This window comes from Pygocentrus nattereri, chromosome 8, assembly GCF_015220715.1.
Source record: "Pygocentrus nattereri isolate fPygNat1 chromosome 8, fPygNat1.pri, whole genome shotgun sequence".
NCBI lineage: Eukaryota > Metazoa > Chordata > Actinopteri > Characiformes > Serrasalmidae > Pygocentrus > Pygocentrus nattereri.
In genome coordinates this window covers 40,136,561-40,280,739 of record NC_051218.1, presented here as the reverse complement: position 1 = coordinate 40,280,739, position 144,179 = coordinate 40,136,561, and the positions used below count along the sequence as shown (strand labels likewise).

At 40.2% G+C, this 144,179-nt stretch overlaps 3 protein-coding genes across 10 annotated transcripts; all 3 read right to left on the bottom strand.

Moving 5' to 3' along the window:
• Window positions 1-63,311: 63,311 nt before the first annotated feature.
• Window positions 63,312-82,405, bottom strand: reep2 (receptor accessory protein 2). Its single transcript, XM_017692110.1, has 8 exons — window positions 82,181-82,405; window positions 76,295-76,367; window positions 74,569-74,645; window positions 72,404-72,524; window positions 72,193-72,306; window positions 71,020-71,167; window positions 68,003-68,172; window positions 63,312-66,341 (listed from the first exon to the last, which is right to left on the bottom strand). The coding sequence occupies exons 1-8, from the start codon at window positions 82,210-82,212 to the stop codon at window positions 66,264-66,266; spliced, it is 813 nt and encodes a 270-aa protein (XP_017547599.1). The 5' UTR covers window positions 82,213-82,405; the 3' UTR covers window positions 63,312-66,263.
• A 2,382-nt stretch (window positions 82,406-84,787) lies between these two features.
• On the bottom strand, window positions 84,788-109,278 carry kdm3b (lysine (K)-specific demethylase 3B). Of its 4 annotated transcripts, none has more exons than XM_017692108.2 (26): window positions 108,823-109,277; window positions 106,886-107,053; window positions 106,429-106,542; window positions 106,083-106,188; window positions 105,825-105,949; window positions 105,573-105,641; window positions 105,273-105,446; window positions 104,715-105,125; window positions 103,289-104,612; window positions 102,903-103,110; window positions 101,437-101,651; window positions 101,129-101,281; window positions 99,898-100,005; window positions 99,671-99,798; window positions 96,690-96,963; window positions 95,836-96,089; window positions 95,102-95,374; window positions 94,351-94,522; window positions 93,871-93,961; window positions 93,655-93,785; window positions 93,381-93,500; window positions 92,677-92,700; window positions 89,034-89,173; window positions 87,237-87,413; window positions 86,687-86,821; window positions 84,909-85,740 (listed from the first exon to the last, which is right to left on the bottom strand). In XM_017692108.2, exons 1-26 carry the CDS (start codon window positions 108,973-108,975, stop codon window positions 85,660-85,662), a joined length of 5,328 nt encoding a protein of 1,775 aa, XP_017547597.1. In that variant the 5' UTR covers window positions 108,976-109,277; the 3' UTR covers window positions 84,909-85,659. The 4 variants fall into 4 exon arrangements, with proteins under 4 accessions (XP_017547595.1, XP_017547596.1, XP_017547597.1 ...); XM_017692109.2 differs by having other exon boundaries at window positions 104,715-105,122; XM_017692106.2 differs by having other exon boundaries at window positions 84,788-85,740; window positions 104,715-105,446.
• Window positions 109,279-113,981: 4,703 nt separating this feature from the next.
• On the bottom strand, window positions 113,982-138,152 carry spon2a (spondin 2a, extracellular matrix protein). 5 transcript variants are annotated; one of them, XM_017691976.2, is made up of 7 exons: window positions 138,080-138,114; window positions 137,277-137,379; window positions 132,026-132,254; window positions 128,179-128,399; window positions 118,333-118,524; window positions 116,691-116,865; window positions 113,982-114,793 (listed from the first exon to the last, which is right to left on the bottom strand). In XM_017691976.2, exons 3-7 carry the CDS (start codon window positions 132,252-132,254, stop codon window positions 114,606-114,608), a joined length of 1,005 nt encoding a protein of 334 aa, XP_017547465.1. In that variant the 5' UTR covers window positions 137,277-137,379; window positions 138,080-138,114; the 3' UTR covers window positions 113,982-114,605. The 5 variants fall into 5 exon arrangements, with proteins under 5 accessions (XP_017547465.1, XP_017547464.1, XP_017547463.1 ...); XM_017691975.2 differs by lacking the exon at window positions 137,277-137,379 and having other exon boundaries at window positions 138,080-138,152; XM_017691974.2 differs by lacking the exons at window positions 137,277-137,379; window positions 138,080-138,114 and adding an exon at window positions 137,628-137,676.
• Window positions 138,153-144,179: the final 6,027 nt, after the last annotated feature.

Here is a 144,179-nt window from a genome sequence, read left to right as displayed (position 1 = left end):
ACAGAAACAGTGGAAGCCTTTCATCTACAAAGGGATGCACGGAGACTCCTCGCGAATCTCTCAGAATTAACGCACTCGTCGCGCGAGCTGTCCCATTTATTACGCCGAGCGCGCGCTCTCACTGACACGGGAAAGATCTGAGGAGGTTCGCGGAGAGACACATCCGCTGCGGGAAAAGAGCTCGAGCCCTCTAACACGGGGCTGTAAGCGCTTTGAACCGCAGGAGCGCTTATGAACATTACGAGGCTCTGTAGTGGACGCGGCCGCTGTCCCTCACTGACCTCAGGGCACAAACTGCGTTCCTCTCTTCTTCCAGACTTGTGGAAAGTTGGTCCACTCAGCCTTCCTCCTGGAAGTGCCGCTCCTGTAGGGTTTAGGTGGTTAACCTACTCTAAGGCCCAGTCCAATTTCTTATTTTCACCCCTACCCCTTGTACCCTACAAGGGGTGCTGGTTGAAATCTTCCCCCCTATGAAATGGGACGACCCTTCAAGAACCGGACACGTCATCAGTTGTCGTCAGCGACTTTTACGTAAAAAGATAAGATGAGGTTTTCCAGATGTTTCCAATACGCTGCCTCCAGCTGTGGTGATCTCACTTGTGTGTCACATGACAGGACAGGTGAAACATATTTAATACAGCCTGAAAAAATACTGCAGTAATGGTCTATCGCACTGACATTTGCCGTTTATCTGAATGAGACTGAAAAGCATCAACGCTTGCGATTCATTCACAACTTCAGTTTCACGCATCAATCAATCAAACGACTCACCAAATAAAAAAGAGCACAAACAAAAAACTACATCACTTCATTAACAGCTACTAGCGCTGCTCTGTAGGCGACCCTGCCGGTCTGCAGTGACAGCAGAGGAGGGGAAAGTTCAGCTCCTCACTGCTTAAATACATTTAGGGCATCACACGCCTTCAAAGAGGGGGACAATTATTTATTATCACCACCAAGAATTCTTTGGTGATATGAAGCTGAGCTTAGCTTTCTAATCGCCAGCTTCATGATTGAATTTTCCCATTCCACCTTAAATGGTGCAGCAACCTCAGGTACCAGAATGTAACTGCTAAGGTGGAACGGGAAATTTCACCAGGTAGTGACCGAGACATCAGCGCATTACTAGTGATTTTTATGTGTGTTATGAAAGAAATTACCATAAAAAACTATTACAATGGTTCTTACAACACAGCAGCTTTTAAACAGAGAAAAACTTACATCTATGTGTCTCTGGTCTAAGTTTATTATTATTTTTCACTAGCAGCTACTGAAAAATTTGTAGTTAGATACTTCATTTGCTACTTTTCCAAAATTTGTAGTGAGCTACAATTTAGCTACTTTTCCAGAAAAAGTGATGGCTTTTTTAGCTACTTTTTGAAAATAATATATAAACTATTGGCAGCTGTTTATATTTTTGTTTATATTTTTAGTAATGCTCAAGGAGGTGGAGTGCAAGTGTGAGTAACTTTTATTTAAGTTGTTATATGGATAATCCAAATGATTGGCAGGTAAACAAAAAGTACAGGAAGCCATAGAGAATACACCAACAAAGAAACTACTAAGAACATGAACTATTAACTTAGTGAAACACAAAGTTTAAATGTACATAAAGAAAGCACAAGCAGATAAACAAGAACACAAAGATCACAAACCTAAACCAGGAACATGCAACAGTGCTGGATCAGGAACAAAGGAAACACTGGGGTATATATACATATATATATGAGACTGGGGGTGTGTGGGAGGGGGGCTGCTAGGAAACAATGGAAGCTGAAGTTAGGGCAGGACAGGGGAGGGATGACAAACGTAATGACAAAACCACCTGGCAATATAAAACAAAGGCACATAGTAGACATAAACAAAAGCAAATGGCACAGGGAAGCAAGAAAACAGGCAGAAACAGAGAAAGACAGGGACACGGGGAGAGAGAGAGAGAGAGAGAGAGAGAGAGGATGTTACAAAGTTAATGTCAATTAGTGACACAATTTTTTATATCCCTCAATTCCTCAGTCTGTAGATGGATATGAAGAAGCAGCAGCTGAGTTGAAGGTCAATCAGATGAGTTTTTACCAGATAAAGCAAAATAAATTAACTGATTGCTGTCTCATTATTTCCTTGAGTTCTTGTAAATCTGAATTTAATAAAAATCTATTACTAAACACAGGAAATGAGGGAGAGAAAGAAGATGGAGACTGTGACAAGATTGAAAATCTGCCGATCTGGTCGGTGATCAAAAAGAAAGCAAAGGAGATTTATTAAAGATTTCAATTAAAATTAATACTGAATTTAATTGAACTTGGACAAATATTTGTCAGTGTGACCATGAAATTAAAGTTACTGAACATGCCTACAGAGCAAAATGACGCTTTTTATGATTGCACTGAGACTGAAATGATATATAATCTCCATACTTGAATAGTTTATTTAGGACCTTGTAGCTTATCTAAGAGAGAGAAGACGGCATTGCTTGACCTCAGTGCCTTTGCTCGATCTGTGGCTGTTGTAGATGGATGTATATAAAGTAGTTTTTAAGTCATACTGGTTCTGTGCTTAATACAGACTACAAGGAGACAGATCTACTTAAGCCAGTTCGACCAAATAGCCTGGCTGTTGCTGTTCTGGCTGCTGCCCCCAGGCCTAGTACAGACTTAGCAACATATCCACAAACCACTAGTGATGTTCCTGTGGTGCTCATTATTTTATTTTCTAAAGAGTTTCTACTGTTCATTACAGGGCAAATTTAATTATCACCTAGTTAATAAAAGCCAACACTGATGTTCACTGACCAAAATCTGTGCAGGCATGATCATCATCGCTGATATGGGAAGGAATGCATGTCTGGCAAACGTTTGGTATTAAAGGGGATTTGAAGATTCTACTGGGGAGTTTTCCTTTTTTTGCCCCAGTAATTTGTTGTAATGCATATGAGACTCACATCACACTTATAAAACTTTTGTGTTTCATGTTCAGTTAATCAGTCTGATGAGGAACATGAGAGAGTTTTATTTCATTAATATGTCTTCGGTGTTGTTACTTGAGTGAAAAGAAAACGTCCAATTTTGTGTCCCTATAGGGTTTACACATATATTACACTTGAAAAACATCTTAGGCTTACAATTTATTTATGTTCTAAAATAAAACTATGTTATTTTAACAATTACACCTTCTTGAGCCACCAATTTAGCAATATTGGTTTTCAGTATTTCAATAAATGAATTATATAGAATTCCAAGCACCACAGAAGAGCTCGTCCTCACAGTAATGTGAAAGAATCAGCGTCATATTTTGAAGTAAAAAGCATTTTTTCTGCCATTTTAACTGCAATAATCTATACATGACTGTGAAATATATGATTTATGTGACATAAAGAAAACAAATGGCAAATAAATATTATAAAATATATAATAAAAATTGTGGTCTCCAGGAATCGTGTCAGTGGTGTTACTGCATAACAAAAGGTCTTATTTTGAAATAAAGATCACACTGAAGACATCACTTGACTTCATTTGACCTATTTTCTGAGGATCTATGAAGAGAAGCACATGGTATGTCCACTGTATCTTTTGAGTTACGCAAGTATTATGAAAATTGTCCAAAAATTTAATTTTTTTTTTCCTGAGGTGGACAAAGCCAAGTGAGCTGTCTCATTGGTTAGGACTTCAGGAACTGAACAAAAAGCCTAACTCATCAAGTTAACCTCTAACATAATTAGAATTAAAACAGAAAGTGGACTCAACTCATGATGTTTTGATTTCCATTGGGTGAGACATCAACTAAAGCATAACTGTAGGCCTTCTGAGGGTGCTAGATATCTTACTCCACATTGGAGTGGTAGTCTTGCCAGGTTTCAGTCCGTTGTTGGAAAAGGGGAGTAGCTATAGCTGTGTGCCAGGGTTCTTTACTGGAAAGGTTACTGTAAAACTGCTGCAATGTGTGCTACAAGCACCCAATGTGTGCTGGGATTGGCTCCAGCACTCCTATAACCCAGGATGATAAGCGGCTTAGTGACTAGCAACTGAGTGAATGAGTATTACAAGTTTCAAATAACACAAGAAAAGCTTACATACAACCAGCTTATTTCTGTTTCGGTAATATTACAAATCCCTAGGGGACCTATGTTAAAATATCATTTTTTATTTTTTTTCATTTTTTGAACAAGTTTTGACATCTATGGCCTAAAATGAAGGCCTAGCTCTAATAGCCAAATTTGTGCTCATTTGGTATTGAATCTCTACATTATGCTTGCATACATAAAAACTTTACATAGGATTTCCACAGTAATTTGCGTAAATGGTGGTTTAAAGAACCGTCCATTGGAAGAAGATCTTCTGCGTTTAATGATGAAAGTCCAAAAATGGTTTATGTGCACCAGCTGAGTGCTAATATACTTTTTGAAATCCCATAGATGGTCTAACAGAAATTTGATTTTTTTTCCTTTTTTAACAGAGTTTTGACATTTATGGCTGAACTGAAGACCCAGCTCTAAAATTCGTGGTTCACCACTGGTATTTGCAAATCCTCAGGGTTTCCTTGTGAGTATACAGCATATACCTGTGCATATAAAGCCTACACCTCTGGAGCCATCACACTATATTTCTATACGTGAGGGGAGATCTGCAGTATCCGAAGATACATGAATGTTTCCAGAATGCAACACATTAAGGTGCCACAATAAAACCATCCACAAAATTGATGGCATGCTACAGCATGGCGTCCTCTTAAACTAAAACACTGACACCCTTGCACACGTCCCAACCCCAAAAAACAGACCCACCGCCGGCGCCAATTCAAACATGCACATCTTATTACACTGACTGCCTACCACCACCTGACCTGACACAGACATCCTCATATTCATAAGCATCAGAGGCATAATTGAATAATTTTCTGCCAGGCTGAGTTATATCTCCAGGACTCATACATCTCTGTCTGTGTGCGACAGGCCCAGGCGACAGCAGCGAATGCCACAAACCCCTGCCTCACATTAATGCTAGCTGAAGGGTACACACTAGCAAACAGGACCAATCTGAATTCATTACCTCAGATGGGCCACCTTCAAAGCCCTGGCTATCGTTGTGAGTCTGCATGCTGTGCTCCAAACACTGTGAACTAGTAATTTTAATTCAGGGTCCTCTTTTGAAATTAGTTGTTTATGTAATCCCTTAAAAAACAACCCTCTTAGAAAAGAAAAAAAAAACCCAAGAAAAGCACCGCTTGCTTTCGCAAAAGCACAAATAATTAGCATTTTGTTAGCGGAGGAACAGCTTGTTAAACAAAGCGAGGGGGCTTAGTGCAAGGAGGGGTGTTTGAAGTGCTTGTGAGTAATCCAGATGAATACAAGCTCGCCCCGAAGCGCTGAAGCTAGGCCGAGAACCACCAAGACACTGAGCAACACGTGACACTCACAGCTGCAGCTCATTCAGGCTCCTTTTCCAACTAAGGCACATCCAGCCTGGCATACACTAAAGAAATCACCAGAGCTTGAAACTCTCTCAGTGAAATTAGCTCTTAAGTAGGAAACACAAATCCTTGTGAAGTAGTGCAGAGGTTTACTCTACAGTGGGAATTCAAGATCAGATCCCGTCTGTGCTCTGTGTCCAAAAAGATAGCAGGATCAGTCCCTTCTTTTACATTGGCCAGTCAGGCATTTGCATGATTGTTAGGTAGAGTCATACGTTTGGTGCTGTCCTGCATGCATCATCACTGTCAGTAATCTAACAGGAGAAAGAAGAAATCTTAACGTTGAGAGTTATGGAACCAGAGTTTTTAATTTTGGTGCATTTCTATTGGTCACTTCATCATGAAATGTTAATACAATTCACATACAGTGCTGGTGTTTTCAAATTATGTCAAAAAATGAAAGATGATGAAATTGGAGAAAAAAGCTTTTGCCCCAACAGTGACAAATATCAAATTCCAAAGATTTTGCAGAAATTTAAATATAATTCAATACTTGAGATATAAGTTCATATTCAGAATGTTTTGATGGTGTAATTTTACATAATAAGTGCTACAAATTGTTCAACTATGACAAAAACAGGTGAAAAGCTTTTTCCATTACTAGTATTAAGTATAACATACTGTTCAATCAAACCTTTCCACCACAGGTGTTGATTGGAAATGCTCTGGAAGTTCTCTCCCAAGATCCTCTAGTAGCTGTTGACTCATGGTCTCATTTTCCAAAGCTAGTCTATTGATTTGACAGGTGATTTTCAGTAATCTGACTGCATGTAACCCAGCTAAACAAGTCTCTGTGTGATAGTTATGGAAGGTGACTGAAGGGTTGATGTGAGATCCAGTAATAATCTCACACACTCAGCTGAGCTGAGGGCACGTGATGGAGGAGGAGATGCTGTTCACTGATTATGATAGACATGGGCGAAATGTCAGACATCTGACCTTTGGACACGACCCCTCTGGCAGTGACTCTGCCCTCTGCTGAACTCTGTTTTCCGGCACACACTTCTGACAAGTAAATATCATCAGAGACATGTCAAAAATATCATGTCTTTAAATGTCCACTTCTGCGTAAACAACATTCTCACATGTCAGGTTTGATAGTGATTTAGAGGAAAGCTTTCATTCTGAGCTTTGCTTAGACATTCAGTACTGTTCAAAAGTTTGGAATATTAATAATCATTATTCAGTAATAGCTTACTCAGTGTAGATTGAAATGTTGTGAAATAGACATTAAGATATAAACTGATGTTTTATTCACAATTTGACTATTTTAGGTGCAGTGATAAGTGATGAAATGGAAAATATTATTAAATTACAAACTATAATTTATTTTATAGTTATTTCTTATCATAAAATGACTGTAAACAGCTTTTTGACCAGCAAGACTTGGGCCCATTTCACCCCTTGCCCCTCCCACTTGGCCCTTAGCCGTTTGTTTTGTGAGTTCCCATCTAGTGGTAGGGTGTCCCAATTTTTGCTGAGATAGAGGGGCAGGGTGTAGTGTTCGGGCTATTTGGCCCTCCCAACAAAGGTTTTTCAGAGGCTCCAAACAGAGTGTCATCAGAAAAAAATAAAAACTGGCAAAATAGCTGCATGAGCAACCAAAGAAACCCACAAATGTGAGTATTTTCTCCATTAAAAATGACAATAACCATTGCATTGTCTTTAGTTTAATGCGGTTTCAATGTTTTATGGTCTTCATAACAAGCATAAAAATCACTAATAGCATGCTAATGTTTTGGTAGCTATCTAGCTAACTTTCCCGTTCCACCTTAAACAGCCCAGCAGTTTTGACACCTGAAGCACCAAAATGTAAATGCTGCACCATTTAAGGTGGAATGGGAAAATTTGAGCAAGAAGCTGGTGAATAGCTGACTTCAGCTTCATATCACCAAATAATTAGTGGTGGGCTATTTGTCTTCTACCCCCTCTTTGAAGGCATATGAGCCCAGCACTGAGGAGCTGAACATTACCCTCCTCTGCTATCACTGAAGACAGACCAGGCGCCCTCAGAGTAGTAGCTAGCAGCATGTTAATAAAATAGTGTTTTGTTTTGTTTTTTTTTATTTGAGGGTTGTGCCATTTCGTAGAGCAAGATTTCAACCACTACCCCTTGTAACTCAGTTCCAATGGGTTAGGGTGACACTCAAAAACAAGGGGTAGCGGTAAAAAGAAGAAATGGGATTGGGCCTTGGTCACCACTCTTCAAATATGAGGCATTATTAATGTATTGTAAGTTAACTGGCAGTATTATATAGCTTTCTCAATGTTATGAAATTGTTTGAGACCTGTAGAGTATTAGCAGAATATATTGATTTATTATTATTATTATTATTATTATTAAGTTATATTATTGAAAACTATTATTAAACCTAATTATTGTGTTTCCAAACTTTTGAACGGTATGTTAGCGTACAGTACTATGCAAACATTATAGATCACCCTTTATTTGTACAACCCCCATTCCAATGAAGTTGGGACATTGTGTAAAACAAATAAAAACAGAATATGATGATTTGTCAATCTTTTTCAACCTATATTCAACTGAATACACTACAAAGACAAGATATTTAATGTTCAAACAGATAAACTTTTGTTTTTTGCAAATATTCACTCATTTTGAATTTGATGCCTGCAACACGTTCCAAAGAAGTTGGGACAGGGGCAACAAAAGCCTGGGAAAGTTGAGGAATGCTCAAAAAATACCTGTTTGGAACATTCCACAGGTGAACCGGTTAATAAGGAAACAGGTGAGTGTCATGACTGGGTATAAAGGGAGCATCCCTGAAAGGCTGTCATTCACAAGCAAGGATGGGGCGAGCTTCACCACTTTGTGAACAACTGCGTGAGCAAATAGTCCAACAGTTTAAGAACAACGTTCCTCAACGTGCAATTGCAAGGAATTTAGGGATTTCATCATCTACAGTCCATAATATCAAGTCCATAATATCATCTAAAGATTCAGAGAATCTGGAGAAATCTCTGCAAGTAAGCAGCAAGGCAGAAAACCAACATTGAATGCCCGTGACCTTCGATCCCTCAGGCGGCACTGCATTAAAAACCGACATCATTCTGTAATGGATGTTACCACAGGGGCTCAGGAACACTTCAGAAAACCACTGTCAGTGAACACAGTTCGTCGCTCCATCTACAAGTGCAAGTTAAAACTGTCACTCCTGTTTCCAAATAACCTGTTCACCTGTGGAATGTTCCAAACAGGTGTTTTTTGAGCATTCCTCAACTTTCCCAGTCCTTTGTTGCCCCTGTCCCAAATTCTTTGGAACGTGTTGCAGGCATCAAATTCAAAATGAGTGAATATTTGTAAAAAACAATAAAGTTTATCCATTTGAACATTAAATATCTTGTCTTTGTAGTGTATTCAGTTGAATATAGGTTGAAAAGGATTTACAAATCATCGTATTCTGTTTTTATTTGTTTTACACAACATCCCAACTTCACTGGAATTGGGGTTGTATAATTGCAGAAAACATACCGTAGCATTCACTGCTGTTAAAAGAGACACTGCTTTAGCACAAATTATGGTGCTTTATTTTCAACCTGTTGTCAGCCACAGCTGCGCCATACATATGTGCAGTTTTTCTCTAACTATCCAGCTCATGTCTCTCACTCCCAGCTCACACACACTCATGTACTCACACTCCCAGGGTTGTTTATAGCTCTGCCCTCAACCATAAGGGTCCATAGCAAAACAAACCAAATGCTATCACTGAAGACAATCAGGGTCACCTACATAACAGCGCTAGTAGCCTTTTAATGGAGTGATGTTTTTTTTTTGTTTGGTTTTTTAATTTGAGGCTTTTCCCATTTCGTAGGGCAAAATTTCAATCATTACCCCTTGTAACTCAATTCCAAGGGGTTAGGGTGACTCTCGAAAACAAGGGGTAGGGGTGAAAAGAAGAAATGGGATTGGGCCTTGTTCTTAGTTTTTCTAAGAAATCTGTGAACGCACCCAACCCAACTGTTTCTCTGTAAGTAGATGTTCTTATTGCTAATCTCTTCAAAAATATCTCCTGGAAAATGAAAATGTCTAATTGATTGGTTTTAACTGGAAATTAAATAACTGATGGGTGGTCTCTGATTTTGAACAGTACTGTCTGCAAACACATTAATGCTAAAAGAGAAAAATGTTGCATTGGGATATTTTTTCTTTTAGTCACTGCTTAAAACAGATGATGCTTTGCAGCCTTTTTTTGTATTTGAGTTTTAAATCATGTTTTCAGGTATGAGACATCAGTGAGGTGTCTCTCAAAATCAATGGCAAATCATCATGCCAGAAGAAAATCGGCTTAGTGTATCCAGGCCTTAAATTGTTTTTACTGTATGCCCTAATTTGTAGAAGTTACAAAACCAGCTTTAAACCCAGCTTCCTCTCCTGATAGGTTGTTTTGAGCGATTTTCTCATGACAGTACCAAAATACAGTGTTATGGAAAGCATTAAATGCTCACCTATAGATTATTTCTGTTCGGTTTTACCCTCAAAGGCTGATGCAAAAACATGCCTATTTATGCCATTTAATCTACTCTTCTCAGTTAATAACATGATTTCTGTGTGCTGTTGCATTTGTTTGAAATTTATATTCATATATGGCCACCAGAACCACAGTGACAAGTGGGCATTTGACCCATCGCTTTTCATAGTATTGGGGCGATGCCCACCACTTTTTGATTGAGCTTAGAATGCTCGTTTAACTTAAATACCTGAACTATATGTGAAGTTCACTCACTTAAAAAGTGTTGCTTTAAATTTACTCAGTCCAAATGTGTACACTGGTTTCAGATAAATGAAATGGGTTACATCAACACAATTACTGTCCTTCAGTTTTCTCACTTTTGGCAAGAATTATGTTGGTGTAATGTACTTTATGTGGAACTGATGTACACATTGGAATCACATACAAACCCAACTCCAGAAAAGCTAGGACAGTATGTGAAATTACTGTACTGAAATCAGTACAAAAAGATTATATTTTACATTTGATCTTTTATGCCTTCTAGTTATTTGTAAATGTGTGAATTCCAACATTTATGCCTACAACACATTCCAAAAAAGTTGGGAGAGGAGCATGTTTACCTCCGTGTTACATCCAGTTTTTAAAGCTGAATTTGCCATATTTCTGTTAAAGTCTTCAGGTTCTCAATGATATGGGTCCTTTATAGTCATATTCTGAGCCTAATAATGTTTAATGTAAGATGTTCTGGTCTGCAGCAAGGCAAGTCTAACACCCATACTCCCTGATTACACAGCCACTCTGGGTAGAATGTGGCTTGGTGTTGTGATTTTGAAATAGGCATGGATGCCCCTGAAAAAGACGTCGTCTAGAAGGCAACACACATTGTTCCAAAATGTGTTCAAAAAGGTTGACTTTTCTGACCACAATACACATTTCCACTCCATTTCAGGGACACACGAGCCGAAAGAAGATGGCAGTGTTGTTGATTTTTGCCTTCCACTGAGCATAGTACAGTCTTAGCTTGCTTTTGTGGATGCAGCTAGGGATGGTGTTTATTGACACAGAAGCATTCTAAAGATTTTCTGAAGCTTTTGATGTTATCATGCACTGTAGAGGTTGAAATACCTAAAATCCTTGCAATCGTTTGCAGAGGACATTTTTAACAGTTGTTTTTTTTTTTCTTGATAAATATTGGAAAAGTTGTGAACCTTGATCCATCTATGCTCATAAAAGACTAGGCAGTGGTGCAAAAGTCATGTTGTTTAAGCCTGAGGCAAGTGTAAACCTTAGCAGTGGCAATCTCATGTATCTAGTGTGCAGACATTACTTTGATAGCTGCCCAGAGGTGACCATGTCACTGCCTGGAGATTAGAGTGGAGGTGTGTTTGTTGACCAGAGCAGATGTGTCCTTGAACAGCCAGTGGCATTCCATCACAGCAATACCCAGGGCCTTAGATAGGCTTTTTAAGCCTCACTTAGCTTAGATGTTACACAGATGTCTGTTGTTACTTAAATGTTACACTGCCATCTTCTCCACACTTGTTGAACCACCTGGTTCTCACCCACCTGGACAATAAAGACACCTATGTCAGAATGCTGTTCATAGACTTCAGTTCAGCATTCAACACCATCGTCCTTCAGCAGCTGATTGGTAAACAACCTGCTGGGCCTGAAAGCCTCCCTCTGTAACTGGGTCCTGGATTTTCCTGACTGAGAGACCTCAGTTAGTCAGGATAGGTAATAACATCTCCAGTACCACCATACTGAGACCCAGCACCCCTCAGGGCTGTGTGCTTAGTCCGCTACTGTTTACTCTGCTGACTCATGACTGTACGGCAAAGTACAGCTCAAACCACATCATCAAGTTTGCTGATGACACAACTGTGGTGGGTCTGATCAGCAAGAATGCTGAGTCAGCGTACAGAGAGGAGGTGCAGCAGCTAACGGACTGGTGCAGAAGCAACAACCTGTCTCTGAATGTGGACAAAACTAAGGAGATATTTGTTGACTTCCGAAGAATGTGAGGTGTCCATCCCCCACTTAACATCACTGGCTCTGCTGTGGAAATTGTCAGGAGTACCAAGTTCCTCAGTGTCCACATCACAGAAACCTCACCTGGTCCCTCAACACCAACTCCATAGCCAAGAGAGCCCAGCAGCACCTGTACTTCCTGCGGAGCCTGAAAAAGGCTCATCCCCCCCCTCCCATCCTCACCATGTTCTACGGGGGGACTGTGGAGAGCATCCTGAGCAGCTGCATCATCTGGCTGCAAGACCCTACAGCGTATAGTGAGGACAGCTGAGGAGATCAATGGGGTCTCTCTCCCCTCCATCATGGACATCTACACCACACACTGCATCCGCAAAGCCACCAGCATTGTGGACGACCCCATCCATCCCTCACTCAGACTTTTTTCACTGCTGCCGTCTGGCAGATGGTACTGGAGCATCCGTGACATCACTGCCAGACTTTACAACAGCTTTATTCCTCAAGCAATCAGGTTTTAAAACTCACAAGGACTGATCTGAAAGCCTCTCACACTCACACGCATACTCTACACACACACACACACACACACACACAAACTCTTCTTTTGATGCTCTACTTGCACTATCTGGAACATTGCTGCTACACTGTGTTTACACTGTTTTACTCAAGTTTTTCTACCTCAGCAACTGCTGTGTTTATGTTTGTTATCTGACTGACAGATCACAGCATGTTAAATATCTCTGCTCCTTATTCTCACAGCCTCATGTCCAGAAATGAGTGCTGTGTCAGTGCTACACTGTCCTGTCTGTTTACTGTGTCTAATGTCTGTTTAATTTATCTTATTTATTCATTCTAGCTAGCATTTTTTGTTTGCACATGATGTCTGCACGTTCATCATTTGTACTTTGTGTTCCTTGTTGCTCCGTGTTGTTCCTTGTACATAGATGGAATGACAATAAAAGCCTCTTACCTTAACTTGACTTGAAGAAATGATGAAAAGGTTTTTCAAGAACATGAGCACAAACAGAAGAAGGAGGGTGAGGTATATAAATATTTAGATGTTGACAAAATCACCAGTTATTTTAGTGCGGCATATTGAAGTTGAAATTAAATAATTTCAGCTTTCAAGATTTAAATCCAAATCAGGTGGACAGAGCAAGAATTACAACCTTTTACCCCCTCTCTGCTGATTTTTAGGGGCTTAAAAGTAATTGGATAGTTGGCTGCTCAACTGTTTCGTGACCAGGTATGTATTATTCCCTCATGATTTCATTTACAAGTAAACAGATAAAAGGTCTAGTGTTGATTTTAATTGTGGCATTTGTTGCTGTTATTTCTATGAAAAATAAAAACAAACCCAATAGAGGGAGTGAAAAAACATTACCTGTGGGCAGTTTTAACAATTTGGTTCATTCTTAAAAAGAAAGAATTCAATGGTGAACGCAGAAACACCAGAATGCCCAGAAGAACGCCAGAATGCCTCAATTGTTTTTCTGGTGAAGAAAAACTCTTTTACAGAAGTTGAGTCGGCCAGGTCAAGAATACCCTCCAGGATGTAGATGTATCTGTGTGAAGGTCAACAATCAAGAGAGAACTTGACCAGAGTAAATGCAGAAAGTTTACTCTGTAAACTCTTAGTAAGCCTTAAAACCAGGAAAACAAGATTAGAGTTGTCCAAAAAACATCTAAAAAGGCCTGAATAGAACTTGCACCTGAATGATGGGAAGAAAAGAGTATGGAGAAGCGAAGGAACTGCTAATGATTGAAAGCATATCACCTCATCTGTAAAGCATTGTGGAAGTAGTGTTGTGGCATGGACTTGTGGCATGGCTGCCAATAGAACTGGTTGCCTTGTATTTATTATGATGTGATTGCTGACAAAAGCAGGATGAATTGCCTTGAACTGTGTAGAGCTATATTATCTGCTCAGATTCAACCAAATGCTTCACAGCTCATTGCACAGTGCTTCACAGTGCAGATGGACAATGATGCAAAGCATACTGTGAAAGCAACCCAAGACTTTTTAAGGCAAAGTAGTGGAATGCTCCAAAATGGCAAAGTCAGTCACCTGAGCTCAGTCCATTCAAGTATGCATTTCACTTAATAAAGGTAAATACTCCAAGAACCTGAAACCAACTTCAGTAAAGGCTTGGCAGAGCATCCCAGGGACGGAACCTAGCATGTGGTGATGTCTCTGGGTTCCAGACTCCAGTCACTGATCGCAAAGAATTTGCAACCTAGTAGTAAAATTACAACTAAGTTTATGATTAAGCTACTTTGTCCAATTACGTTTAAGTCCTTAAAAATGGGGTGAATGGGGCACTATGTATGAAAATGGTTGAAATTTCTACAGTATCTTGGACATAATTATCTTGAAGTAAAAGCTGAAAGTCTGCACTTTGAACTCATATTCATAATTAATTTCAACTCCACTATGCTGCAGCAGACAGCTAAAATAGCTTTGCCTATGTCCAAATGTTTAAGTCTTGTCACCAATACACCCTTGCTTTGAGTTTATAGGAACATGAGTTTCATAAAAACGTCTTCATTATATTGTAATTAAACTGTCTCCTACTCTGTAATTACACCACAACCACTGACAATGACATCATTAAATTGCAATTGAATTGTGTTTTATATTACATAATAAAACTCATAATCACCGACAATCCTTTTAGTCTTTCATTCCCTCAAGCCTTCATAGCTTTATCTACACTCTTCTGTCTTATGGACCCACCATCTCCTCCATGGTGGAAGGCAGAGAGCACCCTTCCGATAGCAAGGGCTCAGTGGACCACATAATCTGGGAGACAGAGTGAGCGACCAGCCCTAAGGACTCATTAGCCCAACACCGCTCTGAAACAGAGTGACATTCTCAACCAGAGGTCACACTCTGTGCTAAGCAGGACTGACGTTCCCCCACTGTAGCTCACATGCTGAGCCACGCACTGCACTCTGACAAACGAGATGTGGATTGCCAGAGGAGACTGACATATGGCTTTGGACAAGGGTGATGAAGCTCACCTTTACTAGCCAGGATCACTAAATATTTTACTGGGGCAAGAGGGCAGGAGAGGGAGAAGCCACCCTGTGCCATTGGCTAGTAATGATGAGATGCTCTTGTTCTTAGAGTGGCATGATGCTAGACATAATGCTATATCTTCAATGGACAGTTTTGCATGAATCCACATTTATATGCAATACACGCCACACAAAATATACAATATCATTTCACAGTGGCAAAAATAATCCAGCAGTAACACAATTTTCAGTCTCAGTCTAATGTCAAGCCAAGCAATGTGCTATAGACTTTTCAGAGGATTGCCCTGGAGATCAACCACCATTAGTTTAGCTTTATGTAGTAGTTGTTTAAATTTTAAAAAGGTTCTTCATACACACACATCTCATGTATAGTTATGGTTCTCTGCAGGACCATCCATTAAAAAGGTCTTTAGGGCAGTAGTTCTCAAACCCATCCTCAAGACCCCCCAGACAGTCCACATTTTTGCTCCAAATCAACTTGCAACACATGGGGATGGAGTAAAATTTTGGGGGGACCCTGAGGACTGGGTGAGGACAACTGCTTTAGGAAACCAAAAGTGGTTCTACTGTGACATTCCATGAGGAACTCTTTATTTAGAGAGTGTATATGAAAATATGAACTTCCATGGAAGCCCCACCTGCATATACTTTGTAATGCTATAGTGTTCCTGCTTAATCTGGCCAACATAGGTTCTTTCATAATGACTAAGCACATATGTCTAAAAGGCCTTGAACTGGCCAGGTGCCAGAGCATGTTAGAGTAGATTGACAGGAACCAGAAACCTTTCCATAAACTCTGGAACTTTTAGGGAGTTTGTCACCAGAGGAACCAAGATGGACTAAATTCATTGCCTGTAGTTCTAGGAGCATTTTAGATTTGTTTAACCTATGGATAAGAACATGTTAGGAGAGAGCTTTTCAGACACATCATTAATTGGTCAAAAACAAGCTTCACAACATTTGCCATTTCACACAAATGCTGTTGTTGATACCACCAATACAAGCAGGAAAACAGATCCTTGAACCTTGTTGGAAACATGCCTATATTCCAATGACCCTCAAAAACCCAGGATTAGTGTGTTAGATCAGAGTTGGAACTAATCTCAGCCAGAAGATCTGCACGTGCATGGTTGGGCACCCCTGTTGGCCACAAATCCCACTCCTCCATGCTCCACCCTGCTAGCTTTCCAAGTTGTTCATCACTCTCCATAGTTACTTGCACTGGAAAAAACAGCAACAGTGTACTCTGATCAAATCTACGCTGTGTTGAGTGTTGTCACTTCAAATTTCCCAAGGGCAGGATTAAGTCAGACTGGGAAAACTTCTCTCTTTTACCTCCACCTTTTCTTCAAAGTGCCTTGTTTACCTTCTCTGACCTGTTTTTCATCGAAACCTGTCCCTAAGACTGCAGGAGCCACACTAATCCTGCCTCAGGAACACTCCCAAATCTCACAGAGAGGGAACAACCCTGGCCATCTGTGTGTCTCTCTACTGATCTGGCATTCCTTAGAACATTCTGGAAGCCTAAAGAATCACCCCTGCAGTCACCAGACCGCACAGCCCAGCAGCCTCCATTCATCAGGACAGCTCATGCTCTGTTCTGCAGCCTAATTGAACATAAAGGAATGTCTGAACGCTCGTGACCCAGGTTCAACCGTTAGGAAAATTGCCTGAGACAGAGGTTATGTCCCAAAATGGAAGCTGGTTCTTGTCCATAAATCCATTCTTCAAATGAGTTTTGGGCAATCCTTGCATCTTAAACTGAGATCTCTCCAGCTCTCGTGGTGAATGCTTAGGAGTTTTCAGGGTCTTCCTTCAAATGTGAGAGAGGTGACTTTTGGAATGAAGAGTTTTAACATGTACAATTTGCTGTGGGTGTCTGAATTTGGGAACAGTGTGACATTGCCCAGCCCTTGCTCAGTGGCTGGTTTACCTAAGTGCCCGGGCAGTTCGACCTTCTGCAGTGGAGGGGGGGGGCAGAGGGGGGAGTCCCCGTTCCCTATCTCACCCTGCAGGGAAGGCCATCTGTGCTGGGGAACCTCACGCCGAGGACCTGGCCCAGTTTGTGAAGCCCTGTGACTCATCCTTTCACTCTATCAAACACAAACACACTCACAGAGACACGTTTCCATCAGTCTGTTGCATATCAGAGACACGTGCATGTCGTTGAGTGACCCATGAGGCAGCCTGTACCAGCACAGACCCAATACGGTTCTGCTTCTGTTTGCATGAACGTGTTTGACAGAAATGCGTTTTCCAGCGTTTTCAAGTGTAAACAATTGTCCCTTTTCCCTAAACATAGGTAATTATCCAAGCCATGTATGGTGTCCCAATTTTGCTTCGTTAGTTTTGCGCTGGAGCTACGAAGCTAATGTAGCTAACAAGTACTGGAAGCATATAAGCATCATATAAACTACAAACCTAAGTAATCACACAAAGTTCCTCAAACCATGTAAAGTTTCTAATTTAAAAAAAAAAAGTTAAACATTTTGCATAATTAAGTTTGAATTAAGTAATTCATGTGTTGTTTTAGAGAAACCAGAGCAAGTCATGATTCTTGACAGTGGTGATGATGGTAACCAATAGTCCAAGGAGTGCAATGCCTCTAAAAGTCACCAATTAGTAAATGAATGGTTATGGAAACATTGCCTGATTCCTGAGACAGTTTTATGATAACATATATTCACATATATTTATTGCAGACAGATGACATGACACCATAAAAAATACTGTAAAATTACAGGAAATTACTATGGCTAATTTTTTTATTTCTTTCACTGTAATTTACTGAACTATATCAAGTATACATCTGTAAAAGTAATGCAACTCAGTTGCCAGTAATTTACTGTAAATTTAAATGTTAAAGAACTACACTTAAAATAAAAAAATGTTAAGAAAAAAATATGAATGAACTATTTACTTATTCACCATGTTTTACACTGTACACCCACAAGATATCTCAAATATGCATCTTTAAAATGCAAATACAATTTTTACAGTGTAATCATGCTTATAATTTGTTCAAACAGGTCTTGCAATTTCCATAAACATTAACACCTTGGAGTTCCAGCAATTAAACAACAAAAAAAACACCTGAACTGCCAGAAAAAGACTCTCAGAGATGTGACGCTTATATGTTCTCATATCCCACAATGCTGTGCAGTAGAGATCAGTGTCAACCTCATAATAGTTTGCTATGCTATTGCAGAAAATATCTTAGGTTGTGTTGGTTTCACACTAAAATAGACACGTGCAGGTTTACTGCTCATTTTGGGCAGCACATAAAATGTCTATGTTTGCATATATTTGTAGACATCCTCTGGCTCGTATCATTACCACTGTAAGCCTTTAACTTTAATTTTGTGTAACTCTGTTTACATCTCAGTGGTTTTGGAGAAGTTTTCCTTTATTTTTCCTCAAACAGACTTGATTATGTGTTTCCTGACAACGTGTGTTAGACTGTTATCTTTAAAAATAGGTAAAAGTGTATTGCACAGCTGACAGCAGCAATATATATATATATATATATATATATATATATATATATAGAGAGAGAGAGAGAGAGAGAGAGAGAGTAAGTAAGGCTGTGTGGCTGTGTTAGTACATTTTTAAAGGGTATCTACATAGGAATGACTGCCACATGCATAAGCATTTATTAAGCATTTATTAAGCCCCAATACCATTTATTTCAGAAAACATTTCGTGATTAATAAAATAAGATTTTATAAATGCTCAAGTATTGCTTTATAAATAGTTCTTCAGTGCTTGTGCATGTGCTATGAAGTCATGTAGCTAACCTTCAAAATAAGGGTAACAATAGTGTTTAGAACCTGAATGCATGGTGGTCCTTCAGATATGGTCAAAATGGCTTGGAGCTCTTGGGAATCAGCCACAGCTGGCCCCCTCCGAACTCACCCACCTCTAGCGAAGTGCCACTGATTTTCCGTCTCTGGAAGTGTGATGAATTCTGGGAAAAGACATTTTTCAGGTCAGTAATAGTGAAAAGAGAGAGAGAGAGAGAGAGAGAGAGAGAGAGAGAGAGAGAGAGAGAGAGAGAGAGAGAGAATGAATGCTGAAAGTAAAGCCATGCACATCGAATTCACCCTAATATGATTTTGTGTTCTGTGTCTATTCAAGTCAGCCTTGATTTGGTTTCCAACACTAATCGCATCAACCAAGAGATTTGCATGGGTTCTTTTTTTTTCCTTTTCCCTGTCTCTCTTTTTTTCCCTCCTTTCCCTGTTCCTTATTGGTACTCATATCAGGCATCGTGACACAAATCCCCCTTGATAAATTAAAAATGATTGATTCTGAGTCAAAGATGGAAACAGCATCGAGGGAAAAGAGGAATTCTATTGCATGTTGCTGCAAAAGAGGTGGGGGAACAGAGTCCGCATTCATTTCAGTGAAAGTGAAGGCTTATAATCACCTCAGAGGCATGATTCAACCAGCCCGAGGCTGCTCTACTGGTCTGTCAATTAGTATTAACTTGTTGCGATAAACATTCGACTCTCTAGAACCTGATAAACCGCAAAGTAGGGTCTTTAAATAGTCCCCAGATGAAGGAATTGGTATGAATCAATGTTGGGTTTGTGAATCTGAGCTATTTTTTGCTTTTCAGTGGAGATAAACATTATTTCCCTGTCCACCGACGGAACACCAAAGTGCCTGTGGCACATCCTGGATGAATATAAAGTAGGATATTTATGCCTGTTTGATCAAGTGACAAGTGCATGCGGCTGGTGTATGAGCTCAATGGCAATTTCCAAGCAACCTAAATCAACAACCCTGCTGCAACCAAAGTTTCTTCAAACATGCTCCCATATGAGAGAGAGACACAGAGACAGACTAGAAGAGGGAGAGAGAGAGAGAGGAGAGAGGAAGGGGGAGGGGGGTTGTGATGTCAACCTCAGTCAAATCATTGTGCCTCTACAAACAAGTCCTGGTCCCAGCCACACTCCCCTCCCTGCAGCACACTGTATTATCATTGTTATTAGCACGTTTCGTACAAAGCAAAGCTTATTTCAGCCCAGGTTTCCCTTTGCTCCTAATGCACAAGCACACACACACACACACACACACACACACACACACACTGCTCCAATTAGGCGGTGGTGTTGTGTAGCGTCAGTGTCGGGGGATTCAGCTTTCTTCTGCGCTGTCAGGTCCCATCAGAAAGGCGGCTCATTAGTGTCAGGTTCAGCACTGCCACTGCCTCTCCACACACACACACACATACACACACACATATACACACACACACACACACTCACACTCTCTCATCTATCTATCTATCTATCGCTCCCCATTTCTCAATGCATCCCTTTTCAAACAAACATTTCAAATGACTCCTGCCAGTGGATATATCCCGTGCTCTCTCTCTCTCTCTCTCTCTCTCTCTCTCTCTTATATCATGCCTCATCATTAGATCATTGTCACTTTCTGCTGCATTCCTCAACACTATCTACCCTATATAATCCAGCCACAGAGGAAGAGTAAAGGTGAACATGTGCTACTGTGGTAAGCTGTGAATTTAATACAAAGTAGTATTTTAACTCTAAACTTTTCATTTAGGCTTCAAAATTCAAACACATAATAAATGAGATGGATTAAAGCCTCTTTTCAATCATTTTCATCATTTTACATTTTGCTGCTGTCAAAAGTCTCGTATCTCCAAAATGGTAACTTTACAGGAGAAAGAAAAAAAACTACTTTAATTTTAATTTAAGGCAATGGAACCAGACTTCTTTTCAGGTAATTTGGGGTCATTTCTTTTGGTCCATTCATCATGAAATTTACACACAATGTAAAGCACAAGAGGCCATTTGAAATTACACCAAAATCTGAAAAAATCTATGAACAGCCTGAGAAAGAATGATGTTGGTCTGTTGTGCTGAGATTCTTCAGAAATTGCTTTTTTCTTTCCATTCTTCTGTTCAATTTGAGCTGGATGGAACTAAATTAATCATAGGTGATGTCAAATCTCTTAAGGTACCAATTAGAGTTAGCAATATGTACATGTACTGTATGCTACTTGCGTTCCGTACCCTCACATAAAGTAACAGCTCTCCTGCTGCTCCCCGACCAAAACTCTGAGCAGGTAGGTTATTTAAGCTTTTCTAAATTTGTTAGTGCTTGTTGTTAAGGTTTATTAAACTGTTGTTTGTAGCATAGCTAGATGCTGCATCTTACTTCCATTAATCAGTTGTTGCTGGATCTACTATAAGCGATTAACTTCATTTACAAGAGCGCAATAGATAGTGCTCCACCTTAACAGTAGGAATAAAAAGCTAAACGTAAGTTACTGCCCTTAGAATAAAGGCTCATAGGCCTTTACAGGCCTGGCATACAGCATGGCATTTCTTCACCATGTCCACAAATATGACTATGCCAACTCATAACATGAGCTTGTATGACCTCTGTTTAGGAGCCCATAAGTTAGCTAGCCATAGGTTATGGATTTAATGTTAGCGCTGAGCGCTCATGAATTCATAAGCCTGAGTTCTTGAACATTAGCAGAAAAATTATCTCTAAAGTGCCCATTAGGCAGCTTGTTCTCCATCTTGCACTTTTTTCTCACCATCCAGAGAGCAGTCCAACTTCAGAGCACCTTAACTATCACATTTGACAAAGCTTCCTGGTTAGTTTGAGGTTTTCTGGTATTTTGGTGGGGTTATAAGTCACCTAATGTCAATTCAGTGTGCTGCAGTGCTAGTTTGTATGTGGCGACATTAATATTTCAACTCAAAATTGTTCCAAACATGATTCATTTTGCCAATTTATGAGCCTATTCAGGAATCAGAGTAGGAATATTGGTGCATACAAGCTAACACTGTGGTACACTGAATTGACACCAGAAGAGTGGCAACCTCACCAAAATACCAAACTAAGCTTCCAGATCACATCAAACTATGGTTACATCACACACCCAGGGGGTGGTGGGATTGGGGTTGGGGTCTGGCTCAATGTTTAGGTCTCAAATGCAAAACCAACACTACACTGATGAAGATATGATGACAAAGGTACAAAACTCACTCACATCTTCAGAAAACACGTCCATCAGCGAGTTGTGACTGCGTTCTCTCCCACCAGAGAGGTCCCCAAACCTTACATAATGTAGCTTTAAGATAACTGCTACTACAGTTTTTAGTATTTGTTTTCCATTTTTTATAGATACCAGTATCAACAGCAGGTCAGTTTAAATTAGAGTTGCTTGTCAGCTACATTAGCCTGTGGAAGGCTGTGTACATTTTTCTGCACACATCATTATAGTACAGTCATGAGTGTGAACTTTATCAGTTACAATAAAGTTATAAAACTCTTTCAGTCCTGAATATGCACTGAAACTCCACTCACTCCACAGATGGGCTAATCAAGGCTGTGAATACGGCAGGATGGGCCTCTATGAGGCAGTGGTGTATTTTTGCCCCTCATCAGCTCAAGCAGTGGCAGAGGGAGACTGGCAGCACGCGTGCAGGGAAACCGCGCTAATGGTTTCAAAGTGTCAACAGGTTCTCAGTGAGGACTCCATCACAGCCGCACACACACACATACACTCAGCACACACACACACACACACACTCAGCACACACACGCAGTTCAGCACGTAATAATCTCTGGTCCATAGAACCCGAAATCAACAAGGTTATTACAGACATATCACTGACATCGTTACCATGTCAGGTACATGTCAGTCTTTTCACGGAGCTGTTCCTTTTTATTTTTACGTTGTGTTATGTATTCAGTCTGGGAGAGTTTCGTTCAACCCACCCAGTGAGATTAACAAAAATCTTATGCAACCTTATTGAATTTTTAAGCCAGTTATACTCCAGACGTGGAATAGGACACAACAAGCCCACACTTTTCCGTGATACTTCTGTTTCACACTGGGCACAATGACAGTGATAACGCAGTCACAGTTCTTTTGAAGGTTACATACATAAGGACTTTATTACACATGAATAAGAATTGAATTTTATATATATGTATATAGGCGGCATGGTGGCTTGGTGGGTAGCACTGTCGCCTCACAGCGAGGAGGGCCTGGGTTCGATTCCCCGGCCGGGCGGCCAGGGTCCTCTCTGTGTGGAGTTTGCATGTTCTCCCCGTGTCTGCGTGGGTTTTCTCCGGGTTCTCCGGTTTCCTCCCACAGTCCAAAGACATGCAGTCAGGCCAATTGGACACGCTAAATTGCCCCTAGGTGTGAGTGTGTGAGTGACTGTCTGTGTCTGTCTGTCTGCCCTGCGATGGACTGGCGACCTGTCCAGGGTGTATCCTGCCTTCCGCCCGAAGACTGCTGGGATAGGCTCCAGCACCCCCCCGCGACCCTGACGGAGAAGCGGCTTAGATAATGGATGGATGGATGGATATATGTATATATATATATATATATATATACAGAGGTGCTTGAAAGTTTGTGAACCCTTTAGAGTTTTCTATATTTCTGCATAAATATGACCTAAAAGTAGATAAAGTGCACCCAGTTAAACAAATGACACAAAACTATTATACTTGGTCATTTGTCTATTGAGGAAAATGATCCAATATTACATATTTGTGAGTGGAAAAAGTATGTGAACCTGTAGGATTAGCAATTAATTTGAAGGTGAAATTAGAGTCAGGTGTTTTAAATCAATGGGATGACAATCAGGTGTGAGTGGGCACCGTGTTTCATTTAAAGAACAGGGATCTATCAAAGTCTGCTCTTCACAACACATGTTTATGGAAGTGTATCATGGCCTGAACAAAGGAGATTTCTGAGGACCTCAGAAAAAGAGTTGTTTGTGCTCATCAGGCTGGAAAAGGTTCCAAAACCATCTCTAAAGAGTTTGGTCTCTACCAATCCACATGCAGACAGACTGTGTACAAACGGAGGAAAATCAAGACCATTGTTTCCCTCCCCAGGAGTGGTCGACCAACAAAGATCCCTCCAAGAGTAAGGTGTGTAACAGTCGGCGAGATCACAAAGGACCCCAGGGTAACTTCTAAGCAACTAAGAGTCCACCATCAGGAGAACACGGAACAGCAATGGTGTGCATGGCAGGGTTGCAAGGACCACCATTCTCCAAAGAGAACATTGCTGCTCGTTTGCAGTTTGCTAAATATCATGTGGACAAGCCAGAAGGCTACTGGAAGAATATTTTGTGGACGGAAGAGACCAAAATAGAACTTCTTGGTTTAAATGAAAATTGTTATGTTTATAGAAAGGAAATCACTGCATTCCTGCATAAGAACCTTATCCTGTCTGTGAAACATGGTGGTGGTAGTATCATGATTTGGGTCTGTTTTGCTGCATCTGGGCCAGGACGGCTTGCCATCATCGATGAAACAATGAATTCTGAATTATATCAGAGAATTAAAGTAAAATGTCAGGACATCTGTCCATGAACTGAATCTCAAGAGAAGGTGGGTCATGCAGCAAGGCAACGACCCTAAGCACACAAGTTGTTCTACCAAAGAAGGTTAAAGAAGAAAAAAGTTAATGTTTTGGAATGGCCAAGTCAAGGTCCTGACCTTAATCCCATCAAAATGTTGTGGAAGGACCTGAAGTGAGCAGTTAATGTGAGGAAGTTGAAGCTGTTCTGTGAGGAGGAATGGGCTAAATTTCCTCCAAGCCGGTGTGCAGGACTGATCAACAGTTACTGGAAACATTTAGTTGCAGTTATTGCTGCACAGGGGGGGTCACACAAGATACTGAAAGCAAAGGTTCACTTACTTTTGCCACTCACAAATACTGATCATTTTCCTCAATAAACAAATGACCAAGTATAATATGTTTGTGTCATTTGTGTAACTGGGTTCTCTTTATCTATTGTTAGGACTTGTGTGAAAATCTGATGTTTTAGGTCATATTTATGCAGAAATATAGAAAATTCTAAAGGTTTCACAAACTTTCAAGCACCACTGTATAAAGCAATATATATAGCAGTATAAAGATGTTTTATGAAGTAAATAACATTGTAATGACATAAAGGACCTCAAACTAACATGATGGACAGTTTATTTAATTTAAATGATGGAGCTTGTACAGGGCTATACAGAGGCCTGAAACAAAACACTATATCTTTATAAATACTTATAAGTATAAAGTTCAGTTTTCATGATATTACAAACGGAAGAGTTGTCAATCGCTTAAAATGCCAGGCTTACTACATTCAGTTCATAAAATCCTGTGGTTAATGGCATAAGCTGTTCATAGATACCCAACTATTGCTTGTAAGTACACAATTCAATACTTATTGAATCAATACTCATTAATGTGTTATTAAGTCCTTATGCAGGTAGTCTTTAAATAAAGCATTACCAATAAAGCAAAGAACATTTTTTTTCTATCCTGTAATGAATGTTAACAGTAATCTGCAGATGTATGTTTAATGTTCTCCAATAAATAATAAATATTATGTAGATGATATTTGAGTATAGCTATTAGCTAATAACAGAAAGTGGTTTTGATTCACTGATTCTTCAGTTATTTCCCTAATCAGTCCATGTTTTTGCATGTTTCTTGCAAGTGAGACAGTGGAATTGAGTTCCAGTTTAAAAGTACAGTAACAGAAAGTGAACTCCATATTTTTCTGTATATTACACATGATATTAGCAGAATACCACTATGATTAATGTAATTAATTACATTAACTAACAAAGTAGTGTATTGTGCACAGTGCACATCAAGTGTCTTGTGTTTGGTGTAAAATGTGTTTTACACTTTTGCCAAAAGAGAACAGCCCCCACTGACATGAATAATTGACCTTCCTCATCCATTTAATTTCCTTTTTTATTTTTATTTGTTTCACCAGTTTTGTTGGACCGATTCCAGTCTTTCCCATCACCATGGGAGGGTGAAGCATGAAGCACCACCATATCTTTCCAAACTGCTCAGCATCACTGGACAGCTCAACATGCTTGGAGGAGAACACTAACTGGTGATTCTGTTATGTCGGCAAACTGATCCTCATGTTGGCTAGCATTGTGAGCAAAGGCCGTCCACCCAGAGAGAGCGAAGTCAGCGTGGCTGTGGCATCGCCAGAGACCAAGCTCACAATCGGATAACAATGAGAATCCCAAGCCAATGCAAGACTGCATTGTTTCACCACTCAGGATCTCCCTTTTGCTCACTTTACCAATGTTGGCTTATGAGTTGTCATAAGGCAAATACGTCTTGCTGACTTGTCACGAGGCAAAGTTAAAGTCTGAGAAAAAGTGCAGCGAGCAAAAAAAAACAGCAGTCAAAACTTATCAGAGACGGGCGAAGTCGAACTGTTGTTTATCTGTCCCATCTTCCCAATCAAACGACCGCCGATAAGTCTCCCTTCGTGGTCTCTTCAGGCGACCCAACCCCTTTCTAATTAAAGCCTTTAATTAAGAAAACAGCCTTTGAATTCAACTGTGGAAGCGGATGCCATGTTGAGGGAACAGTCAAAACTCCTCGTTTTTTCCCTTCACAGCCATCCCTCCTCTAATTCCCCTGCATACTGTTTTTTTCTCTATCCCTCTCTCTTTTCTGTTCTTTCCTGCTCTCCTGCCCTGAGCCTCCCTCTCCTTCACTTCTCCCTCTTTCATTCTCTCACCCTCTCTGCGCACTTTTGCTATCAAAGACATGATAATTAGCCACAGAGGTTGCCTGGATTTTCATTATATTCTAGCGTTTTAATTAACTGAGGTGGGTCTCCGTCGTGCTGGGGGGTCACGTGACTGACGCGCATGCGTGCTGCCGGCTTTGAACTGGCGCTGAGGAGAAGAAAACAACACACAAAAAGACGACAACGACGAAGTGTCAAAAAAGCAAGCAAACTTTTTTCCCATCTTTTCTTCCCCTTTCCCTCCTCTACACTCGGATGTGCCTTCCCCTCGCTCTTCCCTCCCCTGCGCCGCACTCGTTTCATGCCATTTGTAGCGACCTAATGAGGACTTTTCTGTCAAAAAAATCAATCAAAGGCGCGGCTGGGAGCGTTATAAGTCACAGGTGTCTGAGGTGTGCCTTCCTCGCGCCCTTTTCTTCCCATCTTCCGGCAGATGAATGGTAATAAAAATAAAATCAAATACATAGATAAATAAATAAATAAGTTGGGGTGCGTTTAATTCCATGGCATGCAGGCAGTTTCGCTGGCGGTTGGGGGGCTGTTGAAAGAGGACATGGGGGGGTGCAGGCTGGCTGAATTCCCTTATCTCTCAGGTAGCAAAGTGAACATGCCAAACACCTTCAGACTGAAGAGAGAAGCCTTGTTTTTTGTGTATTTTCTTTCTCCCCGCACATATAAAGTAGGACTTAAGGCACGGCGAACGTCTCCAAAACAAACAGTCGCAGGCCTTCAGCCTACCCACAATGCCTCGTTCCCTGAGCCGCGAGCCCTCCAGCCTACCCACAATGCCGCACTCCGTGTGCATTCCGACTTATCTCCCCCGAACAAAGATGGAAGCATCTCGGCGCTTATTAAAACATGCGTTTTAGCCTCTGCCTGTGTTTGTTTTTAAGAAGCAAATCTCTTTATGCTTCAGACTGACAGGATGCGCGCAGGAGAGAGGCTGAAAAGGAAAAGCCGCACGCATACGGAGAAGAAAGATCCTCATTTAGCCCCAACATCTTGGACATGATTACGTGTTTTAATGTGGGTTGAAATCCTGGGGTGCCTCTCATGTAGAGCTTAGCTCATGGGCGGGGGGGACTGCTGCTGGGGGTTGATCTCTTAATTATTTACCCTTCGTCGGAAAACAATGGCGCCATTAAACGTATCCACACAAGCTGAAAGCGACTCATAATCTCTCGGTTTCCAATCCCGGAGTGGGAAGAAAAAGGAAAAGGACAACATCCACCGCCGACAGGCTGCTGATTGTTTGCCTGGGCTGCGTTTGAACTTCTCAGGATTCCTCCGAGCAGCTCTGAATGCTAAGACGCGGTTCACGCTGCCTTATATCTGCATAATGAATAACATGGCCCAGATGAAATGGAACAGGAACTAACATATTCAGAGATGATATTTAGATCATAAAATTAAGGCGAGGCAATAAGAGGATTTCCCATTAAGTCAGTTACTGTGATCGCAGTTTTGTAATCTCAATTATTTATTCATCTTCTGCGTCGTGCTGTTAGGTTATTATGAAGTAAAACTCCGCTGGAAAGTGGCGAACAGTGTGGAGTTGCTCAAATATTTAATGTATAATTGCAGTTAATTGCCCTCTATTATAAAAGAGACTGTTAGAAACTGCAACTTAGTGATTTCAAGATGCACATCTTATCATTAGCACATAACTTAAGGGTGTTACAAGAAATAGCACAGAATTTGTCTTTGCCTGCTGCGTCTTGTGCTTGTCCTGCAGATGCTGAGCTGTGGGTGCATGACATCTACTGCAGGAGAGCTGATAAGGATCTAGCTTGCTTTATAAAGGCCCTTTACATACAAACACTAGGGAACACCTCTAAACTCAGAAAAGCCCTATGCGAGCCAGATTAGTTTAACTTGGGGACGTGATGTATTTTGAGTGGTCACTAAAGAGATTTGTGATTTTAATCCAGTATGAATCTGCCATGTCCGTTGTTTTTTCCTCTGCTAAGGAATAATTCCAAAGTGAAATACCTCCTATAATTAGCTGACTTCAGAGCTGCCTCAGTAACAGGAGTCCTGTTTGAGTCAACATCACAGTAATGGAATAACAAAACTGGGTAATAGAAAAGGCTAACAGCTAAAATGGAGCTTGTTTTGACCCAAATCAGTGTCAGTTATTATTGTACACCATCAGTTGCAATTGCTGTAGATAATATGCGTCACCCTACACCGAAATGGCCCCATATTTGGCATTTATCCATACATGTTGGTATTGTTCAGCAGTGTGGCAATTGTTGTACATTGTTGAGGTAAACATATGCACAATGATGTTTCGATCCAGGCTGTTTGGGAAAATTACACAGAATCAAATGATGCACAAATTGCATTACCGGACCTTCTCGGGTAAAAGTAATCCAGCTAGAGTAGAGCTAATCTCTCCTTCTCTCTCTCTCTCTCTCTCTCTCTCTCTCTCTATATATATATATATATATATATATATATGCATGCATGTGTATGTTATAAATATAATGGTTAAGTCATCACAAAACATGCAAATTTGTGTATTCCTTACTCTAAAACACCTGATCCAACATAAAAGCTTGATTATTTTTTATTAACTGTGTCATTTTTGATGAGCCTGCTCGGGCGTTTTTGGGGTAAAAAGATCTAAACATTTGCATGACAAGGGTCCTAATTCGCCCCATCGATTATAAGGGAACGAAAGGCTCTGTTGTGTGACTAATGCTAAAAAGTGTGAAAACATTTTTTTAAAACATTCACAACAATCGCCTCAGACTTGTGTCTAATATTTACAAGGAAGACTGTCAAATTTGCTCCATAATACAAATCAAGGTTGCTTGTAGAAGGCAGACATTTTTTGACATGCTGTGATTTTGACATGCTGTGAAACCTAACATAGTACTTTTTTGTTTGCCACAAATGATGAAGTGATGTAGTTTAGAGTGTGGACACAACAACAGTGGTTTTAATGTTCGGTTTTGTACCTTTAATACATTTTTCAAGATGAAAAGTACATATTTGTATCTTTTTATAACCGAATGTTTTAAAACAGAAGAATAAAATAAAAAGCCTGAAGACGAGACAGGGGGGGTGTGGAGTCAGTACAACTTAGAACGTATCATTTCAATAGATTATGGTACAGTTATGTTACCTGACTAAAGGTACTGAGATGTACCCCTGAGGGTCCCACCCCATGCACATTCCATCTACAACACAGGACCTAGAGACTCCTGATTAGTTGAATTGGGTGTGCTAAAGCAGGAAAACCACTATATCGTGGATCAAGTCTGAAAAACACTGTTCTAAGGGCCTCAAAAAGGTCCCTCAAAGGTTGACCCATGGATATTTCGCTAGTGTGGCAATGCAAGTTAGTGTCTAGCACTTGTCAGCAGCCAATTTATAATAATAATCTTGATGCACTACAAAGACAAAGAATATTCTGTACAGCCATGATCTAAACCTCATTATCTTTAGCATTTATTCTAGATCAGTGCACCCTTCTGATTGGGGTAACAATAGAAATGCTGGATTGTTTAAAATGCTTCGTTAAAATATGATCTCCTGCATGAACTTCTTACCACTTTTAAAAACATACCGATGAGGTTTCTTTGCAAATCAACGCCGATCACATGAGAGCAAAATCTGCTTAGTCCTTCCAGGCCATTAAGAGGTTATCGCATCTTCACAGCTCCAAAATAGCTTTATGTTTGCTTGGCTTTTTCGTGGTGGAGTGGAGATACTCAGTAGCACTCAAGAGCCCACTGGGTCAATTACCTAATCTTAATAACTGTAATTGCTGGGCTTGGAAAGCAGCTGAGCTATTAATTCTAGTGCGGACCACTGGAGAATCAAGGCTTGCTGCCAAAGACAAAACATACTTAAGCACACACACACTATCATCAAGGCCAACGGTTAACACACATCTACCCCCTCTGTTATGAGTGTGGTAGCTCTTCAGCAATACCCCCTTCTCACAACTGGGCTTTCTTGGCTAATTAATAGGATATTTCCCCTCCCACACAAGTCCCCGCCGTTCTCTTCACTCTGTGAGCAGGTTGAGCACTGAGGATTTCACTTGTGCGCCACGGAAGATCAATCGATCCCAGAGCAGCACGATCGATCCACGCGCAGTTGCCCCTAGCATCTAATGAAGCCATCTGCAAGGGGAATCCTGCCCTCACAACATTACCCGGCAACCCTTTCTCCATGGGCAGCTTTTATCCCACTGCAGACACCACAAGAGGCAGTGTGTACACAGAGGAGGGGGGTGTGCCCTGCACATTAAACACTTACACACTACCACAACCTGCTCTTCAACGGGGAGCTGGTTTGGATCTGGTCGCCAGCAGCAGGGGTCACCTGAGATCAATACCACGGAACTGAAAATAGGCAAGAGGGAAATGTCAAGCTGTCGTTTGGTTGCTGAGATCATTTCTTTGTGCCATGATAAATAGGAACACTGTTCCTGAAAACACTGATGGTTTGTCTTGGTTCTGTGGATGTCATACATATCCCTCTTGTCAGAACAAAACCTTGTATCTCCAAAATGGTAACTTTACAGGAGAAGGAAAAAACATACCATACTTTTAATGTAAGTCAATGGAACCAGACTTTTTTCCAAGTCATTTTGGGTCATTTACTTTGGTCCATTCATCATGAAATTGACACACAATATAAAGGGGCTTTCACATCATGTCAAAAACTGAAAAATGACAAAAATGGAGAAACAAGGTTTTGTTCCAACAACAGCGATATAACAGCTGGGGTCTCAAGCTACGGCCTGCAAGACAGCATCTTATGGTCTGTCAAATATTTACTAACCCTAACTTATCCTTAAATCCACCCTGTGAGTCATTCATTTCAATTTTCTGCAGCAAAATATTTTCGGTGGACGGGTCGATTTGCTTCACCAACCAGAGTTTAAAACATTTTTTCTTTCCGGTTCAGGCTCCAGCACCCTGAGGGAGAAGCGGCTTAGAAGATAGATAAGGTAGGCCAGTTGGCTAGTTGGTGGCTTGGTGATTGTCAGCCTCACCACAGCAATATGTCTGGGGCATACTGTTTCCTAGCTGGCCCTCTCAACTTTTAACCAATTTCCCCAATAAAAACATGTCACTGCTTCAAATTGACAAATTCATTCTCTTTATCAGTTCATATCAAAGAATCTTATGTACTTGATCTCCATTTCCAAGCTAGCAAAGTATGTGTCTTAGCTGAAGCTTATACCGCCCTCTACAGGTTTGAAGGATGAACTGCTAACAGATATGGAATGGATGCCATAAGGCTCCCAGTCAGATTCCACTCAATTCAGCCTTAATGTCAATATTTCCTGTCACCCGATGTCCTTGCAGAATTCACTTGCTACCAAGACAAGGTACCGCATCCATTTGCAATCATTCCCACTAGAAGTAAGGACATACTACTTGACTACTTAATTAACTCTTGTGATTTCTCAGCAGTCATTCCCACAGAACCTTTTTGCATTTGATTACTTAGAGATAGTTGTCCTGTAACAGCTAACTTGACACATGCGAAAACACAAATGGTGTTGCTGTCACTGCATGTTAACACATATTTGAGATTGTCAGTGTCTGTTCAGGTTCCTAAATGACATGTCCTGTCAGTGATATCCTTGGGTAGCCTATTGAGTCATGACAATTTGGGCAACCCCTGCGGAGTAGCCTGGTATTGCCATACAACCCCCTCAATCTCCACATGAGGCCCTTTATTGAAGTTGTCACTATGTAATGTTGCTCTTTAGCCCTTAAGTATACGTATAGAGCCTGTTCAGGGACCCAGGCATTTGTCATCTTAATGACAGTAATTTGCTCCTCTGTTCTCCAGTGCGCTGTAGGCTGAAGCTGCTCCCTGTGCACCCTGCACTGCGTTTTCCCTGACGCCGTTCGTGGACATCTGCCACTCTGACCCCATGTCACGCCACATCCCATCGGCCCGTCAAATCCCATGTGACACGGGACGGCGACAACATTTCGTCTGCAGCGATGTTTACGAACGTACAGACACATTGACCTATTCCTTTAGCTTTAGCATCAATGTCAGCTGTGTGCCTGCACAGCTCTGCTGCCGCATGCAGCCATCAGCGATCGCATCTGAGGCTTTATTCACAATATAGAGTAAATACAAATGTGACACTGATCTGTTTTTTTTTTTAATCCTTTCATATGTGGTCCTACATAAAATATACTGTGTGGCCAAAAGTATGTGGACATAACCTTCACACCAATATGAGATTGTTGGACATCCTATCCAAAAACCATTGACAATAATATAGAATTGGGCCCCCTTTGAGACTATAACAGCCTCCAATCTTTCGCTGTGTGTCTGGGGGAATTGTGCCCATTCAGTCAAAAGAGTATTCGTGAGGTCAGCCACTGATGTTAGATAAAAAGTTCTGGCTGTCCCAGTTTATCCCAAAGGTGTTCACTGGGGTTAAAGCCAAAGCTCTGTGCAGGCCATTGGAGTTCCGTTATACCAAACATATGGCATGGTCATGCTGAAACAGGAGAAGGCCTTCCCTAAACTGTTACCACAAATTTGGAAGCATATAATTGTCCAAAATGTCTTTGTATGAACTAGCATTAACATCATCCTTCACTGGAACTAAGGGGCCCAAACCCTGAGTAACAGCCCAAAAACATTAGCCCTCCACCATCATACTTTCCTGTTGCCATTATTCATCACACTGCCAGATAGTGAAGCATGATTTGTCACACCAGAGAACACATTTCCACCGCTCCAGAGTCTGATCTTATGGTGTATAGCTGCTCGTCCATGGAAAACCCATTTTATAACTCTTCCAAAACTTCTTGTGCTGATGTTGCTTCCAGAGGCAGTTTGGAACTCTGTAATGAGTGATTCAACAGAAGATGGCAATCTATGACAGCACCGCAATCAAGGTCACTGAGCTCTTCAGTACGACCTTTTCTACCAGAGTTTGCCTGTGTAGAGCGTACATGGCTATTGATTTTGTATACCTGTTAACAATGCATGTGGCTATAACACCCAAACTCAATAATTAAGAGGAATGGCTACATACATTTGGCCATTTACTGTATATCCAAAAACAACACTAAAAGCACCTGTAGCTACAGAAAAATACATCCAGTTACAAAAGAATGCATGGATAGCATGGAGCATGCATAGCAAATGTTTGAATGATGCACCTTGTAATAAGTAAAGGCCCAAGTGAAACTGAAATTGTGGCATCAAGGCCACCTCTGACCCCAGCGGCAAAATGGGCTGGCGGTGACCCTCTTGGCACTCTTTTGGGGGAAGACGGCGAAGGCGGCCAGAAGGGAAGCCTCAGACGGGCGCTCTGGCTTGAGTGCCGGCCGGCTGCAGCGGTTGCCATAGTGACGGACAAGGAAAGGAGGGAGGGAAGTGATGGTGCTAAAATAAGAAATGGCCGCAGGTAATCAGCCGTCCGTCGCAACATCTCTGTGACATCTCACTCCTGACAGTCAGCCGACGGAAGGGCCGCGGAATCCTCTCCTCATGACAGGGCCATGTGTAAACAGCCGAAGATTATATTTGGCAAGATTATATTGGAGTTCTGCAGAGATTTGTGTCACTCCCTCCCTGAAGTAGGCTACAGTAACCTTATAGTCTAATGCTCCTTGGAGGAAAAGGAAGAATAGATATTAAAGAATATTGTAACAGGCTGTCGCCGCATCGGAACTGATCCCTTATAAAGTCTCATCAAAACTATTTCCGCGCAAGAGAGAGAGCAAGCGAGCGAGAGGGAGTGTGGCAGAGTGACTGAGAGGAGAAAGTGGTTGCTATGGCAAACAAAACTTTCGTAATGAGAGGTAGAGCTGGACTGAAAGAGCGATAAATGAGAGAGAGAGAGAGAGAGAGAGAGAGAGAGAGACTACGTATAATTATGATTGGTAAAAGAAAAGGCAGGGCCAGTAAAGGATAGATGTTTTGAGAAGATCTGGTCAATACTGAGGTTACAGCTGAAAATGGTCATAATCAGAGATTGAATGAAGAATGTTCACATCTAGGCTTACGGAGTAGATTTGGCGTCAATCTGTGACCTAAATTGCGTTGAATAGCACACGGTTTCAGCCGAAGTCCTCAGTTGAGGGTGCACTATTCTGCTGTATTCAGCCAAAAGCAGATCCGTCTCTGTCTCTCTGATTAAGCCCGCAGCTGCTGAAGCCCCATTCATGTGGACTTAACTACAGAACCACAAAAGAGAGCGTGATTTTGGTTCACTTATTTATAGATCCCAAATTTGAGCCGGGCGTCCTTCTGTGCTTGCAAGCATGTGCGTAGAAAGGGATATTTGATCATGTCTGAATGGTATGGTGTAGGTGGATGCCTGAGGCACTCTGTTGCTCTGTTTGCGTATGTGTGACTCAGGAGCTCCTTTCTAAATTCCTTCATTGCTCCTTGCATCCTAGAGCGCTTCTTAAGCCTGTATTACCCAGTCTTGTGTTATCGTTACCAGCCCTGTGCTTTCTGGCACCGCTGTCACCACAGGGCAACCCTCCAGAGTCAATGGCGAAACCAAAAGAGTCAACAGAAGATTACCACCATTCAGCAGGCCCAAATCGACGAGTGCTTCCATGCTCTATTTTCAGGAAAGAGCTCGGAACAAGTCTTTTAAGCAGTTAGAGCCCCTTGTGTTTGTTATATATATAGATACTGGAGCCTACGCTGCAGCGTCCATTAGGGACCGGGATATGAAACACGGCCTGTGAACTCTAACCCGATTTATTAAGAAAGTTTAGCCGCAGACTTTTTGCTTCCTCTGCCGAATTGACATTAATGTATCTACCTGCTGCTTTTTTTTTTTTTCTGCGGGTGAGGCGGGTTCATAAGCGACGGCAGGTTTGCTTTGGGTCTCTCCGAGGAGGCTCCGCACTCTCATATTAATAAAGTCAGTGGGCAGGCGCAGAGGAAAGAGAGACGCTCTCCTGCCATTTACAACTAATATGATTTCCCCCGCAGAGCAGCCGGCGCAGGCACTGAGGTTAAAGAGTGCGTCTCTCCAGCGCACACATACATAAACACACACACACGTACACACTCAACATTCCCATTCAGCTACGTTCACCCCGCCGAAGAAAACAATCTTTATTTCAGAAAGTCTCTCTCTGCGATGCTTTTCAGCGTCGGGTCACCCAGAGCAACCGAGAACATGTCGAGGTGGGTGATGTGAAAAGAAGATTAAAAATAAAGATATAAGAGAGAAAGAAAGAGAGAGAGAGAGAGGGAGAATGTATATGCGGTACATCTGTGCACACAGTCAAACATGAGTGGAAAAGTTTCAGCAATGAATAAATTGGTGTCATGATGGAGCTAAAACAGGGAATATAGAGTCAGCATGGTTCGTAACCCTCTTCTTACATTTTGTGTAATTATTTCATGCTCTGGCCACGAGTACAAGAGACCATAATTGGCCTCGCTCTCTCTGGGATCACCCTCCCTCTCCCAGCCATAATATTAGCCTCAGACACTCTGTTTCTGTGTGGGAATCTTTTACACACAAAGCAAATCATCAAAATTTTGTCAGTTGTATTTTGATTAGATTTGCATATTTCTATGCACACACATCCATGCAACCATGTATCATTCAGATGGGAAACAAAGTTTTGATTTTACAGTTAAATTATAGCCAGCTATAGGGAACAGCCACCTGGAATGGACACTGATGAAAAATGAACCAGGTATATTCAGGTTTTTTTACCATTGCACTACATGGGCTGTGAATGGTCATTTGGCATGTCTGACCCGGAGAGTCAATCATAGTCGTCTTATGCTGTGAAAAGTACAAAACTATCTGCTGATACACTGTTAAAAATAAAGGTCTGTACATTTACATTTAAAAGTACATTTTTCGTTTATAAGGTACAAAAACATAAATATTCCCTCAAAGGTACAACAGTGGTTTTAAGGTCCAATTGTGAACCTTAAATTGTTACATTGGAACAGAGTTCAGACGAGTGCAGATCTAGATAAATGGTAGCTTTAATACTAACCAGAGGAAAGCCCAAAAGCGTAGTCACAAAACAGTCCAAAGAGTCAAAACACAGAGCAATCCAGACAGGCAACAGTACAAAAAGGGCAAGGCAAAAACTCAGAAAACGTGAAGGCAAGGCAATGGTCAAAATACACAAAAAGGCAAACATGACAAAACGCTCAGTAAGTCACCAGGATACAATACTTCGCAATCCCACAATACTAAGCCTGGGCTTAAATGCTATCTACCACTGGTGTTGTAAGTTAGTACTAAGGTGATCGTGAATGCTGATAGGTGGATTGAACGAGCTGAAGGATTGAACGACCACACACTTGGTCACGTGTGTTCCCTGGGACTCCTGGGAAATGGAGTCCGTGTCGGATTCTGGTTGTGACTGAGCAGTCACGTGATCTCCCAAGGGCTGCTGGGAAGTGAAGTCTGTGGATTGCGTGTCATAAATACATTTTTCCAGGTAAAAAGTACATATTTGTATCTCTTCATAACCTAATCTTTTAAAACATAACAATAAAATAGAGACTGGGTGTGCGGAGTTAACTTACAAAATATAATTTCAATGGTTAGGTTCCCTGAATAAAGTTACTGAGACGAACACTTGAAGGTCCCACCCCAGTGACGAAAGACGTACTGCCCCAGTGACAGTTTTGTACCTTTTTTTCTATAGACAGAAGTCTGGCTCAGTGTGATTCTAGCCAACACATGCATCTCTTTGCTGACCTAACCTGAATTTGCTTAGTGTTCTCCTCCAAGCATGTTGAGCTGTTCAGTGATGTTGTAGCAGTTCTCAGAAGATGCGGTGAAAAGACCAAGCTGGTAGAATTGGTCATGACTAACCTGAGGGAACATTGCATAAACCCATCCCCTTCCCCACAACCCACCCACAAACAAAATACACAAAACAATACACAAAAAAGAAAACCACACAGGCAGGTCTATTCAGAATTACTAGACAGATAGCGTTTTCTAAAAAATGAAAAAGTAAATGAAAAGTAAAAAAAAATGAAAATAATTCATGCAGAAGGCAGGATACACCCTGGACAGGTCGCCAGTCCATTGCAGGGCAGACAGACAGACACACACAGTCACTCACACCTAGGGGCAATGTAACATGTCCGATTGGCCTAACTGCATGTCCTTGGACTGTGGGGGGGGGACCGGAGAACCCTTGGAAACCCACACAGACACAGGGAGAACATGCAAACTCCACACAGAGAGGACCCCATTCACCCGGCCGGGGAAACAAACCCAGAACCTCCTCGCTGTGAGGCGACAGCACTACCCACCGCACCACCGCACCTCCGGAATTGAACCAAACAAACAAAATTAAAAGATGTAAAGACCCACTCAGACCTGTCAATGTAATGTAATGCATGTAATTCAACATATCATTACTATTTAATGAAATATGTAATTACAGTGCCATTCAAAAGTTTGCAATCCCTAAAGCTCTAAAGGATAGGAATCAACATTTTTAACAATATGAAGCCAATTTAGTTTAATAAATGCAGTAAATGGTTCTAACTAGGGTAGAAAAGTACAGAGAAGTTACGTACACACATGAAAATATGGGTACTGTGTCAAAAATTTTAATTGAATGTGGAAGTATAAGGTGATAAATTTACTTGTGTCAAAAATAGAAAGTCTTAAATGGAAACATACTCAAGTATACAAAAGTAAAATACAAATTATCACATATTTTTAAACACTAAAGTAATGTTGGGCATGAATTGATCATGCTCTGTAACCCAGACTAGTGAATCCTCTCTCTTTTAATCAAACTCTGTATTTGGTGTGTCTACTGAGAGGCAGTACCATTTAAAAAATATAAGTCATAAATGTATATAAACAGTTTCATTTTACACATTTTAAACTGAACTGGCAAGAGAAAAATGTCTGTTTTTTTTTTTTGTTTGTTTTTTTAGTACTTTGAAGGCCTGATATATATTTATTTATATATTCATTGTAAATATAACTGAATAAAAGTGGAAGCATTCACTCAAATAAAATCTGCAGAGTAATGCTTAAGTAGTGTAACAAAGTACAATTACTCAAGTATTTTCCACTCCTGCTTTATGATTCTTAAATGCTTCTTCTGGGCAACTTCAAAGGCTTCATGTAATTTAACGGAAGCCGTAAAATGAAGTAATGTTAAATACATCCAGAATGATGAAGAGAGCTGTAGATGATTCTAAAATGCCCGAGAAAGACACTGAACCTCGAGAGCGAAGTTATAGCATTAATATCGAGTCGGTGATCAAATTGTGAGGCAGAACTTAACATTTAGCCTCTTTCTGCAGACCCCCTAGTGGCCATTTGACTGCTGGAACAGAAATGACTTGAATATTTTTAATTGATACAATCAAATAGCATACTGTACCCTGTAACTCTGTTATCAGATGAACACAACTCAATGTTGTTACTCTATGTTGAGCGGCTAGTGAGCAATGATGACTGAAATGGCCGGGTGAGAACTGCCTGCTTTGAAAACAAATCTCCACACAGACAGCCAAGCAGAGCACAGCTTCAGCTTTCAGCCACAATAAAATATACAGCCATAATAAAATACACAATAAAAACCTCACATATGAAGACAAAAATCAAGTTTGTTTCTAGTTTTGTAAAATATACACATTGCCAATGAGATATATTCCATAAACATTATTGAGGCAAAAATGCAAACTTCAAAAACAGGTGGAAATTTCATTTTATGGTTACCGTGAAAGGGGTTAATAACTTACTGTTGTTCTCTAACTTATTGTAGTCATTGCTAAGGTATTCCAGGTGGTTGCTAAGGTATTGCTAGGCCATTACTGCAGTATCACAGGTTATTGCTAAGGTGTTGTTAGACCATTACTATGGTGTCCCAAGTGGTTGCTAAAGAAGTCCTTGATGGCTTCATTTGTGGCAGTTAAATTGGAACTTTCTCAGCATTTCCTGCAGGAAAAAAATCATGTTTTAATGAACACTCCCATATAGGTTCTATGATCTTGCCTAGTTTCATGTTCTACATCAAAAATGGTGACCCTTAAAAAATGATGCAAAAAAGGCATAAAAGACTAATAAAAAGAAGATAATCAGTGAGCTGGCCTTGTCGAGTGATTCCAAACTTTTGATCAATAGTGTATGTTAGTTATTTCCAAGTACAGACTACAGGACAACCCCAGTAAAAGACTTGTAAGGGTTAAGTAGGCGGCACGCGTGTCCCCTGCTGATGACAGGCTGGGAGTTGGGAAACCTCCGTCATGCAGCAGAACCCTGCCACCCCCTCAGCCCAGCTCCACAGCCACTGTAATGGGAGACCCTGCAGCCTCCCACACGCACACATAAACACACTCACACACACACACACACTAAACCTGGCATCGGTCCCCGCAAAGTGAATGATACTTGGCTGACGCTTTGAAGATCAATCCTTTCTATTTCTCTTTTTATTCACTCCACACGTTCCTTCAGCTCTTCTATTCTTTTTCATAATGCTAATGCAGATATATTGCGTTATGTATACCTCTAGCAGCCATCGGCACCTTACGGCACATATTGCTGGGATTCAAAAGATGCATGGTGAAAGGTTAATAATGTTGCATTAAAATTGCACAGCATAGCTTTTCAATGAATCCTTCCAGCCTTCTCACTCACTCAATGAGGTATTTCTGGGCTGTATGTAAACTTTTTGAACAGGTAGCACCGGTGTTAGGAAAGTGTTGTTGCAGAAATGAAATATTGTACCAGTAAAATTAAAACATAGTATTCAATTTGTGGTACAACTTATCATTTAACAGAAGCAGCATACAAAAGACTTCATTTTAATGTTAGTTTTGTGAAATTAATGAACAGAATTTGTCCATTTATACAACAATATGTCAGACAGTGTTAGAAATGGCATATGATGGTCTACTTGACAACTTACTGCAGTTAAGGCAAGTCTGTGATGATTTAGGCATGTAGTTTGCGCTATGCTAATGCTCTAAAGTATACGTTTCTATGACTTGTGCACTGTGGTGAACTGTTGCTTTAAGCCAGACACAAAATTATACATCAGGGAAAAGCTTTCTCAGTGCATGCTGCTGCTGCTGTTCCATCTCAGGCCCAAGTTTACGATCTGCGAGTCTCCCACCCGAATTAATTCCACGCTCTACAAACAGACCCACAATCGCCGTCCAGATCTGACACGCCATGCTTGGACAACAGCAAGCGCTGAAACTGCCACAGTGAAAATAACACGTATCGTGGAGACGGCATCTCCGTAGCTTCTGAAGCCTCCAGAGCTCCATGAGGCAGCGGTGAGGTGATTCATGTGGTAATGTCTCCCTGCGTATCAGGGTTATTGACTGTGAGAGCAAAGCTTTCAGACGTAATGGAGATTCATTTTTCCGATGGCATCAAGAGGAGCCGTCTGCTCATATTCATGCCGACCTCTCCGCCCAGAGCGATGGGATTTCAGAGAGAGAGGGAACAATTGGGATAGAAGGAGATGGAAAAGTAAAACAGGCATTGATCTAAGAGGGACAGAGAGAGAGAGAGAGAGACAACAGCCTTAACCTTGGTATTGCTCACTAAGTATAGACTGAATATGTTTATACCTTAACATGCATAACACTGTATAAATAACGCTGTACAAGCAAATGCTGTTACATCATGGCATGTTTAATGTGAATCCTTTTACATAGCAAACATGGCACTTAAAATGAACCAGAATAACCCTCAGAGCCTTCTACACCGACATAGATTTTCAGAAATAAAAAACTATATGAATTTAATAGGATCATCATACTTGTTGCATTAAACTCTACACATGTTGCAGTAATACTTAAATATCACTGGCAAGTTTTAATTAGACACAAAAGGACTAAAACCAGCGGTAAACTGTCCAGGCAGGATTTTCAGTAAGCTCTCCCATTGGTTAGGACTTTAGGAGCTGGAGAGAAGGCCTAACATATTAGATTAACTACCAATATTCCAATTTTGTATGACAAAAAAGCAATGTTAATGTTAATTTTGTGAAATTAATTAACAGAATTAATTTTCTCCATCATTATTTTGATACAGCTCAGCACCCACACCAGTAGGATTTTGCATATGGTGGCTGACATAGATTTCAAAACAGACAGTAAAAGGAAAGGCTCAGTGTTTGATTCGTGAGTTTAAACATAATTAGATCTAAAAAGGAATCTGATAAAGACAGAAAAGGCTGTAAAAAGATCTGTGAAAAATTCTGCCTGACTGCAAATGTAGCTGATCAGCCTTTTACAAATTTCAAGTTTACAAACTTCTATAAATTTCCATATTCAATCTAGAACAGGCAAAAAATGTTCACCAGCTTTAGCTCAGCTAACAAACTATTAGAACTCCCGTAGGTGGGCTAGCAAGAAATAAATCCTATCATAAAAGTGTTGTTTTTGGCTGTTATGGCCTTAACTGAAGGCTTAACTCTAATAGTCATGGGTGACCACTGATAAATTGCATACGCCAGCAGATTTAGAAGGTAATCTAACTTGCTGGCAAGTGAAGTCATTCAAACTAACATAGTACCATCAATCTATTATTCTACTACTATAAAAAAAGCCCCAAAAGCCCTTAAGGTTAAAACTGTTTTTTAGACAAAATATATTCAACAACAAAAGCAAAGCAAGCAGGATGCTATCCATTGCCTCTTCACAAACAAACCCTTCATTATACATGAGTGCTGTGCGTAGTGTGATTGCACTCGAACTTTACCCCAAGATGAATTCGGTAATAATTGTTTGTGTAAGCCGCAATCACGTCTGACGGGTCAGTTCTATCTATATCTGGCTTTTAATCAAGCTGGAATGTGACCACAATCACCACATTTATTAGAGCTGTTCTGCAGGTCTGACCATTTAAAATTTCACAATTGAATAATCCATGTGTCTCCAGCAAAAACAAGGTATCCAGCCAGCATGGAACCGGAGCTGGAATGGGCCGATGGAGAACAGGGTGTCCATGTGCTGTGCCCACCTGCTGCAGAGGGAAGACCCATTAACTGGACATTTTTAACTACAGCCAATATGCAGGGAATTCAACACTAAATTATTCCAGCTATTTGTGCTTGATTTAGCCAATTGACATTGGATGTATTCAGAATAGGCAGGAATAAATGACCGTCTTCTGAAAGCCCAACTGTTAAAGCCATATTTTAAACTTTCAATCTGTACCACATTCATGTTTGTAATACAAGAGGAGATATTTTATTATGATCTGAATTTGATGAATTTTTTTTGTACATCGTTTTCTTTGTGGGAAATAACAAGACTGTTTACATTTTCACCATATTTGTTCCTCACATTGAACCAAACAGAAAAGAGCATGATATACAGACTCTCTGTTAGTACAGAATATAAGTTGATATAATTATAAGTTGACATAATTATGGAAGTAGTTATCATGTCTTTTAAACAGTATGAAAATCCAAGCTTTCATTGTATTGTCCCAAATAATTCTGTTGGGCTACTGCTCACTTTTAAATGATCCCTATTAAACAATCTTAAAAGACTAATACATTTGGACTGTTTAGACTACCAGTACAGATAAAGATGTATTTAATATCAGATGTACAAATTTTTTATGTTTACACTTTAAACCATTTGCCAAACATTTGACAACTTTAGTGTACTTAGATTGTAATGAAGCTATGATTAAATGTCTGCATTTAGTTGTGCTTTTGAGTATTTTTTGAGTTTTACGTCTGTAAGATTCAGATATAACTGTTATTACACTTAGAATATATTATAAATACATTACTGAAGGTAACTGATTGAGTTACACTGCTACTAAAATTCACATAAATACAAATTTCACTTAAATACATTAAACAAATGAAGCAAGTACTTTTGCAAAGTATACATTCATATATTTTATTAGAACTAACTAAGCACAATTTATATATACTGTTAAGACACAAATACAACTACAAATGAAATATATGTTAAATGTATACACATAATTGATTGCTGGTTAGTTTGAGTTACATTGCAAATAAAATGTGCTAATATTCCTCTAAATAATAGCTTAATAATAATAACTTAAGTTGATGACGTATATTTCATTGTGTTAAAAATGCATTTATTCAAGTGTATTTTATATTTACAGCATGCTATTGTATAATTATTATTCTCTATATACTTCCAGTATAATATTGATGTGCTGAAGTACGCTTCACTTTTGCAAGGGTGGTCTTGCTCTCATTTGGACTTGGCCCCCTTTAAACCCAGGCTTGATTAGTCATAGACATGGCCTTGTCTCAACAAAGGTGTCTCGCCTACAGCACTTGTCCCTGACCAAGCAAACTTACTGTAACTTATTTACTGTCATCTGTCACTTTCTTTCTGCTTTGGCTTGGATGGAAAACACACCAGACTGAGTGGTCTGAGTTCATATACAGACCCTATGCTACAGACTCATTAAAAGGCCTTTCATGCTATTGGTAAGACAAAAAACGAAGAGAAAAAAGGAAGAATTGTTCAGTGTATAATAGTTCCCAAGGAGCTGTTGCTCCGTTGTCCATGACAACAGTGAGTGGGACGAGGTAGCAGCTTCAGGCTCTCCCCAGCAACCAGCACCACAATTAAAAACAAGACAAACAAACACAAACGAAACCCCCAAACACACACATGCACATACACGCACACACACATACATCACCCCTGCTCGTCAGCCAGGCGAGCCATTCTTTCACAAACACAATCAAAACACCAGAGGGGGGACATCTATTATTTATGCAGACCAACAAAAACACCAAAATAGCCTCTATTTTCACTATGGATATGTGCGGAACGAACGCCTTTATGCACACAATATGCTGCCCAGGGTGATATTTCCAGTCAAGGACACTGCAGCTCTATTGAACTGTTCCAGTCACAAGCGAGGTGTTTAAGCCCTGTCAACTCTGAGGAGAAGTCCGATATACTCACGATAAGCAGCAAATGACACTAAATCCAGAAAGCTGGCATTAAAAGGTACTGCGTGCACCTGTGTGCTTCATCACTGAAAAAGTCAGCCTCATGTCTGTTTGTCTTATTAAAGTAAAAAGTGAACTGCGATGTGTTTAGGTGCTGTGGAGAGAGCAGCCAGAGGAGTTTAGGAGAGTGGAACGGGGGGAAAAACATTAACGTCAGATTATTGATGTAATATTTATGAAGTAATATCAGGAGACTCTTGTTCCATTATTTAGAGCGAAAGAGCAGGAGAGGGAGGGAGGGAGAAATACTGGTGGTGTTAACAGACTACAACAGCTGCAGGTGGGTGGAAAAAGGGCTTCCCCCAAACATTCCCAATGACTCTCTATGGCAGAGCTTACATAAACAAACACGCATTGTGTTTTTATATACAGTGTCAGGACATGAGATCAGGTGATAATGTGAGCTTGTAATACTGAAATGTCATGTATGCAATTATACATGTATGCAAAAATCTATAAATAATGTAATGAATGAATATATGCGTTGGACTGGCGACCTGTCCAGGGTGTATCCTGCCTTCCGCCCAAAGACTGCTGGGATAGGCTCCAGCACCCCCCCGCGACCCTGACGGAGAAGCGGCTGGATGGAATATATGCGTGTATATATATATATATATATATATATATATATATATATATATATATATATATATATATACACAGTACTGTGTGAACGTGAGGCATCTAAGCAAATGTTTTAATAATTTACCTCAGCAGTGAGTTTATCACAATATACAGTAGAATAAATTCATATTCATAATTCAAATAAACATAAAAACAATAAAAAGTCACAAGAATTTCTTGGATGCATATTTTTCATAATCATTGTTTAATCATTATTAATTAATATTCTATAAATTTTGTTTATTCAAATATTAACACTTTTCTCAGCAAATAAACACAAACTACACAAATAAATAGACTTTTTAAATGTGTCTTGGGTGCCTAAGACTTTCGCAAAGTAGGTTTTTTGCTTCTTCTGTAAACTGTAAACTTACCATTTTGGAGATATGAGGTTTTGTTTGAACAGCAGCCATATATATATATATATATATATATATATATATATATGTGTGTGTGTGTGTGTGTGTGTGTGTGTGTGTGTGTGTGTGTGTGTGTATTTTGCTGATCCTGATATTGTAAGTTTTGTCCTAAAAGTGTACAAAAACAGATATACACACAGACATAACCTCACTTTCTACAATCTGCCATCACAAGCAAGCGCAGTTGCCCACCCTCCCTGTTTGTGGACAGTTCATATAGAACCTAAAGCACTTCCCACAAAATCTAACAACATCCTTTTAACCAACACAACACACAGTTGCCCCTGTTCAGGAAGAACAAGGAGACGGTGCAGTTTGCTTCCCTTCCTCCTGACTTTGCTGTTGTCCATAATTCATGAACTCCACTTTCAAACTCCCTCAATCCAGGAAGTCTCAAGGAGTGAGTGAGTGAGTGTGTGTGTGTGTGTGTGTGTGTGTGTGTGTGTGTGTATGTGTGTGTGTGTGTGTATACATACCAAATTAATCATCATTCTCCTTCACCTTTTACACTCTTCACTCTTCACTAAAAGGCCACTAAGGGAATAAACCCTTCACACTGTTCCTTGGTTTATGAATGAACCCTTAGAATTCTAAAGTTATTAATGACATTTTGCTATTTAATTTGCATTACATAACAATTATATAGTACACAGTTATGCAATGAACTGCATTTACGATAATTGCCAGTCTGGCTTCACTTTTTTCTGTTTGTTGTCTAAACATAAAAAAACAAAACATAGCAAAACTATAGAGAATAGTTTTCTTTCTGCTAAAGGGGAATTACACTGATATATTATTTGGATATTTGTGAGACATCATGACCCCTGGTTCCTATCACTACCACTGTAAAGAAGTTTGTAACCTCAGACCAATCTAAATGACCATGTTTACATCTAAATGACTGAACTATTCAGCAATTTATAAAATATATGATTTAACATGCTTACACATACAATGCCTTTTCATAAAACTCAAAGTGTAATAAATATATGGCTGCTGTTGGAAGAAAACCTCATATGTCCATTTTTGTCATTTTTCAGTTTTTATCATATTTTGAAGATGCCTGTTGTTCTTTTCACTGTGTGTAAATTTCATGATGAATGGCCAAAAAGAAATGACCCAAAATGACTTGGAGATATGTCTGGTTCCATTGACTTACATTAAAAGTGAAGTCGTTTTTTTTCCTTCTCCTGTAAAGTTATGATTTTGGAGATATGAGGTTATCTTCTGACAGCAGTGAGATCCTCTTCTACTTTTGAACACAAATGTAATATGAATTGACAGCTTAGAATCTGCATATTCAAACAATGTTCTCAGACTGTTTCAGTGAGCTCTGAGTGAGGAATACTTAGCCCCTTAAACTTCATGGACACTTTCAGCATTCAGGGAAGTGCTATAGTTCCCATAACTTAATAATAACTCAATCACTTTGTAATTTTCCTTGTAATTACTAAACAATAAGCTATAAGACATGAACGTCCATTAAGTTTAAGATGTTATGGAAGATATAGGAACAGGGTATCATGGTTCATAAGCTGAGGGGGGGAGGGTTAATAAAGGTTTGATTGTAAGCGGCTCTGCTGGATGGTGCTGTAGCCACAGGGGTTCACAGTGTTATTACTAAACACTGGTTACGCTGTTTCAGACACATCCTCCTGACACCACTACACGCCTTACAACAGCCACTCTCTCAATCTCCAATTCATTCTCTCACTCTCTCTCACCACTTTTTTCCCTCCTCCATCTGTACCTCACTTGTTTTTCTTCCCCATTATTTTCTTCCGATCTCAATTCTTCTTCACCCCTCTGCTGTCTCTTTCTCTTTCTCCCCATTCCCTCTCACTTTATTTCTCTCTCTCTCTCTCACGGTGTGTGATAGTATGCAGAAAAGCTTTCATCCCAAAACTACCCAGTCAGCAGGGACTGGTTCTCAGATGACCTCAGTACAGCTGTGGTTACAGACTGAACTACTCACCTCCGTTTTTCTCTGTGACTCTGACTTCTTGAGATGTTCAGGTATGAAACACACAATACAGACCAACAAGCAATGTAGTAGTAGTAGTAATGTAGTAGTGGTAAAACGTGATCTGTACAGCAACTAAATAGGCTTCTACATGCATTGTTGGGTGAAAATAAATGGGTAAATAAATAATTAAATTACTGGACTGAAGTCATTGATGGAACAGTAATAGCAGCTATGAAAGAATGGAGGGATGAGAAATGAACAAATGGAAAGGAAAGTTAATTAAACATGATGGATGGGTAAAAAAGGCAGAAATAAATTGTTGTCAACATAAAGGAGATTAGAAAACCAGCTTTGATTTCACTTTTAGAACCGGAATATTGTACTAGGTAATGTGGCACAATTGTGTACTAGATAAAGTGAATTGGTGCTGGTGCTTTTTTAGATTATGCATTGTGACAATTGAGGTGATCTTTAAAGGTCTCTCTCTATCTCTCTCTTTCTCTCGCTCTCTCTCTCTTATTCTTTCTCCCTCCCCCTTCTCTGTCTATCTCATTTTTTTCTCTCTCTCTCTCTTTTTTCACTGTCCTTCCCTCTCTCACCCTCATCCAATGTTCTCCCTCTCTCTTAGTCTCTCTCTCCCCTTCTCTCTCTTCTTTCTGTCCCACTCTCTCTTGCCCTCACTTACTCTCTCTCCCACTCTCACCCTCTCTCTCTCTCTGCCCAGAGACCTGCTCCTGTCAGTTTGGTAAAACTTGGTCTGCCTCACTGAACTGTGGTGACTCGCTCCACTGTGTGTGTGTGTGTGTGTGTGTGTGTGTGTGTGTGTGTGTGTGTGTGTGTGTGTGTGTGTGTGTGCATTCATCAATCTGGAATGGAGAAACAAATTGGTGTGTTTTCACTGCTCTGCTTCCTGCTCTGTAAGATCTTCCAGGCAACTGTCAGAACACTCCTGTATCACTCACGCACCCATACACACTCAACCTCACACACACACACACACACACACACACACACACACACACACAGAAGCACCCAGACATACATGTACACAATAATGCCACAGTTCACACACATACAGCACTGCACAAAATTCAGACACCACCCACCATTTATTACCTTCCAGTCAAGACAGCCATTAAGTACAAGTTGTTCATTTTTCAGTGTCACAAAAAAGTAGGATACACACACACACACACACACACATTTCCTTTTCTCAGTAAGGGCTTTCATGGCAGCTACACATCCTTTCAGACCCATATCTTCTCACAGCGGAAGGATGAACAGAAACACCTGTGGATGTTTTCACATCTGAAGCAGCTTCATTTTCTCCTCTCTCTCAAAGATGAAAGCTATAGATATTGTTCATCTGATGGGGGCAGTTTAGGGGTCTACGAGGTCTTCCAGGTGGTTGCTAGGAATTTCTCTGTATCATTTAAATACACTGCTCAAAAAAATAAAGGGAACACTCAAATAACACATCCTAGATCTGAATGAATGAAATATTCTCATTGAATACTTCTGTACAAAGTTGAATGTGCTGACAACAAAATCACACAAAAATCATCAATGGAAATCAAATTTATTAACCAGTGGAGGCCTGGATTTGGAGTCACACACAAAATTAAAGTGGAAAGAAACACTACAGGCTGATCCAACATTGATGTGATGTCCTTAAAACAAGTCAAAATGAGGCTCAGTATTGTGTGTGGCCTCCACGTGGCTGTATGACCTCCCTACAATGCCTGGGCATACTCCTGATGAGGTGGCAGATGGTCTCCTGAGGGATCTCCTCCCAGACCTGGACTAAAGCATCCGCCAACTCCTGGACAGTCTGTGGTGCAATGTGGCGTTGGTGGATGGAGTGAGACATGATGTCCCAGATGTGCTCAATCGAATTCAGATCTGGGGAACGGGCGGGTCGGTCCATAGCTTCAATGCCTTCATCTTGCAGGAACTGCTGACACACTCCAGCCACATGAGGTCTAGCATTGTCCTGCATTAGGAAGCCAGGGCCAACCGCACCAGCATATGGTCTCACAAGGGGTCTGAGTATCTCATCTCAGTACCTAATGGCTGTCAGGCTACCTCTGGTGAGCACATAGAGGGCTGTGCGGCCCTCCAAAGAAATGCCACCCCACACCATTACTGACCCACTGCCAAACCGGTCATGCTGAAGGATGTTGCAGGCAGCAGATCGCTCTCCACGGCAACTCCAGACTCTGTCACGTCTGTCACATGTGCTCAGTGTGAACCCCGCTTTCATCTGTGAAGAGCACAGGGCGCCAGTGGCGAATTTGCCGATCCTGGTGTTCTCTGGCAAATGCCAAGCGTCCTGCACGGTGTTGGGCTGTGAGCTCCTCCTGTTCCTCCTTGCACAAAGGCGGAGGTAGCAGTCCTGCTGCTGGGTTGTTGCCCTTCTACGGCCTCCTCCACGTCTCCTGATGTACTGGCCCGTCTCCTGGTAGCGCCTCCAGCCTCTGGACACTACGCTGACAGACACAGCAAACCTTCTTGCCACAGCTCGCATTGATGTGCCATCCTGGATGAGCTGCACTACCTGAGCCACTTGTGTGGGTTGTAGAGTCCGTCTCGTGCTACCACGAGTGTGAAAGCACCACCCACATTCAAGAGTGACCAAAACATCAGCCAAAAAGCAGAAAGGTACTGAGAAGTGGTCTGTGGTCCCCACCTGCAGGACCACTCCTTTATTGAGTGTGTCTTGCTAATTGCCAATAATTTCCATCTGTTGTCTGTTCCATTTGCACAATAGCTGTGAAATTGATTGTCAGTCAGTGTTGCTTCCTAAGTGGACAGTTTGATTTCACAGAAGTTTGATTTACTTGGAGTTATATTGTGTTGTTGAAGTGTTCCCTTGATTTTTTGAGCAGTGTATTTTTTAAACCCCAGTTTTTGAAAATTAATATATCCTCATAAACAAAATGAATAACGTACTTTTTGTCTAATAATGAAAACGAAAATGAAATAAATGAAGGGTGGTATATACACACTTGTATACTGCTGTTGTCAAAAGCGAACCTTATATTTCCAAAATGAGAACTTTGCAGGAGAAGGAAAAAAACTACTTTACCTTTAATGTAAATCAATGGAACCAGAGTTTTTCCAAGTCTTTTTGGCCCACTTCTTCTGGTCCATTCATCATGCAATTTACACACATCATAAAAGACAACAGGCATTTTCAAATTACATCAAAAACTGAAAAAAGGACAAAATGGATATACAAGGTTTTGTTCTGACAGCAGTGATATGGAAAATTCCTTTATTCTAGTGTTGGAATATAAAGAGGCATGTACATATGTGTGTATAGCTGTGTGTGTGTGTGTGTGTGTGTGTGTGGTATCTGAGGCACTTTGAATTAGAGCAGTAATGAGCTGCAATATGAGGTGGATGTGGCTGGAACACAGCGGGTCGCGGCCAATTTGCTCCAAGCTGCAGCACGGCGGCGTGCACATCACACGTCCTCGCGCGTCTTTAAACCTGGCCGGCGCGGCAGGAGAGAGCAAACTCCAACCACACGCTCCGTTTTATCATTTACTTCACAGCCAAAGATCAAGCACTCTGCCTCACTCTACAGGAGGCAGCACTGTCAAAGCTACAGCATCATTTTAACACAATTCCACCATGCAGTACACTTCTAAAGCATCTGCCTAATGCTCATTCACTGATCTTTAGCTGTTTTTTCATTTCTAAACACATAGATAAACACAGCTGCTTAAAGATACACCAGTCTGCTGTTCTGCTGGCTCCATTCTTCGAAAGACCAGCGCATCCGAATGTTTCTCCATGGTGTTCACAGTTATTGTGTAACCGTGCAGGTACACTCAGTTTGGTTTTTTTGGCATGAAAATGAGTGGGAAACAGTGGGAAACTCCCTTTTATCTTCATACCACCTACGCTTGGACAGTATAATAAGTGCAACGTGTGTAGTTGTCAGTTATGTAAAAGACTGAAATGAAGTGAGGAAGGAATGGAGGGAGGTGTCCCGCGAGACTGACATCATTGTCATCATACATTAAATAGCACTCCGGGTCTGTCTAAACAAGCCACTCATTAATAAGGAATGAAGCCTGTTTTAATTTTAGCTCTCCCTTCCGCTTCTCTCCTCTCTGCCTTTCTCTCTGCTTTCAGTGACATCGCATATGAAAATGCAAGAAGAGAGTTTTCAGCACCATGGAGAGCGCCTGAGTCTGAACACAATCGAGCGAAAAAAGGTGAAAAGAGATAAGTGCACTCAAAGATGTCGAACAACAGGCTTCTTTAGGCTCTGTGCCATTGCTGTTTGGTGTGTGTGTGTGTAAGTGTGTGTGTGTTTGTTTGCTTGCTTGTTTTCCTACATTTTCAGGTAAAAATGTCCTCAAAATGTTCTGACGTCATATGAAAACCTGGAAAATCTACATGCCCCACAAAAAACTGTTTATTACATATTAAATAAAGAAACTGCAAAGTTACAAAGAAACTTCAACAACTAAATATATATTTTTAGTACTTTTTTCAAAGAAACTTCCAGAGATTTTTTCACTCTTCCAAAATTCAGTCTTAGAAGTTCGTGCATTTTCTGCTTCTCACCATCCAAACAATCCCAAACACATGAGGTCTGGACTCTGGGGTGGTCAGTTATTGTTCTGAAAACACCAGCAGCTCTGATAGATTTGCAAAGGTTCTTTTGTCTTCACTCTTTTCTAAGTGAGGCTTCTTAACAGCTACACATCCTTTCAGGCCCATAATGCTGAGTTGTTTTTTGTCTAACAGAGGAAGGATGGACAGAAACACCTGAGGCGAGAGTGAAGCTTGATTTTCTCCCAGAAACATTTAAGTGCTGTTTTTCTAAAGGACTTTGTTGGGCTACCATGTCTTACACAGTATATATACAAAGAAAACCTCATATCTTCCAACCATGAGGTGCCTAGGAACTAATCATACACCAGTTGAAAGAGAGGGTCAGAGTTTCTGACTGTCAGCATGGCAGTGAATCTCCAACAGCTCAGAGCTTTCATCATTGGTGCCAACAGTTCCAAGAAAAAGGTCACCAGCATCACCAGATCTCACAATGTGTGACTTTTTTTGTGGGGCTACGTTAAGGATTCTGTTTATGTGCCACTCCCAACAACACTAGATGATCTCCAAAATCGCATTGATAGAGCCGTGAGTGCAGTGACACCCAATATGCTCAAATATGGGATGAGTTTGACTATGGGGTTGATGTCTGTACAGCTGGAGGAGGTTCATATTGAGCACTTACATAATAAACTTTAGTCGCACTTAAACCATTTAAAATTTACTGCATTGTTCTGTGACATAAAAGAGAAATTATTCATTTTGAGATCGGATGAATCTTTTGACTCAGTCTGTAATGACAGTATTGTATATTATATATAACATACATATAACATACATACCATATACAAACCACTGTGTCTATATATGTGCTTTAGAGATGACTCTGCTGTGTAAAAGTGTTGGCAGACCTCATTTTTGTTGCACACATTGTGTGTAACTACACACTGTGAGTGTGTGTGTGTTTGTGTGTGTGTGTGTGTGTGTGTCAGATGATGACAGCACACCAGGTGTCCCCTCTACAGGAGCTCCACAGTAAACACCAGTAAACGCAGTGAGGCTGCTGACAAGCACTGACCTTATCCACTTATAAACTCCATCCCTCCATCCCCTCATCCCTCCATCCCCTCATCTATTCGCACGTACGCTCTCCATCCATCTCCTCTCTGCAGGGCAGTCCCTACTACTCATCCGCTCTCATTTATCAAAGCTAAGATAAATCCTTTATGAGAGAGAGAGAGAGAGAGAGAGAGAGAGAGAGAGAGAGAGAAAGAAAGAGAGAGAGAGAGAGAGAAAGAGAGAGAGAGAGAGAGAGAGAGAGAGAGAGAGAGAGAGAGAGAGAGAGAAAGGGAGAGGGAGAGGTGGGGGGAATAGGGGAAGGAGGGAGGAAAAGTCAGCATAAGCGACATTATTTTAAAGACAAGCTCAAGCTGTACTGAGAAAAAGCACAGAAATGTGGTCATACAGTAATAAGACTGCAAAAAAGAAAAACAGACAGAAGGCAAGAAGTGGGCAAAAGAAAGGAGGTAAAAAGAAAGAAAGAAACAAGGGAAAGATTGAGAGAGAGAGGGAAAAAGAATAAAACTGACAGAAAGACAGTGTGTGAGTAAGACAGTGATAGAGAGAGGAAGAAGACATGAAAGAAAGACAGAAAGAGGAAGTAATAGAGAGAGAGAGAGAGAGAGAGAGAGAGAGAGAGAGATTAAAAGAGGGAGCACTCCTGAGCTCCTGGCAGGAGAGAGGCCAGCCAACCTTGACCAAATTAGATGAAGCGGCCCTCGGCTCGGTGGAAATTCATTTCCGCATCTGATCAGACGCTGAGAAAACCTGGAGAGCCTGAAGGTCAAACTCTCAACCCCCGGCAAGCAGGCCAGCTGCCTGAGAGCAAGAGAGAGAGAGAGAGAGAGAGAGAAAGAGAGAGAGAAGGAGGGAGAGAGAGAGAGGGAGAGAGAGAGAGAGAGAAAGAGAGAGAGAAGGAGGGAGAGAGAGAGAGGGAGAGAGAGAGAGAGAGAGAGACACAACAGGAGGAAAAAAGAGACACAGTAGTTTAAGAGCCAAGAGTCAGGGTGAGAGAAAGAGAGACAGAGAGGGAGAGAGAGATGAAGAGAGAGATGAGGGGAAGTGTAGAGGAAGAAGAGGGGCACTGAAGGTAAAGGAGGGCTGGAGGGATCAGCGGGTCCACTTGACCCCCCCCATTAGCCCGGTTCACTCTAATTAGCGCTAAGCTAAGTGCCAGTAATTAGCCCGCATTGTGTCACCTGCAAGAGGCCCCACACAATCTCGGCACACGTTGCTATGGCTACCAAGGGAGAAGAATGGAGAGGTGGAGGAGAGACGGGGAGAGGGATGAGAAGAGACACAAACAAAGCGTCAAGCAGTATTGGACAAGACGCAAACAAACCAGCGTGTGTCTTGGACACAGCACACACTGAGCAGGGAGAGAACGCTGTAGCTCAGGAAGAACTTCAGTCTCAGAAATATTCAGGAAAATGAGAGACGCACTAATATTCAGACAGAGAAGTTTCACAAATCAACTTTTAACAGACACAGATTTAAACCCCTTAAACTATGAGAGCCTGCATATGAGGCGATACTTCAACTCCTCGCAACTATATAACTATATCGCTGTTGTTGGAACAAAACCTTGTATCTCCAATGGTAACTTTACTGGAGAAGGAAAAAACCTACTTCACCTTTAATGTAAGTCAATCGAACCAGACATTTTTTCAGATGATTTTGGGTAATTTCTTTTAGTGCACTCATCATGAAATTTACACACAATGCAAAGAGCAACAGGCATTTTCAAATTATGTCAAAAATGACAAAAAATGGAGATACAAGGTTTTCCTGCGACAACAGCGATATGCTAGTTATATAATTATATAGATATATGATTTCTTATATACAGCTATATAAGTTACATTATTTTTGACATAATTTTAAAATGTCTGTTGCTCTTTACACCGTGTGTAAATTTCATGATGAATTGACCAAAAGAAATGACCCAAAATCATCTGGAAACACGTCTGGTTCCATTGACTTACATTAAAAGTAAAGTATGTTTTTTTCCTTCTCCTGTAAAGTTACCATTTTGGTGATGTGAGGTTTTCTTCCTTGGTGAATGTAGGAACAGCAAAGTAAGAATTTTATAGTACAGTGTAACTGCCTGTTCTGCTGTGGATACAACAATAAAATCTTGAATCTTGGAAAAACTAATGGAATTCCCCTTTACATTTGTTCAACACTACAACACATGTGACGGCCTTCCTACCTTGTTGTGCTATACTACTGCATCCCAAGTTTAATAACTACAATTCCACAGCCACAGGAAAGGATTTTTGACCTAAATGCTCCGTGACACTTTATCCAACATAGCCAAAGGCCCCTCTGCACACATCCATACACAGAGAACTACAGGTGGGACCAGCAGTGGGTGAATATTCCTCAGAGGAGTGTGTTCCTGGCTGTCTGTGGGGCTGTTTTACCTGGCCTTTCTTGTAGCCCCACAGGGAAACTGTGCTGGGGGTGTCATTGTAGACTGTGCGTGCACTGGAAAGCTCCATTGCACACTGACTCACTTGCTCACATTTGCACTGCCGAGGTATCCTGCAACCTGCGTATTTGCCTGCATGTGTTTGTGTCTGACAGAGAGAGAGAGAAAAAGTGAATAACTCCAAGGAAAAGTGAAAGTTACACACTAATAATAGAAGTCAATGGGCAGACGCTATACTTAAAGGAATGTTCCAGCTTTTCATTAAACTTATCTGTACCTGCTGCATCTGTATAGTACAGTCAGACAATAAGGTCAGCCCTTTACCTAGAAAAGAAGAGAAGATCTGTTGAATTAATACATGCTTGTGAGACTTTAAAAGAAAAAAAAACATCATTTGCCAATCTAGTCTCTGTCTGTCACATTCGGTCAACTACTATAGGCAAAAAATTTTAACATTTTCCTGAATTTCGAAACATCACAGAAACCCAGTTAAATCCATACACTGCTAAAAAAAGAAGTCAATGGGCAGCTGCTACATCTTAATACTCCAGCATTTCTTTACCCCAACCTCTACCTGCTGTACATATATAGTACAATCAGTCTCCAAAGACAATAAGTTCAGCACAATTCCCTTTATCTAGAAAAGAAGAAAAATCTGTTGAATGAGTATGTGCTAGTAATGGAAGTCAATGGGCAGTTGCTATATTTTAATGAAATACATTTTAACCTAATGTCTGTCTGGTGCATCTGTATCACATGGTCCATTACTACAGACAATCAGTTCCTAAAACCTGTTGAATCAATACACATGTATAATAGAAGTCAATGGGCAGTTGCTGTATATTATATTAAAGGAATTTTTCAACGTTTTCTGCTGCGTCTGTATTGTACTGTCAGGAATCACAGTGAAATATTTTCCTGAACTTCAAAAGGAACAGAAAACCTGTCAAACCAATACATGCTAATGACAGAAGGTGTTATTTGGCTGGAGTATTGCTTTAGGTAAGGGTCACCATCTTCCCTGCTTCCCCAACTTCGCCCTAACTTGATAGACTGAGTAAAAATGAGTAATAACTCCTCATTCTCTATAAATTCGTCCACTTCCAGTATTCTCTGTACTTTTCCACTGATCAGCTCTCACTGTATGCTGATTCAAATTTGGTACATTTCCAAGATGCTGTTCCAAAATTAGCCAAATGGTTCACTGTACTGCAGTACAAGTACAAAAGAAAAGGAGAATGGATGAGAAAGCATTAGAGAACACTAACATAACAGTCTTCAGAGCCAGCAGAGTTGCAGTTTACGAAAATAATGATATTTGTGGGTTAGTTGGCAAATTGAGCTTCTTCACGACAGCATGTTTTGTGCTTTTAATCAGCAAAAGCAACTGAGAAAATAGAAATAAACAGACGCCTTCAGGATTGGTAATGGAAAAGTGGTAATGATCGTAAGGAACTTTCCATGTGCCTGACTGTAATGACATAACAGACAAGTATAATCCACGCATGAAGTCAGGTGTTTGCATGTACTGAGTGCTGTGGTGCTGGCAGGTCTGTCTTTTCTGATCTAATGACGCCCTCTGCTGGTCACCTGCAGCATGACACAAATAAAGAGCACTCTGCATGCGGGTTTGGAACGACAGATGAGATTACAGATGAAATTCAAGGTATCTGCTCCTACTGTAGCTATAAAACACTTGTTTGTTCTATATTTATTGATGAACATATATCATAAAATATCAGAAACCATAGAAGCAGTGTACAGTTGTCCTGATGCTAGGCGAGTTGTTCGATCAGAGGAGGATAGTAATTAATCAGTTACATGTACACGAAAAAAGTTGATAGATTTGTAACTTTTCTAGTATTTTCAAATGATAATTTACTCACATTCAGGTATACTAGTGAGGAAAGGAGTCTACTTTGTAGTCTTTTACATATAGTTCAGTTATTTTTGGGGTTTCATGTTCATTTCCTTATGTTACATTGTTACGTTGTGTTACACTTCATTATGATGCATCTGCACTGCTTTATGAATGATCATGCTTCTCACTTTTGAGGTTTGTCATTTAGATTCCTTTTCTTGCTGATCAAGAGAGCATAAAAAAGAAAATAGAGCCTAAAAACTTAATGATAATACTGATAGAGAAAAACGGGAAAAGTTCCACTGCATTTCAACCTTGTTCAGTACTTAGTTTTTTGACCTCTTACATTTATACCTGTACTACTGTAACATTTTTGGAAAGTGCTTTTACTTGAGTCATTATTTCACCAAAGTGACATAGTTTTTGGTAACACTTTACTGTAGGTGAAGATCATAAGACTACATGGCAATTACATAAGCCTTTCATGACAGCAGACATATACCTACATAAACATTAAGCAGCAGTTCACTCAGGACCACTTTGTCAAAGATATTTACTTACATTTGCTTTTTATTTATATTTGGGGACCTCGCTGCCCTTCCTTGTGCATACTTGGAAAGCCTAAGGCAGGGAGAGCAGCAGAATAGTAATAGGTTTGGAATAGCATAGGTTTGGAATACTCCACCCACCTCTGGTGAAGATTTAGGTATGCAGTTTGGATTATGCAAATTAGTTGTCTTAGCCCATTAATGTACATAATGTGTATAATGTGTAATGCAGTGGTCATCAGCCCTGGTCCCGGAGACCTACCAACTTGCAGAGTCTAGTTCCCACCACAATTTGCCACAGCAGCTAATTTACTTCTTCAGAAGTCCTCTTTAGAAAACTAAGGAGGCAAACTTCACACGCCAAATCTGCCTTGGCCAACTGACTACATTTGCAGATGCATGCAGGGAGAGAACAAGAGAATGAGAATGAGAATGAGAATAAGAGAGTATAGAAAATACAAGATAATGAAAACCTTTGCTATATATGAACTGCCTGGTTTGCACTGATAGATTGTGATATCTTACTGCTATAAGAGAGACAGAGGAGAGCAGTGAGGACGCCCCACCACATGCGTGCGCGCACACACATACACACACATACACACACACACACCAGGTTGTGTAACAGGGTCTGTCCCCCCTGACGTCAGCCGTAGGTTCGCATAACAAACCGGCCAGATCCGCAGTCTCTGGAGAGAGAGAAACAGAGAGAGAGAGAGAGAAAGAGAGAAGGAAGATGATGGTGATGATGATGCAAGTACTGGGCAAACCCAGGGATTCCCTCATACCTGTGAAGTTTGTGGAGTTAAGCCCCCTCACTGCAGATCAGGACTGCAGCAATAATGAGATTCAGCCACTGCAGAGCCTTATGCAACCAGCCTGGACCACACACACTCTGATATGCTCTGATATGTAGATACACTCACACACATAAAAAGTAGGCAGTAATAAGTGATTAAGAAAATCAGTTTGAAGAAAATCAGCACAGCTTTACAAATCTTCAAAAGGGGAATCGCACAGATTCCTCAACATTTTCACAAAACAAACCATCAAGATGTAAACAGAGCCATTCAGAGCGGTTTGGTGTGTAATGCTCTGTTCTAGAGAAACTTACTGAGCCAGAGCTGTTCTCAGTGGTGGTGATAGGAACCAGACATGTGAAGAGTTCCAGTAACTCTGAAAGATCCCCAAAGAAAGTTTTTAGAGAGTCTTTGGGCTTGAAACATGTTTTAAAAGATTAATTTATAGTGGAGACTATAAATAAGAGAGAGAGAGAGAGAGAGAGAGAGAGAGAGAGAGAGAGAGAGAGAGAGAGAGATATTATGTTCTACATTTGTGTTGTAGTCATGGCGAACCCTGTTTCCTATCACCACCACTGTAAAGAAATCTGAGACAGTAAGTTTTTCTATAATGAACCATTTCACACCAAAAACCAGCCATTAGGGGTGTACTTTGTGTACTTCTGGTGCCGGTCCCAAGCCCGGATAAATGGTGAGGGTTGCGTCAGGAAGGGCATCCGGCTTAAAACTTGTACCAAAACTATCATGCGGATCACAAATATGATTGCCATACCGGATCAGTCGAGGCCCGGGTTAACAACGACCGCCTCCGGTGCTGTTGACCAGCAGGGTGCCAGTGGAAATTGGACTACTGTAGGTAGAAGACCATCAAAGAGGAGAGGAGGAAGGTGGATTAGAAGGCAGCACGAGAGAAGGAAAGGCAGGAGTGTGGAGGTTAGAGTAGGGACTCTGAACATAGGGACAATGCCTGGTAAAGGCAGAGAGCTTGCAGACATGATGGAGAGAAGAAAGGTAGATATTCTGTGTGTCCAGGAGACCAGATGGAAAGGAAGCAAGGCCAGGAACATTGGAGGTGGATTCAAACTGTTCTATCATGGTGTAGAAAGGAAGAGAAATGGAGTAGGGACAATCCTAAAGGAACAGCTTGTGAAAAGTGTTCTGGATGTAAAGAGAGTGTCAGACAGGATCATGAGCCTGAAGTTGGAGGTTGATGGTGTAATTTTGAATGTGGTCAGTTCATATGCACCACAGGTTGGTTGTCAGTTAGAGGAGAAAGAGGAATTTTGGAGTAAGATGGATGAAGTGGTAGATGGTGTCCCTAGAGAGGAGAGATTAGTGATTGGTGCAGACTTCAATGGACATGTTGGTGAAGGGAACAGAGGGGATGAAGAGGTGCTGGGTATGTATGGTGTGAAGGACAGAAATGCGGAAGGTCAGATGGTTGTAGATTTTGCAAAGAGAATGGAAATGGCTGTGGTGAACACGTATTTTCAGAAGAGGGAAGAACACAGGCTGACATACAAGAGTGGAGGGAGATAAAGCCAGAGAGGCCAGGTTGAGGTGGTTTGGACATGTGTTGAGGAGGAATAGTGGATATATTGGTCAAAGAATGTTGGAGATGGAGCTGCCGGGTAGAAGGAGAAGAGGTAGACCTCAGAGAAGGTTTATGGATGTAGTGAAGATGGACATGGAGAGGGTTGGTGTAAAAGTAGAGGAGGCATTGGATAGGGCAAGATGGAGGCAGATGATCCGCTGTGGCGACCCCTAAAGGGAGCAGCCGAAAGAAGAAGAACCATTGTACCAAACCACTCTGAATGACTGCCTATATCACAATTATGGAATTATACAGAAGTTTTGAAACATCTGTGGAACTCCCCTTTTAACATCACTGACAAATGTGATTAACTTCAGCACTATTGCGTTTATTTAACTTTAACGTCCTAAAAAATAGGACAGTATAACGTCCTGCTTTTCTGACTTTTTAAATTACACGTGCTATATTTCCCAATTTTTGCATAAAGCGCAGTTAAAATATTACAAATATCAGCAGACATGCGGCCACATGTTGCTCTAGCTGTAATGAACGTTCCACATTTTAACATGTAGAAAGGACCATTTAAAAGAAAAGGTCTTGTGATACAAAGGTCAGCAATGTAACACAGACCAAAACAGTGGATAGTAGCTAACAAAACTGTACAATGATGTACCAAGTGATGTCTTTGGGAAATTCCACCAATATTTCTGCATAATTCTGTGTAATTCATCATTAAGATTAGACAAAATAAAGTCAGTCAGAGTGGTTTGATGTGAAATTGTTTATTGTAGACAAGCTCGCAGACTCCAGTGCAGTGGTGGTGATGGGAACCAGGCGTCACAATATCTACAACACAAATATATTGTAAACATATATGTACTTTATTTACTGTCCAAAGTGATCCAGTGAATCTACACATGCCTTCATGTTTTACATGTAACGTTGGTGATGGTAAAATAATGGCAAATCTGAAGAAAAAAAAGTTTCACTGCTATAACAGTTTCCACTCTTCTGGGAAACTTTCCACAAGATTTTGGAGAGTGTATGTGGGAATTTTAGCCCATTCATTCAGAAGTGCAATTGTAAGGTCAGACACTGATGTTGGACGAGAGGGCCTGGCTTGTAGTGTTCATTCTAGTTCATCCCAAAGGTGTTCGATGGGGTTGAGGTCAGGACTCTGCGAGGGCCTATCAAGTTCTTTTACATCAAACTCACCTAGCCATACCTTTAAGGACCTTGCTCTGTGCCTTGGGGCTCAGTCAAGCTGGAACAGAAAAGGGCCTTCACCAAACTGTTCCAACACTGTTGGAGGCTACGATTGTCATAAATGTCTTGTTCTGCTGAAGCCTTAAGATTTCCCTTCACTGGAACTAAGGGGTCTAGGCCAACCACTGAAAAACAACCCCATAGCATTATCCCTCCTCCACCAAACTTTACAGTCGGCACAAGGCAGTCAGGCAGGTAACGTTGTCCTGGCATTCGCCAAACCCAGACTTATCCATCAAACTGACAGATAACGAATACGTTACAGAATACGTTTCCACTGCTCCAGAGTCCAGTAGAGAACCAGCGGTTCCTAAACACTTCCACTTTTCAATAATACCACTCAGTTGAACTCAGAAGTAAGAAAAAAAATTCACAAACTTGTTACAATGGTAGCATCCTATTGAAGAACCACAGTTGAATTCAGTCAGCACTTTAGAACAACCCATTCTTTCACAAATTTTTGTGAAGTCAGACTGCATGGCTATGAGCTTGATTTTATACACATGGCAATGAGACTGAATAAAACACTTGAATTTAATAATTAAGAGGTGTGTCCCAGTACTTTTGTCCATATAGTGTAGCACTGAAAGCCATATGGTTTCTATGCTTCAGACGTCTGGTTGCTGTAAACCACCACTGTGAACAATTCTGATTCTGTAAGCTTCTCTTGAAGAGGGGATTTTTACATCTTAACCACATAATTAAACAGAAATTTAGGAAAAGAGTAGAACTTGACTTTCATTAAAAATGTAAGAAGTATCAGTAATTCAAATCAAGCTGAATAACTTGCTTCCTCAGAGACACGGTCCTCTAATATTCACTGTATTACTGCTTCATTATACATTTTATTGTTTTAATTGCTCAATATGATCAGGGAATTCATTACAAGAGTGTAACATACACTATACTGCTTGCAACACTGTGGTCTCGCAAATCCCAACTGAGTAGGTTGGTGAACAGCAACACTCAGTGGCACATCAGAGTACTGCACTCTAGCTGTGACCACCTAGTATGTTAATTATACAGAATTACAGAAAAATGAACAGAAAACAGAAAAAAAAAAAAACAGAAAAATGGTTATAAGGTTTTAATAAGCCAGTGTACTGCAACATTGATTATAAGCTTTGCACCATAATGCATTAATTATATACAATTTATATAGTAATTGCTAATTGTTACACCACATTCCAGTACACTATGTCCAAAAGTATCTTCCTAATTAGAGAATTCTTCTACTTTATACTGCACTTACTGCTGACACAGACATTCAATTGCACACAGCTTGTAAAATCTCTATAGAAAAGCACTACCAGTAGAAGTGGGCACATTGGAGTGGTCACACATGAACCTAACATCACCATACACAACGCCAAGTATCAAATAGAGAGGTATAAAACCCCCAGCATTGATTGGAGCTCCATCCAATAAGTTTGGGTTAAGATGGATCCACACTAGTCATCCAACATCAGCACCACGCCTCACTAATGCTTTTTGTAGCTGAATGCAGTCAAAACCTCACAGCAAAATCTTCCAACATCTGGTATAAAGCCTTCCCAGAAGAGTACAGGCTGTTACTATAGCAAAGGAGGACAAACCTCTCTATTAATAGCCTTGATTTCAGGTAACACTGGATGAGCAGGTGTCCACAAACTTCTGTTGTAGCCATTCAATTCATAAATAAAGAAAGAAAAAATAATAAAAGACGGTCACTACAGGAGTGCTTTAATTGTCTTTATTTTGCAGCGTTTGCAGGTCAGTCAGTATGGATTCTTCTGACATTACCATTTCGTCCTCATTCTCTATAACAGTGGAGTATTCACAATTGGCACAAACAATATATTAGTGCTGAATATTCTCTCACAATTTAAAGTCCTATGCACGATATACTGATCTCAAACACGGCAGAAAAGATTTTCAAAAGAAAAAGATCTAAATAAGAAAGGTCTGTACCGAAAGGCATTACGATACTAATGCTGTGATGCTGAATATATGTACCATTTTGACTTCAGTGCAATCCCTTGTCAAACTCAAACTTCAAAAATTCAAATCACACTTTACAAAGAACAAAAAAAAAAAGAAAGGGGGGGGATTTTTGATGACTTTCCTTGAACGCTGCTTCATGACACTGACATAATAAGACCATAAACATCATAGCTGATGTCATATGCGGTCATGTCATGACAGATTTTGTTCACTAACTGCAATGACAGATGCCATAATATTTGAGGTCACAATAGCATATGTTGCATACTAATTTTCACTAAGCCCACTCGTCATGACAGTGAAGTAACATGACGTGTATTATTACTGGACATAACTTCTCATGACAGCATATGGCATTTTTGTGTCAGTGTTACACAGCAGGGTTTAAGTTGTGTTACCATGACTTCCTTCTTTACCATGTAGCCTTTTATAAACTACACAATTGCTAGATTTAAAAAAATCCCTTTGTCCTGTAATATTCCTTAAAAATGTCAAAGTGAGATTCTCAGCTCCAAGTACTGACTCTACTCTTAGTTTCTGGGACTTGATGTTTCTGTACTCTAATAAAGCACAAGAGAAAAGGAAATCATAGAGACTGTATGAAAAATTAAAAACAATGTCCATCAACACACACAAAGAGCACTTTATACACAACTTCCTTTACAACCCTTCCTACTATAAAAGTGACAAATGATAAGATTGAGGAAAAAAAAAAAAAAACTGCAGAACACCATCAAAGAGAGTAAGGCAAGCAAGCTCATCTGTACAGTCAGAAGCAACAGATTATATACATTAATATTTTTCCAGTAGATTCCGAGACCAGCCAAGTTCCTACATGTGATCTCAAGGATCAGCTCATCTGTTCACATTAATATACAGAATACCTTGAAAGAAAAACTGATCCAAGATCAGGATTAGCTAGAGACAAGTGTGATACATTGCAATGGTGTCAGTTCTGGTACTTTTGTAGACCCTGTCGGATCTCAGTAGTAATTACACTTGATGGTGCCGCTTAAATACTCTGATCTATACTAACTGATCTAATATCAGCTGTAGGCTGATATTAGGTCAGTTAGGCCTCACCCTGCATGTACGTTTAGAGAATTTCTCAAGCAGCACTGATAGAATCCCACTAGTTACACAGCATCAATGATCGAATCCTTAGGGCCATAGTGCACAAATGTCAGAAGGACCTTACTGTAGGTCCAAGAATGTTGCAAAAGCAATGCCATTTAAAAGGGTTAGATCATAATTTACCCTCTGGTTGACTGACGATCTGTAGCATGAATAATTTTAAAACAGAGCTATGAAGGAACAGGTTAGAGAGCTTTTGATTGAGCACAAACTCGGTTGGTTTTATTTTTGTACTCCTAGACAGCAAGCAGCAATGCACTTAGCACAAGCAATGCTGTTGTAACTTCTCCAAGTGCAACAAACAAAAGGCAGCACTGTAACTACAAGAGGAGTCTGCATGGAAACCTCACTGTAGCATGACATGCTGCAAACTGATCTGACCTTTAGAGGGCAGCCAATTAAACATCTCCAAAAAGAATGTAAAGGAAATAAAACTAGTCAGAATTCAGTCTTTCCAAGATAATGTCTGGCTGATACTGGCTCAGGTAAAAGAAATAAAAACACATGGCAATGAGGCCATATTTGGAGAGCAAGCATGGTAAACTGAAAACTTAGTTTGGCCAGCAAGCAACAGCAAATAAAAGACCAAATAAACAGCCAGCAGCACACACTAAACCACTTTGCATACTTTGCAGGCCTGTGTAAGCCTTTATAATTCTTAATAATGGAGTAATAAACCCTATGGAAGCAAATGTTACTGTATAAATAGTCACCAAAATGCCTGGCAACAGATTAGCTATCGTGTTTAGAACTTCAGAGCACAGAGCAGACACTGAGTGAAAGTTGAGGGTTTCCAGCAACGGCTCCGGCAAAGTCCTCATCAACGCCAAGAGCTTTTGGAGTGTCTGTGACTTCTAGGAGAGATATGACCTCTCCTGAAGCATAAAACTTTCAGGGCCAATAATGAATGATGTCATGTGGTGTGCAGTGTGGACAGAGCTGTGCTTACACCCACCATGGCTCTTCAGCAGACCCATTATGTCTGAGTACAAGAGGCTCCTGAAGCTAAGCTGCGAGCACACAAGTCTTCTCTTTTAGCCTCGATTCCTGTTCCCTCAGAGGGCGTCCTACATGCTTTAAAAAAAAGAACTGGCCTCTGATTGGAAGACAAGGCGCCCTAAAACAGAGGGGAGGAGTGGACAGAGTATATGAATACTTATGAGTGCAGACAAAGCCTACTGCTGAAATCTCCACTAACAGTAAGGCCTATAGAGAATATAGAGGGCTGTGAGTCCCCCCCAGCACGTACTGTACACACACACACACACACACACACACACACACACACACACACACACACACACACGAAGAGCATGACGAGCTTGCTGAAGAGTAAGAGAGACCTTGAAAATTCATGAATGACTTGGCGCAGAAGGAATGCTTGGACAAAGAGTAGCTGTGTGAGCGAGGGTGTGTGTGGAATTATATGAGTGCATGTTAGAGAGAACCTACCAACGGAGTCGTGTTTATTCAAGTCTATGAGAAGTACTCTGAACGATACGTGTTGTATGTGTATGTGTGCGTCGCCCCAGCTGAATCTCAGCTTGGTGACTCAAGGTGTCTCGGCGGCATTGCTGCTGGTAGCAGTGGTGCTCTTCTTCTTTGGCTGTTTCTTCACCGTCTTGGTCGTCTGATGATGTGCATGAATAGAAGAGAGGAAATGTAACAATGAAGGAAAGACAAAGAGAAAACAGAGAGAGAAGTATGAATGGCAATCCCTGTTCTAGAACCAAACCACCAAGCCTAACGACCCAGCTGCACATAAACCATATCTAGGATAGTCAATCTTCACAACTGCATATTTCATTACAAAGAGCATAATTAGTCCTATTTAACAAAGTCTTGTTTAGTGCATTGCAGCATGTGCAACTTTAAAATCATTAAGCTGTTTTTGATAGCATTTCAGAATGCATTTCTGAATGCAGCACTACTGCTCCGTTTGTGTCAACATATCAAACTTCTTTAAGCAACGGTATGTTCTTGTCATATCACCCATCCCTAGTAAATATACACTTAGAGTCCCAAGCAAAGGTTTGAACACTCCTGGTCAAATTACACATTTTGGCGATTCAAGTGAAAATAAGTAGACATCCTCTACAGGGAACAAAATTAAATATCCAATTTTTCTGCAAGTTTTAGTGCACAATTTCTATTTTCTAGTTTAATATATTGAAAAAACAAAATGTAAACTTACACTTTCCCCAAATATGTTGAATTCAGTAAATGTACAGTAATTATGCACTAAAATGAACAGTAGTGCATTATCTACATTAAATACATACACATACATACTTATATCACACACACACACACACACACACACACACACACACACACACACACACTTCATATTTATATTTGATCCTAAAGAAAGCCTTTTTCCTAGCACCATGGAACAACTATGCACAAATACAAACAACCTCACTAACACACAGACAACTGTATGGCAATATGTCATTGCTCATGACTACATCTATCCAATAACTTAAAAACAGCACAAACATTGCTTTTAGCAGCACAAACGCAACACAAACAGCACAAATGAATGAGAACATTTTAGCGCAATTTGGACATTCATGGAGGGCTATGTTACGCCACTTTTTAAATAAGTGATTCTTTAGTTTTTAACTATATAGAAACCAGCAGAAACATAGCTGTCAACAGCACAATCTGTACGATTTAGACTTTGACGAGGGGGCTCGGTGACATCACAGGTTATATAATATAATATTTATTTTCTTAAAAAAAAAAAAGGTGCCAGCACAAATGTAATTATTGGTAGTATTTTTATTCTATTTTTGATCACATGGGGAGCCAGCTTTAAAGAGGTAACTAAAGTTCAGCTGCTCAATGATTTATATACACACAGGTCTCCAGCCAGCACACAAGCATACAGGCTTCAGCCTGCACTACTAAAGATGGTTCCGAGGTTCAACTTGGGGAAAATGCATTAGCAGCGTTTTAAAATCTGTGCATTACTTTGCAAATGTATTTGTATTCCTTAATGTGCACCATCTAAACTTGGAAAAAAAAATGAGAGTGAGGAAGAGGAGGAGCAGAGTCATATATTATGACCAAGAGCAGGAGTGCTTGTTGGCAGCTCTCCCTGCAGCTTGCAGCAATGGCTCCAAAGACGGACGACCACAAGGGCAAAAACTGGCACCAGTTTTCCATCAAAGTCAGCTCACAGGTCATACAAACGTTTGGATACACGTCCTATGAGTTCTAACACCTTTATGTCTCCTCATATTGAATATTTCACAGCACCGTTTTGAGTGAGTGTGTATATACCTCTGTCTTAGCAGCGACTGGCTTCTTGGCTGCTCTAACACTGGCCGTTCGCTTGGGTACTTTGTCGGCAGCATCCTCGTCTGAGTGCTCAGTCTTGCTGTCTGACTGGTCGGCGTCAGAGCGGGAACTAGGCAGAGATTCGCCCTCTGGGTGGATGGGTGGGGCACGAACTGAAGACAGTAAAAAGACACTTGTTAGAGCTACGCTATCATTCACTCAAACAATGCTTTAGCCAACTGAAAGTCTGATACATCATCAGCCGTGTAAAACTCTAAGCTTATATAATTAATATAATATTAAAAGCTAATATAATAATAATTCAAATTATAGTTTTACAAGAAACAACTGAACACATTATGAAATCTCAAATCTCACTATAATTTTTAAAAATGTACTGAATATGCAAATATGAATTTGCATTTTGATTTTTACATTTAAAAAAAAATCAAATTGTTGCTTGATGAAAAAAATTAGTGCATATTTTAGTGAATATTTTTATAATTTCTTACAATTTCTTCTTATATTCCAGCATCGATACATCTAACAACTCTTTTCTAGGCATTATGAACATATTTCCAACTTTGTGTTGCACCACAAGCCCCACAGGAGAAATCTTTGAAACTGGGCAGAGAGGTCACAGAGCTCTGGGCTCAATTTAAAGGGCCTGTAATAGTGAAAAACCTTTTTCCTCACGTTTACGGAATAAAAGATTAGTCTGATGTTTTATGTAAACACATACATTCCATATAAAGCAACAAGACAGCCCATTTTAAATTCACTGTTTCCATGATGTCATGAAAAAACTTACATTCTTCTAAATGCCTGCATAATTCAACTACGACAGTTTGGTTTGAAATGATGCCTTGTTGAAAACTTCCTTTATATGGTGTTTATGGGACCAACCAACAAAGTCTACAATGCAATTATAGTCATTTTACTATCCAAAACCACCAGTGAACCTACACGTCAGAGATACATCTGAGAAAATACATTCTTTTGGGCCTATTTGGCCTTATAACCTCCTGCACATACCTGTCTGCTATGTCTAAAGGCCAAAATGTTTATCTAAAATCTGTTAAATAATGTTTCAGACGACATCAAGCCGTATATTTGAAACCATTTCATGTAATAACACTATGAGGTAGTTCTTAGAAGCATTAAATGCCTCACACGTCTAGTTCTCTTCACCACTGCTGTGAACAACTCACAACTTTTTCTAAAATGACTTCATAACAAGCAACTGTGAATATTTATAAATTACCAAGTTAATTATACAGAAATGTTGTAAAATCTGTGCAATTCCCCTTTAAGTGAAAATTAAAATGCAAACATTGGGGCAGGGGGTAGATTTGAGGGTATGGGCCCCTTAAGTGAGCAGAGCTTTTTTTGGAGAGGATTGTGAGGGGGCCCAGAAACACAGAGTTCAGCTCAAATTATTCTGAACATAAAGCCCCCTTTTTTTTTTATTTAAAAACACTAAACAGGTCCAATACTAAATTGTAAACAAAGCTACATCTGGAAAAGCCCATATTGGGCATGTTAGGGAGGCATATTGGTTTACAGTTTCCCCTCACGCTCTCCTTCCTTTCATTCAAAGCTCACCACACCAACAAAACACGATTCTAAGCCCAGATGACAAAACTTCCATAGAACTCCTTCACATTACCATTCATAAATACGGCCGTGGTGCTGTGCGCTGCAGTCTGACTGCAAGATAACAGAATCTCCATTGATGCTGTTTACTGTAACTGATCTCAGAGGAATTCTAGACCCAAGTGCACGCTTTCGATGAAAGGCAAATGTCAGTGTTTAAACTGGGCCACAAACATTCAGCTGGACCTCAACAATTTGTCCCTCTTTTCTCTCCCACTCTCATTCTTTTGCGCACCCATAGCACATGACTAGCCCGCCCTCCTGCTCACAGCTTTTTCACTGTCTCTCGCTCTTTGAAATCACATGCTGGTCACATCACCATCAGCATAAAAACGAGCTCAGACAATGGCTGCCTGAGGGCTCCACTGAGTGAATCAGCAAGGCTTACTCATGCTATACAGCAGTTGTGTGCAGCACTGTGAGCTCAGAGCAGTTGTGATCTCAGTATAGAAAAGCTGTTAATGGAAAAAATAAACAGTTATTATCGATATTCATGTATTGATTCCAGGGGATGCAAACCTAGATGTCAATAACCATAATGTATCTGATTAATAAAACATACACTGCATTAATAAGAAAGACTAAAATGCATGTCAGAGGTCATTCCGTTCCAGAGCAGGCCTAAAGTCAACAATGTTCAACTGTCTGATATATATTATCTAATATATATTATACAATATATAAATGTTATTACAGAAAATAGTTTGTCTTTTGCATTAAATTTTCCATACTGTGCTGATGTTTTTCAGGGTTTTTTTTCCTTTATTATTATTATTATTATTATTTCCAGTTAATATATCATCACTGACAGGACAAAACATTGTATTAAAATTTAATTTGAAAAGGTCAGTCAGCTTTTACAATATGGCAAAGTACAGCTATACAAAATGTTGTGTTTCCCATTCATAGGCTATAAATTTAGTTCCCCCCCAGTCCCTCCGTGGAGGTTTGTCTCGGATCTGTTGGACTCAAATGGCACAAACTTACTTGAACATTTCTTCCCTTAACTTTAACTCAAAATGTAGAATGGCTGTGCTTTTGTAAAAGTTACCATTCTGGAGATTTTGTATGTTAAAATTCTGCATGTCATAAACACGTACAAAAAGTAAGACAAAAAGTACAAAAGTAACTTCCTATTTTCATAACAGTGTGGTTTTCCAAAGCTTATCCGATATATGTTAGTGTTAGTACTTTAGCGGCACTTAATAAGTCTAGCTTATTTTACCTTACCTTAAAATATCTTATTAATTCCAACTAAAAGTATCATTCTATTGCCAATATTTAAATATTGATGTGCGTTTGTGTGCATGTAAGCTCTAGGGTGAGGGGCTGTCATGCCCGAGTGCGTGCGTGAGTGTGCATACCGGAGCGGGTGACCGTTTTAGTGCGGGGCAGCGTGGCGGCAGTGTGTGTGTCATCAGTGGGATCCAGCTGCAGCTCCTCCTCGTTCTGAATGAGCGTCAGATCCTGCATGCTGAAACTGCGCAGCTTCTCCGACAACACACCCTGGCCCTGAACAAACACCATGCATATTACACAACATAATTCACAAACACTACAGTACATACATTTCCCTACAGCCATTACTACCAACTGTAGCAGTAACACAGTAATCTAATAATTATTCTGATGACTAATAAAAGAAAAGGGCCAATAAACTGGACTTTAATGAAGAGCAAAAACCCAGATACCAAGTAACCTTTAAAATATTCCAAATATATTAGAAAAAGAAAAACAAGGAAGGCTTAAGAATATGTATTAGTGCTGTCAAAAGAGTAAAAGTAGTTAATTGCAATAAACTGCAATGTGTTGATGGCAATAATCATGTTTATTTATCCTGGAAAGATAATGTTCTCCCACTCTCCAAGTACGCACAAACAGAATCTTCAGTTTACTTTCATTTAAAATCAGGGCTGTAACTGGCATTAACACACTTCTGTTTCATTTTCATTGCTTGAGAATGCACGAATACTAAAATATGACTGTTTGGCGTGAGGAGCAGACGTGATTTAACGCTGCTAAAGCTTGTTACGATGTACAGAAAGAGGCGAGTTCACTGTAGGACAGCACAGTTACGCCACTTATCTCGTCACTCAGACTTGGTCACAGGAGAGCAGATCGCCGATCGCTCCACTCAATCAGGGAATGTCTAACTCCACGTTTCAACCATTGCTACAGTATATTTGGTGACTCATTTCACTGGTTGCTCCCTCCTTCTTTAATCATGTTGAAAAACTCAGAAGTGCACCCTCTTGTGACGACAGAGCATAGTGTCGCTTTCCTTCCAGCAGAATACACCCATTATATCGATCCTTTATCTAACATTGCTTATGTTTCTATTGCGGAAAGCTACATTGCAATAATTATTTTCATCGTTTTATCACCCAGCCCTAAACAAGACATTTGTCCACCATATTTCCTTATTTGTTAGAACATGACTCTTAGTAACATTTCAAAATAGCAGCACACAAGAACAGTCGTCATATTTAGACTGATACTAATTTGTAGATGAATAAACACAGACTATAAGGCCTCACCTTAGTGGCTGCTGTGACTGCTGCTGTAGCTGCGATGTTCAGTCCCCTCTTTCCAAATCTCATCATGGTCTCATAACTGCGGTCCTTCGCCTGAGTAATGTATTCATCAATCTCCTAGAACACAAACAGATGTGCACATATGCCCATGAGCAGCATGGTCATCTTTGGTTTGTGAGCCAAACAAATGCTTCATAAACGTGACGAGCAGTACCTTCTCTTTGTTGGACAGCGTGGGGTGCACAAACTTTCGGTAAAGCACACTGGAGCCCTTTGTGTACGGGGACAGCAGCCAGATCACAAAGGCAATCTTCAGTTCAAAATAAAACGGAAACCTGTGGAAACAGTGGTTTAGAACATGTTCCTGTGAGACAGGCCACTTACACTGTATGTCCAAAAGTTGTAGTCCTCTACTCATAACGCGTCTTCCGAAATCAAATGGAAATCGATGAGGAGTTTGTCTGTAGTAACATTTTCCACTCTTCAGGGAAAGCCTTGATATGTTAGAACATTGCTGTGAGGATTTAATTGCATTCAATCACAAGAGCATTAGTGATAACAGGTCCTGATGTTGGATGATTTGTTTTGTTTTTAAGATCCAACTAAACAACTAAAAACAAAAAAAAAAAAAAAAAAAAAAAAAAAACACTCCAACTCATCCCAAAGCGGATAGAGGTCCATCACTCCAGAGAACACAGTTCCACTGCCAACAACCCAGTGCTAGGGGGCTTTATACCCCTCTAGTCAAGACTTGGCACAGGGAATGATAACATTAGGGTCTTGTGCGGCTGCTCGAGAGCATCCCGTTCTGTCAACAGTACTTCACTATGGCATTGGCAGCAACCAAAAGTAACTAAAATTCACTAAATAGAAGGTGCGACTAGAAAATTTTGGAAATAGTATATGAGAGATCAAGAAGCAAGGGATAAGTTTGGATTAAAAACAATGAACTATTTTTGATAATGAACTGAATTTTGATAACTAAAAACTGATAAAAATCAGACTAAATAATCAAGGTCAAATTTTAAAGCTCTAATCTGAGACAACAGTGTCAGTCTTATTGGCATGTGCAGTCCAAATAAGCTTCCTGCTGCTCTAGCTAGCATGCTCTCTTTCTTTTCAAGAATAAAAGATTGGTAGGTAGTCAGCTATGCAGAGCAGTAGGAAACTTAGTGTTACTTAGGGTCGAGACCGATATCAGAGTTCAGCATGAGCACAGGCAGAACGCTATTTTTGAGCATTTGAGTATTAGAATTTCACAGGCTTTCAGGAAAGATTAGGGATATAAACGAATAACAACAACTAAAGAAATAACAACTGTTTAGCCAATGTTATCAGTTAAACAAACCAAAAAGGAGATTTAAAATAGGGGGTTAACTTAATTTCCAAAAGAAACTAGTTTCTACAGGAACAGGTGGACTTATTCAAGCTGGGGAACGTTTTTAACTGTATGCATGAGGATGCTTTCAAAAACTTATTCTGCTAGACTGGCCTGCTAAAAAAGGCAACTAAAAATAGTGGTGTTCTGGACCACTTTTCAAGAGGAGGACAACTACAAATGTACCATATAAAAGCAAGTTTTCCAAGAGAAAGTGTGATGCACGTCCGAGTGAGGAAATTTTCCAAACCCAAAAATAATGGCGGGCAAAGCTTTTTGTAGCCACAGCAGTGAACTACTTATACATGATTAATATTTCAGAACTAAACATTTGCTGAGCTTTATGTTGCAAACTACTTAATTTATTGTACAACAACTTCAGCACTACAACGTTCCTCTGACAACTGGCTGGTTACCGTGCTTACTATACTAACTAGCTGGTTACTATACTAGGTGAATACGCTAACGGCTACATAACCAACTGGCAGGTTGGTACGCTAAAGGCTTCATAACCAACACGAACAAGAAAACATTTCAGACTAATGAGGGCTGGTTATTGGTACAAAAAAAAAAAAAAAAAAATTACAATATTTGTATTCCTAGGAAACAAATCTCACAAAATCTAAAAACAATCAATATGAAAATGGCACCCAGTCTGTGTTTCTAGTGGGAAGCATTTAAATTACACATCAAGGCCTGAAAAACTTAATGCGTTTTTAAGCATTAAAACATTTGGGGCTTATGCTGATAAAATACATGAAAATAAAAAGATCCTGTTGTTGCAGCCATATAAATATTAAACATGCTCATCAGGAAATTCTTTTAAAATGAATTTTACCTTCTGTGACATTTTAAGCAATACATAAGCCTAAGCTGTGTATGTGTTCCACCGATTACACAGGACACAGATGAGACCTAGAACATTTTTAGCCTCACTGATGCGATAGTCACAAGTGCTGCCTGTCAGTGGGATGAGAGTGTGAGGAGGGAGGTCGACGCACCAGGAAAATACCATATCTGTGATCGTCTCTGCTGTCGTAAACAACGCAAATACTATCCAGTACATCATCCATTTGACCTGAGGGAGACACAGAAACACAAACAGCATTAGTCAAGACACAGTCAAGTCATAAACACGTGCCGATGCACATGTTTAATCACGTGCTGCACGTATACCTCACAGAACCTCTCTAGCACTGGCTGACTTAATGCAGACGCAGGGGACTGCAGAGAGGACATGCTTTGAAAATGGTTTCAAACTGCAGTTACCGCTGCCCACATTTGAAGGCCACTTAGGGGGTGGGAGGTTTACTGGTGTAACGGTGAACACTGATGAGCTGCTGCCCTGTGATATGGACTACATAAGTACTGTGTGCGTTATAACGATAGATGGATAGATGGATATAGAGATAGAGATAGAGATAGAGATGCTAAACCACATCAGCCCCACCCCCTAGAGAAACTCAAACATTTAAATTGAGCAACCACAAATTGATTAAACTGATAATGACAATCAATAAACATTCGTTGGCTTGACAGCACTGACACTACATTACTCCACTGAAATATATAGATAGCGGAGACTGCAGTACAGGGTACACCTACATGACCCAAATCAACAATATGGAAACTCGTCACTTTACTATGACCTAAAAAGACTTAGGTAACACTTTACTGTAGGGAGCTGTTCGTAAGACCATATAATACCTACATAAGCTTGCAATGGCAACTAACATAACCCTACATAACTGTTTATAAACGCTTATTCCAACAGGCGTCATCTGTCAAAGGCTTCTTTAGCTAACTTTGATGAAAATTGCCAAACATAACCTTTATGGCAAATGACGCCTATTGGAACAAGTATTCATAAACATTTATGTAGGGTTATGTTAGTTGTCATGACAAGCTTATGTAGGTTTCATATAGCCTTATTAACAGCACTCTACAGTAAAGTGTTACCAAGACTTGCGTAAAACCAAGGAGGTGTCATGATTAAATGTATTTAATCAATGAATCTAACATGTGACTATCAATTCATTTAACATAAGCGACACACTAAACGCTATACATCAAATTCTTAAATGAGCGCTAGATCAGCCAACCAGGTCTATAAACGGACCCTAGGGCATAACCAAAGCAGAGCGATATAAGCTAAAAATGGCGTCTTTGCCCAGGACAGAGCCTGAGCCAGCCAACAGAGGGCCGTCTGACCGAGAGGTTTCCACGGCAACCTGTGAGAGGAGACTCCAGGAAACGAGAGCTAGGCATTACACTGTTTTTCCATATCAAAAGCACGTGGTCATGTCACATCAGCCTTTAGGTGCTGTAGCTGCCTCTTATCTGCTGATTCCCCATTGCACAACTGATCTGATAAGACAAACTAGTGAATAACACAATTATCAAAAATGATTACATATCAATAAACTGCACAGCTGACAAATTGTGTAATTAACAGACACAGAAACTGAATCTTTCAAATTAATGTAATGATTCAATTAAAATAGAAAGGAAATCATATCTATGCACTGATTACCCTGTACTTGTGCACCTGAATCAGTCAGTGAGGACAAAAATAAATAAATAAACAAATAAAAATATATACTCCTTAAAGGGTCACTGACTTGCTGCACCATCACTGAGTTATTAATCATATTCAGCCTCCGTAAAGTGACAGCGGGCATGACTGGACAAAAACAAACAGAAACAGCCGCTTGTTGTAATACTCACATATTCCTTCACGTTTTTCGTCTTCACAGCCTTATAGGAAGAGTAAGCTGGGTAGAGGGTCCCAAAGGCCAGGCTGTTGGGGAGGGAGAGGCACATTAGTCTTTGGCCCAAGACAGACGCACTCTGTTCCAGTAAACTCAGTACAGCTCATCTTACAATGGCCGAGCTTTTGCAGACGTCTTAAATTACAGTTTAAAGACTTTCGATCAAGTTGCCTAAACTAGGCTGAGCTGAATCAATCATCTATGGCAAAAAGAACCAACTCCCAAAAAATGTCACTGGCCACACTGACGCAATGTTTTAGAACTACTGTACCTTTGGCTCGCACCCTTGCTCTACTGTATGACCAAGTTCTTAAGCAATCAACTGGTCTCTCAGAAACGGGACAATTAGGCCAACCACCCAGCATGCAACACTGAATATCTCACAGCAAAGCTCTCAGTACAAACAGCTTTTACAACACAGGGGTGGTGGGTATATTAAACAGCACAGAACTGGCAGTTTCTTCTGATTTCTAAAACAGAACTGTAACCTTGCCTAATGGAGGAGACAACGACAACAACGTCACACTAAAATTACACTATTAAACTACTGTTTAACAAACTATTGCAGTCTTTCATTTCTGACCATTTTAAGTCTGATACAATTTGACAATCCTAGGTTTAAAAATTTCTTGATTTGATTTGCCACTGATCCTCTGAATTACAAGGTTGTGTAGCAGCCAAAACACAAATAATGCTACCTACAAATAAAGCTAACACTACAGAACACTGAAATGACGTAGCAGGAAAGTAAGTCCACTGTTAAACACCGTTATATACAAACACCAGCTATTTAAACTGCAGCTTAAACACTGCCAAAGCAACTTAACTGCCACATTGACCAAGCTTTTTTGTTTGTGTGGGACAGGGCTGCACAAATCCAGGGCTGAAGTCTGGTGTCCAGCACAGTTTGGTTGTTTCCTTACTCAAACATACCTGCTAAACCTGGCAATTAACAGATGAGTGAAATCAGGTGTGGTTTAGCAGGTAAATCACTGTGTTGGACCAAAGTTGTGCAACCAAGTGTGTGGTACTTTGGTGAGTTTGCCAGTCTAATAAATTCAGTGTGCAGTAGTGTTAGCTCGCTCTAACAACACACACACACACGCCTAGTTTTGATAATTGACAGTTTTTCCTTGAAGGATGCTTGGAGGAGACAAAAAGCATGAGTTTGAGATGGTTTTAAATTCTGATACAAATTCCAAGACGCCATCAAAGCTTGTTTATTAACTCTTAAAATCAGGGCCTGCATAGCAAATGAGTGGGTTTACATGCACGTACTCAGATTTAGTCAGTAATCCGATCAACATGTTTACAAGCTTGAGTCATCAGATAATGTGGAATCTCCAGCTCTACATGAGCCAGGCAGTAATCAGATTTCTGCTTTGCAACCAGTCAATAAACGCACAGAAAGACAACGAGATGTAGACGTAATGTAAAACAAACTTCATGCCGCACATCGGGCCACTTTATCAGAAAATATGTACATCATCTAGAAGATGAAGAATATTGAAATCCTTTATATCATGTCTGGTTTCAGCACCACTCCAAACCTGTTTTGCTGTTTCTAGTACTACTGTTTATTTTCGCATATGCGCAGACTGAGAAATGCAGAAGAAATCAAAGTAAAAGTTTACATGCACTGAGAAATCTGTCTACTGAGCTAAAAATTCAGCTCTTTTTAACAGATTTCTTAATCAGATTTTTAGATTAGAGTGAGGTGTTTACATAACCATTTGAATAATCTGCTAACTGCAGAAATCTGATTATCAAATTATTCAGTGCATGTAAACACACTCCTTGTTAAACAGACTTAAAGGTGAAACTCATCAACTTGCTTCCTTACAAATACTGAAGTTACCACTAAAGTCTGATTAGACTAATAAACCAATGTGATGGGTTATTTGTTTCAAATGTTCACTGTCAAATTGTTAATACTGTATTAAAATTACACCAATACTTCTAAGAACATAAAATCAGATTGGCCACTGTGATCAGAATTATTAGCTCCGTAAAATCACTACTGGCATCACTATTATTCTAACTTTGATCAGTACAATATTTCAACTTTCATTACTATTCTCTTTTCAACAGCAGGAACAGACTACATGTGATGGAATCAGATTCTCGATTTCACACCGAGTGAAATGAGATGAGATCCCTGCCATTTTACAGCAAAATGAAATAAAGGCAAATTTTGAATTAAGAGAGTAAAAGAAAGTGTGAGAGAGCAGAGAAAGAAAATATGAATCTGTACTAAGAGCAGACACAAAGAGACAGATGCACAGCCTCCGAGCCACACATTCAGACACGTGCTCTCACACATATGCACACACACACACACACACACACACACGAGAGCTCATCTGCGCGCGCACACACACAGACACTGGATGCTGTTTGTGCTGATGTGACAGGATCCCAAAACCTCTGCAGAGAGAGATCTACCAGAGGCCGCTGAAATACAGCCCTGGTCTCGCCTACTGACTGAAAACACCGCAGATATCAGCAGGCTCCAAGTGTGTTTGGTTGTCTATGTTTTGTTTTTAAAGCACTTCACTTAAAAAAAAAAAAAAAAAAAAAAAAAAAAAAAAAAAACACACAAGACCTGGCTCAAGGTTTAGGTTTCAAATGCAAAATCAACACTATACTGACTGATAATGTTCTCTTTTCGGTGCACTCATGTTCAGCTTGATCCCCTTAGCTGACAGCACGAGACTGAAGTGCCCCTGATTAAGGCACCCAACCCTCAACTGCCCCCAGGAGCCGTGGATAGGGCTGTCCACTGCTCCGGGCAAGTGTGCTCACTGCCCTCTAGCGTGTGTTCACTAGTGTGCATGTGTTTCACTGCACGGATGGGTTAAATGCAGAGGTCTAATCCCTCTGTTTGCAAGCACAGTTGGCCAGTGGTTCAGAGTTTAATTCAATTCATCAGATTTATCCACTGGGGAGGGGGTCTGAAGCACAACTCAAGTTACAAAATGTTATTCCATACACTACTTACAACTATATTTATTTTCATTTCCACCACAGAGGTCCCCATATCTTACATAGTGTAGCCTTCGGATGAGCTATCATGCTCAAACACTCACAGGAAGAATTACAGCTCACAGCATGACCTCTCTTACAGCCTCTCCCAGTCTGACAGAGATCACAAGTGTACATATGGGTTTTTTTTTATTATATTGAGGAATAAAAGCACCCTGTAAAAACAGATCCAGTAGCTCCACACATTCAAAGACTTCCTCAAACAATTTTTTTGATTATTTTCCACAAGAGATGTACTCTCTCTCTCACACACACACACACACACACACACACACACGGGGGCAGGGAGCACACTTGCCCGGAGCGGTGGGCAGCCTTGCTCAAGGACACCTCAGTCATGGACTGTCAGCACTGGGGATTGAACTAGCAACCTTCCGGTCACAAGGCCAGGTCCCTAACCTCCAGCCCAAGTTACATGGAGCACCATCACATTGATTATTGACAGCATTCAGATAGAATCTGGATAGCTGGGACTTAGCTGGACAGATTCTACGTAATACCTTGAACTGAATCAACTGAAGTCTTGCACAAAACAGACTTGAACATACTTTCTTTACGGCTTTGTCCCACCACTGCTCTGTGAAAGTAGTACGCAGCTCATGTTCCCAATCACTTTTAATTTTAAGAGTGTTGATCTAAAGCCATGAGATGCGAGTAAATCTTAGATATAATAGATTTCTGAAAGGGGTTCCAAGTGAAAAGGTCATACCATGATTGTGTGGAGGGAAGACATGTATAATTTGGGGAAAAGGGAAGAGACACAGTGTCGGAGTTGTAAATATCTGTGTACATATGTATTGTGTCTTTGTGGGACAGGCAGTTGCCAGCACCACTGTGATATTCACATTCTTCCCCAGTATTTACCCAATGATGAGTTTAAGGTGTTGCCGTGGAGTCCGCATGCCCCAGAACTCAATGTGACTAAGCATCTACTAGATGTGACGGAACTAACAGTCAGATCCATTGTGACTCCACCAAGATACAGGACTTCTGCTAACGTCTTGGTGCCTGATACCACAGGGCATCTTCAGAGGTCCTGTAGAGCTCATGTCTCAGCAGGCTGGAGCCGTTTTGGCAGCCTATTAGGACCCACAGCATATTAGGCATATCAGACATAATGCTTCGGCTCACCAATGTATATGTAGCCCAATCATGCTTCGATTTCTAACATTGGTGAAACACTCAGACTCCTTACTGTAAAGGAATCCAACCCATGTTTTACTGAAGTCGGCTGGATACCTATAAAAACCAATACGCCATCTCTAGAGCATGTGCTGCATGCCATCTGTACATTCTGTTATTGTGCATCATTGTACACACAGGTGGATTCACTGACCAGTGTACAGTAGCTGTATATTCAGCTATTGTGTGTGTGCATGCATAGGGTCTGTGATCTGCCATGTGCTGATCTGCATAAATAAGCTGGGCATTCCATTTATGTGCGCCTTATTATAAGCACCCATGTGAGCGCGCATGTGGCCTGTGTGTAAGTGTGTGTAGGCTGCTGTGTGTGGTGCCCAGTGAAGCAAGCAAGCAGTAGCATGGCGGTGCTGCACGCCTGATGCGTGGCAGAGCACATGCACTGTGTCCCACTTAGACTCGTCCCACTCCCACAATGCCTCTCTGCTCCTCTCTTCTCTAGGACCACGTCTCCAGAGCACACGATATGCGCCAAGATGTGGATGCAGATCCATCTGATAAACGATGACGACTCTAAGCACAGAATGTCATAGGCAGTAAAAGCCTTACCTCAGTCCATATGGCCATATTAGAGCAAGCAAGCCAGCCAGCCTTGCTCAGCCTCCCTCCTCAGCAGCGATAAACAAGCATTAGAAGGAGAGACAGGCCAAGGCCTTCAAGTCTGCATAAACTAATGACGGCCTAACCAAAGCAGCCTTTATGGAACAGGGCCCAAGTCGATCTGAAGCATCAGTCTGAGAGGGGAAAGTGAGGGCTTGAGGTTTGTCATTACTGCAAACACCTGACTCTTATTTAATCTAACGTTACTCAAAAGGTAAAAGTACAGAACTGAAGTGACAGGACAAATGTGCTAGTCATCACAAACAGATTAAAGCCCCTCATTACGTAACATTAAGAGAGGGGCTGAGCTCGGGTGGGCCTTTTTATAGCAAAAATACCCCTCAAGATAACGTTCAGGGCACAGATGTGCTGTTAGGCTACATCTTTGTCCTCAGGTTAACAGGAATATCAGCAGCCTTGCTGAACATCAGGATGCCTCATTGAAAATAACGTTAACCAAGTGTTACATATTACACATTAAACAAATAAATTGCCTGTCAATTAATGAAATTAGGGTGTGTTCTTTTCATTGGGAAAGATGGCTAACGTTAAAGCTAAAAATGGTCAGTTTAACGACGACTTAGCGGTGCACATAGCAGCGCCTCGTCTGAATGAACGAAGCTGAAGTTAGCTTGTCGTTCGAATTTCACCGTTCCACCTTAAACGGTGCACCAGTTACATTCTGGCGCCTCATGTAAGTGCTGCACCAGTTAAGGTGGAACGGGAAAATTCGAGTAGGAAGCGTCAGCCTCGTAATGAATGAAGTCATTGGTCGGCGTTATATTAGCATTCCTGTTGCTAAGTTAATTGGTTTGTGGGCATGAGAAAAATATTATTACGTGCTGAACGGAGAAAGTGTCGATAAATGTGTAAAATTAAGCGCTTCTATATTATTTCTGATTTTTTTTCCAGCGTCGAAGCCATTCACTGAGCATCGTGTGGAGAATCCGCAGAGCCTGAAAACAAACAGGCACTAAAAAAAAACACAGATACTTACACCACCAGCCGCGAAATGATCCACGACACCATCTTCACTGTTGGGAGGTTTATCTAACTTCTCCTTGGGAGTTATAGCCTGGCACCCATTCCGAAAAAAAATGGGTTTTCCACGAGGTAGGGTTAGCTGTCTGTCTGTCTGGCTACTCTACTGAAGCCCGGGTCTCTTCCATTAGCCCGCAGCCTGCTGTCTGAAATCTGCTGCATGTTGGTGCTCAGGCGAACCCATCCTGAGTCTCTTAAAGGGGACAGCTTGCTCTTAAAGCGGTTTGTCCTTTAAAGCAAAAAAGAGCATCAGACATAACACAGCTTTATCCAGCTAATGACACGCCTGTACTTGTCTGCTGAATCCTCAGAGACCCCCTCTCCCCCAGCCCTGTATTAAACTCAACATTATGTCCAAAGGTGTTTTTTTTTATATAGATATATCACTATTTTACCAACAGCTACATTAAATCTAAAAACTCAGAAGACGAGATTCACTGTTTGGATGGTGAATAAAATGGCTATATTTACATTATTATTTTTGTAGACAAATCTGATATCAAATTTCAAATATATGGCACATATTAGATCTATATACAGATTTGCCTTTTTTCCAGCGTACTCACATATGGATCTATATGTGACATATATGCCAACTTATTTGAAATAGCGCCGTAAGACAAATATAAGGCAGCTTTCAGGAATATACAAACATGTGTAAACATTTATGTATAAGACAGTTAACAATATATGACAGAAAGCAATAATCATATATGGATGGCATAGAAAAGCCTTTATATATATATATCACTGCTGTTGGAAGAAAACCTTGTATCTCCAAAATGGCAGTGGTGGACAGTAACTAAGTAAATGTAATTCATTATTGTACTTTCAATGTAGTTTTTTCATGTATGTGTACTTTACTGAAGTTTTTCCGTTATTGGGTGACTTTTTACTTTGACTCCACTACATTTTGCGAAATCTGACGTTTCTTTTGGTTTATGTGTGTATAAAAACAGCATGTCAAAATGAAAGAAGCGTGAAGCAAGAGCACCAATCATCAATGCTTTTAATAATTTTAATAGACATCAGCGTCACTAATTAATGACATTCTGTTAAAAGACTGGTTTACCAAGAGAGACGCTGGAGTAGAGCAAAATTAGTTGATAAAGCAAGAGTCTTGTTACAAAAATGGTAATAATTAATCTTTTAGTACTATTACTTTCAATACTTAAGTTGGAGGCAGATGATCCGCTGTGGCGACCCCTAAAGGGAGCAGCCGAAAGAAGAAGAAGAAGAAGACTTTCAATACTTAAGTACATTTGAAGGCAAATACTTTTGTACTTTTACTGAAGTGGATGGTCTAAAGTGAGGAACTTCTACTGGAGTAATACTAAACGTGTGTACTTTTTCCTCCACTGCAAAATGCTAACTTTACAGGAAAAGGTAAAAACCTACATTACTTTTAATGGAACCAGACATCTTCCCAAGTCATTTTGGGTGGTTTCTTTTGGTCCATTCTACATGAAATTTGCACACAATGTGCAGAACAGAATTAAAACAGGATTCCAAAGATTTGAAATATCTGCATAATTCAGTCTTTGAGATCTGAACAAATTCTAGTTGGAGGTGTTTGATGTTTTTATTTTGGACTGAATTTGCTGATTCAGAATTGTTCACAGTTCACTCTCTAAAGCAATTGATGCCTCTAAAAATGGCATCACAAAGTTTTCATGAAATGGTTATGAAATTGCTGGCTGTTACTTTGTTTTCCTATTCTCCTAAGAAACTAATTTGGCCTGAAATTATGTTTTAAATCCAATCTTGGTAGAGAGGCACATGCAGGGCGTTGCAAGGAAATACAGCTCCCAAAGAACACTTGATTTCTCAGATGTACCACTTGATCACCAATATTGTCAACATTTGCATATAAAAACTCAGAAGACCTGTGACACCTGAATGATTTAATTATGCAGAGATGTTGAAAAAAAATCCTCGTTCATATGGAGTTGAATCTGCTGCAGTAAAAGCCTCATGGGAAGGCCACATTAGATGTTGGAACATTGCTGTGAGAATGTGATTGCATTCAGCCAAAAGAGCATTAGTGAGGTCAGGTACTGATGGATGGATTAGTTCTGGATCACAAACATTACACCAACTCAACCCAAAGGTACTGAACGGAGCTCCATCACTATAGAAAGGAAAAAAAAAAAACAGTTCCGCTGCTCTACAGCCCAGTGCTGGGCTACTAACTGAACACTATGAGCATGATGACCGCAAGATTGGCCAAATTAAGAAAATCTTCTAATGCCTCAAGACTTATATAGGACATTATTAGCACCTGTACATCAGTACATACAATATAAAGATTAGCTGTTAAGTTTCAGAACCCAACTTAAAAATTAACATACAGGGTCACCTCTGTACTAAACACTCCCTTTTCCATCTTAGTCTATAAACAAAATATTCCACTAACAACTATCGTTAGTTTTTGTTTAGTATTTTTATTAATGAAATAGCTGCCTTAGTTTACTTATGCATGCCTTTACGTTTGTTAATTGAGGCATACAAAAAAAAAAAAAAAAAAAGATGACTGAAGCAGAAAATGCTATGTAAGCATGTACAGTGTATCAAAACGCTTCGTTTATTGCAGTGTTATCAAGGAACCACAAAAGGTTTTATTGAACAGAAATGGCTGAATTTAAGAAATTTAGTCTGTACCATTTACAAAAAACAGGGCCAAATTCTTTTTTGTAAACTTTATTTTGAAAAATCATACACACTGCTAAGATCAATATATATATTGATACATATTAATGACCAGTAGTCCATAACTGGAATTCTCGATTTTTGAATGACCATTTCTCAAAACCAGTCTTCCTTAGCATTCACCATGAGTGACAAATTACTTAATGGCCTATAAAAAAACAGAAAGAACAAGACGTTTTCATTTTAGTTGAAAATAAAAACTAAAAATACAAAACTTTGGTCTAGTTCCCTTCAGGCCTCATGTCCACCTCGACCAAAAGGTGGAGGGATTTTTTTTCTTTTCTCATGCTTGTTTGCTATCCTCTCTCCTCCTTTACAGACAGTTCTCCTCTACTGAAGAAAACAAACCGCTAAAAAAGCCCAGTGCTCACATTTACTCAAAAGGGGTAATTAGGCTTATCCCTCTTAAAAAACCCATTAGCTTCTTTTCGAACAGTCCAACAAACTTTGCACATTTAAAAAAAATGAACAGACACTGATAGTTTAAATACAGAGGGGGAAAAATTAATTAAATCGTTCGAAAAAAACTAAACAATGTTTTTCGTAACACTGATGAAGCACATTCTTCATCCTAGCCTGAAGCTGAGAGAAGTCTCAAATTGAAGAGCTTGTTCTGTGAGCACAATGGACCTCTCCAAACTTCTTTATAAGTGCCCCTTCAACACCTCCAGTCTTTCTGTTGTCTGGCCCAAACTTGGGTTCAGTGTCAGCCATGGAGTGGTGTAACTACGATCGGACTAGCTTCGACTCGTGAGCTTTCAGCGTTCCCACAGCATCCTTCACAGCGTGGTAGATGATGTTCTTCACCTGTGAAAGTCAGAATGAACACAAATATTACAGAAATCTATTCACAGACAGAACTCACCAACAAAAGAACACAAAGACTGGGCCTGGAACAGTCATGGCATTTTCACTGATTAATAGCTGACAATCAATTGCCATATAAATAACTGCAATGAACTGTCTTTTTCCAGTCAGTGTATGATAAAATGCATACCTATAGTGGCAAAATTGGCTATCTTGCTTCCTAGCGGTCAATACTGAGTAGCAGCCAACTGACTAAAGATGCAGCTCAAGCTCAAATAAACAAACTCTGCCCACCGCTGCCCTTTGAAGGTGTCCAGTAAAAATGTATAACTCCTGTTTTTGTAAGACCCATGTCACATCAACAGATGTGATTTCTTCTTCTTTTATTTACATATACTTACTTCAGTCCAACAAATTAAACCTCAACCAAGAGCTATGTAAACATGTAACTGTTAAAGCTAACACGTGGAAAATAATACACAGTTGTAGGCAAAAAACTGAACACCCCCATTCAAATGACATGTTTTGTTTATTTTCCAAGTGAAGATAAGTCAACAGAATCTCTATAGAGAATAAACTTGAAATAGTGTTTAGATTTTGCAATTTTCAGGGCACAAGTTCTATTTATTTGCCAAATGGAACATTTTGCGGACAAAATATAATATAAACAGTGCAATAACTTTTGCACAGGCCTCATTTTTTGCTTTACTTTAGAAGTATGCTCTCTGTAGACGATGAGCACTTTATTAGTTAAGTACAATTTGATCACAGATGCCTTAACTTTTGCATACAACTCTACACACACGTTTAAAAAAAAAAAAAAAAAAAAACCCTCAGACTGTATTGGCAATGTGGAATATTATTCAATAAACCCTGAATATAAATAAAAGGTTTAGAATTTTGAAGAATATAATATATAAATAAATAAATACAGATCACTACATACCTGAAGCTTGTCCTCGTGATTAGTGTGAGTGTTGGAAAGATGCCGGAACTCCTGCGTCAGTCTGAAGCAGTGCTTCACGTGCTCCGGCGAGACAAAGTCCTCTGCCACCTTAATGCAACTGTACAGGTTGTGCACCTGGGCAGACCACGATATTAATTGAGTTTTACCATACCAAGTGTTGGGATGTAAAAACACATGTATGCATTGTAATCTGTGATGCATCAGTCTGAAGGCCTCAATTCTGCTGAATTAATTTTGGAAAGTAGAAACTGATATCATGGGGGGGGACAGTATTTGTTCATTCTTTCACCAAAATGTTGTAATTGGGCTTATATCAAAAATGCATGTAAAAATATATAAAATATATTGTTAAAATTTATTTATACTTCAGAACTGTAGCAACATAATCTAATCACTTAGTAAAACTCGAGATCCTGATGTGTGAACCATTTCCAAAAGATTCATAATCAAATCAAATTGTTGTAAGGTCAGAAATCTACAGCCCTGGCTTCAACTGCTGAGTGTCAAACTAAAGCTCATCTCGGCTCACCTGATGCGGTGCTCCAGCAGGAATAAACACTGCGTCCCCCAGGAACTGCACGATTGACCAGCCCTGAACCCCATATTCTTCATAGAGCCGGCGGCGCAGTACCTGGTCCAGATACCAGCTCTGGTCATGGATGGGGTCGTGATCTGGAGGGTTCTCCTGACCTTGCTCCTCCCCCACCTTTAACACAGCATAATGAAACTAACTCAAAATATCACAGATGACTGGGAACAGTCACTGGGAAAATTGTCTGAGACTCAAGGGAAAATCAACTTCTATGCAATTTTTCAGGCTGAACAACACAGGAATTCATGAAAAAGGTCATGGCCAAACTCTAAAGTGTACATTACATGATGAAAGAAATGGCTTCTTTCTCAAACGGAGAGCATCACACAATGTCAGTATTCTACAGAATTTCCTGTCTTTGTCTTAAGGTGCGCACACTAGATGATTTGGCAGAGATTCAGCATCACAAAAATAATTTCTGATATTAATAGGCACTTAAAATTCTAAATCCTTTCAATATCTCATCCCATAAACAAAGTAGAAAGGGGTTTAGGACTTGTTTGTGCTTTTATGCGCAGACATAACCAAAAAAGCTAACTGGATAAATATGAGGTTTGGAATTATGGAGATAGGATTCTAATCTGCCACAAGAATGAAGTATTTCACTACAAACTAGCAATAAAGTATAAAAATGTAAAGTGAATGCCTCTTAAGTTCTACTTCATACACTAGGATCATCATAAAGGCACTCGCACATGTGAAAATTCAACAAGCAGCACTGATGACAATTTCACACTACAGGATGTTTTTTCATTCATAAAAATCAAACATGTTTGGAAATATCAGAAACCCTGTTATCGCTCAAGAGCTAAAGACGGACCTGTTTCCCTTCTCACGCTACCAGGGCATGCTTGCAGTCAAGCTTCTAACCTGGAAAATTCTATTTTGATTGTCAATCTGTTGGAAGGGGCTAATCGGGGTTAAAATCTTGCTGAGAAACATGTACATAAGCTGAGTATCCACTACATGAGATTTATTTGGACGGCAATAAATTTATATGGTATAACTGATCTCTTGCATACCATTTTTGGACATCGCTGTTGTAATTATTCACTCCCTGGTAAATTTTTGAAAACTTGCACATGTGACAAACTCTCAGTCAATCATTGGCACGGCAACAACCAAGACAACAGATGTTCTCTGCTTTATGAGGTGCGGGGCTAGCATCAGCAAAAGCAACTCAAACTGCTTTATGGACATCAGAGAGTGCAGTCATACACAAGAGATTGAACACCCCAGTCAAATGAAGTTTTGTTAATTATCTAGCTAAAAAGAGGCATTTTTCTGCAATTTTACGGCACAATTTCAATTTATATATATATATATATATATATATATATATATATATATATATATATATATATATATATATATATATATATATATATAAAAATCTGTGCATGAAAATTTGCAGATGCATGTTCCCAGTAGAGGATGTGTTAACAAATTTGACCAGGGCACCCAAACTTTAAAAACTGTTTGCGTTTCATCTCCTAGTTGGCATGTAAACACTTGAGGACTTCTTTTGTTTTATTCTATTTTCCTACACTGTACGCTGTTTTGGTGCGAAGATTTCAAACATTCAGCATGTGCCAGTTGTCTAATGCCCGAAAAAAAAAATCCTCGTCTAGAATAGAATGTAAAAAAGTCCAAACGAACACAAATATTTGCACAAGTAACTAGATCCTCGATCAGCCCTTACAATGTGAATTCTTGAGTGTTTTCCCAGCTTACCTTGCGCAGGAGCTCACGGATCTTCTCAGCGTCTTTGGCAGCATAAATGTGCCAGAGCGCACCTGGTCTTTCCTTCCCCTCATACACCCTCCTCTTTGTCATCTCATCCACGTCACCCTCTTCAATAGTGATCGACACCTCTGCAGTCACAACAAAGAGGTCAGTGAACCAGTTTGTACCCACACAATCTGTATACAACACTTGAACACCAAAGATAAAGTAACAACTTAAAACTGATCTGAGGTGATTTACACTAAGATACTGGAGGGACTTAATCAACTTCTGCAGTGCAGGGGACCCATTTCCCCCCCGACATAGACTAACCAGAGTCCTGGAGTGAACGAGTATGCAGATGAGCATCTTTAGTCCAGGACTCCAGGTTAATCTGAGTCCAGAAAAGCAATGAAAATTAAGCACAATCATGTACTAATCGAGTACTACACTATATATAGCTAGTAGCGGGCGGTATGGCCAAAAATGTACATCAGTGTAAAATTTATATTTCTGAATGTAACTGCATCATTATTTTAAGGTGGAACAGGAAATTCAAACTAGAAGTCAACTTCAGCAAAAGTCATTTGTCTCACACGTGGCCCATACACCACCCATACATTTCTCTGACTTCGGATGGAGCGGACTAGACAGAGGGAGGTGATAGAGGGTTTTTGCGTTTTCACTTCCATTTGAAATGGAACTAAATGACTTCATCTGTGCTTATTTGTGGCGTATCGGTTACCAGCGATAACAAATCTCATAGCCAAGGAAGAATTTCAACCAGTATACCGACCACTACTACTCTGAGCAGTTATATGTATGAACTCAACACAGAGTGGTCAATAACTAACAGCTTTACAGCAAATTCTCCATTAAAGATTAATTTAACATTAAAGTCTAATCTGAAATCAAAACTCCTCAAGCAATAAGCAATAGCTGATTAGAAATCCAGCTAAATCAAAAACCAACACATTTTCCCAGCATTACATTTACTAAAATGTTGGCACAAAACACTGAAACAAAGCACAGCTTTACATACACATAAATAAGATAAATAAATAAGGATAAGATGATTTTACATGGAAAAATTAGTGGGGGGGAGATTCCAGTACACAACCACCCAACAGACTGGTATTAACCTTTTCCCCCATTAAAAATCTGCAGCACTACTTATGAAGCAAGATCACTGCTGACGCATTCTGTGGGACATAGTTCCACCATTCACTTTAGAGGAACCCTCCACGGTCAGCTAAGACAAGCATGACCTCCGCAAACTACTAAAGTGGCACAGATATATATGGTTAGCCTACTTTGTTCAGTCATGTGAGATAGAAAGCGAGAAGAAAAGACAGAACAAGAGAGTGTCCTTGATCTGAGCAGTACGGATAGAGATGGGTGATGTCTACAGTTCATTCTGATATCTTCTCTAATATCGTTGTCACTGAGCAAATGTGTGCATCACATGCAGGCCATCCTGCTACCACCAGATCACTAATAATATGCAGAAATTGCCTCTGAAGAGTGCTCCCTCACTGTGTATGTACTGGAAATGTTTCCAAGCATTACGGAACATCTTCAACACCTAAATTAGTGTCTCTGGTCGGTATACTGGGAGTGTAATTTCAGACTTGTTTGCATCCTCTTCAGTGACAAAACTTAAGCATTTCATAAAGGTTGCTGAGTTAGAGCTTAATGCACCTGTAAATGTTTTGGCTACTGGAGTCAGGCAAATTATTCATTTGTTCTGGGTCTCAATGTGACGGGTGTGATGTTTTGTATTATTTCAATATAACAATCAACAATTAGTATCTGTTTTTGATGTATTTATCCTGTATGCTCACTTAAAAGAGGACAAGCACAACAAATGTAAGATGCTGTAAAGTTTATTGATCTAACTCACTCTTTTCCAAATCTAACTCACAATTTTCCTCATCATCCAGACATTGCTGATGAGCCAAGACATGTAGCTTCTTCATAGTTTAGCACTGATAGTACAAAAGTAACATTGCCTACAAATAAGTCAATCGTAACCCAAATACATACGGTAAATATATCCACAAAACTCATCTCAGGCCACATATGTCTTCGTTAAGAAAGCACAGACTTGATAGGGCACAACATAACTTGCTGTGAATATTAAAAAGGCTAAAAACTTCAGTGTACCCAAGCACTATGGTCAGCCACACATGGAGAAGTTGTGCCTTTTAACTTTACAGCAAGTCATACAATCTCTAAACTAAACTAAAGAAGGAAAATTTGTCCTTCAACATTTCTAGGTTGATCACTAGATCTAGGGCAGGGGTCAGCAACCCAAATGTTAAGAAGAGCCATTTTGTCCTTTCACAAAAAATCAAACCAACTTGGGAACTTTAACACTATGTCCATTTCTTGATCATGGCCGTAAATGTGTCTCAGTATGTGCAATTAGTATAGACTAGAAAATAAAAACAAAAACGCAGACTTGCTTTGCTGTTTTAAGCTTTAGCTCAAGTACAGTCGCTTTTCTCAAATCTCCAGCGCGAAACTTTTACACAAAAGTAGAACGTCTCTCAACGTTCAACTTATTACTAGGCCAAAGTCAGCTCGTCATTCGCCAGCTTCAATTTCCCCATTCCACCTTAAATAGTGCCTTAGGTGCCAGAATATACCTGCTGCACCCTTTAAGGTGGAATGGGAAAATGCAAACAAGAAACTGACTTCATCTTCGTGACTTTAGTGTTGGACAGTTTCTTGTCGCAGATTAAACACATTAGGAAACTAATGTGTTTACACTGTAGTGATAAGGGCAAGTAAGTCCATTCATCTCCAAATTATCAATGTTCATCTTAAAACTTTCTCTTTTCCTTTTCATTAGCTACTAGGCTACGTGAGACATGTCTGCACTGCTATGGTGACTAGCAGTCTGCGTGCCAGCTTTCAGATTTAAAGGGTGCATTACCAGTTTATAGGTCATTTTATTTTGACCTAAAATCTAGTTGTGTTGTGAAGCCGCACAATAAAATAGCTGCATGCATCTCCGGAGCCACATGTTGCTGACCTCTGATCTAGTGTAAGTGGGGAAAACTGTAAATCTGATTTTTTTTGCCAAAATGCATGCATGATTTGAAACCCACTGGGGTCTCATGAGGCTACGCTGAGAAACAGTTGGAGTACAGCAGTGAAGAATGAGTGGGAAGCCCCTCAAGATCTAATTGAGTTCTAACATTCCCCCCAAATTCGACTTAACACAAGGGCATCTTGCATAGGATATCCGTAATGCATTGTGGTTTTCCTCTTTTAAGTGAACAGACTTGATAAACACGTCGCCTAATATTGAAACCATACATATATTCTTTTCCACCTATTTCAGACTCTCTCGTGCCTTCCTAATTCATTTTGATCTTCAAATTGTATTTTATCACTATGTCTAAAGGGAACAGTATGCTCATTGAATAAACAGGTGTATTCAAAAAAGAGATGTACAGAATGTGTGTTTAGTTTGTCTATAGCCATCACTTGCATACACATCAGTACACCAAATGGCACATGATGAGGGATAGAAAGTGATGAGTTAAAGACAGAAGAATGATAGAGGGGTTAGTGTAGAGGGGCATGCCTAGGAGGGGAGACAAATTTAAAAAAAATAAAATAAAATAATAAATGCACAGACCTTTGTATCCAGCGAGGTCTGCTTCTGTGAATGAGAAATGGTGCCACAATCAAAAGAAGCACAGACCCTGGTGAGCTGAGCCAAGAGCCAGCAGGTCATGGCTTTATTAAGTGTGACTTTGGAATGCACCAGTAAAGCTTTCGAAATGTCAAAAACTATTTTAAAATGCAATTAATTAGACAGTTGTTAGCAGCTACGTTGAGTGACTGTGTGAATGCCCACTGTTTCTGTGGAGTATGTGTAGTTGGACAGCTAGTCAGGACCCTGCACTCATAATCTAAAGGAACAATAAGGTTTTGCAGGGCAGCTTTACAACAGAGAGACCATGACAAAAGGGAAAAGTTTGTACTACCAAACAATATACAGCTTGAACAGTGTCAGGGGGGAAAGCACTAGGTTGACAGAGACTCACGCTATAATGAACAATCAGAAAGCATACTGAAATGAGTTCAAAACAGCTACACAAACACAAAACACAGAAGCAAAAAGAAACCAAAAAAGCAAGTGACACTTTAACCTACTTCATGTCAGGACCTCCTGACATCTTAGCATCACTTGATAATAATTCAAGCACCCACTCTGTTCTGCATTCTTACTTTAGCATTTCAAATATTGAGCATCCTACGTTTGTTTTCCCTAAATAGTTAGTACTTATAAAAACAAAGCAACTATCCAGAAAACACAAATACACACTGAGCGCTTACCATTTTCATGGTTGTTGTTTCCCTCAGGGATTCCCACATACACCATCACATTAACAGCATCTGATACATCCAGATGCAGGTTAGTGGTGCCAACCTTCCTGTCCTCTGTAGAGATCAGACCTGTGAGGAAGGGGTGGGTGGAAGGCAGGAGAGGAGAAAAAAAAAAAAAAAAGAATGCTTATGTATACAAGAAATTATTTACTTTAAAATTTACATCAAATGAATAACAACCTCTAGTGCTATCAGATTGAGTAAGACTAAAGGATTCACTCACCATAAGCATTATACATCTTGGGGCCCAGATCTGGCCGCACAAAGAAGTTAGGAAGACGGGAAGCCAGGTTGAGTCGGCCATCTCTCTTAGTGTACTCAGGCAGAGGAAGGTTGTCCATGAGGTCATCAAACCTGGGAAGAGGACACGGCAATTCACTGTACAAGCACTTTTTTGAAAAACCTAATTTGAATCTCTGGAAAGAAATAATGAGCGTACCGTGTGGGCATCATGTCTCGGAAATCTTCCCCTGGAGGCCAGTCTTTGAGTTTCAGTACCATTGGCTGGCCATCAGCACCCTGCAACCGCTCTGCAGGATTCAAAAAGAAAAGATAAATGATACCTAAAAGAACAGGTATTACAATACAGTCCTAAAGGTAAAGTCTCATACAATGGTTATTGGCTTGAATATAGCACTAAGGAAAAATTAAGAAATTGGTAAAGAACACAATACTATGTGGATGTTCTTCAAAAGGTTCTTCATACACTAAATTCATTTGCAAAAGTGGTTCTTTCATCCATTGAAATGTTCCCTAGTTAAACTGAGCATGCCTCATCTTGCCATTCATATATGACAAAATTATGACAATAAATGAAAAAATATTTCCAATTCGCATTGACGTTAATTACATTATCATCTTACAAAGATCTAAAAAAACAGATTTTTGGCCATGTATCTGAAAAAGTGGTAACACTTACTGGAGATGACCTGAAAGCCGTCCCAGAATTCTCTGACCTTGACGTCAGAGATGATGGTGCAGTTCCTGCAGTTAACCAAGTCTACGTCCTGGTCACCAAACTCATCACTGAAGGCTTCCGGCTTCCAAAGAGAACCGTTAAGCTTCTTGTGGATGCCTGACACCAGCACCGGCTAAATAATGAAGAAAGACATCCAATGATTGTCAAAAACTACATCTGCAGTAAAAAAAAAAAAAACAAAAAAAAACACCACTTCAAAGTGTATAGTCACTCTCGCATTAGTTTCTGTCACTTTTACAGATCTCTTTCTGGACTTCTGAAAGCACCAACTACCAAAGGAGCAACTTTTATGGATTATTCTAATGGATTATTATCTACTTATTGCTAAACAGCATGTAAATGCAAAAACTTTTACATGCACTGGCAAAAAAGTAGTGCTGGCCTGAACAGTGGGAACACAAATTATTAAACGATAAAGTGCAAAAAACTTAACATGCTGCGCATCTAGGGTAGCCGGTGTGCACAGTCATTTGCCAGAACACTGTTGCCGTCTACTGGACCTATATTGAACTGCAGTAATACAAAACTGCAATAAATATTATTGCTTTAAAGGTCACTTTAAGAAAACGAGCAATCAGGTACTCGTTCAAAAATACCAACTAGTATTCAAAGCATGCAAAATGCTGGTTGAGCCAGCCCTACAAACCCATGATTCGCCCGTGGCATTCATAGACAAATGACCATTGCCTACCTGGCCTTGTTTCCAGCACTCCCGGAAGATCTTCCAGTTGTTGCTATTGCTGGGGTCCTGTAGGCAGAGGAGGCGGCCGTCACACAGCCATGAGTGGGAAGTGTGGGGGTCCAGGACGCTGAGGCCCATCACGCCCTCTCTGCGTGGGATGCTTGCTGGCTCTCTGGACTCTACTGAACCAGAGACGCGGCGCCCTTCAGCTATCTTGTTCTCCACCACAGAAGCGATGATATGGTCCAGTATGGTAGGTAGACCTCCTTTCATCTTATCAGACTGCCAGAGAGGAAAGGGAAAAACTTGCAGGCTTAAAAATCAGTTTTACTTTACTCAGCTCAATCAATCAATACAATGCTTCTAATGGGGATGTCATGCATATTACAGACCAGTGTAAAAACTACCCAGGCTAACCTTCAGCAACAGCAGATCACACCTGAAGACATCTCTAAAATAAAATGGTTTGCAGCATGAATGCGTATAAATACGATTTTATAAACGAGCCTACCCAACTTAAATGTACCTTAAAAGCTGCTGCAGGTATGTCAAACTCCTATGACTTCTACAATTTTATTATTGATTAAACTTGCCCTTTAAAATACAATACAAGATTTTTTTTGTAATTACTATAAAATACTGTAACTCAATATCCATTCAATCGAGAGCTACAATAAATTCACATTCAAACAGCCGTGTTATAACTAGGGAAGCATGAACTGGCATGCAGAACTTCTACTCACCCCGGATGAAGAAGAGAATACTGAGGGGAAAGGGACTCCACTATCAGGAGCCTGGGGCAGTTTGCCAGGGCCAGAATTAAGCAGGTCTCGCAGGCTGGTGCCCTCAGTTTTAGGCTGGACAGGCCCAGACCCCAACAAAAGACTGTTGAAAAGCTTGGGACTGGGGCTTGTTGGTTTGGAGATGGTGCTGAAGGCATCCAGACCAAAGGGAGCACGAGGTTCACGACCCATCATAGCGCGCAGAGAGCCTGAATCTGAGAGAAAAGCAGAATGCTCAACAAAGAGAAAAGTCTCGGATAACAAGTACTCTAAATGGTATCATTCAGAGACAGGCATTAAAGAAGATATAAAAATGTTCTGTAGCTCAAGGATTTTTAAAGTTTCTTCAGTCATTCAGAGCGGTCTGATGCGAAATGCTCCGATCTAAAGAACCCAGCCAGAATCGTTCTCAACACTGATAATAGGAACCAGATATCTAATAACTATGCCTTTAAAAGCTCCCTCACAGGAAGCTATCGTACCCAAAAAAGGGCAAATATTTTCGAACAATACTTACAAACTCATTACACATTCTGCACTGTAAATAAAATGACAATTGCTGCTGTATGCATTAGACATCGCAACCCCAGGTTCCTATTACCTCCACTATAAAGACATCAGAGCTACAGTGAACAATTTCACACCTTTCTACACTGAATGAATTTGTTTACATCTCAGTGATCTCAAATCAACATTAACCTATGCAGAAAAATTTTTAAATTAGGGTAATTTCCCCTTTTTCTGCTTAAACAAACCACAAACATTTTTTAATAAAGATACAGTTCGAGCACTCTCTGATTCAAATAATAGCTCACCTTTGGAGTCCTCTTTAGCCTTCTGTGTGGCCAGGTCAGCTAGCCAGTGGAGAGCAGAGGAGGGGTTGCTCTTGCCATCCTTGGAACCAGCCGCCTGGACAGCGCCTGGAGATGTAGCATTACTGCTGGTACTGCTGGTGGCTGATGACGTTTCAGCGCTGCTTGCCTCTGTGCCAGGTTCCACTTTGACTATCAGAGCTGTTGTGGGATCCCCATCTGGGCGAGGTGTGGATGAAGTGGAAGCACCATTTCCCGTGCTGGATGTTGCACCTGACTACAAAAATAAGAGACATACACTTTAAAATCATTTTTTCCTAATTAAATGTCTCTGCCAAACTAATATTAGTATTCAAATCTCTCAATTAAAAAGTGTTCACACTCAAATATATCAATGAGAAAATACTCCACAGGCAAAAAAGAAACATGGATGGTTTAACATTTGTTTATTGCATAGAGATTAATTTTTTTTTAAATATACTGCCTTGCTAAGATATTGCCATTTTGCTGCTTGTGTCCTGACACTTCTGCACTGCACGCTTAGCCTTTGTTTACAACGCAGGAAAAAGCAGCCCAAATCCAATCTTTTTCTCCATAAGTGACATGTTATTTGTGTGTCAGTGTGAACAGCAAAAACACACTGAATCTGACCTTTTTTAATTCCGATTAGAGACACTGTCATGCGTGGTACCAAAATCGAATACGTGGCAACGTGATTCAGTCTCAACAGCCAGACATCAATTCCCGTGACTACGTCAATGCAACTCGACAATCATAATTTCACGTTGCTCAGACCTCAAACATTTGGGGTGATGTTTCTGTGAAAAAACATTAAGAGACTTATCCAAAACCCGTGTGTTTGAAGAAATTTAGAAAGAAATGGCCGAACGCAGCCATACAAGAATGAGGCTGCTGTGACAAAACAGCAGTTAAGTCTAAATGCAAAGGTTAAAGAATCCGAGGACACGTACCAAAGAACTTACTGCATACTTTTTCCTGCGAGCTCAAACACATTCTGGATGATGAACCCAGCTGTCATTCAATTAAGCTTTATGAACACGAAGGAGAAACTGAACCCTTCAGGAAAAAGTGGCATTCGTTAGTGGACTTGATTGTTTACCTCTGGATGAGCCACGTGAAGCAACTTGCAGCTTTGTTCATTTGCAACATGCAGGTCAGTTTAGGAGCTGATCTGTTCAGACTAATTTTGTACATATGTCACACTTAAAAAGATAATGTGAACAGCTAAAAAAAAAAATCCGATTTGGTGAGGAAACTTTTTTTTTTTTTGGGCCACTGTTCCTTGCTGTGTGAACGTAACCCTAGTCAAAAGCTTTTTTTATTCTACAACAATCTATTCTGCAATTTCAATGAAGTTGAGACGTTGTGTAAAATAAATAAAAACAGAATACAATGATTTGCAAATCGTTTTCAGCTTATATTCAATTGAATACACTACAAAGACAAGATATTTAATGTTCAAACGGATAAACTGTTTTTTTTTGTTGCAAATATTCATTTTGAATTTGATGCCTGCAACACATTTCAAAGAAGTTGGGACAGGGGCAACAAAAGACTGGGAAAGTTGAGGATTGCTCAAAAAACACCTGTCTGGAACATTCCACAGGTGAACAGGTTAATTGGAAACAGGTGAGTGTCATGACTGGGTATAAAGGGAGCATCCCTGAAAGGCTCAGTGGTTCACAAACAAGGACGGGGCGAGGTTCACTACTTTGTGAACAACTGCGTGAGCAAATAGTCCAACAGTTTAAGAACAATGTTTCTCAACATGCAATTGCAAGGAATTTAGGGATTTCATAATCTACAGTCCATAATATCATCAAAAGATTCAGAGAATCTGGAGAAATCTCTGCAAGTAAGCGGCAAGGCAGAAAACCAACATCATTCTGTAATGGATATTACTCACAGGGGCTCAGGAACACTTCAGAAAACCATTGTCAGTGAACACAGTTCGTTGCTCTATCTACAAGTGCAAGTTAAAACTCTGCCATGCAAAGCGAAAGCCATATATCAACAACACCCAGAAACACCACCGACTCAGAAAAATGTCCTGTGGTCTGACGATTCCACATTTCAAATTGTTTTTGGAAATCATGGATGTCGTGTCCTCCGGGCCAAAGAGGAAAAGGACTGTCCGGATTGTTATCAGCGCAAAGTTCAAAAGCCAGCATCTCTGATGGTGTGGGGGTGTGTTAGTGCCCAGGGCATAGGCAACTTGCACATCTGTGAAGGCACCATTAATGCTGAAAGGTACAGGTTTTGGAGCAACATATGCTGCCATCCAAGCAGCGTCTTTCTCAGGGACGTCCTGCTTATTTCAGCAAGACAATGCCAAGCCACATTCTGCACGTGTTACAACAGCGTGGCTTCATAGCAAAAGAGTATGGGTACTAGACTGGCCTGCCTGCAGTCCAGACCGGTCTCCCATTGAAAATGTGTGGCGCATTGTGAAGCGCAAATTACGACGGAGACCCCGGACTGTTGAACAACTGAAGTTGAACATCAAGCAAGAATGGGAAAGAATTCCACCTTCAAAGTTTCAACAATTAGTGTCCTCAGTTCCCAAACGCTTATTGAGTGCTGTTAAAAGGAAAGGTGATGTAACACAGTGGTAAAAATGCCCCTGTCCCAACTTCTTTGGGACGTGTTGCAGGCATCAAATTCAAAATGAGTGAATATTTGCAAAAAACAATAAAGTTTATCCGTTTGAACATTAAATATCTTGTCTTTGTAGTGTATCCAATACAGGTTGAAAAGAATTTGCAAATCATCATATTCTGTTTTTATTTATGTTTTACACAATGTCACAACTTCATTGGAATTGGGGTTGTATGCACATTTCTCATACAAGTACTTAATTCAGAAAACCCATTAACATCAGTCCCATAACTGCTCTCAAGTAGTTCACTCTGATGCTAAAATGCAGCATCATGAGTATGCAGGGCACTGTTAAGAAGTTGTACCTGAGAAAGGCCATTGGGAGCTGTAGGCCGCACCAAAGGTTTGCTGTGCCGGCTAGTGCAAGGACAGTTTGCCTTGATTCCCCACTTCCCTCGTGCTGCGTGTACCATATCCCCAATATTGTACAGTGCTACAAGAGAACAAGGGAACAAAGAAGTAGTTAATCAGAACTGCAGAACAGAATACACCACTGAAAAACCATCTCATTATACAACTAAAGAAAATCCACCTGTGCCAGGTATAATCTGAGTGGGCATGAGGTTCTGGGGTTCATGAGGTTGACCTTTCGCACACTTCAGCCATGAGAAGACCTCATCATCTGGATTGTCGTCATCCACTACATGGGTGGAGAAAAAAGAAAAGAAAAAAAACAGTATGACTGACATTACATGATGTGTCCATGTCACCTTTTTTTTTTTTTTTTTAAAGAGAGAGAAAAAAAAACAAAAGACCAACAAAAAAAAAAAAAAAAAAAAAAAAAAAAAAAAAACACACACACACACACACACACACACAACATATCAGCTTCTACTAGTGTATCAAAATTCAGTACTTTTATGGTCTCAGCCTGAAACTTCTTTTTAAATGAGTCACATAAAAGCTCTTAAAATAATCAGATCCCATGGGCCTGTTACTATTTATTTAAAAAAAAATTAATTGAAAAGCCATTTGTTTTAATCTGCCGCCAGATTTGTATCACCTGCACTTTGCCATAATCAACAGTAAATTTATTTTACCAGTTTCACCACATAAACCAGAGCTTTCTATGTGCTACTATATAAACTATGAAAAGACTTTCCAAGTATAATCAAAAGTATCAAAAAAGAACAAAGTAACAAAACAACTAATATTCAATGCATTCCTATTCAGATATTTCCTTGTTTCAAACAACAAAAATCTCACATTCTTTAGCTTTTCAATAAACGCAACAGCATTTACAAAAACAAAGGTAAAAAAGCATACATTTTTGCCTCTGCGTTTAAAGGTTAAAAGTAGTATTTTCATATATTGCTGCTGTTGGAACAAAACATCAAGTCTCTCTAATTTTGTTATTTCATTTTTCAGTTTTTGAGATAAATTGAAAGGGCCTGTTGTCCCTTTACCTTGTGTGCAAATTTCATGATGAATGGACCAAAAGAAATGGCCCAAAACGGCTTGGGGAAAAAAGTCTGGTTCCACAGACTTACATTAAAAGTAAAGTAAAGTTTTTTCCTTCTCCTGTAAAGTTCAAAATGTTGAGATGCAAGGTTTTGTTCTGACAGCAGCGTTGAGTAAAATTTACTGTGGTTCATTTTACAACATATTTGAAAGCAATACAAGTTTAAGTCAGCATGTAAATTAAATTACCAAAAAATATCCTCAGGAATAGGTATCGATATCAAGGTACTGATGCTGAAAACTTGAGCAATATCCTGCCAAATAAACAAAGTTTAACCATCGGATAGCAGAGTCCTGCTCACCATCATGTGGCCGGCTCCTCCGTAGCCGGTAGCAGTCCAGACAGACGCCGAAGCCACACTTGCGGCATACCCAATGGATGTTGAAGAGTGTTGTCTCACACACATCACACATCTCTCTCACTCCCCGCACCGCTCGTTTCCATGCCACCTTCTCTGTACAAAGACAAATGTGTAAAAACCAAGGGCACAGGATGAAAGACTTTTTCAGTCAAACAGAGCAACAGACAGCAGTTCTGACTAACAATATCCATGAACAGCACAAAGGAGAAAAAAGACAAAGATTTATACTATAATAATATATTTCTTACGGTGAGGCTCCACCATCATCATGGCCTCCTTCTCAGACATGACGAGCTGGCAGAACTGGTCACCTACATTGGCTAGGATATATTTGGACGTGTCCAGATCGAGCCCCCCTTGTGCATTTGGGGAGGGGAGCCACAGGCCCATGGCCATGTTATCACTCTGCTGTGGGCTCAGGAAGCCCTCCACACGAAGCACCCCCTTCTTCGTGAACGCTAGCCTAGAACAAGGAGAAGGAACATGTACTCTGTATTGGCTTACATGTAGACCATAAAATGATTAGCTTACTAGCTAATCAAATCAAGGCAGTAAGGATGTTTGGAGTGCACTAGTACACTAAATATTTGAGTACAGACATATGAAGATACTCTGTGCCACTGGAAAAAAAACTCTCATTCACTTCAGTGTATGTGTTGGAGGACACAGAACATATTCTAAACTTAAAACTCTCGTTTTCAAGGCAATAGTTTTGCTAAAATGTACATAATGTCCACCTTTACCCAAATTACAAGTCAACTACCACCACTTAGAATGGCACAAACAGAATGACAAATGACATTTGTCTCAAGCAGAAACTAGAAATGTTAGACCAATTTCGATAATCATTATCCAACAATTCAGCTATTTTAAAATAAAGAACACAACCCATCAAAATATTGATAATGAAACAGACAGTTCAGGTTCTGCAATATATTCGACTTGCACACATTAACTGATTTCTGTATTGTTGCACCAACATACGAAAATGTTTCTTGTACAAACTGTGGATTGTAGTACTGATAAGTGGGGCCAGGCATAACCATATACAATAAATAAACACACAGTAATGAATATAGCTTCTGTACCTGAAGCTAACAACGTGTTCATAGCTTTCACCAAGAAAAAATGTTGATGAAATGACTAGAATATACACTGAATGGCTACTTAAGTATTTATATCAGAAATCTTTGTGGTTATATTTACCACTCATAAGTTCACAGTCACATTTATCACTGCCCAGGTTAACGCAAATACCATGACCATGGTGCCATCACCCTCCTGAAAGAAGTTTTCCAAACACTTCATCCTTGTTTGTGTGCTTCATTTTTAGTAGGTCTATAAAGTGGAACCAATCACCTTTTCCCCCCTTCATAAATTCCATTTAAAAAGGCTCTTCACTTGATAATCTGATGGCTTATGATTTAGCTATTATAAGAAGGAGGAATGTGGGCATACGTTTGACCCTCGTAGTTTAAGGGGTTTAAGCCCATGTATTAAAAAAACAAACACTGGCTAGACAGTTCTTTGTCAGTTAACGGTTAATCCGTTAATCTAAAATAAATGTGCTTCAATAGGTTAGGGAAAAAAAAAATACAAGTACATTGCATACACCCCATGACTAAATTACCACGTTTTGAGTACATCTGAAAAGTTTTACTTGTTGCCAAACAACCGCTTTAAGTATCCAAACTATTAAGACCCTAAAAGTCACCTGCGGAAGTGAAAAAAACGACATGCCACGTTGGGGTCATCATCGTCCAAGTCTTGTTCGCGGGATTTGCGGTAGCGCTCTAGGCGGCACTCCCGGCACTTATGCAGGTGCGGTGCCACACTGATGCAGGAGCCATCCTGCAGGAAGGCCTCGCCAGACTGCTTCAGACGCCGCACCTTACTCTGGTCTTTCAGCACTGACTGACATACTGCAACACAGAACCACAATATCCATCCATCACTTGGGCTAGCCTGGACTTGCAATGCTGCTTCAGTATTGCATTCCTGAGATATATGCCATTATATTTTGATAAATAATCTGCTCAGTATATAAACACAAAAACAAGTGTCCAAATTGACAGCAGAAAAAACTTGGTCCACACTTACCTTTGAAGGGTTTGCTCCTTGGCCGGCTTTTAGCAGCAGCAAGAGTGTTAAGCTTCTGCGCTTCAGCACCATCTGCAGCATTGAGCTGGCCACCAGGCTTCTGGCTTTGTTCCGAGGTCTCCTCAGCCTCACTCAGGTCAGAGAGGTCACTATTCGAGCTGGAATCAGAGTCCCGTTTGCTCATTTGGCCGCGCTCATCCAGGGAGAAGTTTTGAGACGTCTGGTCAAAGGTTGTGGGGGTAGCCGGGCTTTCTGCAAGCCCACCTTCGGAGTCGACACAAGGTTCAGCACCACCCATCGTATCCTCTTTGTCGGGTTTGAGCACCTGTTGCCTGTCTTGGGCTGCTGACATGAAAGGAGCAGATGAAGAGGAAGAAGAAGAGCCAGTAAACTGGGAAGATAGCATTCCCTTGGGAGGTTCAACCATGGTGAATAAATTGGGTTGGCTATCGGAGGCTGGAGGATCTTGGTTAAGAATACCAGAGCCCCCTGTGTCCAGAGGAGAGGACACTGACGAGGGCAGTTTTGAGGTGGACAACGCACTGAATGGGCCATGTGAGCCTGCTCCACCATAAGCAAGAAATGGATTAGACTCTTTTGAAGCCTGCAGAAATAAGTTCTCATGAGTTTCTGAAACCTTGCTGCCTGAGAGCATACCAAATCCAGAACTAGCACCAGTAGGATTTCTCATCCCACCGCCTGCACCACTCAGTCCAGCAGATCCTGGACCCAAGGAGGTTGCAAGTCCAGTAGCAGGTTTGGAAACGTCCCCCAAACCCACAACAGGGCTGCTTCCAATGGTTGTGGGAAAACCAGCAGGCAATTTCCCCAGCGTGTCTCCTCCTGCTGCAAAAGACTTGCCCATTAGAATTCCATTACCTGTCGGCTTGGCATCAGGCACTTTGGGCTGCTCTTTTAACGATACCAAGCTGCCGGCAGGTGCAGAACCAAAGAGTCCTGCAGACGCAGAGGCCACAACTGCCTTTTTTAGGCCCTCAGAGGGAGCAGCAGGCTTGAATAAGCTTGGCGACTCCTTACTCAGGCACTCCGACAAGGCTGTAAAGTAGTTATTGTCTTTTGCCTGGCCCTGAGCGATGCTCGGGCTTTGAGCTTGCGTCTGAGACATGCACTGGAAGAATAAGTTCTGTGATGGATCAGATGCCTGCTGCTGAGGTTCTTTTGGGTTGGCAAAATAAAATCCAAAGGGTTTGTTCTCCTGGGAAGATCCATTGGTCTGTGCAGGGACATCACCAAATACTGCACCGCTGGTCTGTTTAGGCTGTGATGGACTGAATCCGGCAGCAAGAGTGGTTGTCTTGGGTGTCTGGAAAACAAAATGACTCTTGCATAAATCTTAAATATTAAGCATTTAAAAATCAAGTTTAAATGTAGCTGAAAAAGGCAAGGGTATGATCTATAGGCTTACTTGGCTTGCATCTGGGGGAGATCCCCATACAGGAGCCTTCTGGCTGGGGTCAGGGGGTGCAGAAAGGACCACACTGGGAGCATTGTCCTGCGAAGGTGAAGAGATGGTGACAGGGCCTGGGGATACCAGAGCAGCAGTTTTTGGATAGCCTGCAAGGACGCCATCGTCCCTCTCCGCTGCCGGGGCTGTTGGGGAACATTTGGGAGCAGGAGTTCCAGGCACCAAGTTGGGCATCTGACCCAAAGATGGAAAAGCATTAGAAAACGCAGACGGAGCGGGCTTCAAAGGCGGTGGTGTCGGGGTGGACGTGGAAAGCACTGTAGATGCAACAGGGCCCATTTTATCTTGGCTTTGGGAGGAGTTGCCATTCTCTTTGATGAAGCCAACAGATCTGCCACTGGAATGATCCTGCTGAGAGGAATTACTATTAGCCAAGCTTTGGCTGGCCAGAGTTATCACTTCTGGACTAGCATTGGAGCTCCCCCTCCCAGATATTCCCCCCACTCCATCCTTCCCCTCTACCACTCCCATTGGGGGTGCCTCTCCACCCCTGGTTACCATGGGCTCGCAGTCCTTGCCGGAACCGGTGCCATTCTGGTCATCTGCTTGACCCTCTCCGGCTCCTTTAAAGCGCTTGAGGTTCATGTCCTCGTCATCTTCAGACGCAGTCCGCCGCCGCCGCCCACCTTCACCTTTCCCTCCATCCAGCTCCTTTCTACGCCGATCATGGCTCTGCAAAAACATCAAAAGTAATCAGAACAAACATAACCAAAAAATGTGTCTACAGTCAGAACCTAATCAGAATATCTACAATAAAATCAAGTGCTACATATGTATAAAAAGGGGGCTTGAGTGCACCTCATCTGCATTATCCATGGCAAGCATTACATGAATGACTCGGGGATCAACAACCTGAGTTTCTTCACCCTGCAAAAGAAAAGAGCGACCACAAATAAGCACAAAAATTCCCAGCTATTAAACAAAATCCGCACAACTGTTAAAACTGTTCAAAGAATTGGGACCAACACAGTGATGCACAGTAGTGAAAAGTGGAAATGGCATAATGAACATTCAAGGTGATTTATACAGTTAGTAGGGCTCTAAGCAAACCTGATCCATCGTAATCTCCATGATGTGAGATGCAGGATTATGCTGAGAAACAAGCCCCAGTGCCCAAGGTTCCTCATACTCTGGCTGGTACACCTGCACCCTCCTTCCCTGAATAGTGTAGGGTCCTGTCAAAAAGAAAATATACCACGCAAACTTATTTTAATAAATGGTCATGAAATCAAGTAACAAAACTGATCACATATGCTCTCAGCAGAGTCTACCTGCCCAAATGTTATTTCCAGGGCAAACGGAACTGACCTTTTCTAAGAATTTCTTGCAGTTCAGAGTCCCGGTGCCAGTTGCTGATAGCAGCATGGAGGGCTGGGTGCTCCTGCAGTAGGGAGTGCCTCACATCTTTCTCAGCCTGCACAGGAACACACCATCTGACCTTGAATACCAGGCTCATGTTTACATGGCCAAAAGACTATCTTTAAAACAAAATGCCTTTACAGTATCTGTAGATTTCACAGCATCAGTATGGAAGCCATGCAAGCAAAACTAAATTACATATTAAAAACAAAGTAGTGAAAACTGGAAGCCCCAAGATCGTGCAAATGAAACCACTTCAAAAAGTATACATTCATCTTATGTCATAATGACCAACCTCAAATCTCTGTAGCGAGTTTCCGGTGGGAAGAAACTCCAGCTTTCTGGTTCCAAAGAACTCCACAGGAACCACAGATCCCAACCCCACACGGTCCACAAGAGGTTGGAATACCTGACAGTTTTGTCAGTAGAACATGTGTTTTAGCGATTAAAAGGGCACAAAAATGGAATAAAGTACCTGCCCATGCACTTTTACTCTGCAAATGAGTGATCCCTAAGGTAAATTTTGACTTTTTAAACTTTGTCTGTATAGAACATAACAGTACACAAAGATGCAACCCGTCCTGGTATCACGCCCCACCCCAAATGTTCTTCTGACTTTTGTAAGTGTTGGTGAAGTATCTAGGTAGTATAATAAACCCATCAGACAAGCCAATTTGTCAACATGATTAGCTGTGCAAGGTATACCAACTCTGAACAAGTCCGGGAAGTGCTGACTACAGATCTTCACTCACCAGGGCTGGCCAAAGGCTGGTAGATGTTCCACCTGATGCAGAAATGGTAGACTCATGTTGGGGGGCCCATACAATGGTGCTCTCCATCATAGCTGCTCGTACCTCATCTCCGTATAACTGCACCCAGGATCGCTGCCGCCACGGGCTGTCCTCAAACTCCAGGAACACCTACAAAAAACAAAAAACACTAACTGTTAGACAGCGTACCCCGTTGATGAATACCTTCATACTTACTAAACCGAAAGCAGCACACTTAGGCATAATCGGTTGCAAACAAAGTTACCTCTACAAAAAAGGGGCAACCGAACAAGCAACAAAGCAGCAACAAAAATTAGACATGCATTCCATCATCATAAAAGTCCATTTTAGATTTTTTTTCCCCCCCATTTCTCTATTTTCACACCCTCCAAAGATCATCCAAGAGGGATTACAGGGGTCTTTCAATCAAATTATTTATTTGCTCTTGTTTAACAGTAGTAAACTTGCTAGGCAAATCGCTAGTAGGGGACAAAATTACTGAAAGGACTCATTTACACAGTGACAGCATTCAATTTCACTTTAAACTACGAAAGATTAAGCACAGCATTTTGACAGCTTTAAAGGGGAACCCCATCAATTTTTCTAAATATTCTATATAATTAAATGGCTGAAATGTAAGCAAAGTCATTCAGAGCTGTGCTGCAGTCACTGTGGCCCTTGGTTCCTACCAGAGTCTATGGTTCTCTACTTTGAACCAATTCACGTCAAACGACTCCAAATGACCGTTTACATCTCAACCACTGAATTATCCAGAAACATTCAAACTTGGTGGAATCCTCCTTTAAGTTGTCACGCACGTAACTGTCTACATATATTAAGAAAGCCATAACGTTAGCTACAGAAAAACGAACGCTAAATCACGTTACAGCTGTCCATTAACGAATAACAACGTTTTAAAAAGTATAGTCAATTAATTCGCGGACTGTAGTGAAGCGCCTGCTTAGCTTTTATAGCCCTAGAAGCTAACATTCCAGACCAACAGTTAGCTAGCTATCGTTAGCTAACAATTTAATATCAAGTTTCGCACAAAGCATAAAATAAAACGCAAACTGCACTTAATACGTCCAATTCTGATTAGCTGAAACATTTGGCTGGATTTTTGTTTTTTTTTTTTTACTTTTTTTTTTTTACTAGTCACCGAGGCCTGGGTGATCCACTTTCTAGCAAAATACACTGCTAACCTCGGTTAGCTTAGCCAGTTAGCCATTTGTGTGGTTAACGTTAGCTCGCTTGCTACACGTCTTCCATCACCCAATACGTTCCCAATATTCCACGTTTTCAGCGTGGAGAGCACGTTTAATGTCAGTGTGTGGCTCTCTGCACGTCTGCGTCAATTACAGGCTTCTAGCTATACTGTAAACATAATAACGTATCTTGTTCAGCGGGTCACTTGCTAACAGTGTCCGTGTGTTCACCGACTGTCAGCCTGCTGCTGTTGTTGTTTTCCCCGTTCCACCTTAAATGGTGCAGCAGTTACAATCTGGCGCTCGAGTCGCCAGAGTTGAGTTGCGCCGTTTAAGGTGGAACGGGAAACTCAAATAAGAAGCTGACTACAGCTTCGTTTACCTGAACTCCTGTGTTTTCTTGCTTCTGTATTCGCTACTGTGTTATCTGCTTTAGTACATGCCTGCTCAGCATTTTGCTGGATTTTCACATCTAACATTAACGTTACTCCATATGCATTCCGCTTGTCACCCCTAACCCCCTGGTCTGCTTTCTTTACCCTGGCTCTTCGTTTCAAACCCCTCACTTCTCTCTGGGGTCTCTTCGCTTTACTTCTGTTATCAGCGTTTCCTATCTTTTCATTGCTTTCTCCTTCCCCCGGTCTCTCCACTCCGTACCTATCCCCGAGTCTCTTCATTTGTTACCCCTGTCCCTCCGGTGTCTTCATTCCTTACCTCCACCCCCGGGCTCGCCAGGCCGCTCACACTAACCGCCCGCACGGTCCCCCGCAGCCAGGCGGCCTGGTCCACGTCGCTGGCCGCAGAAGAAGCTCCATCGCTGAGGAGCAGCAGCAGCCGCTTCCCTATCAGACCGAGAGAGTCGCCCATGTTTACAGGGCCACCATGAAGAGACACTTCCTTCCTTCAGAACTCCGCTGAAATGAGCAGAGACCGCTGCAAAGCCCGAAAATTGTCAAAAGCTCGACCACAGTCCCGAAACGAACGCTTAGCTACATATGCATGGAAATCCCCTCTAGCAGAGGGCGTGTTTTGAGGGTTCCGAACCGATTTCACGGCGCCTTGTAGTAAATGACTGAAATGTTATTGTTCTTGCTACGGCCCCTTCTCCGCGTCCGCCATTTAGACTCTCAGTAACCAAACGCACTCCTCGTACTCACTGCGGGCTGGAGCTCCTCACTGAGCCCTGAAGTGAAGCCCTCTAGCGGCCATTTCGTTTATTGCAATTTTAAAGGGCCCATATTATGGAAAAGAGAATTACTTTATTATTGAATAAACGCGTTTGGTGTCGGACGTAAACATCGCTAAAACATACTGCCGAATGCATGGGCCATTTATGAAAACCAAGATGCAAAAGCAGCCAATTTCCATTCATTGTTTTTGTGATGTCTTAAAAAACCAACACTTTTATGTATATACGCTTGTTCAACTTGCAGCAGTTTAGCCCCATGACTTCACGCTTAAGTTACAAAGAGTGTTTTAACACAGACTTTTGAACAAAGCAACAACGCAGGTCAGCCAGTCAGAACAAAGGTCATTTGCATATAGGCGCAGTGACAAAAAACATTTTCATTCTAACGGGTAAAGAGAGGCTGAAAAACAGCCATGGAAAAATGAATTACAACAGTTTTTGTCGCATAAAACTACACAAACAACGAACACTGATCAGCAATAGCATTGCACTTCCTTCTCTCTACACTCATTGTCCATTTCATCAGCTCCACTGATGTGCACACATGTAGGTGGTTCTACAATCACAGTTTGTGGTCCATCTGTTTCTCTGCATAATTTGCTAGTCCCTTTCACCCCGTCTTTTAAAGGTCAAGCACCACAGAGCAGGTGGTGGATCATTCTCAGCACTGACGTGTTGTGCTGGTATGAGCGGATCAGACACAGCAATGCTGCTTTTTGGGTGTCCACTCACCGTCCACTTGTTGGTCCACCCTGTAGACGTAAAGTCAGGGACGATAGCTCATTTGCTGCTGCACAGTTTGTGTTGGTCATCCTCTAGTTCTTCAACAGTGGTCACAGGACACAGGACGTAAATTAATGATTTAATGTTGTGGCCTTCACTTTGTTGCTTTCATCAATGCTGTATGTGATGAATATAAATGTATGTATTGACTGGTTTGGCATCACTGTGGATTTGGCTGCACCTCTAAAGCATCAGAAAACTATTGTGAAGCGTTAAAGCTCTTTCCCTTATACAAATGCCCGTTCTTTGTTTTCTCAGTGAACAAGTACAGATGTTCTTGATGTAAGATATGAACATTATGTGTAATCTTTTATTAAGGTGTGACAATGAGCTACTAGACAGTGGTAATGTTTTTTTTAAGGCAGAAGTACAGGCAATCTTTGCACTAGGGAAGGTAGGCAGCTGCTTAGGGCCCCCATGAGCACATGTCATGCCCCAAATGCCCTAATTACCTAATTATCTCACTATACACGCAGATCATTTAGCTTTTTTAAAGCATCATCAAATTTTTCCTTATTATCTAATAATGCAGTGAAATTATTTTACTTAATAACATTATTTAATAGACATAATCTAACAATATTCTTAGTCTCAAAATGAGAAATATTAGATATGTTGACCCGATTTAAGGTTTTTATTTATTTGTTTGTTTGTTTATATTTTGCAGCCAGCCACTCAGGAGCACAGAGCCTCAACTAATTTAAAATATGCATTCAGACGAAGGAGGTCGTGCTGGTTTTAAGCATCTTTAAAAGCTGCACAATCCGCTATTAAAATGTAGCTGAAGACAAGCACCAGGAGAAATGAAGCTCAGGCCTGAAGTGTAACAGCGACCTCTGCCGAGCATTTAATCAATTACAACTTTTCAAAGGCAATCAGGAGGTCCGGAATGGCGATGGAATTAAACGAAAAAAAAAAAAAGAAAATCGATCAAAACGACCATAATGCACTACTAGTACATTTCTATTGTTTAATTAGTCTTCTTGCAATTATGTTCTCGCCTGAGACTTGACTTAAAATGCATTGCGAAAATGGCCGTTTAAGACAGAATGAGACTGGCCTCTAGATGGCGCCAGAGCTTTCGCATACACTTTGAGCCCCCTTTAGGACGCAGCTCTTTGTCCATTACTGTAGTGTTTCCCAAAACTGCTACTGGATTAACCCCGGTTTGCACATTTTAGTGTTTTCCCTTCTCTTACGTACCTGATTTAACTCATCAGCTATTCCCAAAGCTTTTTATGACGATAAAATTGGTGTGTTAGAGCAGGAAAACACTAAAACTCCAGGACTCCAAGCTTGGGATTAGAAAGCACTGCTCTAGTAAACCTACACAGGGCTTGAAGTATGAAGCCTCCTTTAAGCCTATGCCTTTTCATTAGGTTTTAGAGGCAGACTGCTGAGTCTTGTATTTAAAGGATAGCCCTGTATCCCCTTGGGGAAGTGGAGGGGAGACCTCAAGGGTGATCTCTGCTTTGTTTAGGCTAGTCTCCTGCCTGTACAGCTGTTGAGCAGGCGTCTCTAAGGAGCTGTGGGAAACGCTCCATAAGAGTGGTGCTTCATGTTACCTGTAATCATGTTAAGCCTTGAGCAGTTATTGTGCCGGTGAGTGTGTTGTTGGAAGGGGTGTTGGAGGGGAGAGGGGTAGAACTCAGTGAGTCACTAGGAAAAGGCCATTTTCAAGTTACCTTGCTATGAACTCTTGTTGATCTTGTACCTTAGATCACGCTGATGACAAATGGGTGTCTTCCAGACCGACTCTTTGTTGTTTACCTTCAAGAAGAGACCTTGTGTTCACCACAAGAGGGTGACATGCTGTCTTCTAAAGTACTTTGCAACACTTCATTGAAGCAATAAAGGTGCCATATTGTGAAAAAATTAATGTTCTTCACTTTTAAAAAAAAAGTTGAGTATGCAAATACTGTTAAAGTTTTAAAACATACCATACGTTCCCAGTGAAAATACGCTGCAAAAAGGTCCATTTGTAATTTGTTGTTTTTGTGATGACATCAAAAGTATTGCATTTACATATGACCACCTATTCAGCCTAAAGCAGTTTAGCCCCACCCATTCAGACTGAAGTTATAAGGAATGTTTCAGCTGAGACTGCTTTTAAAATGAGGCACAGTGCAGAACAGTCAATAAGTACAGAGGATATTCACATGTATATAACCTATTCACACCAATTTTTGCAGAAAAAACATGCACGTCAACTTTTGAAAACAACCACATGCGTCTTAATGTCACCTTTCACATCTAATCCAAAACTGATGCACTGTAACATTGAGTAAATGTTTTATTCAGACGTAGCTCGATTTTGTGGGTGTATGAATAACCCAATTTTGAAAAAAAAAAAAAACAGGTTGACCAGTTGGATTAAAAATCAGGCTGACCAGTCTGAGCTCCACTGCAGTCCAAGCGTATGTGCTTCGAGATGCAAACAGAACAGTTCATTTTGCTTGGGGCTGAGTACAAAGGCTTACACAACAAGTAACACGTTAACTATGAAAACATGGAGGTTAAAGACAATGCATTCCTAAAAGGCTGTGCCAAGGCTGTTTAGGGCTGTTTTTCATTGCTGTTGTTTTTGTTTATTTAGACGTATCCTAGTCTGTTCAAGTCTGAAAAATACTGTGAACTGTTAGCTTCACTTGCCTAATGAACCATTCACATCTTTGTTATTTGTACCTGATGATGTTAAAACATAAAAACCTCCATGACACATTCTTATCTTTCTTCTTCACCCATTCGCAGAGTGTTTAAAGACACATACTCGGTGTGAGTACTGAGCTACACCTTTATCACCACCCAATATCTAACAGTGTGAAAAGGCCTTTAAAGGCACTGTAACAATTGTGAATGGTAAAAGAAGTTTGACCTTTTTTTGTACACAAACCTATACAAACATAAAAAAGTCCTTCTCGGGGAAAACACTAAATACATGAAAAACATGTAAATGTGGCTCTTTTAAAGCAACACTATGTAGGATTTGGGTTTTTGGAGACCCCTTTGGTGGAAATGTGTAATTGCATGCAACATGCTGAAAGGATATTTGAAGAGAACTGTGTTGATTTTGCATTTCAGACCTAAACATTAAGCCAGACCTCCTTTTTGAGCCTGTGTGTGACGTCAAAGCGTAAAGCCTGGTCCGAAAAAAACTCCTGCTAAATCCATCCCAGTACCTCTTACTTTTAAATGATTAATTTAGGCTTTACAGGCCAACTCACAGTAGTGCACCCTGACCACAATTTAGGGTGGTCTTTTTCTCCATACTATGTAAAGCTATTCTTTGAGTTTTAACAAAAAAAATTATATAGTGCTGTTTTAATTTATAGTACATTCTTTCAGTGCATTTAATTTCAATGTCCTATTAAGAAATAACAGAACAATAAAGAGCTCTTGAGCATCTGCACCTTCAGTTTGACTGCAAAACTACTAAAAAGAATGCGTGTAGGGCAAAGTCTGAACTGCAAAAGCATGAGAAGTGATGATGTTCACATACAGGGGTTCATGCGTTACATGCATAACATTCAGTTCATATTTCTGCATTACATAAATACGAACTGGAAGTCAAATTCATTTCTATAGCTGATCAACTATGTTTGCAGTTAAGAATGTATGTTCGTATTTAATAACCCTCTGGTGGCTCTCATCCTTGCTAGTTATTCCCAAACATACTATTTAAGAAGACCATGTGACATTATTGTAATAACTTCTATATTTAGTAAATGTCCTGCAGTGGTAAATATAAACGTGAGAGGGTAATTAAAACCTTTGTGTGCAATATAAGACAGCAATAGTCATGCCAGCATGAATTTTAGAAACATTGGCCTTGATTAATTTCTTGGCTTCTAACTGCTGTTTGGACGTATGTCTATGTATATATTCACCAACAGTCTATAAATTAAGGAAAACAACCCCACATTTATTAAAGGAATTGACAAAAAAGATATATACAACTCTACAAATGCTCCCTAAAGAGGGAACAAATACAATATATAGGATTATGTAGTCAAACTGAACTTAAACATGGTTCAGATTGTCAGTCTAATAAAAAGAACCAATTGTATCTTTCCAAATGTAAGATTTCAGTTGCAAGGGGCTTCTTTTAGGTCCACTACTGGAGAGCACTGTTGATCAATTCACTCCACAACTGAAGAACTGTCGTCTCGGTGCTTTGTTAAATGAAATTAACACTAAATTCATTTCAACATAGCCTACATTTGACTCTTGAAAGGCTGGACATTGAAAAATAAAAAAATTTTCCTAATAACTGTGGCTGCAAAACACGATGTATGTATGATTATTTGTCGATACACTGCTTTTACTGAAAATGCAGTAGCTATGATCAAAGTCTCTCTACGAACTGTATAAACAAGCCGTTCTTTGCCAGGCAGTCTGGTGCGTCGGGCCACCCTTTCTGGTGACCTCTGCCTTTCTGTGACTTTGACTTAGCAATGGCATGCATCTCAAAGCGGCCCTCATTCTGGACAGGGTCAGAGTGTTTGTGCCAGCGCTGAGACGGGCATCACTGCTGTGCCAAGCAGTTGTGTGGCGTGCACTCAGCCTGTTCCTCCAGCTCTGGGCAAGGGGAACCGCTGTTGGCTGGCTTCAGCAGGATGTAGCGGGTGCGGTGGCGCAGACCTCCACGGGAACAAGGCCCTATGCACAGACCCCATGATGACCACAGGGACACCTCACAGTCCAGCGGCGTCTCTGCAAAGACACAGATCAAGAGTGAAGACTGAGGACGCTCGTGAGGTTGCTTTTTAAGTAAAGTTACACAATTTTCATTCACATGTTTGGTTCCCAAAGTTTTGCAGTGGCTGTGAAGGTAACATTTTTATAGGTTTTTGTCTTACAATTACTATCTTATTTATATTTTTTTGTTAAATCAAATATAAATGAACTGCGCAATAGCAGAATTTTTTTTTCTTTAAAGGCTCATATCATGGTAAAACATTCTCCTCACTTTTTTAAATAGGAGTTTGATCCATTATGTAAAGAGTGCATATAATCCATATGTGAAAACTAAGCTGTCTTTTTTGAGGTTCATTTTTTTTGTGACGTCATGAAAAAACTAATAATTTACATAAATGCTTCCCTACAGCCTACAGCATTTTAGCCCTGCCCACTCACAGCAAAGTTATAAGGAGTGTTTCAACCTAGACTGCTTTTTGAATGAGACACATTGAAAACAGCCAGAAATGAAGACAGGACATTTGCATAGATAAGTATGAAAAGCATAGTAACAAAAACAGCCTGTTTAATTTTAAGGGATAAAGAGAGGTTAAAAAATCATCATGCAAAAAATTATTATGACTGTTTTTGGTACAAAACCAGTGGTGGACGGTAACGAAGTAAATGTAATTTGTTACTGCACTTAAGTAGTTTTTTGTGCATCTGTACTTTACTAAGTTTTTCCATTTTGGGGGTCTTTTCACTTTCACTCCACTACATTTCAAAGTCACATATCTGACTTTTTCCTCCACTACATTTTGAGAAATCTGTCGTTCCTTTTGGTTTCTGTGTGTATAAAAACGTAACATGACAAAACGAAAGAAGCGCAAAGCCAGAGCACCAATCAGGACCCAGCGGTCACTTTGTTTAGAGCTTGTTAAAACTTTGGGAGAGTCTGTTCAACATAAATTATGAACTAATCTAACTTTGTGTAAATAGAGCACAATATAGAAATATGTCCACATATGCAGTCGAGACTGTCGTGGCTTTTTTCTGAATTTCTACAAACACCATTTCATTTTATAGTAAATTAGTTTGGGCTGGTTTATGTTTATGAACAGAGGCCTACAGATCAACATAGTAAAGCAGCTCATCTGTGATCCTGAGTTAAAAGCCAGTTTTTATTAAACTTAAACTTGGAACTAAGTTGTAAATAAATCTGAAACTGAAACTTTGCTTGTGTGTAAAAAGTGATTTCAGAGCCACTCGGTTCTCCCTGATGGAAACTGTTTACCTTCAGTGTTTTGTGCTTCTGATCATTTTAATAGACGTCAGCGTCACATCAGTGATGCTCCTCTGAGAGCTTGAGTTTATAGTTTCGCACACTGACCATCAATGCAAACAAAGAAAATAACAGGAATCCATAAGCAGTCCTATATTATCACTGTTGAATTTGGGATTTATTTCAAAATGTACATAACTTTAAGCCAGTTTAGTAGACTGAGAAATGTTCTGGTGATATATACACTGGTGGAGTGTTTCACAAGGCAGGATTTCTCAGGTAACCAGATCATTTAAGCCAAAATGTCAAGTCTGTCCAAGAGGAGAACAGATCAGGAACATTCTTATTGGAATGCTGAAATCATTACTTTTGGCTCCAGTTATCCAGCTTAATAAGAAATCCAGTTTTGTTAAATAGCGCCCGGGTTCCTCTCTAAAATATGAACATTTTGTCTACGTTCGATATACTCGATATCCTGCTGACTATGCACATTGTGTCTTGTCATTTACTGTCTTTTGTCTTTGCACTGTTTGCTATTTATCTTTTATTACTGCACTGAAGAAGTAGCCTGAGAGTGTTTCATTATACTGTACTACCCTGTATTGTATAATGACAAAATGAATTGAATTGAATTGAATATAGGATTTTCACCTGTGAATTTCTGGGGCTTGGTGTGATGAGGCAGAATGTGATTGGACACGTGGTTGTGTTGACGGACAGGTAAGCGAGTCTGTCTCTTCAGCCATATGGTGGCCAGAGGCGGCAGCTCCGGCAGCCGTGGGTAATAAAAAGAGTTGGCTGGGTGGTTTGGCTTCTGAGATGTAATCTGTATTTTAAAAAGAAAAACACAAATAATTTTGAGGCTACTTACACCCAAGTGATGTCATACAACTCGAACCATCCTGCTCAAAATATTAAACTCAAAACAACACCTGAGAAATGTATATTATACATAACATTTAAATTATTAATATATCACTGTTGTCGGAAAAAAGCCTTGTATCTCCAAACTGGCAACTTTACAGGAAAAGAAAAAAACCTACTTTACTTCTAATGTAAGTCAATGGAACCAGACTTTTTCCCCCATTTCATTCTGAGCCATTTCTTTTGGTCCATTCATCATGAAATTTACACACAATGTAAAGGACAACATGCATTTTCAAATTATAATATGATTATAAACAACTACAATCCATTCTAACATTCCATAATTGATGCAGTTGATTCTAGTGATGAACAATGACTATTAGATTATTAAAAAAAAACAACAACAACATAAAATTACACCTCTATGTTAATGCTAATTTTTGCTAGCCCACTTAGGGGTTTTCTAATAGTATGTAATACATGCTATTGCCTACTATTACGCATCTACAGTTTGCAAATGGTGCTGCATATGCCTACTATTTGGCCAACCTAGATTAAATGTGGACATCTAAGTCTTGTAAAAAATATTCTATACATTTTGTTTGAAGTTTGTAAATGACAGGAACATGTCACTGTTGTCAGAAGAAAACCTCATATCTCCATTTTTGACATTTTTCAGTTTTTGACATAATTTGAAAACATTTGTTGCCCTTTACATTGTATTTAGATTTTGTGATGAATGGACTAAAAGAAATGGCCCAAATGACTTAATGACTTAATAAAAAAGTCTTGTTCCATTGATTTATATTAAAAGTAACGTTTTCCTTCTCCTGTAAAGTTGCCATTTCAAGGTTTTCTTATGACAACAGCAATATATTCTACCATCTATGTTGGAGTTTTACTGTGACTGTCAGTAAAGAGCCCTGGCATAGAGCAAATTGGTAGACTACAGCTCATTTTCACAGTCAGCCACATATCCAGGAGGAAAATTGTGTTCTAATAAAACTGATCTCTCCAACTGTAAATCAAAACATTACTTGGTTGATTCTACTGGCAGCTACTAATTATGTTCATAGTTAATCTGATGAGATAATCCTTCTGTCCAGCTCCTGAAGGCCTGACCAATAGAATTGTTCACTACTGGATCTGCCTAGATACCACAGAGGAAAAAAATCCTGATTGGACAATTTTACGTTGGACTTTTCACAATCCAAACTCTTTTATTTCCAAGCAAAACTTTCTTATGAAGTTAGGGTACCACCACAAGACTTGCAGAGTTTAATGGAATTTTTTTACATTACAATTTTTTGTTTCCAGAAGTCTCTAAAGGCCTAAAAGGCCCTGCAGGTTCCTCACTGAAATCCACACCTTCAGCAAAGATGCATAGCAGTGCACTGATGCATTTTCACAGCCCTAGCCATCTCACCATGGTGATGTTCTCGGGGGGTGTTGTGGGAAAGTTGGGCGAAGAGAAAGTAAAGCCGCTGTCTGTCCCAGCGTCAAATGGATGCAGGTCGAAGGTCACTTCCTGTTTCCACTGCCCCCCCTCGCACAGGTTTAGGCTGTCCACACCCACGAACCAATCAGGACTGGGAATCACTTTCACCATCAAGGACAGCTGCAGGAGAGAGTGCAACATGATCAGATGCACAAACATACATATTACACAGTCACACTGGACCTAGAACTGTCTGCACTCTCCTCGAGTATCTGTGTCACTTCACATATCAGAGCCGTTAAAGTAGGTGAGGTTCTCCTTTTGTGTGGTCACATGATTTCTCTATTGAATCTACCGTTAAAATTAAATGCAAACAACAGTAGCCACAATAGAGAAGCTTCAAGCTCTGGTTTATCTTTTAGTCACAGTCAGCTGTTCTAGCTTGCGCTTTTTTTTCTTTCTTATATTGTTATTATCTGACTCCAATGATCAGGTGGCTTGTACCATTACTAACTGCACCCATACATTCTGTCTTGACGTACTGGGTACTAGGAATGTGTACAGGAACTCGAATACTCGTTTAACCACTCAGGGTGGCAATGACTATTCGAGTGTTTGTTACATTTCAAATCAAATCAAATCATGTTTATTGTCACATCACATTTACACAGGTGGAAAGTGAGTGAAAATCTTAGGTGAGTAGCCTGCTTATAGAATTTAAATACAAAAAAAAGAAATATATATATAGCTAGAAAGAAAAAGCTATAGATAGATAGATAGATAGATAGATAGATAGATAGATAGATAGATAGATAGATAGATAGATAGATAGATAGATAGATAGATAGATACACTCTGCTACTTCAAAGTACCAACAAGTTATATGAACAGTGCCAAGGACTTGTTTCTAATGATGTGGCTGAGAAGCCAGCTGACTCACGCGCTGCTTTTCCTCAATATTTCTCTGACATGCTGTTTGTATATCTTTCACTGAGGAGAAAAGACCACACGTAGGAAGTAAACAATGAGTCTCTGTCAGCATCCAATGCTGAACCGATTAGCTCTGTTAGCTCATCTGAAGAGTCAGTCTCTGTCACTCACCTAACACAAAAACATCGATACCGAAACATGGCTACATCAGACTGATCCTCACTTGACAATACTGATACCACCAGGTGTTTTCTTTAAGCAGTAAACTGATTACATGTCAGTATGATTAAACTTACACAGACTGCTACGTGAGATGCAGTGAATGCTCTATAATGGCAGACCAGTTGGAGTTATTTCCCTAAACCATTTGATTAATACTAATGCAAAAGTTCTGAAATATAATTTTAATGTCCACTTTTTTACTGTAGAAATCACAGAGAATTTATCCAAGTATTAGTATTAGGATACTAGCCCTTATTTTACTTGGTATCTGATAGAAAAGAAAGTTGGCGGTATCGCTCCAGTGGTGGACGAAGTACACAATCACGTACTTGAGTTAAAGTAGAAATACCCAAGGTAAAATATTACTCCAGTAAAAGTAGAAGTTCCTTCCTTTAGACCTCCACTTGAGTAAAAATACTGAGTAAAAATAAGTGTTTGCCTTCAAATGTACTTAAGTATCGAAAAATAAAAGTACTAAAAGATTAGACTCTAATGTCCTATTATCATTGTTGTAAACTCTTGCTTTATTAACTCATTTTAGGTGAAAATTAACAAATCTTTTAATAGAATTTCATTAATTATTCACTGATGTCTGTTAAAATGATCATAAGCACAAAACGCTGCAGGCAAGCAGTTTCCATTAAGTAGAACTGAGTGGCTCTGAAATCACTTTTTGTAGACAAGTTTCAGTTTAAGATTTATTTGCAGCTTAGTTAAGTTTAAGTTTAATAAAAACTTGCTTTAAACACAGATTCACAGGTTATGTTTTCCTTTACTATGTTGATCTGTAGGCCTCTGTTCATAAACATAAACTAGCAAAAACTAATTTACTATAAAATGAAATGGTGTTTGTAGAAATTCAGAAAAAAGCCACGTCAGTCACGAGTCAGTCATTTTATATGTGGACGTATTTCTATATTGTGCTCTATTTACACAAAGTTAGGTTAGTTCATCATTTATGTTGAACAGACTCTCCCAAAAGTTTACGCTGCTGCGCTGATATTGATCCGTGTGCTGCTCTGGGTCGGTATGACCAACAGGTCAAAACAAGCTCAAAACAAAGTGACCGCTGTGCCCTGATTGGTGATCTGGCTTTGCACTTTTTTCATTTTGACATGTTATGCTTTTATGCCAAAATGAATGACAGATTTCACAAAAAGTAGTGGAGTAAAAAGTAAGATATTTGACTTTGAAATGTAGTTGAGTGAAAGTAAAAAGTTGCCCAAAATGGAAAAACTTCAGTACTTCAGTACTTTCAGTACAGATACACAAAAGACTACTTAAGTACAGTAACCAATTGCATTTACTTCGTTACTGTCCACCAATGTATTTCCCATCCCTAATTTTTAAATAATGAAATATGTTTTCAAATGTATTCAATCTGTGTGTTGTTAACACCAGGGCTGTCACTTAGAAAGTAGATCTACAGCCCTATGTTGATTTATATGAAGTCTGTTTCCTTTTTTGTTTTATTTATTAATTCCTGCAGCTTAACTATTCTTATCAACTCTTACCGATTCTCAAACATCAAAATTTGTTCCCTACACAGTGAGAAGAGTAACTACATTTAGAGCAGGTACTTATGGTACAGCTCACTTGGCAATATAAATAACGACAAAACGTGTGATCACGGATCTGTAACTGTACCGTCTCACACTGCACTGTCCGATGAAAAAATGCCACACCTACACAGACTTTCACTGACCGGCTTCTCCTCTGGCAATATGCTTTGTGTCCTGAATATGCCTCCCCGTAGAGTAATTGACTTCATAAGTCACATCTGAAGCATTTCTTTGTAGCCATTTCCAACATTTTCCATTCTTTCCTGTATTTGTTCGGCTGAAACTTTGTGGGGTGTTTTTCCTTTAAATGGTGATGAATGTTTCCTGTTGGGCTATGACCTCATGCAGGAAGAGCCCCTAGGTCAGACACACACTCACACACACACACACACAGTCCTGAGGGACAGGCCTATTTCAAGATTAAGAGCAAAAGTTGATATGTGGCCAAGGTTCTTGAGTGGACTGTGGTCTTTTTTTGTTCTCCGGTGTATAGAGTGCAACCAAATGGACAGTGCTCAGAGTTCAGATACGTTGCAGCTTATTACTGGCATCACTTCTGAAAGGCTGAAATCACCACATTGTTGATGAATGAGGTAGCTAAGGTTATTCAGAGGCCATGGTTGAGTCAAAGATCCTAGACTCTGAAAAATAAAGGTGCCAATAAGGGTTCTTCTGAACAAATGCAATAGTAAAGGTTCCCTAAATGACTTTTTAATGGATCGTTCTTCAAAGACATCAATTTGACAGGTTCCTTAGGGGTCCAAATGTGGTTCTCCAATGGCATCCCTCCAAAGATCCCTTTTTGGCATCTTTAGTTTTAAGCATGCACCAGATGTAGTTTGATGATGTTAGCAATGCCATTTAGTATGAAACTGATCTATACAACGTTGGTCTTTAATGACGCACGCGCCAGAGCACAGTTTCAACTTTTGGTGCTCCGTCACAAAAAACTATGAATGTTGCAAAAAAAAAAAAAAGAAAAAGAATGCAGTTGCTTAAGAGGCTTAGCAAGACTTGCTATACTCTTCCCTCTCTCATCTCTCCTCTCCTCTCCTCTCCTCCAGCTCCTTCTGTCATAGCGCTGCGGCTTTTCCAGGAATCCACCCTGCTATATCAATTTCACTGGCATAGAAAGGCAAGTGTGGCTACGTCTTTCTGCAGTCTAGTGTGGTAAATGGACATAGGTCAGAGCAGTTGAGATGTACGCACACTTGTTTTTATGTCAGGATGTGAGGTCATACAAATGTCTCATACGTATTATTTTGCCACTGTCAAATCAGATCAATTAACAAAATTTAACAAGGTTAAACGAATGTTTTTGCCCTCTCCTGTAAAGTTTGGGAGATACAAGTAAGTATATATATATATATATATATATATATATGAAATTTCATATATATATATGAAATAGTATAAATATGAAATAATAAATTCCCAAAGTACTATTTATATGTGAGGACAATCTACCATTCCCATTGGGTAGGCCTTCAGGATTGGAACTATAGCCATGGATTCAACCAATTACATTGTGATTTGCAGCAGGAGGGTCAAATTTTGAAAGTAAAAAATGTCACTCTAGTCTTTCTGGAAGTTGTAGACTCTTATTGATATGATGTTGTTTTTAATCAGATGTTAGAAATACAGAACAGCAGCTTATAATATGGCTTTTACAACCTTCAAATGTGCACATTTAATCTAGAACAGCAAAAAAATTTTCATGTGAATCACTGGTAGCTTTGTGCTAACACAGCATTAGTATCCCATAAGTGTGCTAGCAGAAATGAGCATCATTGTAGAGGGTGTTTTTATTCCATGTTTTGACATTCATGGCTGGAACTGAAGCTCCACTGATTTATCTAAACGTGCCTAACCTTATCCTAGCCCTCATCTTAACTTTAAAGAAAAAGGATTTTGGCCTTTTATTTTTAAATAATGAAAGATTAAAAGTGTGACATCAGACTCACAAGGTTCTTCTTCCGTTTCCCTCAAGACCTTAAAATGTCAAAGTTATTGAAAAAGAAAACCCTCCCCGACCACCAAAAAAAACACTAATTCGCCATTACAATGTGTTGAGACGATTCACAGTAAATGTCCAATTTTTCTCTCTGTCTGAGCTGCTCCTGGAAATCTCTGCTGTTTCCTCACACGGCTCACAGTTCACTCCAGAACACTGCACCAGTGCTGCCTGTTTCCCATTAAATGCATAATCGCCCCAAAAAGTGGCTTATAAATATTTACAAGTCACGAATTTGTGGCCTTTGATACATTCATTCGTCTTAAGTGCCTGTGTGATTGTGGCTTACGGGTCTCTCCAAACTAAATCCATCAATTGATATTCCAATCCTCACCCTGTGATTATGTGGTCGCTTCAGTGAAACCCAGCTCGTCCCGAAATGTTCGAAAGTGAGCTCTGCCCCAATAATACACTTCCATTTGGAGACTGGACACCGTACAAGCAGGTAAACTTAGAAAGTGCTAAAAGTTAATTGCAGTGTGTGTAACCTAACAGAGCGCTCTGTTATGCTTGCTAACACCACAAAGAGTTGGCTCCATAACGTCCTCTGTGACCTGGCTTTATGAATTCTAGGGCACAGAAATAGAACAGAGTTAAAGTCCTCTGTCTGCTGCTCTCAAAACACTGTTATAGAACCAGCGACCAAGTGACCAAGTGACACCTATTTCGCATTTCTATCTCTTTGAAGTATTTCACAGATGTCTGTGTGCCTGTAGTGAAATGACACTGTGCAATACCTAAGCAACCTTCACCTACAAATCAGAGAGCAACAGCACATCTTTTTGCTTTTTTTTTCCAAAAAAGTTGTGGTTTTTAAATAAAAATCAATTTTCTCATTCCAGTTTCAGAATACTCCTGTTTTCCATCATCCTGGGAATATTTGGTTCCCACAAAGAGCTAAGTGCACACACATAGGTTTGTTTTTAATACAATGTCAGGACATGGAGGTCAACATATATATATATATATATATATATATATATATATATATATATATATATATATATATATATATATATATATATATATATATATATATGTATATATACAACATATATATATATATATATATATATATACACACACAGTACTGTGCGAAAGTCTTAGTCACCCTTGACACATTTTCAAAATCTATTTATTTGTGTAGTTTGTGTTTATTTGCTGAGAAAAGTGTTAATATTTGAATAAACAAAAATGATAGAATATTAATTAATAATGATTATATATACCGCGACTCTGAGGAGGGAGAAGCGGCTTAGAAAATGAATAAATAGTGATTTTATGCATTTTTGTGTGTGTGTTTAACCATTTTCAAGCCTCTCCTCGAGGAAGCCCAGTATTATATGTAGCTACAAAGCAACTTCTGGTTTGACCAATCAGTGCTTCAGCAAATTGTGCTCATGATGTAATTGATGATATTAACAAGTATCTGTGGTGGCTGTGAAGGTGTCGAGGAAAAATATGGACCCAAGAAATTCTTGTTACTTTTTCTTGTTTTTATGTTTATTTGAATTCTGAATATGACTTTATTCTAATATATACACAGTACTGTATATATATATATATATATATATATATATATATATATATATATATGTATATATACATGTATATGTATACATATATATATTTGTGTGTATTTTTTTTTATTAATAGAAAGAAAGACCTTGTACATTATATTGTGTACAAGTATGTACATCTGCTATTTGTCTAAGAGTTTGTAGAGATACCTGCTCTCTTAGTGATCTTCTGAAATCAAGACTATTAAAAAAGAGTTTGTTCCCCTTTACTGCAGTTACAGCCTCTAGATGTTGGAATATTGCCATGAGGATTTGATTGCATCCAGCCACAAGAGAATTAGTGAGGTCAGGTACTAATGCTGAATGATTAGTTCTGGATAATAAACATCACTCCAACTCATTCCAGAGGTATTAGATGGAGCTTCATCACTGCAGAGAATGCAGTCCCACTGCTCCATAGTCCAATGCTGGGAGGCCTTATACCCCACTAGCCAGTGCTTCTCAATGGGCATGGTGACCTACAGGCTGATGTGCAGCTACTCCAGACTGTCTTATTCTATTAGTAATACTTTTCCATGAAAGTTCTGCGTGTGCAACTGAATGCCTGTGTCAGCAATGGGTGCAAATTAAAGTAGCTAAATTCACTAACAAGTATTCCCAATTATACATTTAGACTAATAAGTCCATAATGTGCACTATATCTAAAAAAAGTTCTTTTTTATCTATTCCTTTTCCTCAGTAAGAGCTTCTAGGCTTGGCTACACAGCCTTTCTGACTCATAGCATAGAGTTGTATTCTCACAGTGGAAGATGGATGTGGATTTTTTCAGACATGAAGCAAGAGTGGAAAGTCATTTTCTCTCCTCTCGCAAAGATAAAAGCTTTTATCTGATGGTGACAATTTTGGTGTCTTCCAGGTCTTTCAGGTGGTTGTTAGGAGTTGCATTTTCTCTGTATCTTTGGAGCTCTAGTTTTGGAAACTTACATTTTTTTCTCCCCACTTACTTTCTCCCTTCCTTATGCAAGCAGATAAGCTTAAATCTGAACATATATTGAAAAATGAATAACTTGTGCTTTATGTCCATTTTGACTGGAAATAAATAAATAAATACATAAATAAATAAAACTGCATGGGTGACACAGCAAGAAGTGACAGAGAAAGACGAAGGCTAAAGCACAGAGAGAGAGTGTTGTGTGATCACCACTGTTTGCACGTATCCCCTTGCTCAAGTGCAGATAAACACAGATAAATATCACATTCTTCACACCCTGGAGTGTGCTCACATGCCTCTCCTAACACACACAAGGCTATGCACATGCATACGCGTTGACTGGTCATCATAACCTCACTTGTGCCTCTCTGCCCTGCAGTTCTAAAAACAGCCTCGCCACAGCAGACATCCCACCATGTCGCCATTAGCTAAGAGCAGGCAGCAATGCCAGGCACGTGACTATGAGAAGTAGAGTGCCATTTTTTCCTGTTTTATAGAGCTCCTTTTTTCTGCAGGTGTGCGGTAATGAAAATAGGCCTGCATGGGTCATAAAGATATGTAGGTCACTGCATTACCACCCGTGCCCGTTTTAGCCACTAACTTCTCCCTATGAATAAAACACCCAGCAGCAGCCATGAGTCACTGCAAAGCAAGGCTGAGATAAAATAAACCAAAAAAGAGAGGGGTGAAGAAGGATCTGGGCGACAGATTCATCTCCTGCGTGAGAGTTGAGGGTGCTGGAGACACAGCCCAGAGCTGTGGGCAGGACTGGGGAGGGTAGCGGAGGTTGTGGTTTAAGGGTTTCTGCAGCCAGGGATGGTCGTGGAAAGCTGATCTGGTTCTTCTTATTGTTATAGGCGACAGGAGCTACAGCCACATTCATCATATACAGGGAGATTCACTCAAATACGCCCCGAATACTCTGTTGTAACTCCCGTTAGAATGAAGCAATCTGAACCAAAAAAAATCAACTACATACCTCAACATATGTGTAATCGATTGCATTTCAGGCGATGCTGGAATTGATCTGTTTTCTGCCAGACTCATATAGGGGTACGGGGGTCTCCACCCATAAGTTGCAAACGGAGGATAAACCCTGCAACGGCTGTCCAGCGCCTACCTGGCTTGTTCAAAGCTCCTTATACTGAGGAGCACATTGCACATTGTATCGTTCAGATTGCTTCACCCCAGCGAGAATTATCACAGAATATTCGGGATGAATCTCCCTGCATAAACTAATGTAGAAGAAAGATAATATTTTATCTCAAGGCTACCTGTACATAGACTTCATGACACATGCACTGATTAGTACTGAATGACATATTTGTAAACCAATTTAAGCTTGTGCCAGGAATTGCATTAGATTTTTTAATGAACTATATTACACTGCATTGGCATAAGGGGTCTTAAACTATGATGGGTATTTTATTTCTTTTAAAATGTCCTATATGCATTAATGTACATGTCCCATACATGTCCTGTACTTGAGTAAGGGAGAAATACGTGAGTACAAATGTACAAAATGAAAAGTGCAAATAACTGATTTAGATGTTCATGTCTGAAGCCACAAATTTGAAAGTAACTTATAAGCAGAAGTAAGTAGAAGTGAAAAATGGCAAGTTCTGTTATTTGGAAATGATGCTTAATTACAGTGTTTTTAACTTTAGTGACTAGTGATTAGTGGCATAGGCTGTTCATAAATATTTTAGTATTGCGTTATTAAGGGGGCAGTCGTGGGCTGGAGGTTAGGGAACCAGCCTTTTGACTGGAAGGTCACTAGTTCGATCCCCAGAGCTGACAGCACATGACTGAGGTGTCCTTGAGCAAGACACCTAACCCCCAACTGCTCCCTGGGTGCTGCGGATTGGGCTGCCCACTGGTCCGGGCAAGTGTGCTCACTAATTGGAAACAATTAGTCTGTGTCTGTGTGTGTGTGTGTGTGTGTGTGTGTACTAGAGTGCATGTGCATATATTAAATTTTTACTCCTATTTTTGGGTGGCAAGGAATTGAGGAATCTTCTCTTCCTTCATTGTTTCCAATTAGTTTATTAATTCCTTTGTTTGATTTCATTTTCTTCGGTTGGTTCAGCACCTGGACTGATTTGGTGTTGGTTTCACCTCTTTCTTTAGCAGCTTTAGCTTTAACAGTTTATTAAGAACAAAAGAATTCCAAAGTGAGAAGAATATAGACTAATAAACTTCGGTTTCTGTGCTAATAGATGCTGAATGTGCTTACAAGGAACAAGGTTAAGCTTAAGACTAGGTTTTGGGTTGAGGTTCATCACTTCCTTGACTCCGTACAGTGGGTATTAATGATCGAATTAGCAAATAGAGGCCAGGGTACTCAGATTCGGATCCCGGTGGTCCACTGCACTGCAGAGTTTAGTGTTTTTACACTGACTTTAACATCTTAAACTCCCAGGCTGATGAGATCCTATGACTTATTAGTCAGTAATTAAAGTAACTACGAAAAATAACGCAAGCTAACTGAGATATTATTAAGTTCTATAAGTAAGGAATGTCTATTGTTATTGTGACGATCAACTTATTGTGTGTGACTGCTTCATGTTCCCTCTTGTCTCAGTCTGGACGTACCAGTGGGCTCCTGGGGTGCAGGACCAGCTCAGTGGAGCTGTGGCCGATGCCAGAGGGAATCCCGGCTGTGCGGTACATGGAGCTCACTGCCTTCATCTTTCTTGCCTCCTTCGCTCCTTTCACCAGTTCCATTGTAACACCCAACTCAGCAAAATGCTGCACGCCAGGACTTGACAGCGCTCCCTCCTGCCACAGCCGGTACTGATCATTATGAGTGACAGCTGCAGTGAAACAGATGTGAGAGAGGAAGAGGAAAAGATAGTAAGGCATGATTTGGTGGCAGAGATTTTGACCCAATCCCATTTCATCCCTTGCCCCTACCATTTGGCCCTTAGCCCTCTGTTTTGCACATTCACCTCTAGGGATAGGGTGTCTCAATTTTGTTGAGATAGAGGGGTAAGGTGAAGTGTTAGGGCTACATGACCTTCGAAACGCAGTGTTATGAGAAAAGAAAAACCGGCAAGGTGGCGGCACAAGCAACCAAAAAAACTTTTTGAAAAAGTTTTTTGAAAAAAATTGTGAGAATGTTCTCTGTTAAAAAATGACAATAACAATTGTATTATCTTAGTTTATTGTCCTTTCCATATTTTATGGTCAATTTCTTCCAGCAGTTCTGACATCTGAAGAAAAAAAAACAAGTGAGACCTAAACAAACACAATTTTGTGTAGCTGGTTATATCAGATGCAGATTCTTGCCATATCTCACTGTCTAAACTCTCCCCTCCATCTGCGTTCAGTATCAGCACTATTCAGAACACAAACCATTTTCCAGAAGCCTGTACAATTAGTTTTCTCGTAAATCAGCAAACATTTGCTGGTTTGAGGTCTCCAGGATTCAGGAAGATGAAGGCACAATGTGTCCTATTTAGCAAGCCATGAAATTGCACTGGCCAAACCAGACCTTTCAAGTATGAGAATAAAACGAGCAGATTCACTCATTGGTTTTTGAGAGAGCAAAGACAAGAGGCTTAAAGGAAGCTCTCACAGTCATTAGGCATATCCTTAATGCCCAACTGCGTCTTATGTAGTTAGAAACCATCATGGTCTGGCAGATATGTGAAGTGAGGTGAGGAGGGGAAGAGATACAGTGATGCAAATGTTGTTGGGTACACAGGCATGTCTCACAGTATCTGACTGGTTTGGCATGAACATCATTAGTCAGCGCCAAGAGTCCAAAACTCAGGCAAGTCTACCACAAAACCACAGTAATCTTCTCCTTCCTTTTCTGCTAACCATCTCGCTCTTTGTCTCTTGACAAACCTTCAGGAGATGGGATCTCTGCATTACGGTTAATAACTGAATGATAATCAACTGTAATAGTGAAGCAAGTGATTATAAAATGACGCAGGAGGGCAATAAAATGAAATAAAAACCTATGTTCTGCTTTTAATCCTGCAATCACACTAGGATCTCCAAGTCCCCCTGGCTGTAAATGGCTTGGCCTGTGCTTTCCTCCTTTTCTCTTCACTTGGATGGCGTTGCCTTGAGGTATAACTGCTTCGTGCAAGGATTTTTATGTGCACCAAGGACTAGCTGCTGTTAAAGTGAATGGACATTGCAGACCACTGGGGCTTAAGTATATGTAATATGTTTATGTAAAAGTGCAAAAAAGTTCCCCTCTCCTCCTTAGATACCGGGAACCTGTAGGGTAACCTGTATCATCTGGTAACAGTTACCCTCCTCCCTCTCTCCCTCTTTCTCCTCCTCTCCTTCTGCTTTCCTCATTAGGCTGTCTCACTCCCATTACAGGAGGTGCTGGGGGAGGTGTGTGTGTGTGTGGGGGGGTTATAGTAGTGGACGGCACTGTGGTGGGTTAACAGGCCAGCTGCGAATCTTCAGCCTCCTGACACATCAAAAAGTGAGGAAATGCTCTGGCCAATCTGCCCCCAACTCCACCTCCCATGGGGAACAGCAGTGCGGTCGCGTTACGGTCACCATTGGTTAACCTCGGCTCTCCGGATGCAGCCCAGGCGGACGGGGCTTTCACTGTCACACCTCACACTCAGCCCAAAAGTCCAGCAGAGGACCAAGGATGCCCTGGTGTCTGGTAATGTGTCAATATAGTTGCTCATAAAAGACACCATACAAGTTGAGCAAGTCAGTTTTCAGGTGTCACCGATGACTATGAAGAATGTTTTAATTCAATACATTCTTTGCTTAACCATAACATCACTCTTTGTTGTTTAACACAGGAAAGAAAAATCTTGTAGAGATCTTTTAATATACAGTTCTATTTTCTCCTGGGCAGCAATGAGGTCAGATGGAAAGACAAAGGTTGCTCCGATTTGCCAGGACACTGCACAAGTATTCAGGAACTCGACCATTTCTCATCCAACGCTTCTAAGCCTTCTTAGTTTTGAGGCTGTGAGAATCTATTATAATTCTTATTGAGGCCAGATGTATCTAATATCTCCCTTTTGTCTGAGGCTATTTCTCCAAAGGAATTTTAGGAGGATCAGAATTAAATTCAAATTATATGCTTTGTTCATTTTGTAAGTGAAAATAAGTTAATGCACATTTTACAGGGCACTTTTTCCTGCAAATGCTTGTGCACAATGCCTATTTACTTGCTGAGTTTAACATCTATAAACATGTTAAATTCAGTGAATAAAGAGTATTTGTGCACTAAAATGTGCAGAAATGCCTTCCCTGTAGAGGATGTGTTAACTTGTTTTCTGCATACAACCTTAAAAGGGAATTCCCCAGATTTTTCACAATTTCTGCACAATTCACTGACTGAAATAATAAAGTCATTCAGAGTGGTTTGATGTGAAATGTTTCACAATGAGAAGCTTACTGATTCAGATTTTCTTTATAGTGGAGGTGATAGCGACCAGAAACAGCAATGTCTACTACACAAATATAGCCATTTTATTTAGTATCCAAAATAACTGGTTAACCATCATCTGACACACGTTGTATGAGTTTTTATATTTAATGTTGATAATGGTGAAATAGCGGTAAATCTGAAAATATTATTTATTTACATGTTTTTTTGGGGGGGACTATTTTACTTTACAACAAACCTGCATGCCCTCATCCACCATGAATGAATGATCATAGTAAAAAGTACTAAAAACTATCATAAAATAATATCTCAAGCATCATCAAGCAGTGTAGCCATAACCATTTCACTTAATAACATTCAGTGAGATCTTTAGAGACCTCAAAAAGATATCTGGTTCCTATCGCCACCATTGTGAACTTTTCTGACTTTTCGGAGTTTTCTCTAGAAAAGAGCATTTCACATTTAGCTTTGTTTGCATCTTAATGGCTCAATTATGCAGAAATTCCCCTTTAAGTCTCCCGAACAACAAAAGAGCAACATTTCAGTAATAATCAATTTTATTCTGGGGAATACATGGCCATTCTGCCAGACTGCAATACGACATTGGAAGTGTTGGAGGCGATATGGTTTGCTTTGTTCCACTATAAAAGAAGTCACATGATCAGAATGATATGGCAAAGGGAAAATTAACCAAAGACAGTGTAAGATTTGGTCTCACTTTATTTGGATAGTCCACTATAGTTCTCTATAGATTTTGTATAGATGTTCCAATTCTTAACAAACTGTCTGTTGATTCTACACAGAGGTGGTGCTAGGTTTAAGATTTGGACCAGGGTTAGGGCTAGGACTACGGTAAGGGTTGGGTTTAGGTTTTGGGTTAAGGTTAAGGTTAGGATTGGGTTTAGAGCAGGTTTAGAGTTAAAGAAAATGATGGTAAATTTAGTAGATGTTTAGTTGAATGTAACTTGAAAGTATATTAACTATCTACAAACCATCTAAAGTGGACTAACCAAATAAAGTGTTACCGCCGATTCTACTTGTACTTTGGACACATCTTACCGACAAGCTTGGACCACTGCGCAGGGGGCCGGAATAAAGGGTACTGCTTCGGGAACGTCTGTGGGCTCCAGCGGCCAGTGAATACCAGAATGTAAGAAGCAGGTCCTCGTGCGGTGCACGCCGTCCCATTGGCCACTTTCACCGGGGAGGCACAGGAGAGGGTAAGCTTCAGTAGCACAACAAGCAGGTGCTGCAGCCAACCAGGGGGAAAGATCTCAGATGACATCATCTGCAAGAGATATTAAGTGAGAAAAGAGACGCTGTACTTCTGATTTGCCACAACACTGCAGTGTTCTGCCCTGCTTAAACACATTTGACTGAGCCAGGAAAAGACTCGACAACTCGCTGCTGAGTTAAGATACAGCAGTGAGAAGTGGCCTAGTATGACAACCCACTGTTTTAGTTCTGTTTTTAGCAGTCGGTGCTCATGTAGGACATAAACAAGAGCACCATATATGTTTTGGTGTATGATTTTAGTTCTTTTTGGCCAAATATGTAGGTAAGTTTGTTAAGTCGTTGCTTTGTAATGCCAGATGGTTGTGAAAGTGTTGCAAGGCCATTGCTATGGTATGCCAGATGGCTGCTAAGATGTTGCTAAGCAGTTACTACGGTATCCCAGTGGTTGCTAAGGTGTTGCTAGGCTGTGATGCATCCCATGATGTTGTTCAGGTGTTGCAAGGCTGTTGCCACATCACCCCAGATGGTTGTAAATTATGAATTATGAATAAATTATGATCCATGCTTTTAAAATTCACTAATCTCTACATATCTGTCCTTGTATGTGAGTGCAGGAAGTGCTGTAAATATCCATGTAATGTACACAGTACATATAACCTGATATACAATATGAAAGTATTGGAAATTTCTGAGTTTTATATTATTTATTATATTTTTTATTCATAATTTTACTCAGCATAACTGGCTTCAAAGGCTGACGTCTTTAAAATAATGTAAATGAACTACTGAGGAGAAATATTGGGTTTTACCTTTGTACAGATGGTATAAGCGGGTTTTACAGAGTATTGTAGAAGTAAAGTAATAAGTAATGAGATTAAGGTAATCTCATTATATTTTAAGAAAAGTAATTAGTAACTTAAAAAAGCAATGGATTCAATTTTTTGAAGAAATACCCCAAAACTGTCTATAGGTATGCCTTTTAAAAGTGTGAGCGATTTTTGGATAAACACTGTGGGCGCTGTAGCTGTAGAAGAACGGAATGAAATATACCTCCTAATTATCTTCAATCTCGTTCTGAGCAGTAATTCTGGATGATTTAATAAGCATTTGCTTGGGAGGGTGTTACATAACTTCACACCAAGCGGTGTGGTTTTCAGACAAGCCTCTCAAATCCTTTGTGATTAAAAGCTGAAGACAGAGTCTGCAGGAAAGCGCTTATTTTTGCCGCTTGTTAAGTAGCCAAGAATATTTAAAGATTGACTGGCTTCATCTGTGTCTCTTCTTGTCATCAACTCGAGCCTTAAAAGAGCACAAACAACTGAGGTACTCTGAGTATTCTGTCAGCTTTCACCACCAACCCATTTTAAGTATTACTTTCTGCACTGCCTTTGACACACAACTATTGATGCCAAGTCACAGTGAGACCACAACGTGCTCGATCGCTCTTAACTAGGGGTCAAATGACTGCCGATTCAAAGCATTTTATAATACCTAAGCTCTTTTATATAGAGAAAGACATGGTTCATGGGTCAGCGTTTAAAATAAAGCTTTTGTCAGGACTGGAGAAGGCCAGATGATGATAGAGCTTGATGATTGAGTGGGACAATAGTGTAGCAGGTCCTTCTCTCTACGTTCTCTCCTGCCACCATACAGCTCCACCCAGAGCCTCAGATCAGCATAAATCAAACCCCATGACAACCTGACAAGCCTTCTGTCATCTCACTTGCACATACACACACACACACAAACACACTCTCACGTGTACACCCACACTCTGATTTACTGCCTGGTAGAATTAAAATAGCACAATAGCAACAAAGCCAGAGCGGCCGAGCTTTTCACATCCCATGTCTGAGCATCTGAGTGTGGGTTTGTGCACATGAAGTGAAAACACAGTGGTCAGCAGCGGGTGACATGGCTCAGTCCAGAGGGTTTGGTGGATGGCCCCAGGATCCTTTCCTGTCTGTCAAAGCTAATGAGGAAAATGTCCCCAAGGCCACCAGTTCACCAGCTCAGTTTACTGACCTGTCCAGTTGGACACCAGATGTAATGAGATCAGTCCCCCAGGTCAGAGTCTGGGCTCCATTTGTGTCCTTTGCACTGGTATTTTTATGCTCAGCTTGTAAACCTTAGTTTACAGTTGTCAGTATGAGAATAAGTTCAACCTCATTAACTGTAAGGCTTCCCATCCTCACTCTTAGAACTACATACAGTACGTTAGTGTTCTAGTTGACCATAACTCAACATACCCCAACAAACACCAATAATCTAATGCGGGCAGTCAACTTTATACATGATATATTATATTATATTATATAAAGAATGGAAAAACATGCTAGAAAAGTGTGGATTGATGAAGGTGAAAGGGCATGAACCATGGGAGAGAACATTCACAAACAGTGTGACATTCTAGGACAGCATGAATCAAGGATTACATTCAAGTGTGAATTAGTGTGAACCACTGGGAAAGAAAACCTACAACAGTGTGAATCGAGGAGGAGTATGTTCTATAATAGTCTAAAGGATAAAAGAGTATGGACGATGGAGAGAACATTCAAGAACAATGTAACAAGGAGGAGAACAGTCCAGAACACCATTCCTGTTCAGACCGAAACGTCATGGAGTTGGAACAGTGTTGAACGGTGGAACGGTGACTTTTAGATAGCCACGTGGTTGCTAGGTATTGTTTAAAAAGAACAGGAGTCTATGGGAGGAACAAGGGATAAGAAAATGAAACAAAGTGAAGTGAGGGGTCAGTATGGCTGCAGAGTAGAGGTTGGGGATCTGCTGAAACTGAGTACATGCAGTTTAGTTTGGAGAAAGAAAAGAACAGGGCTTGGGTGTGGGTCAAAATTAATGGTAGACTATGGGAGGAAAGAGGTAAGAAAAAACAACACACAGAGGAGTGCACGTCAGCTTAGCTGTGGATTAGATCTTGGAAACCTCCCTTGAGTGAGTACATGTAGTCTGGTGGCTGCTGGGCAAAGAAATATAAGAGTTTGTGTGGGGGCGAAAATGAACGGGACTCAAATGAACGGGAGAAACAAGGGATTAGAAATATGACAGATCAGTGTGGGTCATAACAACAATCAATTTGTGCTCAGGGGCCCTCGCTGAGATAGTATATGCGAAACAATGTCTTTCAGTCAAGCAGAAGTACAGTAGATTGTCTTGCTGTTTTTCACCCCTTTCATTCCTATGGAAAAAATCTGTAATTTAACAATGATTAATTGAAAACTAGACATCAGATCAAAAATATATCGCTGCTGTCGGAAGAAAACCTTGTATCTCCATTTTTGTCATTCTTTAGTTTTTGACATAATTTCAAAAGACCTGTTGCCCTTTACACTGCGTGTAAATTTCAAAAATGACTTGGAAAGTCGTCTGGTTCCATTGACTTACATTAAAAGTAAAGTAGTTTTTTCCTTCTCCTGTAATGTTACCATTTTGGAGATACAAGGTTTTGTTTCTACAACAGTGATATATATAAACATATACAAACACATCATTCCTGATCAGACCAATATTCCAGAGTTGGAACAAATATTTTTTTAAAAATGGAGAATATGTTAGTGGACAAAAACCAGGCAGAAAAATGATAAGAACAAGAACAAAGAATAATATAAAGCAGATAACAATAGTGTTCAATCACTAAGAAGGTGAATCAAGGCGGTGGGGGCATTCTAAAACTGTGAAACGAGAGAAGAACATTCTAGAACAGTATGAATCAGGCAGGTAACATTCAAGAACAGTGTGAATCAAGGGGAGGAGAACCATCTAGAACAGTGTACATCCAACAATCACACACAGGTTTGCACACCAACCCACAGTTTTGCTTTGTTTGTTGCTTGTCGGAGAACACTAGGTCACTGTTCTTTGAGTTGAAGATTAGTATCTGAATAATTACAGTTTTGCAGCTGGCAGTTTCTGATAATATTTATAGATGATGGGGGCTGTAATATTACTCTAGTAAGATTTAGGAAACAGTCCCAAGCAGGACTGAGCAGGGGAACATCCTGGTCACCAGAACAGACATAAGAAATTAGTTTGGGACAATACTGACTATGACTAAGATGACCTAATGTCTAACTGTTTCCTGGGCAAAGTCTGGCTTTGCTCATTTTTAAACATGTGTTTTAATCACAGGTTTGACTGCTTGGGGGGAAAAAGATTCTACAGATCCATGGCGAACATCTACGTTAAGGTTATTTGGACCACAGGTCTGAAGAACTGGCTGAAACGTCTCCTGGAAAAAGCACTGTGTAATTATATGTACAGCATTGTCATAAGACATCTTTGAGAATCAAACAAAGATGTGTACAAGGGGCACTTGGTGAAAGTCAACATGTCACGCATGTGTTGAGGTCAGCCTTTTCACAGTGATCTGCAGAAGACAATGCAAGCCCAGAAAACTCAATTACTGTGTTGCATCTCTCTATTATGCAACTCCTCCATGCTATTGCCCACACTCCAAATATATTTAACAAACGCATCAGGTGGAGAACTCTTTCTAATCAAATGCAGGCAGATGACTGGTTTGATATATTTGGAAGCATGCCAAATACTTTTTTCATGGACATATGTTAATTAGAGGTGCAATAGTTGAGCTTCTCATTTAACCTGTTGAAATACTAAGAACACTATTACATAACAGTCATAAGTATGGAATGTTAATTGATGATGAGGTTTATGAACTGGAAAAATCCCTTCTTTTACCCCCAGTGTCTCAGGGGACCCCTATTATATCTATGATACAGCAGCTGACACTGAATCTGTACTATGCCACTTGCAAGCAAAGAACAAAAATTTTCTTTACTCTTTGTAAAGAGTTAAAAGGACAAGTGGCAGTGATTTAGGGCAATACTGTTCCCAGCCTCAGGCTTCAGTCCCACTGACCTAAAGCAAACCAACCTTTATTTGCCCTCTTCAGCAGAGCCAGCCGCATAACACACACACATCCTCAAACATCTTCAGCTTGCAGACGGCAACTCTCCGCTCCAAGCATGAGCCAGACACAATAAAAAAAACAGGAGAGGGGGAAAAGCGCCAAAGAAAAGTGCTCGCGGCTTCTTACCACTTAAAAAAAAAGGCAGAGAGTGTAATTACGGAGCCACATGCAGCGTCAACCAATATGCATCGCAGAAAGAGGTCAGGAATGAAGCTGCCGCTTCAAGCTCCTGCAAAAGACAGAAACCACAGCGAGAAATGAATGAAAGAAAAGAAGAGAGAGCGGAAGGAAAAAAGTGAGTAACTGGTCAAGGGGAGAGCAGCATATGTTAAATCATTCAGGAAGAGGGCACTCTTCTTCAAAGAGACATCAGGTTGAGAAAGACAGAGGGACAGAGGGACAGAGAGAGAGAGAGAGAGAGAGAGAGAGAAGGAAGGAAGGAAAGAAGAGAAGCACAGAAGCAAGTCAAGATTTCACCTTTGCCACAGTGGACAGCATGGGTGCTGGAGCCGAAATATATGCAGAAATATGAATCCCACAATGAGAGAGAGAGAGAGAGAGAGTAAGAGAGAGAGAGAGAGAGAGAGAGAGAGAGAGAGAGAGCGAGAGAGAGAGTTTGAGAAATATGGAGAAAGAGTAAAAGAAACAGAGACAATGAGAGACTGAGTGAGACACAGTGACATGGAAAGAGAGAGAAGAAGAGAGGGACAGAGAGAGTGACAAAGAGAGATATAGGGGGAGGAGAGAGGCAGATACATGCAGATACATGGAGAGAAAAAGAGAAAGACATGAGGAAAGAGAAAAGAGAGAGGGACAGAGAAATGAGGAGAAAGAGAACATGAGAAACAGAAGCAGAACGATGCTGAAACACAAGGAGAGAGAGAGAGAGAGAGAGAGAGAGAGATGCATTTCAGCACTATAACTCATACCTGGTCAGTAGGAGGATACAGCAGGACAGTCTGAGATGTTCAGCACAAAGCTCTTTTCTACTCTGTCTTTTTCTTTCTCTCTCTCTCCCCTCCTCTCTTTCTCTTTCCCTCCCCTTCTATACCCCCCCCCACTTCTCTCCTTGTATGGGTGCACAGAGTGCACACACCCTCCCGTACCAGTATCTCTCTCTCTCTCTCTCTCTCTCTCTCTCTCCCTCACACTCACACCAACCATACAAAATTCTCTCCTTCACCATTAAATTTATACTCTGTCACCTCAGCAGGCAAATCCACATTTAATTACACAAATTTGCTTCAGTGGTGAATTCCTCACTGTGAGTGCCCTCCGTTAAAGGTGAAAGGCTGCATGTGCACATTAATCCACAAGTCAGCATTCAGCTATACACCAAACATCATGCACACGTGTTAACACAACCAGAGACACATACGTAGTTTTGGCAATGACTGCTCTACCTACCTTGTAAATCTAAAACTTGTAAAACTCGCCTACATCATCCTAAGGCAGAAGTTAAGCAGTCCAATAGTCAATCAAGGAAGGGACTTCTATCCCAAATTTATCTGTAAAAGTACATTTATGGCAAAATATGATCGCTGCAAAAGAAATAAAAGATAGAAGAAGAATCAGAACTTTCAATGATTTTCCAGAGACTTTTGTTCTCCAAGGGTGGCAATAATTTTGGAATGCTCTATTGATACTGCGGCCAATCCTTGACCCATAAACTGGTTGCATCATAGTTAAAAGATTTAGTTTCTTATCCTCATAGATAAAGTATTTTAAAGTAAAAAATTGTGACTCTCAATTAATCGCGAGGAGTCTGTGGAGTAGAATTAGGCTTTCAAATTTGAACCTGATCCAAGACCTACCCAACCTGACTCTCAAATAATCCCAAATAATGTACTAATTGTAGCCACACAAAATCTTGTTCTAGCTTGACTGTCTCACAACAATTCTGTTCTAATCTTTCCACAGCCCAACAATATTTTGTCCTAATTGTCCTAAAGCATTGGAACAGTCTGAAAAAACACTCTTCCAAACCACACATGGCTGGCAAAATTCTTTCCCAACATGACTGTGGGTGACAAGATTCCATCCCACTCAAGTGGGCAACCAAATTCTATCCTAATCTGATGGTAGCCCAACCTGAGTGTAGCCTGACAAAATTCAGTCTCAATATGACCACAGACTGACAAAACGTTGTCCAAACGTGACTACAGCTTGACAAAATGTCCCAAGCTGACTAGACTGACAAGATTCTGTCCTAAATTGACTGTAGCAACAACACTTTACTCCAGTCTGATGGTAGCCCAACAAAACTCTGGCCCAACCCAAAATTCTTTCCCAACTAGGCCTGAATCTTTGCCCTAAGAACCTGACCATATTTCAATAAAACTCTACCCCAAACCAACTGAGACCCCAAAAAATCTAGCCCAATCTGACTATTGCCTCACAAAATCCTCTGCCATTACGATGCTAGTTAAAAATAGTTTGAACCCAACTGCATGTTAACCACAATGTCAAGTTTTTCCTCCAATGACAATGACTCCAGCATAGCAGATTAAAAAACATTTAGGATAATAAAATAGGAACAATGACTAGAGCAGGAAGCTGGGAGACTTGAAGGTGAAAACCAGTCCAACAAATATTTGAGAAATGATGCCACAACTTGACCAAACTCCAACATGACTAGCCAGGTCAGATTTTAGCAAAATGTAAGTTCTACAGAGGAGCCTGAGGAGGCTGAAAGGTATAGGGTGTGGTCCACTCTGGCTTGAGGCATGGACCTGTAATCTTGTGGTCACCATGGCAATATACTGGATTCCTACCTCCCATAACCTTTCAATGATGAATCTAGTGAAGGTGCTGTGGTTGTACTTCTAGGCCTTAACGCTGTCCTAGGGGAATGGCTTCAAGTAAGAGCAATGATATTTAAAAGAATGCCCTATTTGGAACTACAGGAGGCAGTCTGAAAAATGTCTATTTACTAGCAGCAGTTCATGTGGTTGGCTTCATTAGAGAGTTCGAGAAAAAAGGAGGCACTGTTGGGTGTATTGCTTGCATATGAATTAAGAAAGAAAAATGAGCTGTGACTACATTAACTTTAGTCCCTAAGAAGCAATTCTTTGGGACCATTATGTCTTCCTGCCAAAAATGAGCAGGATTTTTAATCAGTCACTGTAAATCAGAGATGGCATTTACAGGAGAATGGATACTGACGCAGTACTTTGAAGAAAAAAAAAAAAGAAAAAACCCATTGCCCGTCAAATGTGTGTCATGTTAACTGCAGGCTGGACCAGTCATCATGGACTGCATGACTGTAAGATGAAAGGACCTTATCATGACACTGGTTGACTGCCAGTTGGTCTGTTTGACGCCAACGAGTTTGGACTGAGCACTTTTTTGGACAAAAGTGCAAATGGAGTGCCAGTGGAGTGGCTTCTCTCTAGGACCCCTGATCACACAGTCGCCACACTGACCCCAGCTTGAACTTTTGCTGGACAAAAGCTCTAAGCAAAGAGGTCATGGCTGCCAAGTAGCAGGGAGTTCAAAAGCACGCTGTGGATGCGAGTGGTCAACGTGCCAAAGACATGAGAGCAATTTAAGTTCATGTAACATTCAGGGTTATTTCAGCGCTCTCCAGCGCACTCCGCCCAAGTCACCCACATAATATGGAAAAGTAGGTTATGCGAAACCACAATCATGCACTGCCAGGTGATTCGTTAGAACCCTGCATGCATGCTACCAAGATGGATGGGTCTGGGCTGATTAGCATGCAGCTTCTAAACGCGCACATTTGTTCTAATCTCCGAAAGATGACAGCTGAGTCTGTATATCAAAGATATCATTTCTCCTCAGCTGGTCCTCAGGTGTGCCAAAATGTTCCTTACAGCACAACTTCTAAGCCCATTTCAGTTCTGCTTTCTCAGTAAAACGAAATCATCTATGGAAAACATGAGATCACTGTCTGGAATTAAGTGCAGATGCATTGAAGCAGGGGGAAACAAAAGCAGCCTAAAGCAGCGATGCGCAGTGAGCTAACCATCTGTTTCCAAACGTTTAGATGGGGACCAAGCACAGAAGAAACAGCACTTCTTTGTTGACTGACGTGCATAAACAGTGGATTTCGGGTTTACAACTTCGTTCTCACTGAGCCCGTTTAGACATAATATATGGTCACCTCTTTCACTTCAAGTTTAGCATTCACAATATACAACAAACCGCCATTACACACATGCCCCACATCTGCTGGGCTGCTCAGCCGTAGCTGTAGTGGACACTCATCAGGGGAGTGTAGCTGTGTAGTAAAATGAGAGATTAGCACTCTCCTCCAAGCATGGTGAAACTAACACCATCACAAACTGCTGCTGTATTTGAAGTATTAAGTCAGTAAGTATTAACCTCTTTCCATAGAGCACCCTTATGAATGTTTATACCCTGCCAGCAGCACTCTAGCTTTGATTTTCTTCAGCAAGGAGAAATTAACATTCGTGCATGCATATTTTCTACAATGTAGAAACTTTCACAATCTCATAGAGAAGAAAAATCACAACAAAAACCTCCCTCATATCTCTAGGTTCCTGTAGGCCTCAGCACAGAAACAATTAATGGGCCCCTTACCATAGACAAATTAGTTTTGATTGATAATGTCATTTCCAGGTTTATTCAGTATTGTTAAGGTATAAGACCCACCAGCATCTAATGTATGAGGTTTTCAATATAACATTGGAATAAATACAAATAAACACAAATCTAATAAAAAACAAAACATTTTTTGCAGTGAAGTTATTTATTTTGTAGTTTAGATGAATACAGCTAGAACACAGCTTCGATTTCTCACTTCTTGCTGCACTCCAGCCTTGGGGATTGGTTCAATTCCATTCTCTAGGTATCAAGATCAAGACTCTGTCGACAGGCCGACCAGCTGTGTGTCAGATACAGTAGTTCTCAGTATTTCTCTATAATTAAATCATGAACAGAAAAACAAAATACTGATCATTGGTACCAAAACTCAGAGAAAGCTGCTTTATGAGAAACTTGGTTCTTTAGCCTCATTCACCAAACCTGAAGTACAAAACTTGCATGTGATCTCAGACTCTGAGCTCTGTTTTATCTCGCCTATAAACACTGTCACTAAAGTACCTTTTCTATCATCTGAGAAATATCACTAAAGTTTGGCCTTTTCTATCTCAGAGCGACGCAGAGAAACTTGTTCATGCATTTTTTAGAAGCAGAGTTGATCACTGTAATGATCTTCTTACTGGACTTCCTAAGAAAACAATACAACCCTTACCACTCGTACAAAATGCATCAGCATCTGAATAAAAACAACACACAGAGAGCACATCACTCCCATTTTAAAAACTGCACTGGCTGCCCGTATCGTTCATAGATTTTAAAGATCTGCTACTAATTTTTAAGGTGCTAATGTTTCGTGGTATTTATCTTTTAATGTGATTGGTGTCATTTTCTTATATGATTCAAAATTAACACATAGTTTCTTGTATTACTGTTTAACTTTATCGCTTATCTGTACAGCACTTTAAGCTGACAACAGCATGAAACACACACACACACACACACATACCATCTAAGCCGCTTCTCCTTCTGGGTCGCAGGTTGTGCTGGAGCCTATCCCAACTGTCATTGGACGAAAGGCAGGATACACCCTGGACAGGTCGCCAGTCCATCACAGGGTAGACAGATCCAACAGCATGAAACGTGCTATATAAATAAAAAATACTATTATTATTAATATTATTAAATGAAATCAGGTGCTACTGATAAATGATCGATTATCTAAACTTGAATAGTAAATGCTGGACTTATGCTGGACTGGATTTAGAAAATGGTTCAGCTAACACATCACAATGCATTTTTATTTGTTTATTTAAATGTATCCTAACTTTAAAGTTTACATATCATTTCATATTACATATCATATAAGATGCCTGTTATTGTTTCTTTGCAAGAAGAAGTGATTCCAGACTTAAACTGTATTGTGATACTAACTAGCCTATTTAGTGTGATCCCCATCAAGGGTGCCACCAGGGATTTCATGCCTCATCAAAACTATGAAACATTGGGCCCAACAACCATAGACCACGCCAACCCTAAAAATACAACGTTGTGCAGATATGAGTGCAACATTCTGCATTCAGTGGAATTCACTATTTGATGAACGACTGATACCCTCTATAAGAAATGTGCTAAATGTGCTTTTAATGGTAAAATCCCTGAATGGAAAATTCTCTTAACATTAATAAAGAGAAACTCCCACAGACTCCCTGCACTTATTGCAAATGACTTGCCATTAAACACAGTGCTGCTCAGTGTTCCTCATTTGGAAGACATGGCTGGTTCACTGGTAGGGGTATGTGGACGGGACACAGAGCCGCTGAGCCTGAAGCTTCGTCTGTTGGGCCTGGTTCCAGACAGAGGCTGAAAGAAATGGTTTAGTATTGTAACATAACATGAACAGCTCAGTGATGCCATTAATCCTGTAAATGTAATGGGATTTTTGTATATATGGTGCAACGTCTGTGCTGTGCCCTGTAATACCCACAGAAATATTAATTAAAGATAAAAGAAAACGTTAATTAGCCTGACCAGGAACTACAAACGCAAGAAATGAGCTCCACATGAGGAAGCAGAACCAGGACTATTTTTGTGAGCAAACACTGAACGTGCCATCGTTAATGAAATTGGTTATCTAGAGTCTGAAAATCAGTCATTTCAGCAGGTGGTGGATCACACCCAAAACATACTTCACACAAGGATGCCAACACAGAAGCTTTGAGCTATGCAGATGGGGTTTCACACATGGCTGTGTTCAAAAATATGTCAGGACGCATTTCATAAGTCCCAGTTAATGAGGAGCCTGGCCTCTTCCTATTTCCTCCATTATATCAAAAACAGGACTACACAACACCAAAGGGCATTGGTGAGCAAGTCCTCAATGAATGGGGTGAATGGAGCTAAACAGCTAAAATGAAAAGCTATGAGTTTCTAATCACTTGCTCAAAACTTTCCTTTCATTTTAGAAAGTAGAGGCTTGTATTTCACTAAAAAAAGCAAAGAAAA

What these genes read in the sequence shown, in the direction of transcription:
- reep2 (XM_017692110.1), bottom strand. Translation starts at nt 82,212, where the DNA reads ATGGTGTCGTGGATCATTTCGCGGCTGGTGGT. An exon ending in ACAGATATGGTATTTTCCTG is followed by an intron (nt 72,525 to 74,568) that starts GTGCGTCGACCT and finishes CTGTTTCCACAG; the next exon opens with GTTTCCGTTTTATTTTGAAC. An exon ending in CAGTCGCTGCTAAGACAGAG is followed by an intron (nt 66,342 to 68,002) that starts GTATATACACAC and finishes GCACATCATCAG; the next exon opens with ACGACCAAGACGGTGAAGAA.
- kdm3b (XM_017692106.2), bottom strand. Translation starts at nt 108,975, where the DNA reads ATGGGCGACTCTCTCGGTCTGATAGGGAAGCGGCTGCTGCTGCTCCTC. An exon ending in AAACAACAACCATGAAAATG is followed by an intron (nt 92,701 to 93,380) that starts GTAAGCGCTCAG and finishes TCTCATTCACAG; the next exon opens with AAGCAGACCTCGCTGGATAC. An exon ending in TCCGTGAGCTCCTGCGCAAG is followed by an intron (nt 87,414 to 89,033) that starts GTAAGCTGGGAA and finishes GCTGTGTTAAAG; the next exon opens with GTGGGGGAGGAGCAAGGTCA.
- spon2a (XM_017691974.2), bottom strand. Translation starts at nt 137,648, where the DNA reads ATGCTGTCCACTGTGGCAAAG. An exon ending in GCAGTGGTCCAAGCTTGTCG is followed by an intron (nt 128,400 to 132,025) that starts GTAAGATGTGTC and finishes GTTTCACTGCAG; the next exon opens with CTGTCACTCATAATGATCAG. An exon ending in CCCCCGAGAACATCACCATG is followed by an intron (nt 116,866 to 118,332) that starts GTGAGATGGCTA and finishes TTTAAAATACAG; the next exon opens with ATTACATCTCAGAAGCCAAA.